At 36.2% G+C, this 144,179-nt stretch overlaps 1 protein-coding gene across 2 annotated transcripts; it reads right to left on the reverse strand.

Moving 5' to 3' along the window:
- Nucleotides 1-4,874: 4,874 nt before the first annotated feature.
- On the reverse strand, nucleotides 4,875-104,287 carry LOC143247662 (LIM/homeobox protein Lhx9-like). 2 transcript variants are annotated; one of them, XM_076496045.1, is made up of 6 exons: nucleotides 103,974-104,287; nucleotides 102,861-102,977; nucleotides 48,943-49,292; nucleotides 44,556-45,004; nucleotides 7,027-7,292; nucleotides 4,875-5,299 (listed from the first exon to the last, which is right to left on the reverse strand). In XM_076496045.1, exons 3-6 carry the CDS (start codon nucleotides 49,119-49,121, stop codon nucleotides 5,081-5,083), a joined length of 1,113 nt encoding a protein of 370 aa, XP_076352160.1. In that variant the 5' UTR covers nucleotides 49,122-49,292; nucleotides 102,861-102,977; nucleotides 103,974-104,287; the 3' UTR covers nucleotides 4,875-5,080. The 2 variants fall into 2 exon arrangements, with proteins under 2 accessions (XP_076352160.1, XP_076352159.1); XM_076496044.1 differs by lacking the exon at nucleotides 102,861-102,977.
- Between the last annotated feature and the right edge of the window lie 39,892 nt (nucleotides 104,288-144,179).

A 144,179-nucleotide genomic window follows, 5' to 3' on the forward strand; every position in this document is an offset into this window, starting at 1 on the left:
AACCCGCGACCCTTGGATTACGAGTCGAACGCCCTTACACGCTTGGCCATGGCGGGCCCAAGATGTAAGGAAACTATAACGAATAGTTTTTAGGTATATTTTTTCAACCTTCATAGAGAAGAGGTGAAAACTAAGTGTTCCCCTGTTTAACTTTCTATTATCATGTTTTAATATATTTCCCATTGCTTTTGCTGACTAAGTTATAAAGATCTGTTTTTGGAGAGCAAGTACGACGTACACGTTCAATTAACCCTTGCATTGGTCAGGCATGACCAGGTGGTTAAAGGGACGCTCGACTCGTAATCTGAGGGTCGCGGGTTCGAATCCCCGTCACATCAAACATGCTCGCCTTTTAGCCGTGGGGGCGTTATAAAGTGACGGTAAATTGGTAAAAGAGTAGCCCAAGAGTTGACGGCTAGCGCAGATAGCACTTGAGTACCTTTGTGCGAAATTCAAAAGAACAAAACAACAGCTCACTTGTATACGTTACAAGGAGAGAAGTTTCGTCTGATTGTTCGTTCTGATTATTAAAATAAAATAACTACCTTCATAACTATATTTACTGATGAATCTCCATAACTACCTTCATAACTATATTTACAGATGAATCTCCATAACTACCTTCATAACTATATTTACTGATGAATCTCCAGAACTACCTTCATAACTATATTTACTGATGAATCTCTAGAACTACCTTCATAACTATATTTACTGATGAATCTCTAGAACTACCTTCATAACTATATTTACTGATGAATCTCTAGAACTACCTTCATAACTATATTTACTGATGAATCTCTAGAACTACCTTCATAACTATATTTACTGATGAATCTCCAGAACTACCTTCATAACTATATTTACTGATGAATCTCCAGAACTACCTTCATAACTATATTTACTGATGAATCTCCAGAACTACCTTCATAACTATATTTACTGATGAATCTCCAGTGTATCGATTGTTTAAGTACAATAAGAATATTTCGTGTATGTATAATGAATTAGTTTTTGTTAAGTGTTATAAAATTAATACATCTACAGTTTCTAGTTGATAACTAGAAAGACAGAATCATCATATTATTTCCTCCCACCCACCCAGTGGCACGACAGTATATCTGTTAGAAACCGGGTTTCGATATCAAAGCTAGGCTGCTTTGCGCTCAATAACAAACAAAAACAATCAAGTTATTCAAATATTGAGTTCTTACATTCCTGGAGTAATCGTATCATTAGAGGTCATTTTATGGTTTGTCTGCTTGTTAATTATACTATATGTCAGATTTACAGCAGCACTCGTTGTATCTTATAAACAAAGTCTAGCTTTACAAGAATCGACTCATCTGACTTACTGTGGAAGGTCATATAAAACTTCTTGCAGCATCCTCTACATTAGGTCAAGACAAGTGGTCATCTCTCACGATTATCCAAGTGTTTCTCCACTTCTTTGTGTCTTAGTCCATTTGGCTCATTGCGAGAGGTCAGATACATCTTGTAGCAGCATCCTCTACATTAGGTCAAGACAAGTGGTCATCTCTCACGATTATCCAAGTCTTTCTCCACTTCTTTGTGTCTTAGTCCATTTGGCTCATTGCGAGAGGTCAGATACATCTTGTAGCAGCATCCTCTACATTTGGTCAAGACAAGTGGTTATCTCTCACGATTATCCAAGTCTTTCTCCACATCTTTGTGTCTTAGTTCAGTTACCTCGTCCAGGATTTTAGCTTATCAAGTGCTCTTATACATTATTATGTGTCACGCGATCACTAAATCTCATATTTTCATGTATTCATCTGTAAAATCTCGGGATATATTTTGATCCAAATCTATTTTTAGTGTTGAAATTGTTTTTCCTTAACGGCTTTTTCATAGTTACTCGAAGGTTATCCGAAATAGCCGTACCTCAGCCTTTCCCAAAGTGTGGAACGAGTGCCCCCTCTAAGTTGGTGTAATCGCTTGAGAAAGTTCCAACAATTAGGGTAGAAATAATACAGAACTAAGCCTTTTAATATATATTGTTATTAATTAAAACAATACGCAATTACTATAGCACATTTTACTGTGTTTCGGTTTATTAAATATTGTAACTTAATTCACTGCTTTATGCATTTGAGATTGGAAAGGGGCGCACAAACCATGCCTGTTAAAGAGGGCGTGGATGACAAACATCACAGTGATAGACTATACAGAAGTCAGGTACTAAACATCACACAACACAAACGTTTGAGCTACATTCTTACGACAAGTAGAATTGACTGTCACATTATAACGCTTCTACGACTGAGAGGGCGAGCATATTCGATGACGGGGTTCGAACTCTTGACTCTAATTGAGCGTCCTGATCATCATGAGCCATTAAGTCACACCACTGACAGTTTTCTTTGTAAGTTGGGGTGTATTACGTCAAAACGGAGATTTTTAAAATAACTAAATAAGTTTTACTTCTTGAGGTAAAAATACAAACTTTGTATTCCTTACTCTCTGTGTATTCGCAACAATGGAGTAAATCTCAACAGCAAATTAGTTTTGTACATTTCCTCCACCAGGTGGTTGGCGCTGCATTGAATTTTCATATCCTACCATTTTATTGACACATCGTACAAACAAATTTGTTATTGATAATTCAGTACCCGTATATGGTAAATGATGTAAAAAGAAGACATTTATTGGTTTGATTTGAATTTCGCGCAAAGTTACATGAGGGCTATCTGCGCTAGCCGTCCCTACTTGAGCAGTTTAAGACTAGAAAAAAGGCAACTAGTCATCACCACCCACCGCCAACTCTTGGGCTTCTCTTTTACGAACGAATAGTGGGATTGACCGTACATTATTACGCCCCCACGGCTGAAAGGACGACCATGTTTGGTGCGACGAGTCACAACAGTCCACATTTTACTGTCATGCTGTCGTTATAAAGGTCCTGCATGGCCAGGTTGTTAAGGCACGCGACTAGTAATACGAGGGTCGCGAGTTCGAATCCCTGTCATTCTCACCCTTTCAGCCGTGGGGGCGTTATAATATCACGGTCAATCTCACTTACTATTCGATGGTAAAAGAGTAGCCCAAGAGTTGGCGATAATTGGTAATGATTAGCCGACTTCCCTTTAGTCTTAAACTGCTAAATTAGGAGCGGCTAGCGTGTAACTTTGCGCGAAATTCAAAACAAACAAACCGTTGTTACAACTCTAGATGGTGTCATTGGCGAGGGTGACACTGTTCACCTTCAATGTGTTTTTAACGTTTTGCGGGCCATTGACCTTTTTAATTCTATGTAAATCTTGTATCCGAAATTGACATTGTTTTGTTGTTATCTCGATATATTTATATTTTTTACATTCTGTAACATTTTACTGATTTTTACTGATGGTTTCACACAGATGGGTTTTCATTAGCATCGTCGTTGTTTGCAGTTGATAAATAGAACCATATAATTTTCTCTCGTGTTTCAGTTTACGTTGGATGAAGATTTTTCTACAGGTTTCTACTCTTTTGTTTTCTGGTTTTATAATTATTTATGTTTGTGCAACTTAAATCTCGCCCATCTAACGCACTGATTAATTTAAATTCACCTTTAAATAATATACAACAGAATCCCCCATATTTCTGACCATCTTCCTACTGATTTACTCGAGCCCTCTATCACTACCACTTATTTCAATGATGTGAACCTTTAACTGTGACGTCATGGGTGGTCCCGGTTCTCCCTCTAGCGTCGCATTTCGTGTGTCTTTATTGTGTGATCAATTATGGCCACATTTTTCGGCTTAGTTTCAGTGCTGCCGTCTTACTCTTCAAAGTTATGTATCAAGTTATATATTGAGATGTCTGCGAAATAGATAGTTGTAGGTAAAGACGTTATTAATAGTTCATACACGTGTGTGAAAGTAGTCGTAATACGTTCTCTCTTGTCTATCACTGGAAGACTAAAGATGGCTAATGCAGATAGCCCTCTAGGCGTTTTAAGCGGAACAACACAAACAATAACAACAATCAGCAAATCCCCTCATCATGGGGATCATAGATTTAATAGCAAGGAAAATCCGATATTAAATAAACGAACCGAGGCTGATATGGGTATTAACGCTTTTACAAATAAAATACAACATTTCGACCTTCTTAGGTCATATTCAGGTTAACAAAAGATGACCTAGGAAGGTCGAAACGTTGTTCTCTGCTTTACCACTAAAAGTGTTAATACCAATACCAACCGTTCTGATATACCTTTTAATTTCGAGTGGGTTTCTTGCCATCAAAAGAAACGAACAGGGGCCACGTTGTGTTATTCACGATTTAAGACTCGTCTCAATTACGTTGTGAGATTCTGTTCATGTTTAAGAAATCGTTATGTTTACCACAGGCGTCGCGCCAAATTTTCAAATATTATGTTTCAAAAGGTGCTGATTGGTAGAAATAAACTACTTGACTCTACTATTCAGAATCTTTTTTCAAATCTGAAATACATGTAGCATGAAAACGATATAGCTGGATATAGCAGTAATGGTTTTAGAGGTTTCAGCGTTCCCATATTCTCCAGAATCAATATCATATATCTTGCTGTCTTCTAATCTAATACGATTTTGACCTCTGACGTCACTTGTCCTTCTAAGTACTCTTGTTTCAGCATCATTTCTTTGTTTTCAATTAATATAAATTGCTTTATTCGAGTATAAATCCTAAAGTAAACAGCATCTAGTCAATCCCACTATTCGTTGTTGGTAGACGAGTAGCCCAAGACTTGGCGGTTGGTTGTGATGACGATTACATTGCTAAGTTAGGGACGGCTAGTGTTGATAGCCCTCGTGTAGTTTTGTGCAAAATTACAAACAAAACAAACCCTACTGTGTTGGTAACAAAATACTGAAACCAAGCAGTTAACAAGAGAAGGATAACCTAAGTTTATTGGCTTTGTCAACTACACCAGAGTGATTTCTGGTTTCAAAAATGTACAGTAGGTGGCACAGCTTTCGTTCACTATCGTACTTGTAAGAGCTAGCTTCTCTACTGAGTCTCGTACGTAGTAGGGTTAAAACATAAAAAGAAAAATGAACGTTAAAGAGTTCGACCTTGACCTTTGATCTTATAACAGCATTGTGCACGAGGAAGCATTCTGTTCTTCTTTCATAATTTGTGTGGGGTGCATTTCGGTAAGGTTCAACGAAGACCCCTGGGCGCCGAATAAAGTCTCCTGTGGCGTCATTTCAGTCAGTGGTTTTGAATCCTGGACAACTTCCGGTCCTTGGGCCTGTTGACGCAACAAGTTTCTTCTCCACTTGGCTCGCGCATTTTGGAACCAGACCTACGAAGACCAAGTTTATAATTCTATTAAGTTTAAAATAATGATTGAGACATAATCTGCTAAGTATAAAGGAAACAAATTAACCAAATTACATAAATATTTAAAGTGTATAAGTACAACGTTATTAGACTGTAGAAAAACAACATGTGGGAATTCTCAATAGTCGCGGCTGTAATTAATCTTAAATCGGTTAATAGATGGAGCAATGAATTAAAAGATTGTACATAAATAAAATACAATAAACTTAGAGCAATTCTATGAGCCGCTACGCGGCGACTAAAAATACAATTATAATATTTATCTTATACAGCCCAGGGAGTATATAAACTGCATAATTTTTGTTTTCTTAACGAAACCCTATAAAGGCGTATTCTAATAAATACAGCAAAGTTGGAAATTTAAACATAACGGAAATAAGGAGTTTATCAAATATTAACTTAAAACTGTAAATGACATTTCATCACAGAAGTTTTTTTAACTTTATAAAAGAACCAGAACAAAAAAAAATGTTTGTTTTTCTTCTTAGTTCTTCTTATTGCCACTGGGTGGCGAATAAAATCACTTTTTAAATATGTTTGATTCATTTTTTTATATTCAAAACCAAATATATATGGTAATTAAACGATAACTGGGAATAAAGTCCGATTTCTTCTGAATCATATTTCGAAACTTAACTATACACTTGTTATGAAGAAACATTTAATATTTATATATACTAGAAGATACCCACAAAACACCTGCCGTCAAATGAGTATCTTTATTGCAACAATTTTTATCTTTTAAATACAGGATTTAGAGAATAATACGAAAGACTTCCAACACCAGACACCGAAAACTTGTCTTAGGCCTAACATTAGTTAAGCCTATATTCGATAAATAGATAAATTAATATCGTAACTTGTGTACGTTTTTTTTTTTTGCTGTAGTTTAGCTAGGGTTAAACTTTACCTTTTTTTTTTATTCTATCAGTATATAAACTTATAATGTTATTCTAAGACCTAATTTTAGATCTTTATAAAATCTTTGATAAGCCTTTAATATATTGTACAAAACACCTACTAAGGTATATTTACATCTGCCTTTTGTTTACATCCGTTGAAGTGCGCGCGCATTTTCAGGACAGACAAAAAGTATTATTATTAATAGATATAAGGGTAGATTAATATAACTATGGGTCACAACCCACTTATTATGATTAAAGACCCTGTGCTGAAAACAGATACACGTAATGTATCAAATATTCCAACTTTTTATTGGTTAAAAACCTACATCGAGTAAATTAATAAAATGGGAGTTTCCTTAGCCTTGTCTTAAAAAAAAATGTCCCCGTCGCTACAAACATGCTCGCCCTTTCAGCCATGGGGCGGTTATAATGTGACGGTCAATCCCACTATTCGTTGGTAAAAGAGTAGCCCAAGAGTTGACAGTGGGTGGTGATGACTAGTTGCCTTCCCCCTAGTCTTACACTGCTAAATTAGGGACGGCTAGCGCAGATAGCGCTCGAGTAGCTTTGCGCGAAATTCAATAACAAACAAACTTAAAAAAATGTTTTCACTGTGTTATTTAACGCCACTGTTACTTTATTAAGAATGAAATTTGTTTTCCCAGTGCGTTTATTTTTATCTTACACACAATTCCAATTATTTTATTAAACTTCGTGATCCTTATAAGGCGATTTCTTTATCTTTCATTTTATTTTATACATTGTCCAAATTTAAATAACTCACTTGAAGTACCCGTTTACTAAGTCCTGTTTTTTGGGACAGTTGTTTTAAGTCCTTAGCGTCAGGGTTATGATTAGTGGCAAAATATGATTTCATAGTCCGCACTTGGTGGTGTTTAAAAGAAGTGCGCATGCGTTTCGGTCTTGTTTCGGTCGTATTTCTGCCAGTTGATAAAGGTGACGTTGTGGTGTGCTGAAATACTCCTAGCGGCGTGTCTTGTGAACTGATCATTCCACACGCCCCTTCTGTAGAATTATAAGCCGTTGATCCTGAAACAGATAAAAATACGTGAAATATGACATAAAGTCAGAACGTGTTTTGAGGAACTTCTATGAGCCCCCCTCCCCTTCCTTCACACACATAATGTGGATAAAAATAATTAGCAGGAACACTAAGACCCAACAAAAGAGTTTTAGGAGCTAACGATACCAAAACCTTTTAGGGTTCACTTCCCTTCGTACCCAGGACGAGAAATCAAGCGTGTAATGCCCATTCGAAGGCAAAAGACCGAAAAACCAGTGGCAGAAGGATCACAATGGGCCAGCGTCGATCGTGTCTACCGTAATAAAGTCCTTCTGGTTCCGCAAGAAAAAACGTTCATCGAACCGGAAACATCGGATAAGAAACGAAGTTTCACAGGTTATATGAGATATACAGGGGTAGAGAGGTTATCAAGCTTTGTACGGCTTAATTATTAATTGTCAACACGTTTCTACGATGTAGGTGGAGCGACAGTCGTGACTGGAAATCAAACTCGACTTGTCGCTTCGTTTCAAAACAAGGATCTTCCATAATGACTTTGTCTCTTCGTTAAGAACTCTGTAACAAGTTTGTGGCTGCGTATTAAAAACATTAACATGAGGAAGATAATGACAGCTGAAGGAAACTTCTTGCAGTATGAAACATCTTTTATTTTTATTTCTCTTACGTTGGTAACCCAGCAAGAACGTGAACGTGCACAGAAATTTCTCCGATTGTGTATGAACGGATATGTTTTCTTAGATCAGAGCCATATCGGGCTATCTGCCGAGTTCACCGAGGGAAATCGAACCCCTGATCTTAGCGTTGTAAATCCGTGGACTTACCGCTGTACCAGCGGGGGACCTCAGATTGTGCAAGAAAAATATAATTTCTTTATTTTTTTCTTAGCCTGCTTTCCAATCGTTGTCTAAAGTTAAGCGCCATATTGCAGTTTTCGTGTGTTTGATTGTTATTTAATTTCGCGCAATAATCAAGAACCTCATTACATTCGTGAAAATTGGATAATTATATTTTATTACCTCTCATACAAAGCTTTTGCTATACTTTTTTACTTCACAAAATTATTAGCGGAAAAAATTGGTAACAGACATGATTAGTGGACTAAATTACGTGTCCATAATTTTAAACTTATTGACTGAAGGGAAGGCACCTAAGTCAGTGGCAGCAGGTCCGGCATCTCCATGTAATCTGAAGGTCGTGGGTTCGATTCCCCGTAACACCAAAAATGTGACGGTCAATCCCACTATTCGTTAGTCAAAGAGTTTTCCAAGTGTTAGCGGTAGGTGATAATGACAAGCAGCCTTTCCCTCTAGTCTTTCACTGCTAAATTAGGGATGGACAGCGCAAGTAGCTCTCGTGTGGCTTTACGCGAAATTCAAAACAAACAATCGTGTCTTTTTTTTTCTATCAATTCACTATTGTTGCTTAATTACATGGCATAGTTCTTTAATATTCAACCGATTCCTAATTAATGTTTTTATTGAGTCGTGCAAATTAGTGCAGCTCGTAGCGAAAACGTATCCTAAAGACTTATTACCAGTCTATAGCGTTTTGTTATCAAATATTTAGTGAGTGTTTTTTGATTTATTCATTTGTGTGGCGCCATCTTTTGGTGACATGTTTATATACTGCTTTCTTGTTTTTCAGTTTTCACAAATGAACGCATCCTTTACCAGAATTCAGTTTTATTTACAACAGTAAACTCAAAGAGAAGAGAGGACACCGACTGGTTATTAAATTGGAACAATCAAAGAGACAGACATAAGATGCTTAGCTGACTTTGTTATTATTCAAGAACAGAACACTGGATTTCAAGCATTATACATAATTAGGAATTTCACAGCAAAAAATGAGAAAAGTTGCTGTACTTATAAGACTTATCCTTAATTTCTTGTCTACAAAACTTTATAAATAATATTTTCCGTGATAAAAAGTGGATTAACAAGGTCTATACTGATTTCAACTTTAACCCTGTCTCGCAACAACTGTGGAGTTGGTTTTTGTTTTCATTGAATAGCTAACTGAACTCTCAGTAAAGCTAATTCATCCACAAAACTCCATCAACGAAACTTAACCCTTGTAAACGTTCTACGTGGGCAGCACCAACTCGACGTAACGCACTAAAGAAGCTTACACTCTGCCATCAAACCCCGGTAATCTCGACGTTTAATTCCAACAACAATAACGGAAAGCTGAAGTGATACCCTGCACGCCCTTGTTCTAGCGCGAACAAGCTCGTGCCTGCGCTCGTGTTCCTGGCTCGCGAGATTAGCTGGATGGAACACATGCAGTAAGGAAGGATTAGGCCTGACGACTTATGTCGCACCGCATGTGCCAATAAAATTTAATCTCCAGGCATACCCAATCGGATCAGGTCAAGAAAAGGATTATAAAAGAGACAGCTAGTATCCTAGAATTCAAAGAGACAACTAAAGCTAATTTGACGTGGGTTGTGTCTTCCATAGTAGCTAGCACCTTGAATATTTCTCTATAAGAAGCCAGTAGTCTGTGAAATAATTAAAAAGATTACATGTCGCAGAAGCTCTGGGGAATACCTAACTTTGCTTCAGCCGTATTTATTCTTGAAATTTTTGTTGTTTGAAATGTTGATCCAAACACGGAGATACAATATTAGCACTAAGAATAAATATTTACGTCTATGTATTTAAATGGCAAAGCAATATAACAAATAAATATCCATTTCATTTTTAAAATTTTTGTTCTTTATTCAGTAACAACTGTTTAAAGTGCTTGTTACTCTCAAAAAGACTAAACAGAGACTAATAAAATATGGTTCGACACAAAAAGATACACAGCATTGAGAGCCCTTAAAATCTACTCTGAAAATTTGCTCAGATCTTTTAAAGACCTGTCGTTGCTAGCTGGCCTTCATCCTAATTTCTTCTACTAAACGATAAGGATTATGTTCCTCTTTGAGTGATTGTATTGTGAGTGTAAAATGAGAACTGGGTTAGCGTAATATTCGCAAACGTTTAAACAAAAATTACCAACGTTCACTCCCCATCACAATGGCCTGGCATGGCCTAGCGCGTTAAGGCGTGCGCTTCGTAATCTGAGGGTCGCGGGTTCGCGCCCGAGTCGCGCCAAAACATGCTCGCCCTCCCAGCTGTGGGGGCGTTATAATGTCACGGTCAATCCCACTATTCGTTGGGATTGTAATTTGTTGTAATGTTGTAATTTGTCTTACACTGCAAAATTAGGGACGGCTAGCACAGATAGCCCTCGAGTTGCTTTGTGCGAAATTCCAAAACAAAAAAACCCATCACAATTTCTCAACAACTTTTGGAATAATTTGGAATCATGGAATCTGACAATTTCCATTCTGTAGTTATTGAGATTTATAGCAAGTTTAGGGCGTAACGAAATGCGTCGCCCTCTCTAAGAACGTGCATTGCTGTCTTTATAGCTGTATCGCGGTCAAGGCGTGCAGGCAAAGACATTCGATATGAGCAAAACTACACGAATACCACGTGCGCGGTAGCTCACATCCAATAAATTTATGTCACGAAATAACAGAAAACGCATAACTTTCTAGATGTATTTTTAACAAAGCGTAATAAAGAAAGGGTATTACTCTCTTGTTTTAAACTGGTATGGAAAGTTGCTTGTTAACCAGTAAGTAAGCATTTCATTAAAAATGAAAACGTATTTATTACACAGAAAATCAGTAATTTTCATGTGATTATAATAATTAGAACGTCATTACAAAGTGACCGAGAAATTTCATACCTACGACTGTTAGGCCTACGCTGTACTCACTGAGGTAGTAAATTATTATCTCTGTGATGTCATTTTAGGCCTTCGCTACAAGCGCGAAAATAGTGCATTGCTAATGTTGTAGTTTTTGTTTATGATGTTACATTAGGCCTGTGCTACACTTGCTAAGGTTGTACTTTTTGTTGTTTGGATTAATACGTTAGGCCTACTATTTCGCACTCGTAACTATAGTACGTTGTTTTGTATATGATATTAGGCCTATAATATAGCCGTTAAAATAGTACATTCTTTTAGTAGCTCATATATGTCGCGGGTTCGAATCCTCCCTGTCACACCAAACATGCTTGCCTTCTCAGCCGTGGGGGCGTTATAATGTTAAGAGTCAATCCTGGTAAAAAAGTAGCCCAAGAGTTGGAAGTGAGATGTGATGACTAGCTACCTCCCCTCTAGTCGTACACTACTAAATTAGGGACGGCTAGCACAGATAGCCCTCTCGTAACTTTGTGCGAAATTCAAAAACAAACAACCGAGCTGAAAATCGAAACGCGTTTACTAAAGCAACGCTGAGGTATTAAAACGTGAAACTGCCGAACTGAAAAGGAAAGCGCGCGCGTGAGTATGTTTTCTTATAGCAAAGCCACATCAGGCTATCTGCTGAGTCCACTGAGGGGAAAAAGAAAGCGAAACCAATTTTTCAACGGAACTGTGGCCCAGGTTTAAACACATTAGACGGTGATATAAGAAAAAAAAATAATCTAGGGCTCAATGAAGTTTGGAGCTTAACAGACGTAATAAACAACTATCTTATTCTTCGTGATGTTAATTCAAACACTAATTTTCTAACTGATTTAATATTATATATTTACTTTCATATCTATGCTTCTTTCAATTTAATATATATTTAGAAATGTATATAATTTATATTGTTAAATGTATATAGGCGAAAGTCCGGTCTGTTCTCTAAATTTGTAGAAGATTCTCCAGCTTAATTGAATTAAGCTCTAAAGTGAATTAACGTTAGTGTTTCTACGATAAATTAGATATTGTCGTCAGCGAAAACCACTTACGTGTGCTCCGTGAAGCAGCTAGCTAGCTAGTCATCAGGGAAGTATACCGGTACATCAACATAGAATTAATTCGCTCTCCGTGAACCGTTGACACAACATTCAGTTTCAGACCAGATAGAATACTCAGTATTGTTTGTACGTTTGTAAACCATTTGCATATAAACCATTATTTCTAATAACCGTTATTATAAATTGCATTGTTGTTTCTATATTAGAATATATTTGTGCTAAGAAAGAAAATTCTGTGTGGCGATCTTGTTGGCAAATATCATAAATGTGATACATATCAAATTAAAATGTCCGGCTATTTGAAATCGTGCAACACAACGTACGTAAAATAACAAATAGGAGACTCGTCTGAGATAAATTATAACAATGTAAAGATGGAAAATAATAAGGAAAACATATTTTTATCTAACACTTTGTTTTATAGAGCTTTAAAAGAGGGGCGATCGAACCACAAATTTTAACATTATAAACTCTTGGACTGAGCCATTACTACAGTTTTCGTAATTGTGTCACCACTGAGGTGAAAATAGTTCAACTGCTTCTGAAATTCTTCTCCTACAAGCTGAAGATAAGATGACTAGATGAACCAGTGGCTCAGTGGTACGTCTGAAGGCTTATAATGTTAAAAACAAGGTTTCGGCGCCCGTGGTGGGTAGAGTGCAGATAGCCCTCTGTATAGCTTTGCGCTTAGTAACAACCACACCCATCCAAACCACCCACAAAAACAGTTCTACTAAATTGTTATTTATTCCTATAAATAAGAAAGAATCTCAATCGTAATTGATGTAGCCGAAAACACTGTAGGAAATCATTACGTAGTGTAATAATTATGTCGTGTCTGGTAGTCGTTTAAAACACTTGGGATTCAGGACAAAAACACATCCACAAACCAACACAGGGCAGAAACTACATGGAAATGATTTAAGATGCTTTGGAATTATCGTCTCTTATGATTTCTCTCTCCATTATCAAATATATATATTTTTATGAATCACATTTTTACATCGTCAGTGTTTACCAGGTGTGAAACGCCTTCCTACCAACAAACAAACACACAACAAAAAATACTATGATATACATGCTCAAAATGTTAAATATAATCCAAACAGATTAAAACAGATGTGAACTTACTTCAACTTTCACATAATTTCTATTGGTTGTACAAAAGTAAAATGTTTTATACATTTTGCACACAACGATTCACTGGGTTCACCTGGAACTCCACTCTATGATATCATATAAACCTGGGGAAGTATTCTGAATAACCCAAATAAAAGTTTTACAGTGTACAACCAACAGCAGGTTGTGTGACTGTTAGAAACGTAATTATTACTCCCTGAACTATCTTCCATTACGGATATTTTCTACACTCGATCCAGGCTAAACGTTCAGTTTGAAATTTGTTCCACAACGTTTATTTTCTACCCTGGTTCGAGGCTATATTTCTAGACTAATTAATAATAACTAAACTGTCTCTCTTCTTACAATCATTCATTGTTCTTAACTAAATTGTTAAAGAAGTTTCTTGGAGCATAACTTACGCAGACATCAATGTCACCATCCGATAAACAATAGGATTTCTAGAAAGTATTAGAGTTATTGTTTCTACAGAGTATCACTGTTAGTGTTTCTACAGAGTATCAATGTTCGTGTTTCTACAGAGTATCAATGTCAATGTTTCTACAGAGTATCAATGTTATTGTTTCTACAGAGTATCACTGTTAGTGTTTCTACAGAGTATCAATGTTAGTGTTTCTACAGAGTATCAATGTTCGTGTTTCTACAGAGTATCAATGTTAGTGTTTCTACAGAGTATCAATGTTCGTGTTTCTACAGAGTATCAATGTTCGTGTTTCTACAGAGTATCAATGTTAATGTTTCTACAGAGTATCAATGTTCGTGTTTCTACAGAGTATCAATGTTAGTGTTTCTACAGAGTATCAATGTTAATGTTTCTACAGAGTATCAATGTTAATGTTTCTACAGAGTATCAATGTTAATGTTTCTACAGAGTATCAATGTTAGTGATTCTACAGAGTATCAATGTTAATATTTCTACAGAGTATCAATGTTCGTGTTTCTACAGAGTATCAATGTTAGTGTTTCTACAGAGTATCAATGTTAATGTTTCTACAGAGTATCAATGTTAGTGTTTCTACAGAGTATCAATGTTAGTGTTTCTACAGAGTATCAATGTTAGTGTTTCTACAGAGTATCAATGTTAATGTTTCTACAGAGTATCAATGCTAGTGTTTCTACAGAGTATCAATGTTACTGTTTCTACAGAGTATCAATGTTAGTGTTTCTACAGAGTATCAATGTTAGTGTTTCTACAGAGTATCAATGTTAGTATATCTACAGAGTATCAATGTTAATGTTTCTACAGAGTATCACTGTTAATGTTTCTACAGAGTATCAATGTTAGTGTTTCTACAGAGTATCAATGTTAGTGTATCTACAGAGTATCAATGTTAATGTTTCTACAGAGTATCAATGTTAGTATATCTACAGAGTATCAATGTTAGTGTTTCTACAGAGTATCAATGTTAGTGTTTCTACAGAGTATCAATGTTCGTGTTTCTACAGAGTATCAATGTTCGTGTTTCTACAGAGTATCAATGTTAATGTTTCTACAGAGTATCAATGTTAATGTTTCTACAGAGTATCAATGTTAGTGTTTCTACAGAGTATCAATGTTAGTGTTTCTACAGAGTATCAATGTTAGTGTTTCTACAGAGTATCAATGTTAATGTTTCTACAGAGTATCAATGTTAGTGTTTCTACAGAGTATCAATGCTAGTGTTTCTACAGAGTATCAATGTTAGTGTTTCTACAGAGTATCAATGTTAGTATATCTACAGAGTATCAATGTTAATGTTTCTACAGAGTATCAATGTTAGTGTTTCTACAGAGTATCAATGTTAGTGTTTCTACAGAGTATCAATGTTAGTGTTTTTACAGAGTATCAATGTTAATGTTTCTACAGAGTATCAATGTTAATGTTTCTACAGAGTATCAATGTTAATGTTTCTACAGAGTATCAATGTTAGTATATCTACAGAGTATCAATGTTAGTGTTTCTACAGAGTATCAATGTTAGTGTTTCTACAGAGTATCAATGTTAGTGTTTCTACAGAGTATCAATGTTAATGTTTCTACAGAGTATCAATGTTAGTATATCTACAGAGTATCAATGTTAGTATATCTACAGAGTATCAATGTTAGTATATCTACAGAGTATCAATGTTAGTGTTTCTACAGAGTATCAATGTTAGTGTTTCTACAGAGTATCAATGTTAGTGTTTCTACAGAGTATCAATGTTAATGTTTCTACAGAGTATCAATGTTAGTGTTTCTACAGAGTATCAATGTTAGTGTTTCTACAGAGTATCAATGTTAGTGTTTCTACAGAGTATCAATGTTAGTGTTTCTACAGAGTATCAATGTTAATGTTTCTACAGAGTATCAATGTTAGTGTTTCTACAGAGTATCAATGTTAGTGTTTCTACAGAGTATCAATGTTAATGTTTCTACAGAGTATCAATGCTAGTGTTTCTACAGAGTATCAATGTTACTGTTTCTACAGAGTATCAATGTTAGTGTTTCTACAGAGTATCAATGTTAGTGTTTCTACAGAGTATCAATGTTAGTGTTTCTACAGAGTATCAATGTTAGTGTTTCTACAGAGTATCAATGTTAGTATATCTACAGAGTATCAATGTTAATGTTTCTACAGAGTATCACTGTTAATGTTTCTACAGAGTATCAATGTTAGTGTTTCTACAGAGTATCAATGTTAGTATATCTACAGAGTACCAATGTTAATGTTTCTACAGAGTATCAATGTTAGTATATCTACAGAGTATCAATGTTAGTGTTTCTACAGAGTATCAATGTTAGTGTTTCTACAGAGTATCAATGTTCGTGTTTCTACAGAGTATCAATGTTAATGTTTCTACAGAGTATCAATGTTAATGTTTCTACAGAGTATCAATGTTAGTGTTTCTACAGAGTATCAATGTTAGTGTTTCTACAGAGTATCAATGTTAATGTTTCTACAGAGTATCAATGTTAGTGTTTCTACAGAGTATCAATGCTAGTGTTTCTACAGAGTATCAATGTTAGTGTTTCTACAGAGTATCAATGTTAGTATATCTACAGAGTATCAATGTTAATGTTTCTACAGAGTATCACTGTTAATGTTTCTACAGAGTATCAATGTTAGTGTTTCTACAGAGTATCAATGTTAGTGTTTCTACAGAGTATCAATGTTAGTATTTTTACAGAGTATCAATGTTAATGTTTCTACAGAGTATCAATGTTAATGTTTCTACAGAGTATCAATGTTAATGTTTCTACAGAGTATCAATGTTAGTATATCTACAGAGTATCAATGTTAGTGTTTCTACAGAGTATTAATGTTAGTGTTTCTACAGAGTATCAATGTTAATGTTTCTACAGAGTATCAATGTTAGTGTTTCTACAGAGTATCAATGTTAATGTTTCTACAGAGTATCAATGTTAATGTTTCTACAGAGTATCAATGTTAGTGTTTCTACAGAGTATCAATGTTAGTGTTTCTACAGAGTATCAATGTTAGTGTTTCTACAGAGTATCAATGTTAATGTTTCTACAGAGTATCAATGTTAATGTTTCTACAGAGTATCAATGTTAGTGTTTCTACAGAGTATCAATGTTAGTGTTTCTACAGAGTATCAATGTTAGTGTTTCTACAGAGTATCAATGTTAGTTTTTCTACAGAGTATCAATGTTAATGTTTCTACAGAGTATCAATGTTAGTGTTTCTACAGAGTATCAATGTTAGTGTTTCTACAGAGTATCAATGTTAATGTTTCTACAGAGTATCAATGTTAGTATATCTACAGAGTATCAATGTTAATGTTTCTACAGAGTATCAATGTTAATGTTTCTACAGAGTATCAATGTTAGTATATCTACAGAGTATCAATGTTAGTATATCTACAGAGTATCAATGTTAATGTTTCTACAGAGTATTAATGTTAATGTTTCTACACAGTATCAATGTTAATGTTTCTACAGAGTATCAATGTTAGTGTTTCTACAGAGTATCAATGTTAGTGTTTCTACAGAGTATCAATGTTAATGTTTCTACAGAGTATCAATGTTAATGTTTCTACAGAGTATCAATGTTAGTGTTTCTACAGAGTATCAATGTTAGTGTTTCTACAGAGTATCAATGTTAGTGTTTCTACAGAGTATCAATGTTAATGTTTCTACAGAGTATCAATGTTAATGTTTCTACAGAGTATCAATGTTAGTGTTTCTACAGAGTATCAATGTTAGTGTTTCTACAGAGTATCAATGTTAATGTTTCTACAGAGTATCAATGTTAATGTTTCTACAGAGTATCAATGTTAGTGTTTCTACAGAGTATCAATGTTAATGTTTCTACAGAGTATCAATGTTAATGTTTCTACAGAAAATCAATGTTAATGTTTCTACAGAAAATCAATGTTAATGTTTCTACAGAAAATCAATGTTAGTGTTTCTACAGAGTATCAATGTTAGTATATCTACAGAGTATCAATGTTAATGTTTCTACAGAGTATCAATGTTAGTGTTTCTACAGAGTATCAATGTTAATGTTTCTACAGAGTATCAATGTTAGTGTTTCTACAGAGTATCAATGTTAGTATATCTACAGAGTAGCAATGTTAATGTTTCTACGGAGTATCAATGTTAGTATATCTACAGAGTATCAATGTTAGTGTTTCTACAGAGTATCAATGTTAGTGTTTCTACAGAGTATCAATGTTAATGTTTCTACAGAGTATCAATGTTAATGTTTCTACAGAAAATCAATGTTAGTGTTTCTACAGAGTATCAATGTTAGTATATCTACAGAGTATCAATGTTAATGTTTCTACAGAGTATCAATGTTAGTGTTTCTACAGAGTATCAATGTTAATGTTTCTACAGAGTATCAATGTTAATGTTTCTACAGAGTATCAATGTTAGTGTTTCTACAGAGTATCAATGTTAGTATATCTACAGAGTATCAATGTTAATGTTTCTACAGAGTATCAATGTTAGTGTTTCTACAGAGTATCAATGTTAATGTTTCTACAGAGTATCAATGTTAATGTTTCTACAGAGTATCAATGTTAATGTTTCTACAGAGTATCAATGTTAGTGTTTCTACAGAGTATCAATGTTAATGTTTCTACAGAGTATCAATGTTAATGTTTCTACAGAGTATCAATGTTAGTGTTTCTACAGAGTATCAATGTTAGTGTTTCTACACAGTATCAATGTTATTGTTTCTACAGAGTATCAATGTTAATGTTTCTACAGAGTATCAATGTTAATGTTTCTACAGAGTATCAATGTTAGTGTTTCTACAGAGTATCAATGTTAGTGTTTCTACACAGTATCAATGTTAGTGTTTCTACAGAGTATCAATGTTAATGTTTCTACAGAGTATCAATGTTAGTGTTTCTACAGAGTATCAATGTTAATGTTTCTACAGAGTATCAATGTTAGTGTTTCTACAGAGTATCAATGTTAATGTTTCTACAGAGTATCAATGTTAGTGTTTCTACAGAGTATCAATGTTAGTGTTTCTACAGAGTATCAATGTTAATGTTTCTACAGAGTATCAATGTTAGTGTTTCTACAGAGTATCAATGTTAGTGTTTCTACAGAGTATCAATGTTAATGTTTCTACAGAGTATCAATGTTAATGTTTCTACAGAGTATCAATGTTAGTGTTTCTACAGAGTATCAATGTTAGTGTTTCTACAGAGTATCAATGTTAGTGTTTCTACAGAGTATCAATGTTAGTGTTTCTACAGAGTATCAATGTTAATGTTTCTACAGAGTATCAATGTTAGTGTTTCTACAGAGTATCAATGTTAGTGTTTCTACAGAGTATCAATGTTAGTGTTTCTACAGAGTATCAATGTTAGTGTTTCTACAGAGTATCAATGTTAATGTTTCTACAGAGTATCAATGTTAGTGTTTCTACAGAGTATCAATGTTAATGTTTCTACAGAGTATCAATGTTAGTGTTTCTACAGAGTATCAATGTTAGTGTTTCTACAGAGTATCAATGTTAGTGTTTCTACAGAGTATCAATGTTAGTGTTTCTACAGAGTATCAATGTTAGTGTTTCTACAGAGTATCAATGTTTGTGTTTCTACAGAGTATCAATGTTAGTGTTTCTACAGAGTATCAATGTTAATGTTTCTACAGAGTATCAATGTTAGTGTTTCTACAGAGTATCAATGTTAATGTTTCTACAGAGTATCAATGTTAGTGTTTCTACAGAGTATCAATGTTAGTGTTTCTACAGAGTATCAATGTTAGTGTTTCTACAGAGTATCAATGTTAGTGTTTCTACAGAGTATCAATGTTAGTGTTTCTACAGAGTATCAATGTTAGTGTTTCTACAGAGTATCAATGTTAGTGTTTCTACAGAGTATCAATGTTAATGTTTCTACAGAGTATCAATGTTAGTATATCTACAGAGTATCAATGTTAGTATATCTACAGAGTATCAATGTTAGTATATCTACAGAGTATCAATGTTAATGTTTCTACAGAGTATCAATGTTAATGTTTCTACAGAGTATCAATGTTAATGTTTCTACAGAGTATCAATGTTAGTGTTTCTACAGAGTATCAATGTTAATGTTTCTACAGAGTATCAATGTTAATGTTTCTACAGAGTATCAATGTTAGTGTTTCTACAGAGTATCAATGTTAATGTTTCTACAGAGTATCAATGTTAATGTTTCTACAGAGTATCAATGTTAGTGTTTCTACAGAGTATCAATGTTAATGTTTCTACAGAGTATCAATGTTAATGTTTCTACAGAGTATCAATGTTAGTGTTTCTACAGAGTATCAATGTTAATGTTTCTACAGAGTATCAATGTTAATGTTTCTACAGAGTATCAATGTTAATGTTTCTACAGAGTATCAATGTTAGTGTTTCTACAGAGTATCAATGTTAGTGTTTCTACAGAGTATCAATGTTAGTGTTTCTACAGAGTATCAATGTTATGTTAATGTTTCTACAGAGTATCAATGTTAGTGTTTCTACAGAGTATCAATGTTAGTGTTTCTACAGAGTATCAATGTTAATGTTTCTACAGAGTATCAATGTTAGTGTTTCTACAGAGTATCAATGTTAGTGTTTCTACAGAGTATCAATGTTAATGTTTCTACAGAGTATCAATGTTAATGTTTCTACAGAGTATCAATGTTAATGTTTCTACAGAGTATCAATGTTAGTGTTTCTACAGAGTATCAATGTTAATGTTTCTACAGAGTATCAATGTTAGTGTTTCTACAGAGTATCAATGTTAATGTTTCTACAGAGTATCAATGTTAGTGTTTCTACAGAGTATCAATGTTAGTGTTTCTACAGAGTATCAATGTTAGTGTTTTTACAGAGTATCAATGCTAGTGTTTCTACAGAGTATCAATGTTAGTGTTTCTACAGAGTATCAATGTTAATGTTTATACAGAGTATCAATGCTAGTGTTCCTTCAGAATATCAATGTTAGTGTTTCTACAGAGTATCAATGTTAATGTTTCTACAGAGTATCAATGTTAGTGTTTCTACAGAGTATCAATGTTAATGTTTCTACAGAGTATCAATGTTAGTGTTTCTACAGAGTATCAATGTTAATGTTTCTACAGAGTATCAATGTTAGTGTTTTTACAGAGTATCAATGTTCGTGTTTCTACAGAGTATCAATGTTAGTGTTTCTTCAGAGTATTAATGTTAGTGTTTCTACAGAGTATCAATGTTCGTGTTTCTACAGAGTATCAATGTTTGTGTTTCTACAGAGTATCAATGTTAGTGTTTCTACAGAGTATCAATGTTAATGTTTCTACAGAGTATCAATGTTAGTGTTTCTACAGAGTATCAATGTTAATGTTTTTACAGAGTATCAATGTTCGTGTTTCTACAGAGTATCAATGTTCGTGTTTCTACAGAGTATCAATGTTGGTGTTTCTACAGAGTATCAATGTTAGTGTTTCTACAGAGTATTAATGTTAGTGTTTCTACAGAGTATCAATGTTAGTGTTTCTACAGAGCATCAATGTTAGTGTTTCTACAGAGTATCAATGTTAATGTTTCTACAGAGTATCAATGTTAGTATATCTACAGAGTATCAATGTTAGTATATCTACAGAGTATCAATGTTAGTATATCTACAGAGCATCAATGTTAATGTTTCTACAGAGTATTAATGTTAATGTTTCTACACAGTATCAATGTTAATGTTTCTACAGAGTATCAATGTTAGTGTTTCTACAGAGTATCAATGTTAGTGTTTCTACAGAGTATCAATGTTAATGTTTCTACAGAGTATCAATGTTAATGTTTCTACAGAGTATCAATGTTAGTGTTTCTACAGAGTATCAATGTTAATGTTTCTACAGAGTATCAATGCTAGTGTTTCTACAGAGTATCAATGTTACTGTTTCTACAGAGTATCAATGTTAGTGTTTCTACAGAGTATCAATGTTAGTGTTTCTACAGAGTATCAATGCTAGTGTTTCTACAGAGTATCAATGTTAGTGTTTCTACAGAGTATCAATGTTAGTATATCTACAGAGTATCAATGTTAATGTTTCTACAGAGTATCACTGTTAATGTTTCTACAGAGTATCAATGTTAGTGTTTCTACAGAGTATCAATGTTAGTATATCTACAGAGTAGCAATGTTAATGTTTCTACAGAGTATCAATGTTAGTATATCTACAGAGTATCAATGTTAGTGTTTCTACAGAGTATCAATGTTAATGTTTCTACAGAGTATCAATGTTAGTGTTTCTACAGAGTATCAATGTTAATGTTTCTACAGAGTATCAATGTTAGTGTTTTTACAGAGTATCAATGTTCGTGTTTCTACAGAGTATCAATGTTAGTGTTTCTTCAGAGTATTAATGTTAGTGTTTCTACAGAGTATCAATGTTAGTGTTTCTACAGAGTATCAATGTTTGTGTTTCTACAGAGTATCAATGTTACTGTTTCTACAGAGTATCAATGTTAGTGTTTCTACAGAGTATCAATGTTAATGTTTTTACAGAGTATCAATGTTCGTGTTTCTACAGAGTATCAATGTTAGTGTTTCTACAGAGTATCAATGTTAGTGTTTCTACAGAGTATCAATGTTAGTGTTTCTACAGTATCAATGTTAGTGTTTCTACAGAGTATCAATGTTAATGTTTCTACAGAGTATCAATGTTAATGTTTCTACAGAGTATCAATGTTAGTGTTTCTACAGAGTATCAATGTTAATGTTTCTACAGAGTATCAATGTTAGTGTTTCTACAGAGTATCAATGTTAGTGTTTCTACAGAGTATCAATGTTAGTGTTTCTACAGAGTATCAATGTTAGTGTTTCTACAGAGTATCAATGTTAGTGTTTCTACAGAGTATCAATGTTAGTGTTTCTACAGAGTATCAATGTAAGTGTTTCTACAGAGTATCAATGTTAATGTTTCTACAGAGTATCAATGCTAGTGTTTCTTCAGAGTATCAATGTTAGTGTTTCTACAGAGTATCAATGTTAGTGTTTCTACAGAGTATCAATGTTAATGTTTCTACAGAGTATCAATGTTAGTGTTTCTACAGAGTATCAATGTTAATGTTTCTACAGAGTATCAATGTTAGTGTTTCTACAGAGTATCAATGTTAATGTTTCTACAGAGTATCAATGTTAGTGTTTTTACAGAGTATCAATGTTCGTGTTTCTACAGAGTATCAATGTTAGTGTTTCTACAGAGTATTAATGTTAGTGTTTCTACAGAGTATCAATGTTCGTGTTTCTACAGAGTATCAATGTTTGTGTTTCTACAGAGTATCAATGTTAGTGTTTCTACAGAGTATCAATGTTAATGTTTCTACAGAGTATCAATGTTAGTGTTTCTACAGAGTATCAATGTTAATGTTTTTACAGAGTATCAATGTTCGTGTTTCTACAGAGTATCAATGTTCGTGTTTCTACAGAGTATCAATGTTGGTGTTTCTACAGAGTATCAATGTTAGTGTTTCTACAGAGTATTAATGTTAGTGTTTCTACAGAGTATCAATGTTAGTGTTTCTACAGAGTATCAATGTTAGTGTTTCTACAGAGTATCAATGTTAATGTTTCTACAGAGTATCAATGTTAGTATATCTACAGAGTATCAATGTTAGTATATCTACAGAGTATCAATGTTAGTATATCTACAGAGTATCAATGTTAATGTTTCTACAGAGTATTAATGTTAATGTTTCTACAGAGTATCAATGTTAATGTTTCTACAGAGTATCAATGTTAGTGTTTCTACAGAGTATCAATGTTAGTGTTTCTACAGAGTATCAATGTTAATGTTTCTACAGAGTATCAATGTTAATGTTTCTACAGAGTATCAATGTTAGTGTTTCTACAGAGTATCAATGTTAATGTTTCTACAGAGTATCAATGCTAGTGTTTCTACAGAGTATCAATGTTACTGTTTCTACAGAGTATCAATGTTAGTGTTTCTACAGAGTATCAATGTTAGTGTTTCTACAGAGTATCAATGCTAGTGTTTCTACAGAGTATCAATGTTAGTGTTTCTACAGAGTATCAATGTTAGTATATCTACAGAGTATCAATGTTAATGTTTCTACAGAGTATCAATGTTAATGTTTCTACAGAGTATCAATGTTAGTGTTTCTACAGAGTATCAATGTTAGTATATCTACAGAGTAGCAATGTTAATGTTTCTACAGAGTATCAATGTTAGTATATCTACAGAGTATCAATGTTAGTGTTTCTACAGAGTATCAATGTTAATGTTTCTACAGAGTATCAATGTTAGTGTTTCTACAGAGTATCAATGTTAATGTTTCTACAGAGTATCAATGTTAGTGTTTTTACAGAGTATCAATGTTCGTGTTTCTACAGAGTATCAATGTTAGTGTTTCTACAGAGTATCAATGTTCGTGTTTCTACAGAGTATCAATGTTTGTGTTTCTACAGAGTATCAATGTTACTGTTTCTACAGAGTATCAATGTTAGTGTTTCTACAGAGTATCAATGTTAATGTTTTTACAGAGTATCAATGTTCGTGTTTCTACAGAGTATCAATGTTAGTGTTTCTACAGAGTATCAATGTTAGTGTTTCTACAGAGTATCAATGTTAGTGTTTCTACAGAGTATCAATGTTAATGTTTCTACAGAGTATCAATGTTAATGTTTCTACAGAGTATCAATGTTAGTGTTTCTACAGAGTATCAATGTTAATGTTTCTACAGAGTATCAATGTTAGTGTTTCTACAGAGTATCAATGTTAATGTTTCTACAGAGTATCAATGTTAGTGTTTCTACAGAGTATCAATGTTAGTGTTTCTACAGAGTATCAATGTTAGTGTTTCTACAGAGTATCAATGTTAGTGTTTCTACAGAGTATCAATGTAAGTGTTTCTACAGAGTATCAATGTTAATGTTTCTACAGAGTATCAATGCTAGTGTTTCTTCAGAGTATCAATGTTAGTGTTTCTACAGAGTATCAATGTTAGTGTTTCTACAGAGTATCAATGTTAATGTTTCTACAGAGTATCAATGTTAGTGTTTCTACAGAGTATCAATGTTAATGTTTCTACAGAGTATCAATGTTAGTGTTTCTACAGAGTATCAATGTTAATGTTTCTACAGAGTATCAATGTTAGTGTTTCTACAGAGTATCAATGTTCGTGTTTCTACAGAGTATCAATGTTAGTGTTTCTTCAGAGTATTAATGTTAGTGTTTCTACAGAGTATCAATGTTCGTGTTTCTACAGAGTATCAATGTTTGTGTTTCTACAGAGTATCAATGTTAGTGTTTCTACAGAGTATCAATGTTAATGTTTCTACAGAGTATCAATGTTAGTGTTTCTACAGAGTATCAATGTTAATGTTTTTACAGAGTATCAATGTTCGTGTTTCTACAGAGTATCAATGTTCGTGTTTCTACAGAGTATCAATGTTGGTGTTTCTACAGAGTATCAATGTTAGTGTTTCTACAGAGTATTAATGTTAGTGTTTCTACAGAGTATCAATGTTAGTGTTTCTACAGAGTATCAATGTTAGTGTTTCTACAGAGTATCAATGTTAATGTTTCTACAGAGTATCAATGTTAGTATATCTACAGAGTATCAATGTTAGTATATCTACAGAGTATCAATGTTAGTATATCTACAGAGTATCAATGTTAATGTTTCTACAGAGTATTAATGTTAATGTTTCTACACAGTATCAATGTTAATGTTTCTACAGAGTATCAATGTTAGTGTTTCTACAGAGTATCAATGTTAGTGTTTCTACAGAGTATCAATGTTAATGTTTCTACAGAGTATCAATGTTAATGTTTCTACAGAGTATCAATGTTAGTGTTTCTACAGAGTATCAATGTTAATGTTTCTACAGAGTATCAATGCTAGTGTTTCTACAGAGTATCAATGTTACTGTTTCTGCAGAGTATCAATGTTAGTGTTTCTACAGAGTATCAATGTTAGTGTTTCTACAGAGTATCAATGCTAGTGTTTCTACAGAGTATCAATGTTAGTGTTTCTACAGAGTATCAATGTTAGTATATCTACAGAGTATCAATGTTAATGTTTCTACAGAGTATCACTGTTAATGTTTCTACAGAGTATCAATGTTAGTGTTTCTACAGAGAATCAATGTTAGTATATCTACAGAGTAGCAATGTTAATGTTTCTACAGAGTATCAATGTTAGTATATCTACAGAGTATCAATGTTAGTGTTTCTTCAGAGTATCAATGTTAATGTTTCTACAGAGTATCAATGTTAGTGTTTCTACAGAGTATCAATGTTAATGTTTCTACAGAGTATCAATGTTAGTGTTTTTACAGAGTATCAATGTTCGTGTTTCTACAGAGTATCAATGTTAGTGTTTCTTCAGAGTATTAATGTTAGTGTTTCTACAGAGTATCAATGTTCGTGTTTCTACAGAGTATCAATGTTTGTGTTTCTACAGAGTATCAATGTTAGTGTTTCTACAGAGTATCAATGTTAATGTTTCTACAGAGTATCAATGTTAGTGTTTCTACAGAGTATCAATGTTAATGTTTTTACAGAGTATCAATGTTCGTGTTTCTACAGAGTATCAATGTTAGTGTTTCTACAGAGTATCAATGTTAGTGTTTCTACAGAGTATCAATGTTAGTGTTTCTACAGAGTATCAATGTTAATGTTTCTACACAGTATCAATGTTAATGTTTCTACAGAGTATCAATGTTAGTGTTTCTACAGAGTATCAATGTTAGTGTTTCTACAGAGTATCAATGTTAATATTTCTACAGAGTATTAATGTTAGTGTTTTTACAGAGTATCAATGTTAATGTTTCTACAGAGTATCAATTTTAGTGTTTCTACACAGTATCAATGTTAGTGTTTCTACACAGTATCAATGTTATTGTTTTTACAGAGTATCAATGTTAATGTTTCTACAGAGTATCAATGTTAGTGTTTCTACAGAGTATCAATGTTAGTGTTTCTACACAGTATCAATGTTAGTGTTTCTACAGAGTATCAATGTTAGTGTTTCTACAGAGTATCAATGTTAGTGTTTCTACAGAGTATCAATGTTGTGTTTCTACAGAGTATCAATGTTAGTGTTTCTACAGAGTATCAATGTTAGTGTTTCTACAGAGTATCAATGTTAATGTTTTTACAGAGTATCAATGTTCGTGTTTCTACAGAGTATCAAAGTGTTATCAATGTTAGTTTCTACAGAGTATCAATGTTAGTGTTTCTACAGAGTATCAATGTTAGTGTTTCTACAGAGTATCAATGTTAATGTTTCTACAGAGTATCAATGTTAATGTTTCTACAGAGTATCAATGTTAGTGTTTCTACAGAGTATCAATGTTAATGTTTCTACAGAGTATCAATGTTAATGTTTCTACAGAGTATCAATGTTAGTGTTTCTACAGAGTATCAATGTTAGTGTTTCTACAGAGTATCAATGTTAGTGTTTCTACAGAGTATCACTGTTAGTGTTTCTACAGAGCATCAATGTTAGTGTTAGTTTCTACAGAGTATCAATGTTAATGTTTCTACAGAGTATCAATGTTAGTGTTTCTACAGAGCATCAATGTTAGTGTTTCTACAGAGTATCAATGTTAGTGTTTCTACAGAGTATCAATGTTAGTGTTTCTACAGAGTATCAATGTTAGTGTTTCTACAGAGTATCAATGTTAATGTTTCTACAGAGTATCAATGTTAGTGTTTCTACAGAGTATCAATGTTAATGTTTCTACAGAGTATCAATGTTAGTGTTTCTACAGAGTATCAATGTTAGTGTTTCTACAGAGTATCAATGTTAGTGTTTTACAGAGTGTTTCTACAGAGTATCAATGTTAGTGTTTCTACAGAGTATCAATGTTAGTGTTTCTACAGAGTATCATCAATGTTACAGATGTTTCTACAGAGTATCAATGTTAGTGTTTCTACAGAGTATCAATGTTAGTGTTTCTACAGAGCATCAATGTTAATGTTTCTACAGAGTATCAATGTTAGTGTTTCTACAGAGTATCAATGTTAATGTTTCTCTACAGAGTATCAATGTTCAATGTGTTTCTACAGAGCATCAATGTTAGTGTTTCTACAGAGTATCAATGTTAGTGTTTCTACAGAGTATCAATGTTAGTGTTTCTACAGAGTATCAATGTTAGTGTTTCTACAGAGTATCAATGTTAGTGTTTCTACAGAGTATCAATGTTAGTGTTTCTACAGAGTATCAATGTTAATGTTTCTACAGAGTATCAATGTTAGTGTTTCTACAGAGCATCAATCAATGTTAGTGTTTCTACAGAGTATCAATGTTAATGTTTCTACAGAGTATCAATGTTAATGTTACAGAGTATCAATGTTAATGTTTCTACAGAGTATCAATGTTAGTGTTTCTACAGAGTATCAATGTTAGTGTTTCTACAGAGTATCAATGTTAGTGTTTCTACAGAGTATCAATGTTAATGTTTCTACAGAGTATCAATGTTAGTGTTTCTACAGAGTATTAATGTTAGTTTCTACAGAGTATCAATTTCTACAGAGTATCAATGTTAGTGTTTCTACAGAGTATCAATGTTATGTTAGTGTTTCTACAGAGTATCAATGTTAGTGTTTCTACAGAGTATCAATGTTAGTGTTTCTACAGAGTATCAATGTTAGTGTTTCTACAGAGTATCAATGTTAGTGTTTCTACAGAGTATCAATGTTAGTGTTTCTACAGAGTATCAATGTTAGTGTTTCTACAGAGTATCAATGTTAGTGTTTCAATGTTAGTGTTTCTACAGAGTATCAATGTTAGTGTTTCTACAGAGCATCAATCAATGCATCAATGTTTATCTACAGAGTATCAATGTTAGTGTTTCTACAGAGTATCAATGTTAGTGTTTCTACAGAGCATCAATGTTAGTGTTTCTACAGAGCATCAATGTTAATGTTTCTACAGAGTATCAATGTTAGTGTTTCTACATATCAATGTTCGTGTTTCTGTATCAATGTTAGTGTTTCTACAGAGTATCAATGTTAGTGTTTCTACAGAGTATCAATGTTAGTGTTTCTACAGAGTATCAATGTTAGTGTTTCTACAGAGTATCAATGTTAGTGTTTCTACAGAGTATCAATGTTAGTGTTTCTACAGAGTATCAATGTTAGTGTTTCTACAGAGTATCTACAGAGTATCAATGTTTCTACAGAGTATCAATGTTAGTGTTTCTACAGAGTATCAATGTTAGTGTTTCTACAGAGTATCAATGTTAGTGTTTCTACAGAGTATCAATGTTAATGTTTCTACAGAGTATCAATGTTTGTTTCTACAGAGTATCAATGTTAATGTTTCTACAGAGTATCAATGTTAGTGTTTCTACAGAGTATCAATGTTAATGTTTCTACAGAGTATCAATGTACAGAGCATCAGTGTTTCTACAGAGTATCAATGTTAGTGTTTCTACAGAGCATCAATGTTAGTGTTTCTACAGAGTATCAATGTTGTACAGAGCATCAATGTTAATGTTTCTACAGAGTATCAATGTTTCTACAGAGCATCAATGTTAGTGTTTCTACAGAGTATTAATGTTGTGTTTCTACAGAGTATCAATGTTAGTGTTTCTACAGAGTATCAATGTTAGTGTTTCTACAGAGTATCAATGTTAGTGTTTCTACAGAGTATCAATGTTAGTGTTTCTACAGAGTATCAATGTTAGTGTTTCTACTATCAATGTTAGTGTTTCTACAGAGTATCAATGTTAGTGTTTCTACAGAGTATCAATGTTAGTGTTTCTACAGAGCATCAATGTTAGTGTTTCTACAGAGTATCAATGTTAGTGTTTCTACAGAGTATCAATGTTAGTGTTTCTCAATGTTAGTGTTTCTACAGAGTATCAATGTTAGTGTTTCTACAGAGTATCAATGTTAGTGTTTCTACAGAGTATCAATGTTAATGTTTCTACAGAGTATCAATGTTAGTGTTTCTACAGAGTATCAATGTTAGTGTTTCTACAGAGTATCAATGTTAGTGTTTCTACAGAGTATCAATGTTAATGTTTCTACAGAGTATCAATGTTAATGTTTCTACAGAGTATCAATGTTAGTGTTTCTACAGAGTATCAATGTTAGTGTTTCTACAGAGCATCAATGTTAGTGTTTCTACAGAGTATCAATGTTAGTGTTTCACAGAGTATCAAATACAGAGTATAGTGTTTCTACAGAGCATCAATGTTAATGTTTCTACAGAGTATCAATGTTAGTGTTTCTACAGAGTATCAATGTTAGTGTTTCTACAGAGTATCAATGTTAGTGTTTCTACAGAGTATCAATGTTAGTGTTTCTACAGAGCATCAATGTTAGTGTTTCTACAGAGTATCAATGTTAATGTTTCTACAGAGCATCAATGTGTTTCTACAGAGTATCAATGTTAGTGTTTCTACAGAGTATCAATGTTAGTGTTTCTACAGAGTATCAATGTTAGTGTTTCTACAGAGTATCAATGTTAGTGTTTCTACAGAGTATCAATGTTAATGTTTCTACAGAGTATCAATGTTAGTGTTTCTACAGAGCATCAATGTTAGTGTTTCTACAGAGTATCAATGTTAGTGTTTCTACAGAGTATCAATGTTAGTGTTTCTCTACAGAGTATCAATGTTAGTGTTTCTACAGAGTATCAATGTTAGTGTTTCTACAGAGTATCAATGTTAGTGTTTCTACAGAGTATCAATGTTAGTATCAATGTTTCTACAGAGTATCAATCAATGTCAATGTTGTTTCTACAGAGTATCAATGTTTCTACAGAGCATCAATGTTAATTTTCTACAGAGCATCAATGTTAGTGTTTCTACAGAGTATCAATGTTAGTGTTTCTACAGAGCATCAATGTTAATGTTTCTACAGAGTATCAATGTTAGTGTTTCTACAGAGTATCAATGTTAGTGTTTCTACAGAGTATCAATGTTAGTGTTTCTACAGAGTATCAATGTTAATGTTTCTACAGAGTATCAATGTTAATGTTTCTACAGAGTATCAATGTTAGTGTTTCTACAGAGTATCAATGTTAATGTTTCTACAGAGTATCAATGTTAGTGTTTCTACAGAGTATCAATCTACAGAGTATCAATGTTAATGTTTCTACAGAGTAGCAATGTTAATGTTCTACGGATATCTACAGAGTATCAATGTTAGTGTTTCTACAGAGTATCAATGTTAGTATATCTACAGAGTATCAATGTTAATGTTTCTACAGAGTATCAATGTTAATGTTTCTACAGTGTATCAATGTTAATATATCTACAGAGTATCAATGTTAGTGTTTCTACAGAGTATCAATGTTAGTGTTTCTACAGAGTATCAATGTTAATGTTTCTACAGAGCATCAATGTTAATGTTTCTACAGAGTATCAATGTTAATGTTTCTACAGAGTATCAATGTTAGTGTTTCTACAGAGCATCAATGTTAATGTTTCTACAGAGCATCAATGTTAGTGTTTCTACAGAGCATCAATGTTAATGTTTCTACAGAGTATCAATGTTAGTGTTTCTACAGAGTATCAATGTTACTGTTTCTACAGAGTATCAATGTTTTACAGAGCATCAATGTTAGTGTTTCTACAGAGCATCAATGTTAGTGTTTCTACAGAGCATCAATGCTAGTGTTTCTACAGAGTATCAATGTTAGTGTTTCTACAGAGTATCAATGTTAGTATATCTACAGAGCATCAATGTTAATGTTTCTACAGAGTATCAATGTTAATGTTTCTACAGAGCATCAATGTTAGTGTTTCTACAGAGCATCAATGTTAGTATATCTACAGAGTAGCAATGTTAATGTTTCTACAGAGTATCAATGTTAGTATATCTACAGAGTATCAATGTTAGTGTTTCTACAGAGTATCAATGTTAGTGTTTCTACAGAGTATCAATGTTAGTGTTTCTACAGAGTATCAATGTTAATGTTTCTACAGAGCATCAATGTTAATGTTTCTACAGAGTATCAATGTTAGTGTTTCTACAGAGCATCAATGTTAGTGTTTCTACAGAGTATCAATGTTAGTGTTTCTACAGAGTATCAATGCTAGTGTTTCTACAGAGCATCAATGTTAGTGTTTCTACAGAGTATCAATGTTAGTATATCTACAGAGTATCAATGTTAATGTTTCTACAGAGTATCACTGTTAATGTTTCTACAGAGTATCAATGTTAGTGTTTCTACAGAGTATCAATGTTAGTGTTTCTACAGAGTATCAATGTTAGTGTTTTTACAGAGTATCAATGTTAATGTTTCTACAGAGTATCAATGTTAATGTTTCTACAGAGTATCAATGTTAATGTTTCTACAGAGTATCAATGTTAGTATATCTACAGAGTATCAATGTTAGTGTTTCTACAGAGTATTAATGTTAGTTTTTCTACAGAGTATCAATGTTAATGTTTCTACAGAGTATCAATGTTAGTGTTTCTACAGAGTATCAATGTTAATGTTTCTACAGAGTATCAATGTTAATGTTTCTACAGAGTATCAATGTTAGTGTTTCTACAGAGTATCAATGTTAGTGTTTCTATAGAGTATCAATGTTAATGTTTCTACAGAGTATCAATGTTAATGTTTCTACAGAGTATCAATGTTAGTATATCTACAGAGTATCAATGTTAATGTTTCTACAGAGTATCAATGTTAGTGTTTCTACAGAGTATCAATGTTAGTGTTTCTACAGAGTATCAATGTTAATGTTTCTACAGAGTATCACTGTTAGTGTTTCTACAGAGTATCAATGTTAGTGTTTCTACAGAGTATCAATGTTAGTATATCTACAGAGTAGCAATGTTAATGTTTCTACGGAGTATCAATGTTAGTATCTCTATAGAGTATCAATGTTAATGTTTCTACAGAGTATCAATGTTAGTATATCTACAGAGTATCAATGTTAGTATATCTCACAGAGTATCAATGTTAGTATATCTACAGAGTATCAATGTTAATGTTTCTACAGAGTATCAATGTTAATGTTTCTACAGAGTATTAATGTTAATGTTTCTACACAGTATCAATGTTAATGTTTCTACAGAGTATCAATGTTAGTGTTTCTACAGAGCATCAATGTTAATGTTTCTACAGAGTATCAATGTTAATGTTTCTACAGAGTATCAATGTTAATGTTTCTACAGAGTATCAATGTTAGTGTTTCTACAGAGCATCAATGTTAGTGTTTCTACAGAGTATCAATGTTAGTGTTTCTACAGAGTATCAATGTCAATGTTTCTACAGAGTATGAATGTTAATGTTTCTACAGAGTATCAATGTTAGTGTTTCTACAGAGTATCAATGTTAGTGTTTCTACAGAGTATCAATGTTAATGTTTCTACAGAGTATCAATGTTAATGTTTCTACAGAGTATCAATGTTAGTGTTTCTACAGAGTATCAATGTTAATGTTTCTACAGAGTATCAATGTTAATGTTTCTACAGAAAATCAATGTTAATGTTTCTACAGAAAATCAATGTTAATGTTTCTACAGAAAATCAATGTTAGTGTTTCTACAGAGTATCAATGTTAGTATATCTACAGAGTATCAATATTAATGTTTCTACAGAGTATCAATGTTAGTGTTTCTACAGAGTATCAATGTTAATGTTTCTACAGAGTATCACTGTTAGTGTTTCTACAGAGTATCAATGTTAGTATATCTACAGAGTAGCAATGTTAATGTTTCTACGGAGTATCAATGTTAGTATATCTACAGAGTATCAATGTTAGTGTTTCTACAGAGTATCAATGTTAGTGTTTCTACAGAGTATCAATGTTAATGTTTCTACAGAGTATCAATGTTAATGTTTCTACAGAAAATCAATGTTAGTGTTTCTACAGAGTATCAATGTTAGTATATCTACAGAGTATCAATGTTAATGTTTCTACAGAGTATCAATGTTAGTGTTTCTACAGAGTATCAATGTTAATGTTTCTACAGAGTATCACTGTTAATGTTTCTACAGAGTATCAATGTTAGTGTTTCTACAGAGTATCAATGTTAATGTTTCTACAGAGTATCAATGTTAATGTTTCTACAGAGTATCAATGTTAGTGTTTCTACAGAGTATCAATGTTAATGTTTCTACAGAGTATCAATGTTAATGTTTCTACAGAAAATCAATGTTAATGTTTCTACAGAGTATCAATGTTAGTATATCTACAGAGTATCAATATTAATGTTTCTACAGAGTATCAATGTTAGTGTTTCTACAAAGTATCAATGTTAATGTTTCTACAGAGTATCACTGTTAGTGTTTCTACAGAGTATCAATGTTAGTATATCTACAGAGTAGCAATGTTAATGTTTCTACGGAGTATCAATGTTAGTATATCTACAGAGTATCAATGTTAGTGTTTCTACAGAGTATCAATGTTAGTGTTTCTACAGAGTATCAATGTTAATGTTTCTACAGAGTATCAATGTTAATGTTTCTACAGAAAATCAATGTTAATGTTTCTACAGAAAATCAATGTTAGTGTTTCTACAGAGTATCAATGTTAGTATATCTACAGAGTATCAATGTTAATGTTTCTACAGAGTATCAATGTTAGTGTTTCTACAGAGTATCAATGTTAATGTTTCTACAGAGTATCACTGATGTTTCTACAGAGTATCAATGTTAGTGTTTCTACAGAGTATCAATGTTAGTATATCTACAGAGTAGCAATGTTAGTGTTTCTACAGAGTATCAATGTTCGTGTTTCAGCAGAGTATCAATGTTAATGTTTCTACAGAGTATCAATGTTAATGTTTCTACAGAGTATCAATGTTAATGTTTCTACAGAGTATCAATGTTAGTGTTTCTACAGAGTATCAATATTAATGTTTCTACAGAGTATCAATGTTAATGTTTCTACAGAGTATCAATGTTAGTGTTTCTACAGAGTATCAATGTTAGTGTTTCTACAGAGTATCAATGTTAGTGTTTCTACACAGTATCAATGTTAATGTTTCTACAGAGTATCAATGTTAGTGTTTCTACAGAGTATCAATGTTAGTGTTTCTACAGAGCATCAATGTTAATGTTTCTACAGAGCATCAATGTTAGTGTTTCTACAGAGTATCAATGTTAATGTTTCTACAGAGCATCAATGTTAGTGTTTCTACAGAGCATCAATGTTAGTGTTTCTACAGAGTATCAATGTTAGTGTTTCTACAGAGCATCAATGTTAGTGTTTCTACAGAGTATGAATGTTAATGTTTCTACAGAGTATTAATGTTAGTGTTTCTACAGAGTATCAATGTTCTTGTTTCTACATAGTTTCAATGTTAATGTTTCTACAGAGTATCAATGTTAATGTTTCTACAGAGTATTAATGTTAGTGTTTCTACAGAGTATCAATGTTCGTGTTTCTACAGAGTATCAATGTTAGTGTTTCTACAGAGTATCAATGTTAGTGTTTCTACAGAGCATCAATGTTCGTGTTTCTCCAGAGTATCAATGTTAGTGTTTCTACAGAGTATCAATGTTAGTGTTTCTACAGAGTATTAATGTTAGTGTTTCTACAGAGTATCAATGTTAGTGTTTCTACACAGTATCAATGTTAATGTTTCTACAGAGTATCAATGTTAGTGTTTCTACAGAGCATCAATGTTAGTGTTTCTACAGAGCATCAATGTTAATGCTCTACAGAGTATCAATGTTAATGTTTCTACAGAGTATCAATGTTAGTGTTTCTACAGAGTATCAATGTTAGTGTTTCTACAGAGCATCAATGTTAGTGTTTCTACAGAGTATCAATGTTAATGTTTCTACAGAGTATCAATGTTAGTGTTTCTACAGAGTATCAATGTTAATGTTTCTACAGAGTATTAATGTTAGTGTTTTTACAGAGTATCAATGTTCGTGTTTCTACAGAGTATCAATGTTAATGTTTCTACAGAGTATCAATGTTAGTGTTTCTACAGAGTATCAATGTTAGTGTTTCTACAGAGTATCAATGTTCGTGTTTCTACAGAGTATCAATGTTAATGTTTCTACAGAGTATCAATGTTAGTGTTTCTACAGAGTATTAATGTTAATGTTTCTACAGAGTATTAATGTTCGTGTTTCTACAGAGTATCAATGTTAGTGTTTCTACAGAGTATCAATGTTAGTGTTTCTACAGAGTATCAATGTTAGTGTTTCTACAGAGTATTAATGTTAGTGTTTCTACAGAGTATCAATGTTCGTGTTTCTACAGAGTATCAATGTTAGTGTTTCTACAGAGTATCAATGTTAGTGTTTCTACACAGTATCAATGTCACTGTTTCTACAGAGTATCAATGTTAGTGTTTCTACACAGTATCAATGTTATTGTTTCTACAGAGTATCAATGTTATTGTTTCTACAGAGTATCAATGTTAGTGTTTCTACAGAATATCAATATTATTGTTTGTACAGAGTATCAATGTTAGTGTTTCTACAGAGTATCAATGTTAGTGTTTCTACAGAGTATCAATGTTAGTGTTTCTACAGAGTATTAATGTTAATGTTTCTACAGAGTATCAATGTTAGTGTTTCTACAGAGTATTAATGTTTCTACAGAGTATCAATGTTAGTGTTTCTACAGAGTATCAATGTTAATGTTTCTACAGAGTATCAATGTTAATGTTTCTACAGAGTATCAATGTTAGTGTTTCTACAGAGTATCAATGTTAATGTTTCTACAGAGTATCAATGTTAGTGTTTCTACAGAGTATCAATGTTAATGTTTCTACAGAGTATCAATGTTAATGTTTCTACAGAGTATCAATGTTAGTATATCTACAGAGTATCAATGTTAGTATATCTACAGAGTATCAATGTTAATGTTTCTACAGAGTATCAATGTTAGTATATCTACAGAGTATCAATGTTAATATTTCTACAGAGTATCAATGTTAGTGTTTCTCCATAGTATCAATGTTAGTGTTTCTACAGAGTATCAATGTTAGTGTTTTTACAGAGTATCAATGTTAGTGTTTTTACAGAGTATCAATGCTAGTGTTTCTACAGAGCATCAATGTTAGTGTTTCTACAGAGTATCAATGTTAGTGTTTCTACAGAGTATCAATGCTAGTGTTTCTACAGAGTATCAATGTTAATGTTTCTACAGAGTATCAATGTTAATGTTTCTACAGAGTATCAATGTTAGTGTTTCTACAGAGTATCAATGTTAATGTTTCTACAGAGCATCAATGTTAATGTTTCTACAGAGTATCAATGTTAGTGTTTCTACAGAGCATCAATGTTAGTGTTTCTACAGAGCATCAATGTTAGTGTTTTACAGAGCATCAATGCTAGTGTTTCTACAGAGCATCAATGTTAGTGTTTCTACAGAGCATCAATGTTAATGTTTCTACAGAGTATCAATGCTAGTGTTTCTCCAGAGTATCAATGTTAGTGTTTCTACAGAGCATCAATGTTAGTGTTTCTACAGAGCATCAATGTTAATGTTTCTACAGAGTATCAATGTTAATGTTTCTACAGAGTATCAATGTTAGTGTTTCTACAGAGTATCAATGTTAGTGTTTCTACAGAGTATCAATGTTAGTATATCTACAGAGTATCAATATTAATGTTTCTACAGAGTATCAATGTTAGTGTTTCTACAGAGTATTAATGTTAGTGTTTCTACAGAGTATTAATGTTAGTGTTTTACAGAGCATCAATGTTCGTGTTTCTACAGAGTATCAATGTTAGTGTTTCTACAGAGTATTAATGTTAGTGTTTTACAGAGCATCAATGTTCGTGTTTCTACAGAGCATCAATGTTAATGTTTCTACAGAGTATCAATGTTAGTGTTTCTTCAGAGCATCAATGTTCGTGTTTCTACAGAGCATCAATGTTAGTGTTTCTACAGAGTATCAATGTTAGTGTTTCTACAGAGCATCAATGTTAGTGTTTCTACAGAGCATCAATGTTAATGTTTCTACAGAGTATCAATGTTAGTGTTTTTTACAGAGCATCAATGTTAATGTTTCTACAGAGTATCAATGTTAGTGTTTCTACAGAGCATCAATGTTAGTGTTTCTACACAGTATCAATGTTATTGTTTCTACAGAGTATCAATGTTAATGTTTCTACAGAGTATTAATGTTAGTGTTTCTACAGAGTATCAATGTTCGTGTTTCTACAGAGTATCAATGTTCGTGTTTCTACAGAGCATCAATGTTAATGTTTCTACAGAGCATCAATGCTAGTGTTTCTTCAGAGTATCAATGTTAGTGTTTCTACAGAGTATCAATGTTAGTGTTTCTACAGAGTATCAATGTTAATGTTTCTACAGAGCATCAATGTTAGTGTTTCTACAGAGCATCAATGTTAGTGTTTCTACAGAGCATCAATGTTAGTATATCTACAGAGCATCAATATTAATGTTTCTACAGAGTATCAATGTTAGTGTTTCTACAGAGCATTAATGTTAGTGTTTTACAGAGCATCAATGTTCGTGTTTCTACAGAGCATCAATGTTAGTGTTTCTACAGAGTATTAATGTTAGTGTTTCTACAGAGCATCAATGTTCGTGTTTCTACAGAGTATCAATGTTAATGTTTCTACAGAGTATTAATGTTAGTGTTTCTACAGAGCATCAATGTTCGTGTTTCTACAGAGTATCAATGTTTGTGTTTCTACAGAGCATCAATGTTAGTGTTTCTACAGAGCATCAATGTTAATGTTTCTACAGAGTATTAATGTTAGTGTTTTTACAGAGCATCAATGTTAATGTTTCTACAGAGCATCAATGTTAATGTTTCTACAGAGCATCAATGTTAATGTTTCTACAGAGCATCAATGTTAGTGTTTCTACAGAGCATCAATGTTAGTGTTTCTACACAGCATCAATGTTATTGTTTCTACAGAGCATCAATGTTAGTGTTTCTACAGAGCATCAATGTTAGTGTTTCTACAGAGTATCAATGTTAGTGTTTCTACAGAGCATCAATGTTAGTGTTTCTACAGAGCATCAATGTTAATGTTTCTACAGAGCATCAATGTTAGTGTTTCTACAGAGCATCAATGTTAGTGTTTCTACAGAGCATCAATGTTAATGTTTCTACAGAGTATTAATGTTAGTGTTTCTACAGAGCATCAATGTTCGTGTTTCTACAGAGCATCAATGTTAATGTTTCTACAGAGTATTAATGTTAGTGTTTCTACAGAGTATCAATGTTCGTGTTTCTACAGAGCATCAATGTTAATGTTTCTACAGAGCATCAATGTTAATGTTTCTACAGAGTATTAATGTTAGTGTTTCTACAGAGCATCAATGTTCGTGTTTCTACAGAGTATCAATGTTAGTGTTTCTACAGAGCATCAATGTTAGTGTTTCTACAGAGTAACAATGTTCCTGTTTCTACAGAGCATCAATGTTAGTGTTTCTACAGAGCATCAATGTTAGTGTTTCTACAGAGCATCAATGTTAGTGTTTCTACAGAGCATTAATGTTAGTGTTTCTACAGAGTATCAATGTTCGTGTTTCTACAGAGCATCAATGTTAGTGTTTCTACAGAGCATCAATGTTAGTGTTTCTACAGAGCATCAATGTTAATGTTTCTACACAGCATCAATGTTAATGTTTCTACAGAGCATCAATGTTAGTGTTTCTACAGAGCATCAATGTTAATGTTTCTACAGAGCATCAATGTTAGTGTTTCTACAGAGTATCAATGTTAATGTTTCTACACAGCATCAATGTTAATGTTTCTACAGAGCATCAATGTTAGTGTTTCTACACAGCATCAATGTTAATGTTTCTACGGAGCATCAATGTTAATGTTTCTACAGAGCATCAATGTTAGTGTTTCTACAGAGCATCAATGTTAATGTTTCTACAGAGCATCAATGTTAATGTTTCTACAGAGCATCAATGTTAGTGTTTCTACAGAGTATCAATGTTAATGTTTCTACAGAGCATCAATGTTAATGTTTCTACAGAGTATCAATGTTAGTGTTTCTACAGAGCATCAATGTTAGTGTTTCTACAGAGCATCAATGTTAGTGTTTTTTACAGAGCATCAATGCTAGTGTTTCTACAGAGCATCAATGTTAGTGTTTCTACAGAGCATCAATGCTAGTGTTTCTACAGAGCATCAATGTTAATGTTTCTACAGAGTATCAATGTTAATGTTTCTACAGAGTATCAATGTTAGTGTTTCTACAGAGCATCAATGTTAATGTTTCTACAGAGCATCAATGTTAATGTTTCTACAGAGCATCAATGTTAATGTTTCTACAGAGCATCAATGTTAGTGTTTCTACAGAGCATCAATGTTAATGTTTCTACAGAGCATCAATGTTAGTGTTTCTACAGAGCATCAATGTTAATGTTTCTACAGAGCATCAATGTTAGTGTTTCTACAGAGCATCAATGTTAGTGTTTCTACAGAGCATCAATGTTAGTGTTTTACAGAGCATCAATGCTAGTGTTTCTACAGAGCATCAATGTTAGTGTTTCTACAGAGTATCAATGTTAATGTTTCTACAGAGTATCAATGCTAGTGTTTCTTCCAGAGCATCAATGTTAGTGTTTCTACAGAGTATCAATGTTAGTGTTTCTACAGAGCATCAATGTTAATGTTTCTACAGAGCATCAATGTTAGTGTTTCTACAGAGCATCAATGTTAGTGTTTCTACAGAGCATCAATGTTAGTGTTTTTACAGAGTATCAATGTTCGTGTTTCTACAGAGCATCAATGTTAGTGTTTCTACAGAGTATTAATGTTAGTGTTTCTACAGAGCATCAATGTTCGTGTTTCTACAGAGCATCAATGTTTGTGTTTCTACAGAGTATCAATGTTAGTGTTTCTACAGAGTATCAATGTTAATGTTTCTACAGAGTATCAATGTTAGTGTTTCTACAGAGCATCAATGTTAATGTTTTTACAGAGTATCAATGTTCGTGTTTCTACAGAGTATCAATGTTCGTGTTTCTACAGAGTATCAATGTTAGTGTTTCTACAGAGTATTAATGTTAGTGTTTCTACAGAGTATCAATGTTAGTGTTTCTACAGAGTATCAATGTTAGTGTTTCTACAGAGTATCAATGTTAATGTTTCTACACAGTATCAATGTTAATGTTTCTACAGAGTATCAATGTTAGTGTTTCTACAGAGTATCAATGTTAATGTTTCTACAGAGTATTAATGTTAGTGTTTTTACAGAGTATCAATGTTAATGTTTCTACAGAGTATCAATTTTAGTGTTTCTACACAGTATCAATGTTAGTGTTTCTACACAGTATCAATGTTATTGTTTCTACAGAGTATCAATGTTAATGTTTCTACAGAGTATCAATGTTAGTGTTTCTACACAGTATCAATGTTAGTGTTTTTACACAGTATCAATGTTATTGTTTCTACAGAGTATCAATGTTAATGTTTCTACAGAGTATCAATGTTAGTGTTTCTACAGAATATTAAATCGTCCGCCCATATTGGATTTAAGGAAACGTCGGTTTTCATTCAGTTATTTGTCTTCAACAATATTTTATTATTGGAAGGTCTGAATTTTATTGTCTTTCATCCGCATCGAAGATACCTATACATTCCCTTACGTAAGGGCTTAACCCTGGATAAAAAACAAACAAACACTGTAGTGGGTGTGCTTCGCTGTGTGCGCAGATATTTTAATGAGAAACTGAAAGTAGAAGAAGCTGCCAAAGGATGGTGTGGAAATAAAACCCCAGAAAATGTATGTAATCTACAGTTGCCATAGAAGTCAAATATGTAAAAGTGGGGTGGTACAGCCCCCCTGTTTCGACGCTGTAATCGTGTGTCAGTCAGTAGTGTGGTTGTCGAGCAGCATTACCAATCGCCCTCGGTTTCGATGCTGTAATCGTGTGTCAGTCAGTAGTGTGGTTGTCGAGCAGCATTACCAATCGCCCCCGGTTTCGATGCTGTAATCGTGTGTCAGTCAGTAGTGTGGTTGTCGAGCAGCATTACCAAGCGCCCCGGTTTTGGTGCTGTAATCGTGTGTCAGTCAGTAGTGTGGTTGTCGAGCAGCATTACCAAGCGCCCCCGGTTTCGGTGCTGTAATCGTGTGTCAGTCAATAGTCTGGTTGTCGAGCAGCATTACCAAGCGCCCCCGGTTTCGATGCTGTAATCGTGTGTCAGTCAGTAGTGTGGTTGTCGAGCAGCATTACCAAGCGCCCCCGGTTTCGATGCTGTAATCGTGTGTCAGTCAGTAGTGTGGTTGTCGAGCAGCATTACCAAGCGCCCCCGGTTTCGGTGCTGTAATCGTGTGTCAGTCAGTAGTCTGGTTGTCGAGCAGCATTACCAAGCGCCCCCGGTTTCGATGCTGTAATCGTGTGTCAGTCAGTAGTGTGGTTGTCGAGCAGCATTACCAATCGCCCCCGGTTTCGGTGCTGTAATCGTGTGTCAGTCAGTTGTCTGGTTGTCGAGCAGCACTACCAGTACATTTGTTACTCTAACCTGCCGCGTGGCTTAACGATTATTTAATATGTTTCATGATACGTCGAGTTTTATTTATTTATTTTTATTCACAGTGGGAAAAGTTTCGAAGATTTTAATCTATCCGTAAAAACCAAGAGTTTCAGACGTATACTTTGGATATATCTTATTTTATCTCTTTTTCTGTGTGTGTATGTGAGAGGGCAGGAGGAAGCCAACTTGGTCAAGTGGTTAGGGCGCTTGACTCGTAATCTGAGGATCGCAGGTTCGAATCCCTGTCACACCAAATATGCTCACCCTTTCAGCTCTTGGGGGCGTTATATTGTGATGATCAATCTCGCTATTTGTTGGTAAAAGAGTAGCCCAAGAATTGGCGGTGGGTTGTAATGATTAGTTTCCTTCCTTATAGTCTCACACTGCTACCTCAGATAACCCTCATCAAGTGTTAGAAGGGTTTTACTCTGAATATTAAAGGTCAATACAATTTTTGATTCACGCCAGATAAACTTTCACGGGTTAATTTATTTTTTACTTCACATCAAGTAAACTCTCAGGGTTAATTTAATTTTCATTTCATAACCGAGAGATAACAAGCGGGTTATACAATACGAAGGTGTAGTCTGAGCTTAATGTCGTTAGTTTAATTTTTGGTAATCACAAAGTTACACAATGGACTATCTGTGCTCTGTCCACCGTTGGTTTTAGCATTGCAGCAGGCCTGCTGTTGAGCCACTGAGGTGATGTTTTATGTCACACTACAGAATATTAATGGTTAACTTGAAGATTTCTCTTCTTAACGCGTATGAATACTATTGTTTTATTACTTTAGTTGCAGTGATTCGTCTGCATCGTCTCGAGCCACGTGCACGAGATGTTTAAAAGACGGCAGACTGTTTGTTTGGACGGAAAAGGTATTTCTGGTCATTCTCGGAGTAAGGAAACTTCAGCAAGTAAGACAAACAAATGGTGAAAACTTTCGTCTTCTAACTAAGCCTTGCTATGTAGAGTTTCGTCGCTCATAATTAACTGAAAATAATTAAGAAAAAACACGTGATGATATAAAGTTAAAAATCCTTTGACTTATATTAAAACGTTCAAAATACCACAAAACTAAGATTCATAACGATAAACCAGTCGTCTCTCAAACTTTTAACGAGAGAATCCTCAATATCCGCGGCACTTGAAATTATTTTAGACAGGATTAAAGTGAATTAATCTATGAGATTTTGGATTTGGTCAAATACATAAATCGAAATCGATATGGTTTGACCTCCTGAGCCCAAAACTGTAATTACATCTCAAACTGGCCAAGAGATGACTGAACTATAAGCTAAAAGTTTACACTTGAAAAAAATTTAAAAATCAGAGCCATTTTTTGAGCCGCTTTGCCATGGCTGGAAAGTGGATATAAGTTGTATTTATTATTTCTGCTTATCAAAGTTAACTTCCAGCAAAACTCTCCACCAGGGTCGATTATGTCTCCATACAGTAAGTGTCTGTTCATTAGTTGTACTTATTAACGTTAATTACAACCAATAATTTCTCAGTTGGAGTTTATGACGTCACAAAGCAATAGTTATACATATTTATAAGTTCTACTTCATAGGGTTAATTAAAAGAAAGAGTCTCTGTACCAAAGTCCCTCAGCGTCACAGTAAACATGTGTTCATTAGTTCCATTTATTTGTTGTCTGTCGGCTATCAGAGGTGAAACGCCTCAAAAATAGATTGTGAGCATGCGCAGTATTTGAAATCAATTTTGTAACCCTGAACAACATACTGTTAAAGCTTGAATCGGAACTTGAGACAGTACATTTTACGTCAAACACTGTGAACTTACAGGACACATAAGATGTGTACTTAATTTGAACAGATAGCTTATGTCTACGACAACTCATCACGCATGTATTTTAGAGTTTATAACCCTGAGAAAGGGTTTTGATACCCGCTCTGAGCAGAGTATGGACAACCCCTCATGTAGATTCGTGCTTAATAACAAATTAAAAGTTAAATGAATTTTTCTATGTAGGCAAATACTTGAAGATCGTTGCTATCAATGTGTATTCTTCCTGTTGGATTGTTTATTTTTGAATTTCATGCAAAGCTACACGAGAGCTATCTGAGCTATCCGTCCCTAATGTACGATCATAAGGATAGAACAGCTAGTCATCACCACCGACCGCAAACTCTTGGACTACTCTTTTACCAATAAATATTGGGACTGACCGTTATATTATAACGCTCCTACGGCTGAAAGGGCGAGCATATTTGGTGTAACTAGAATTCGAAATCGCGACCCTCAGATTATGAGTCGAGCGCCCTAACCACATAGCTATGCTGGGCTCTCCCAGTTTTTATGGTCATACGTAGAACACGTGTTCATTATTCGAATATTAATGATAATGTTTTCCTTCACCATACGTAATTTTTTTTACATTGATTCACCGACAAAAATAACATTTCTGGAAACTCTACAACAATTAAGCCTAAAGAAAACTAGATTTCAACAATGCTACGATACATACCTCTGTTTATAATCAAGCTACCGACTTTCCTTTTTCTCGGTCTTCCTTTTGTTGGAGCGCACGAGACGACCGAAGATTCCGTGTTTGACGCGTGACAGGCTAGGCCTAATCCATTGAGTTCCTGACCGTTAGATGGGCAAGAACTGCTGTTAGTAACAATGTCTTCGTACACTACTTGTTGGTTGTATTCGGGTGGACACCTGGTGGCAGTATTTAGATCATTACTTTGCGAACCGTATGGATAGATGTACTGTATCAACAGTTCGTAATGATGTCGGCAGTATATGACGTCATTTTTCAAACCAAAATATTCTCCTTTAGTGAAGGACTTGTTGCAGGTGGCGCAAGTGAAGCAATGTAGATGATAGACAAAGTCACGTGCTCGCATTACCAGTTCGCTTGAAGTGATGGCCAAGTGACACCGTGTGCATTGTTTAACGGAAAACATCCTACAAAAAAAAAAATTACAATTAGTTTCCATAAAAATTAGAAGTCGTTCATATTTTAGAAGATGATCTGAACATTTATGTATGGCATAGAAGTGAAATAAAAAACAAATAATTTTGTTTAATTTATATTAAAGAAGCAGCGAGATACAAGATCAGCTTCCATTACTACCATATAATGTATTCTTGTATTAAATCTTAAACTAATTAATTTGACTCACTAATAAGGAAATGTTGGGGTCTCTTTAAATGGATAAATGGTTTTCCTTTAAACCGGTCCGTCATGGCCAGCTGGTTAAGGCGCTCAACTCGTAATCTAACGGATGCGGGTTCGAATCCCCGTCACACCAAAGATGCTCACCCTTTCAGCTGTAGGGGCATTATAATGCGACGGTTAACCCCCTATTCGTTTGTAAAAGAGTAGCCCACGAATCAGCGGTGGATATTGATGACTAGTTACCTTCCCTCTAGTCTCATACTGCTAAATTAGGAACGGCTAGCCTTCGTGCATCTGTGCGCGAAATTTGAAAACAATTAAATAAATCTTTAAACCCCAAACGGCATGTTTCATATTTTCCGAAGCTTAAACATTTATATGTATAAGTTGTACGGTTTTTTTTATTTAATAATCGAACTGTCCTTAAATGGTAAATGCATGTCAGACAAATCATAAGAATCCACAATTGGAAAGATCGAATAGGTAATTACATTTAAGATAGCCACGGTATTATGTATAAATTCCAAATGTCTTCGAACTCAACCATAAATATTACACAGTCCTTTACAATAAAATAATTATATTTCATATAACCGTAAAAATTGCTTGGTTCTAGGACAACATAAACTGAGAACTGGATGGAACAACACACAAACGATGATAAAATGTGAATCCACTGGTCTGTTTAGGTCCAGTTGAACACTGAGACCATTTCGAATCCATGATTTTGATGATACAACATTAGGAACACAATGTTCATTATCTTATTTTAATGAAGCGTTCTTTATATAAATTGATATTTTAATGTCTTTACGAGAAGACGATAACATATGAGAGAAAAAAAAGACTGAACTTAACCTTTAACCCAGATGTACATTTGCAGGGTTCCCAAAAGTGTTTTTTTCATGAATAAACAAAAATCAAAGTTGAGAGTAACAAACATTTTGTTTATTTCTTGCTTTTGAAGTTCGTACGTTATGCGATATTACAGCCTACAGAGTGCATAATTCTTCTCGTGATTCATGGCATACGCATTTTTGAATGACAACACGACAGAACAGATTACGACGTTAAGTTTCTCTTATTTAAATTATTTTAGTGTCTACTAACTGACTGACAGACAACACACTACTGGTGCGAGTGGTTGAAACAGGTGATTCCTCCAGATAGCCTTCGGACCCTTTCGGAGAAATAATGAGCAAGGGCTGGTGCTTGGTTTTGTGTCATTTCCCTCCCTGTATTCATGTGTCACATATTAAGACGTGTGAATAGGTTCTAATTATTCTATGTCACATGTTAATTTGTAATTATTGTGATACGACTCTTTCCTGCCCCTGTTTCGAATATAGTTGTCATACATATCTCAACTGTTGTGTAATATTATGATTTGACATTTAATAGCTTATTCTGACCTCTTAGTTGTATTAAAAATATAATTTACGACGTGTTTTTTGTTTTTCTAGCGTTGTGTGAAATGACTGACATTTAAAAACTTTGAAAATCCTACGCGACTGTTGATTTAAAAAGTATAGAATCTCCATGGCAACTTGTGCGTACATAGGCAAGACGGCCGTGTTAGAGACACCTAGTGTTCAAGTACAGTCGCCAGCCAACCAGCAGTATCTGATGCTGTTTGAACAAAATTACGCATGATTGACTGTCACTTTTAAAACATGCCCACAGCTCAAAATTCAGAGGTTTTTTTCAGCGAAATCACGTGTCGAACTTCGGATTGTTTGACTTCTGGACCTCCGAACGAAGTTTGACATACCATATTCAATTGTTTTTAATCACACTTTTTATTTCCTTACCTTTTAAGGATAAATATAATATTTGTTAAAAACAAGATGTATTTTCAGTTGTGCTCAGAAGGAGGCGCTGAAACTATCTTGCAGTTTTCATCGATATGAACAATTGAGGCGATATGCTAGCTGAGTTACAGACCCTTATATAAACATCAAGGTTTGGCGATACAGCGAAGGCATCGTATTGACTACTATGATGTAATACCTAACCCTAATTTATAAATATATTCACCATTACCCATTTGTATGTCGTTAAATGGAACCGAAATTTTTATGACGTTTTCGAATAATCTTTTGTAACTGAATAACTGAAAGATAAACATGTTTTATATAAGTTAACATCAATGTGTTTCTGCGTGTTTGTGACATCTGATTAATCACCACCAACCTTGACATCATGATACAGGATGCCATCAGGATTTGCTTATTTGGTTGGTTGGTTTTCGAATTACGTGCAAAGCTACACGAGGGCTATCTGCGCTAGCCGTCCCTAATTTAACAGTGAAAGACTAGAGGGAAGGCAGCTAGTCATCACCACCCGCTGCGAACTCTTGGGCTACTCTTCTACCTACGAATAGTGGGATTGACCGTCACATTATAACGCCCCCACAGCTGAAAGGGCGAGCATGTTTGCTGTGATGGGGGGTTCGAATCCGTGACTCTCAGATAACGAATCGTTTGCCTTAACCACCTAATCATGGCGGGTCGACATGAGAAATGCAGGGGGTGGACCCCCATTTAATTTTGGAAAAATTACCTGTGTTCTCAGGCTTAGAATGAACTACTTAACCACTGTTGTTTAGAATTCTTGAAAACGCTATGTCTTTCTTTTTAGTATTGTACCTTTATGTATTTTTATCGCACTTTTAACGTTTATTATGTTTAAAAGAAAGAAAATGTTCTGTCGTTTGTTTCAAACGAGTTTGAGGTTTTTTATTTCGCTCGTCCAACAGACGGGTACTCCAGTTAGTAGTTGGGACACAAACCACAAAACTTCTCTAGCCATGAGTGACCCTCTTAATAGTGGGAAAAGGTATTTTAATTCAAATTTCATTTGTAAGCAATTATTAATTTATAAGTTGTGTGGACAAACACGCAAATCTGGTGTATTAGCTGGCAGTTCAGGTTATGAAAACAAAGCTCTCTCCATAGGTGTGTTTGCTCTAATCCTAACGCAATAATTTATGCCAGTACGCTAGTTGTAACACATGACTATTCTTTAGCGATATGCACGTTTATTACGAAAAAAAAACAACAACAACAGGAAACTTTAAATACTTTTAAAGACATTTAATCGAACCTATTGCTCGAAGTTAATACAAACTCAACAGACTCGGTTCGTTGATCTGTTGAAATGTTTGGAACTTACCCGGTGATTTCATTTGTTACTCGTCTGTCTATTCCACTGTAGGTCAATGTTAGACAATATTAATTGGTATAAACTGAACCACTCTAATGTGTACATTTCACGAGGATTTGTAAAGGTTTTTCTAACGTATTCTGTTAGTTTGTAAACACCGTTTTTCTTTAAACAACAGAATATTGAAAATAATCACGCGTGTCAAACCTTATTTTGATGCTCGGTTCAACTACATTTCAAGAAACCTTCTACAATGTTGAGCGTCAGTATGGGCAGATAAGTGTTAGCGCCGGCTTTAAGACACAAAATATTTCGCCTTGATGTTTATTGGGAATTTCTGTTGAGGATTATCGGACACAACTTACTTTTGTTGTTGCCGTGTTTTTTACTAAACATTAGTTAAAAGTACAGGTTATACAGAGTTTTGGAAACTCCACTTACCTGTAGTATGTCTCCGGATTTACAACGCTAAAATCAGGGGTTCGATTCCCCTCGGTGGGCTGAGCAGATAGTCTTTGTGGCTTTGCTAAAAGAAAACAAACAAACAACAACCACTTACCTGTAATAGTCCTCTTTACAGTATATGTTTCCATCCCGGGAGAAACACGTTAGTTCGGAGTCCAGTGTGAGTTTACATTCACAACACTTAAGACAACGGACGTGCCACTGTCGGTCTACGGCCAGGAGGTAGTAACGGTCCGCGATCTTCCCGCCGCAGCCCGCACATATCGCCGCCATGCTACCCGTTGTCTCATCCAGACCTCACACCGAACTATCCTAACTCACTTCCCGATTCCAGTCGGAATCAAGTTCTGGATCATAGTAGTTAGCTGCGTACAGTAAGAACAGTCCTACTACAGCCAATTATTTTTCGTTGGGCGGAAAAAAAACTCCCAGATTTCGTTCACTCTGAAACAGAAGAGAGATTTGAAACCGATCAATGCCTGGGAAACAAAGTGAATACGTTATAAACGCTACTTAGCGCTAAGTAAACAAAATACGCAACATCCTTGTAAACAAATAAGTCTATATGGCAACTAGGATCTTTTCAGTGTGTACAACGTGCATAATACAGAACACAGGTTTGTTTGTTTGTCAGTTAAAGTTGTATCATCTCTGATCGTGTGTATAAACAAATGATACTGAATGTTTTTAACCAGGAACTTTGACAGCGACCACTGGTCACTGTTTGAAAACCGACATTAGCAAGTTAGATTATTATTTACCAATTAGTACCATCTTAAAATTACACAAGTGAGACTTACATAATGCTTTTAAACATTAATTTGTTGTTATATATGGAACTGCAAGGCTGTGGTAACTAGGATATTTATATTTACAAATTATGTAAACAATAAAAATCACCATCAGGTCAGGTCTAGATAACGGTATACAGTAGCCATGGGCGAAATTTTGGACCAAAACTGAGAATGCAAAAACGTCTGTTTAATTATTGTCAATGTCTCATGTATACTATATCCCACAGAAAGACGTAACTGTCTCCTTGTCACCGTAATTCAGCTTTATGTAATTAGCTGAAAATTTTCTACGTACGATACAAAGTGTTTTTATCGTAAAAAAAACAACTATTTCTATTTTAGTAACAGAATGGCTTACAACAGTATTACTATAATCAGTGATGTCGAGAAAACCCACTTGTAGAGAAACATATATGCGAATAGTATTTATTACTATAGAATTAAAGATTATTCAAATACTGCACCGTTGTGTGTAAGTCCAAACAGGGGGTAACAAGAAACGGATGAAATATGGAACGTGTTTATTTTGGGTTTATTTACCTTCCTGTGATTGGTTGTGTGCGTGCAATAAAAAGTATCAGACAGTTAATTAAAGTCATCTGTGTGTGTGTGCGTGTGTGATTGTTCCAGCCTGTATATGTTAGCCTAATGAGTTGTCTGTTTTTGTATTTACCTATATGTTTAGCCCGGCGTGGCCAGGTGGTTATGGCGTTCGACTCGTAATCCGACGGTCGCGGGTTCGAATCCCTGTCACATCAAATATGCTTGTTCTTTCAGCCGTGGGGACGTTATAACGTTACGGTCAATCCCACTATTCGTTGGTAAAAGTGTAGCCCAAGAGTTGGCAGTGGGTGGTGATGACTAGCTGTCTCTCCTCTAGTCATACACTGCAAAATTAGAGACGGCTAGCGCAGATAGTCCTCGTGTAGCTTTGCGCGAAATTCAAAAGAAACCAAACCTATATGTTTGGCTACCTTGTCGACCTTGACTCTGACTGTACTTACACGTTCCGTAACTACTTATAACCATACCCTTGACTATCAGTCTAACTACCTGTAGTTTTCCCTAATTCTTTTCTTTCAATATTATGTGTTTCATTAGTGGAGGATATAAAATTTAGATAAGATACGTGCGTAGTCTTGAGAAGTCCGTTTATAATCTGTAACCTGGCAATCAGACCTAACGACTAGGAATGTTTACATCAGTCGTGTTTCCTTCGCTCGCTCTCCAACTGTAGGGAGCCGTAACTTTTCACCCGTGAGTGATTTGTGTCGGGGAAAACTTGTTGAATATGCAACAATAATAAACTCTACCCGACTTAATGTAGGGAGTAATGGGTTAATCACGTGACCACTTTACTTTCTAGACGGACTCAGCAGGTGTGTATGTGAAACCTCGAAGTGGGCACAATCTTGAATCATGAGAGTTTCCAGAGGAGAAGTCCATACCGGAGCTCCAGTCCAGAGACGAGCCTCATTAGACTTGTTATCAACTTAGAACACAACGAAACTAATACGAAACGATGACAGCTCAGAAACGTTCTGCAGCTCGCAAAAATAAATAGTGGACTGTTATAGAATCATGAGTATGAAACGCTTAAAAAAATTGGATCTTGCATTATATAACAATGTATATATATATATATTTGATCTTGTGTTATATAACAATATATATATATATTTGATCTTGTGTTATATAACAATATATATATATATTTGATCTTGTGTTATATAACAATATATATATATATATATGATCTTGTGTTATATAACAATATATATATATATATTTGATCTTGTGTTATATAACAATATATATATATTTGATCTTGCGTTATATAACAATATATATATATTTGATCTTGTGTTATATAACAATATATATATATATGTGTATATTTGTTTCAAAAACATCGAAGAACACTCAGTTATACAAAACGACGAATAGATAGAAGGTAGAAAGATAAGTAGATAGATATAGTTTATACAGACAGACAGACGGATAGATAGAGAGGTAAGTGGTTAAATAGATAGACAAACAGATAAATAGATAAGTGACGAAGTCCACCGGCGTGACTTACGGGTCACGATGTAATATTAACAGAATTATAAATATATGAACGCTTATAAGTATGATGGAAACACAGCCAATGACATGCCGTGTTTCACGAGGAGCGCGCGTGACACAGTGATTATTTTCTGTCTGCTTCTGAGAGTTCCGACCGATTCACTATTTCATCCAAAATCCGTTGTCGTCCTATTGGTATGTATTTATTTGTTACGAATCGCCTGACGAACGTATGAAGTTTATTCGTTTCAACTACGGGAGTTTATTCCAATTCTTTGGCAATATGTTAGTGAAATAGGAAAAGACAACCTAAGCAAATGAAATGACCACGTACTTCCGGTCATGTTAATGGAGATCTGATATCGGTTGTTGCATGTCTTAGTTGATAGCTTATACTATTAGTTGACTAACTGTTGATTAGTTGACGGTTATTAATCTAATAACTCTAATTAGTAATTAACAAAAGCTTCATGGTTGCAAAGCTATATGGCCAAGTGTGTTTAGGCATTCGACTCGTAATCCGAGGGTCGCGGGTTCAAATCCCGGTCGCACCAAACATGCTCGCCCTCCCAGCCGTAGATGCGTTATAATGTTACGGTCAATCCCACTATTCGTTCGTAAACGAGTAGCCCAAGAGTTGGCGGTGGGTGGTGATGACTAGCTGCCTTTTCTCTAGTCTTACTCTCCTAAATTAGGGACGGCCAGCACAGATAACTCTCGAGTAGCTTTGTGCGAAATTCGAAACAAACAAACAAACAAAGCAAAGCTACACTGGGAATCGAACCCTGGAATGTAGCATTGTAAGCTCCTAAGGGTTGTTCTGTGTTTTTTTTTCAAGAAATGAACTCAAACCAAGAAAACTATCATAGTAATATAACACTGACCCACGGATTGAGACACGTTTACTGTAGCTCGTTAGTTAAAGTAATGCCATGATAGATACTGAGGACAGAGTAGCAGCCATTGCATGCTGGGTAAATCAATATAATTAATCATCACGGTTTATGATAATGATTAGGATAAACACGAGCTTGTAATTAGAAACTTGTTGTTTTGAAAACGTGAGAAATAAATATTTAGGCTTAGGTTACGTGATGAAAACTTGCTATCAATAATTTGGCACCATTACAACTTTTTATGACTCAAAGGTCATAGGAAATCGTGACCTTTCAAATTCTTCTCTGATGCAATCATTGCTTTCCATGAGGTTTGAGTTTGGTTTCACTACAGCGATACCTAGCGTCTGTATAAGTAAACACAGCATCATGCAGCTACTGCTGCTTGGTTGTTTGTTTCTTTGACAGTTATTAAGTCCAAAGCTACACTGTGGACTAATTGTGCTGTGCCAACCACGAGTATGAAATCCATCTTATAGCGTTGTAAGTCCGCAACTTACCGCTGTGCCACTGAGGGAGGGAGGGGGTGACAATGATTTCACTTTGGTCACCTCTGTGAAATATCACAACTTTGCCACGTCGCTTGACCTTCCTGACCTGACACTATAAACATGGAGTCTTTATTAAAAGAGACAATACTACTTTACCACGTCACTTGACCTGACACTATGAACATGGAGTATTTATTAAAAGAGACAATACTACTTTACCACGTCACTTGACCTGACACTACCAACATGGAGTATTTATTTAAAAAGACAATACTACTTTACCACGTAGCTTGACCTTCCTGACCTGACACTATAAACATGGAGTGTTTATTAAAAAAGACAATACCACTTTACCACGTCACTTAACCTTCCTGACCTGACACTATAAACATGGAGTATTTATTAAAAGAGACAATACTACTTTACCACGTCACTTGACCTGACACTATCAACATGGAGTATTTATTTAAAAAGACAATACTACTTTACCACGTCACTTGACCTGACACTACCAACATGGAGTGTTTATTTAAAAAGACAATACTACTTTACCACGTCACTCGACCTTCCTGACCTGACACTACCAACATGGAGTGTTTATTTAAAAAGACAATACAACTTTACCACGTCGCTTGACCTTCCTGACCTGACACTACCAACATGGAGTGTTTATTAAAAAAGACAATACAACTTTACCACGTCACTTGACCTTCCTGACCTGACACTACCAACATGGAGTGTTTATTAAAAAAGACAATACAACTTTACCACGTCACTTGACCTTCCTGACCTGACACTACCAACATGGAGTGTTTATTAAAAAGACAATACAACTTTACCACGTCACTTGACCTTCCTGACCTGACACTACCAACATGGAGTGTTTACACTATTCGCTTCCTTTCAGTACTTGAAAGAGAATGTATTACAACGGACGGAAACTGAAGTCAAACTGACTAGCACAGTACTAACATATCATATCTGGTGTATTAAGATAAATCAAACAGATGACCATCTGGCACACTTCTTTATGACCATCTGGTACACTTCATAATTCAAGAAACTCATTACTTCACAGTTTACTGGTACAGAAATAATCAAGCGTGCGTTGTGTGGACTTCTGTTTAATTCTACAAACTGATTTGTGCGCTCTAGAAACATGTTTTTACTATCTAGTTATCTATGAAACATCTCTGTGTGTATCTCAGAACGGCTGGTATGGATATTAACACTTTTACTGATAAAGCATTTAGACCTTCTTAGGTTATATTTTGTTAACCCGAAGTCGTCCAGCCATCCTGAGATACATTTTTACATCAAGTAGATTTCTCGTCATCACGAATCTCGACGTGTAATTATTTGTCTCTTGGTCACGTAAGACTGTCCCCTGATGGGACGGCGGTGAGTCTTCGGCCTTACAACGCAAATATCAGGAGTTCGACACTCCTAGGTGAACAATGCAGATAGTCCGATGTTGCTTTGCTATAAGAAAACACCCACACAAAAAACCAGTTGACGTCACCAAGTGATGTCACTTTAGTTCATGCATGGCCCCTTCGAAAGAAAAATCACAGAAGGAACAATGTCTATACTAAGTTTTAACACATTTTATTTTTCTTGTTCAAGTTAAATAACCAAATAAATTTGTTGGATGGAGGAAGTGTGTGTGTGCGTTGTTTTTTTTATCACAACCGATGCATAAAAATTATCATAGTTTTGTTATACCCGCGATGATATATCTGCCATTTTGGAAAAAAAAACACAAATTAACTGGAACTTTGTTAAATCATTCACAAGGCTAGCCAGTTTCTATCGAAGACTCGTGGTATCCAATTTAGAGGGTGTATCTCTTCCTGGGTCCATATAAACACCCAAAATCCTACGTGTCTGTCAACTGTCAACTATAGAAAAACTTAAGATATACGTGGACATAACAAAGCTGTCGGGATATTCGTGGTTTCCACTGATTGACCTACTTCAAAATAGGTTTAGATTTCAGGGTTGATCGCTTTTTAAGCGCAGCGCGCAGTTACACAATAGGCTATCTGCATTTTAACCACTGCTGGTATCGAATCTAAACTTTTATTGTTATAAGCCACCAAGCTCAAACGTGAGCCTTCGAGGGGCAGGTAAAACTTTTTTTTTCGCTCGAAAGTACTGTGCATTTACTGTGTAATTTTACTTATAGCTTGGTAAATTGAATGGTTTAGTTGAGTTGATTGACGTAAGGGGCCTCTGAATCTACCATAAGGTTCTATTGAAGAACATATAATATATAGCCCTAAAAACAACATCTAATGTTTCAGTTTAATCAATTCATCCTGGAGAGAGATCCAGTATGGACAGGAAGTTAGGGGGCGCTCGACTGGTAATTGGAGAGTCGCGGGTTCGAATACCCGTCACACCAAACATGCTCACCCTTTCAGCCATGGGGGCGTTATAATGTGACGGTCAATCCCACTATTCGTGGGTAAAAAAAGTAGCTCAAGAGTTGGCGGTGGATGGTGAGGACTAGATGCCTTTCCTCTAGTCTTACACTACTAAATTAGGGACGGCTAGCGCAGATAGCCCTCGTGTAGCTTTGCGCGAAATTCAAAAACAAGCAAACGTACCTAGGAGCGTGGTGTATTTATAAATATGTAATCAAAAAACTAACATGATTATCTCGGTACATCTACAAATATATAAACCACGAACCTCACATATTTTGCTTGGTATATTTACAAAAACGTAACACCATGATTAGCTTGGTAGATCTACAAATATATAACCACGAACCTCATATATTTTGCTTGGTATATTTACAAAAACGTAACACCATGAAACCAACGTCTTTTAGAAACCTGACGTTACGTTTCATCAGCTTTTGAATGAAACGGTGTTTTTGTTATCAGTACTGATTTTCTACTATCTTTGTGCGTTTTTCTGTAACCCTAAAAGTTTGCGAAATATGTTCCTATTTTTTTCTCAATAACATGACGCGTGTTTCTTTCGACTAAGATACTAGAAATCTATCCGCTACACTAACGAACACCTAAGAAAACGCATGCTAAAGTACAGTCCTTTTTGTTTTCTTTTATCAGCCTCTAAGTACATGTTGTGTTCTAATCCCGTAGAGAGAACACACCTCAGAGCACGGAATGTTTTGGACTGACGTCTGGAATAATAACTCACCCCAGCCATCAACAATAAGCGCGAGCTTGTAGGTGAGACGGATGCCGAGAAAGTTTGTATGCTAGAGTCTAGACCGCGTTTACAAGAAGTCTACGTTTTTGTTTGTTTTTTATTGGGCTAACTTTTGGCGATTCGTTATAGGTATTAGAATTTTAAACGTGAAGGGGCAGGAAATATTAAGGTAGACTTACGCCACTGATTGGTTGCAAACAAACCCTTCTGCTTTCCCTGCAGAAAAGCAAATGGCTTGGCGCCATACATCAAAGTCCAAGTCATAAATTTCAGCTAATAAGTTGGGTCGAGTAGCCACGTGGTCTCTTACGACTAATAAAGACGGTTGAGTCACCACGTGGTTTCATGCAGTAAGTGACATCAATGTAAACATACCATGGAAACACCCGAATCCGTGTCTTCTCCGCGAAAATTCTCAAAAACTATTTATTCGGCCATTGTCTGGAAGGATAAGCAAGTGTGGATTTGTGGATTCATTTTCTTTATATCGTTGCTTTAAATGAGTGCGAATTTCATTGTTTATTAAAGGATGTGGTCACCTTAGCACATTCGTAAAACGGTTGTCAATTGAGTTTCTCAAAGAAAAAAAAAAGTTAGCCTGTTTTCTGATAATCAAAGATAATCAATAAAACTGAACCGCCACACAGTGGCTAGGCGGTAGGCTTCCAGGCTTACAATGCTAAAGTTCGGATTTCGATACCTGTGGTGTACAAAGCACCAAACCATCAATGACGTGCATTATTAAATGTATAAATATTGATGGAAGGTTGTGGATCGAAGTGTCCTGAGTTCGAGACTTGATGCTGCTGAGCCGTTTCTCATTATAAGCTGTGGGCTCGTTATAAATATGGCAGTCAGTCCCATGATCGAATCAAAGAACTGAACAAAACCCTTGATGCGAGGGAAGTGGGGTCCTGCATGGCCGGATGGGTTAAGGCGTTCGACTCTTAATCTAAAAGATGCGGGTTTGAATCCCCGTCACACCAAAGATGCTCACCCTTTCAACTGTAGGGGCATTATAATGCGACGGTCAATCCCCTATTCGTTGGTAAAAGAGTAGCCCAAGAGTTGGCGGTGGGTGGTGATGACTAGCTGCCTTCCCTCTAGTCTTACATTGCTAAATTAGAGAGGGCTAGCGCAGATAGCCCTCGTATAGCTTTGGGCGAAATTCAGAAACAAATAAGCAAGGGAGTGATGCTATACTTTGGCTGTCTTCTCACTGGTCAATATTTCGCTAGGGGAGAGGTAGAAACCGCAAAATTCAAGTACTGTTCTAGTTGAACATTTAAAATTATAATATTATTAAAAAATTATGTTACCATCGTTAACTATAACTTCCATTTTTATATCTTCCTTACTGAAATCATTTTATGTAACGAAATAAAAAACATCGCTAGAAACGTTTCTCCTCTGAGGGTTCCCTGCGAGTACAGCGGTAAGTCTACGGATTTACAACACTAAAATCATGGGTTCGATTCCTCTCGGTTGACTCAGCTGATAGCCCAATGTGACTTTGGTATAAGTAAACACACGCACATCAACAGAGGATGTGGACATAACCCGTGTTAATTCTATTACAGAAAGCTTCACAAGGTCATTTCTATATAGGCGTTCTACGTGTTAAGTTGAAATATTACAGAACTAAGGAAATTAATTTCATAATTACACATTGAATCATGGAATCAGCAAATCATAATTTCTTTCTTTCTGTTCTTTTTTAATGTAGTTCAAACAAATCACACTAGATGGAAAAAATAGCATCATAACTTATGGCACGTATTTCTTTTTTTATTTCTCACAAAGCTACACGAGAACTATCTGCACTAGCCGTCCCTAATTTAACAGTGTAAGACGAGAGGGAAGGCAGCTAGTCATTATCATTCAACTCTTGGGCTACTCTTTTACCAACGACTTGTTGGATTGACCGAAACTTATAACTGAAAGAGCGAGCATGTTTGGAGTGACGAGAATTCGAACCCGCGACCCTCAGATTACGAGTCGAGCGCCCCCTCACCACCTGGCCATAACATACGATCACTATTTGATTTAATCCCACTTATTTCTGCTACAGTCACCCCACCCCGCTGTTTTAACACCTACTTTGTCCTTTCCCGAATGGGTGAGAAGTAAGTTTACGGATTTGCAATGTTAAAATCCAGGGTTCGATTCCTCACGGTGGACACAGCATACGGCCCATAGTGGCTTTAATCTAAAAGGAACAGATACATTTTACACCGAATGTATTCTAAGCAAACACTTAATATTACTCAATATGATGGGATATGTGGACCCAGCCTGTAATAAACGAATTAAAAAACAAAAAACTTTCTTTCACTGACGTCACCCTAAACCACTTATCTTGATGTGCGTGACACCCCCTGCGACACATAGTTTAAAAACCACTGAACTGGACATTCATCGAACTCTTTGCCTATACTGAACTCTATCCGTATACGCTACAATACGTAGTAGCAAAAACAAACAACGAAAACAAGAAGGAATTCTCAATAGCCGCGGCTGTAATTAAATCTCACATTGGTCAATAGGTGGGGCTGTGAGCTATAAGTTTGTACTTGGAGCCATTCGATGTACCGTAGCGAAAAATAATAACAATTTAATTAAACTCTAATTTATTAAATTTTGATGCAGAAGAGTAAATTAAAAAAAAAATGCAAGGCACTGACAATCACTTTCATGAGTGCCATCCAGTTTATATATACATAGCTACGCCCTTTTCTTCGTGCTAATGTCTCACGTGCTTCAAACAGAAAAATGATAGGTCTCATCCCCTATTCAACACCTCACCGGTTTACACGCTCGTGCATCGCATAAATAAAAAAATAAAACACAATTTAAAAAGAGAGAAAAGCTCGGCCACAAACGGTTTGAAGTGTCACCGGTTCTTGAGTGTTTATAAAGGTAAAAGTGGAGGAGAGGTTAGGACTTATCTCATGGTTATCTCGGTAGTCACGGGAAGACAGCACTGAATAAGACACGCCCGATAAACGTACACCTATAAACCTCAACAATTATCAAAACAACATAGATTCATGAAGAAACACGCCCTCTAGCAGTGTAGGCTGTGGACGAAAAAAAACACAAAACATCTTAGATGATGTATCCAAACCATAAATTTTTGCGGTCCCTGCGTTACGTCAAAATATCCTTTCGTTAATATTTTAATGCTTGCATGAGGGAGTTAGTTTTGAATTATGCTGGCAACTAGCCCTCTATCGTCGCTTATTAGTAATATTCGTCTGCACAAATTCCTGAAGAAATAGAAGTCCACTAATTAAGTTTGCGTCCAAAGTTTCTCTTTAAAACGTATTACAGAAATGACAAAGGATTACGTGTAATTACGCGTGCTTGTTGGTAAGTTCTTTAAAAGTTCCGTAATCGTGTTTTAAACATTAGGAATATTTAGGCCTACATGGTAATGTCCTCCATAAAATTTATAAGCGTATCTAAACTCCAAAGTTTAGTAACGCTAGCCAATGTATTCTTAAAATAAAAATTTTAATAACAACTTTTAGGGATATTTAGTATTGACAACGTGTATTCGCACTATTTATATTAATTTGGTTTTTAAACTTATTCCTCAGAGGGTGAATTTTCGCCCTTTTACTCTTAAAATATGCAAAGTGAACAAACTTATATAGTATATATATTTATTTATTTGATTGTTTGTCAGTTTTTTTGTATTTCGCGCAAAGCTACTAGAGGGCTATCTGTGCTAGCCGTCCCTAATTTAGTAGTGTAAGACTAGAGGGAAGGCAGTTAGTCATCACCACCCACCTCTAACTCTGGGGCTACTATTTACCAATAAATAGTGGGATTGACCGTCGCATTATAATGCCCCTAGAGCTGAAAGAGCGAGCATCTTTGGTATGACGGGGGTTCGAACCCGCGACCCTCAGATTACGAGTCGAGCGCCCTGACCACTTGGAGAAGGATAGTGGATGAAGTTCATCCCCCAGGGTGGATGTCCATTAGAACTATCGACAGAATAACAACATATAGTAATATCTATATCTCCTGCATCCAGTATCGACGAGGCTTTTCGCCTATGACACGACGCTGACAAACCTGATGCAACTCAGCAGTCGATTCGAATGTCGTAAACTTAAACACTTAATAGTCCTCGTAATTATTATCTTTGATATCATTGGACTACTCGAAAGTACTAATCAGTGTTTATTCTGCTGCCCATTAATAGTTCGTAAGTAATCCATGTAATCATAATTAGTTATGTCATTCTATGCGTCAAAACACTTCCAGAAAGTTCGAAAGAGAATCATTAAACAGCGACCTGTTTCCACGCAAGCAAGGGTTTCCTGTCAACTCTATGAATACCAGCTTCTGGAGACTGCACCCGCTTTCTTTCCCCCAACCCCACCCCGTCTCTATTACGAAACAAAAAAAACAAACAACATTGAACTTCTTTGTACTCTCGTAATGAGGAACAAAATATGAAACCACAGAATTGGAATGTAGTTGTTTGTTTTAAAAGATACATTTATCGATGACACTTCTTCTGTACTGTCGCAAAGGCGAGCAAAGACGGTTTGCTTTTGAATCTGTGGGACGTGAACGTGATTCGACTCATAAGCCGTAATGCTATAACTCAGATGCAAAGAAACTTATACGAAGGGAACACCCTGCTACTGATAGGCCTACAAAGTAAAGAGACACTCCTATGATGTGTTTTCTCCCTGTGGTCTCTGGCTATGATGTGTTTTCTTCCTGTGGTCTCTGGCTATGATGTGTTTTCTTCCTGTGGTCTTTAGTTATGATGTGTTTTCTTCCTGTGGTCTTTAGTTTTGACGTGTTTTCTTCCTGTGATCTCTAGCTATGATGTGTTTTCTTCCTGAGGTCTTTAGCTATGATGTGTTTTCTTCCTGTGGTCTTTAGTTATGATGTGTTTTCTTCCTGTGGTCTTTAGTTTTGACGTGTTTTCTTCCTGTGGTCTTTAGCTATGATGTGTTTTCTTCCTGTGGTCTTTAGTTTTGACGTGTTTTCTTCCTGTGGTCTTTAGCTATGATGTGTTTTCTTCCTGTGGTCTTTAACTATGATATGTTTTCTTCCTGTGATCTCTAGCTATGATGTGTTTTCTTCCTGTGGTCTTTAGTTTTGACGTGTTTTCTTCCTGTGGTCTTTTGTTTTGACGTGTTTTCTTCCTGTGATCTCTAGCTATGATGTGTTTTCTTCCTATGGTCTTTAGCTATGAGGTGCTTTCTTCCTGTGGTCTTTAGCTATGACGAGTTTTCTTCCTGTGGTATTTAGCTATGACGTGTTTTCTTCCTGTGATCTCTAGCTATGATGTGTTTTCTTCCTGAGGTCTTTAGCTATGATGTGTTTTCTTCCTGTGGTCTTTAGTTATGATGTGTTTTCTTCCTGTGGTCTTTAGTTTTGACGTGTTTTCTTCCTGTGGTCTTTAGTTTTGACGTGTTTTCTTCCTGTGGTCTTTAGCTATGATGTGTTTTCTTCCTGTGGTCTTTAGTTATGATGTGTTTTCTTCCTGTGATCTCTAGCTATGATATGTTTTCTTCCTGTGATCTCTAGCTATGATGTGTTTTCTTCCTGTGGTCTTTAGTTTTGACGTGTTTTCTTCCTGTGGTCTTTTGTTTTGACGTGTTTTCTTCCTGTGATCTCTAGCTATGATGTGTTTTCTTCCTGTGGTCTTTAGCTATGAGGTGCTTTCTTCCTGTGGTCTTTAGCTATGACGAGTTTTCTTCCTGTGGTATTTAGCTATGACGTGTTTTCTTCCTGTGTTATTTAGCTATGATGTATTTTCTTCCTGTGGTATTTAGCTATGATGTATTTTCTTCCTGTGATCTCTAGCTATGATGTGTTTTCTTCCTGTGGTCTTTCGCTATGATGTGTTTTCTTCCTGTGGTCTTTAGCTATGACGTGTTTTATTCCTGTGGTATTTAGCTATGATGTGTTTTCTTCCTGTGGTATTCAGCTATGATGTGTTTTCTTCCTGTGGTATTCAGCTATAATGTGTTTTCTTCCTGTGGTATTCAGCTATAATGTGTTTTCTTCCTGTGATCTCTAGCTATGATGTGTTTTCTTCCTGTGGTCTTTACCTATGACGTGTTTTCTTCCTGTGGTATTTAGCTATGACGTGTTTTCTTCCTGTGATCTCTAGCTATGATGTGTTTTCTTCCTGTGGTCTTTACCTATGATATGTTTTCTTCCTGTGGTCTTTAGCTATGATGTGTTTTCTTCCTGTGGTCTTTAGCTATGATGTGTTTTCTTCCTGTGGTCTTTATCTATGATGTGTTTTCTTCCTGTGGTCTTTACCTATGATGTGTTTTCTTCCTGTGGTCTTTAGCTATGATATGTTTTCTTCCTGTGGTCTTTACCTATGATGTGTTTTCTTCCTGTGGTCTTTACCTATGATGTGTTTTCTTCCTGTGGTCTTTAGTTTTGACGTGTTTTCTTCCTGTGGTCTTTATCTCTGATGTGTTTTCTTCCTGTGGTCTTTACCTATGATGTGTTTTCTTCCTGTGGTCTTTAGTTTTGACGTGTTTTCTTCCTGTGGTCTTTATCTGTGATGTGTTTTCTTCCTGTGGTCTTCACCTATGACGTGTTTTTTCTCTCTGCTCGTTCTTACTAATACCATTATTACAGTCTTACGTTCAACTGATCCTGGTATGATCTAATACTTAGAGTGATCGACTTGCTATCTGAGGGTGACAAGTTCGAATCCCTTTCACGAACATGCTCATCATGGGAGCCGGGGTGTGTATGTGCGTGTTAAAATGTGACGGACAATCCCATAGGTAAAGAAGAGTAGCCCATGAGTTGACGGTGGAGTGATGTTGACAAGCTGCCTTCCCTGTAGTTTGTCATTTCAAAATTAAGGACGGTTCGCGTACATAGCCCCTTAGCAGCTTCACAAGAACAAGCAAACGAATGTTCATCGTTCACCAGTAACCACCAGGCAAAAAAATTCCTCGATTCCCTAACCGTTGCCAGAAGTAATTGTCTATGTTTTAATACCGAGTAACACGTGATGGCTGAACAGTTAGTAACTGAATCCACTGAAACCGTCCAGTAAATAACATTTTATATGTTTCACTATTTACAAAGTTATGTTTCTTTTTTCAACATTTCCACTTCACTGTTTTGTTCCACCGTAACTATAAAAGCTGATGTATTGCAACTAGCCTCTAACGTATCAGATTAGTTACAAAGGACTCAGAGCTGATTTTCTCTTTCTTGTTGTTAGTTTCTTTCGTTAAGAAATTCCCTGTGAGTTTGTCTGTTCGAAGTTAAACACAAAGCTACACAATGGGTCATCTGTGCCCTGACCACCAAGAGCATCAAAACCCGGTTTCTAGCATTGTAAGTCTGCAGATATGCCTTTGTGCCACTAGAGGGACTGCTCTGTAAAACTCGACAAGAGGCTGGCCGGATACAGTTTTCTCTCTCTTTCGTTGATTGGTTATATATGTGTGTATACCCAGGGGGTCAGGGACCCTTGACCTCTTCCTCCTTCTTTTTCCTTGTTAGTGTGAACTGTTTAGTATATTAATAATTATTACACGAGGACAAGAGTAATCCACATTTACTCGGGCCCCTTTCAGGGTAATGTCCATGTATGTTGCACCATCAGTTTCTTCACTAATGTCTAGCTCACAGGTGGCCTGTTTTTATTTTAGTGCTTGATTATTATTATATAATTATTATTTTTATTTATTTATCTATTTCGTTTAATTTTTATTTATTTTTTGAATTATATATTATAATTTTATTTTAATGACCTAATATATAAATTATTCAGGGAGAGGTGTTTAGGGTCATCTTCGTCATATATGCAGTATCCGTCGAGTTCGCATAATAGTTCATTTTTCCTCCAATTTTTATCAAAATATTTTATTGTACTATGTAGGAGTCTATCTGTTATTGTTTGTGTGTTTGAATATTTATGCATAAAATTTGAAGAGATGGTTCTAGGTACTCTATATGCTGTCGTAACTTGTGTATTTTCTAATGACTGTAATTTGGTTTTAAATTGTTATTTGCTTACATTAATCCATACTGGAGCTGCATAGTCTATTACAGGTCTTATATATGTTTTATATAATATAAGGATGTTTTCAGTTGTTGCTACACTGTTTTTATCAGTCAGACTCCTAGCATGGTTTGTTCTTCGCCAAATTTTAGTTTTTATATTATTTATATGGTTTGTCCATGTAAGTTTAGAATCAGACGTTAATCCTAGGATGTAGCAGTCTGGAGAAGTGCTCCATTCATGTAAATGTCTGGAGAAGTGCTCCATTCATGCAAATTTGTGATTCTACTTTTTGATGTTTCGTTGACTTTGAAAATATCACTAGTTGTGTTTTTGCCGTGTTTATTTTGATTCTATATTTTTGACAATATTCGCATATTCTGTTTAGTTGCGGTTGTATGTTTGTGGCTACTATTGCTGGTGTTAGGGCACTTTTCCAGATTGCTATATCATCAGCGAACTATGACAAGTATCCATGGTGTGGATCTTTAAGTGGCATATTATTTACATACATGATGAAGAGAATAGGACTAACCACCCCTCCTTGAGGGACGCCAGCTTCTGGAGTGAAGAACTCCGAGAAAGTTCCCTCCACATTCACTCTACATTGTCTGTTTTCCAAAAAGTTAGATAACCAACGAATAATTCCACGCGGTAGTTCCATTTCATTCATACGGAACCGGAGACCATCGTGCCACACAGTGTCGAATGTTTTCTCGAGCAGTTTACTGAACATTATATATATATAAAACAGCGCCACTCGACTGCAGGGTGTCGTCTTTGCCCTCGCGGCAACGTTATAACGCTCACATCTTCGTTGGAATATTGCACCCGATTGGAGTTCTCATCTGATTATGGCCTGGGTTTTGTCATGTAATATGAACTTACGTATTTTAGTATCAACAATTACTGATAATTCTACAAGTTTATATAGGGAAGACATAGGCTTAGTTTTAATGTAATCCAAAAACTGTGTACCTCCTTCCTTAAAAATGTCTCCAATTAATTCTGATATTTTTTCACTGTTGTTCAGAGGTAGGTAGATAGACAGACAAGCAGACAGATGGATAGACAGACAGATAGATAAACTTCGATTTTATCAATGCTAAGGAAGGGGATAATAATTAATACAATATTTTACATTACTTACGTCCTGCTAAACAGTTATGAAATTCACAGAAAAAGAGAAAATAACTTATTTCCAATAATATCGATTAAAACAGTTGATTTGTGTTGCTTAGAAACTAAAGCCAATCAGCTCGAGACAAATTTATACCCTGTTTGTTTGTTGTTAAGCGAAAAGCCATTCAGTGATCCACCTGTACTAGTATAGAAACTCCGGTGTTGTTGTTTTTTTACGTCTTCAGACTTAAAGCTGAGTGTGAAAGAATAAATGAATATTAAAAATTTACCAGTTCAGTTTTATGACAAGACGTGCGAGGCCTAGGATTCAGCCTTTTTATCTCAATAACCTTAATAGTACTATTAAGGTTTCCGACTCAGTATATATTTATGTATGTAGCTTGAGACGTTCATAGTTGTAACACACACGTAGATACACACATAGAATGCCGTTTGTAAGCCTGATCTACAGGTATCGACATTCACGTTTTGTTTGTTTGTTTTTTTGAATTTCGCACAAAGCTACTCGAGGGCTATCTGCGCTAGCCGTCCATAATTTAGCAGCGTAAGACTAGAGGGAAGGCAGCTAGTCATCAACACCCACCGGCTGAAAGGACGAGCATGTTTCATATGACAGGGATTCGAACCCGTGACCCTCACGTTACGAGTCGAGCGCCCTAAACACCCGACCATGCTAGGATATTGTAGTAGCACCCACTCCGACATTTAACGAACTTTTCTACACTGTTACAGACCCCCCTCTCCAGCCTCCGCATCACCATGTTTCACTCTTTTGTCCACACACTCCTTGTTACACGTATCGGGTCTATTTCTATGTCGTTAGTCCCTATAGCATTGTCTCATTTGGTTCATTTCGTCGAACCTGCGTAAAGTTTAAACGATTGAGCGCCATCACACGTGAAATATTATACGTTCTCTCCATCTGTAATTTGTCAACAATATTTTGTTCTTACCTGCACACCCCGATTCAGGTTTGTTTTCCAGCAGATGTTTTAATAGAGCGTTCCTTCTTCCAATCAGACACCGTGACCCGGCACGGCCAGGTGGTTAGGGTGCTTGATTCGTATTCTGATGGTGGTGGGTTCGAATACCCGTTACACCAAACATACTCGCCCTTTCAGCCGCGAGGGCAATATAATGTTACGGTTAATCCCACTATTCGTTGCTAAAAGAGTAGCTCAAAAGTTGGCGGTGAGCGGTGATGGCTAGCCAAATTATGAACGGCTGGCGCAGATAATTCTCGTGCAGTCTCACGCGAAATTTAAACCAAACTTATTCAACTTTAAAAGGTCAAAATTGCACCTGACCCTCGCAGGTCCACCCAAACGACGTAAATACCACCGACAATTAGTTAGAAACAGGGAACGTGTTAACATCATCAAAAAACATAAGAAGTTCAAACGTGAAGGTTGGTTAAGGTGTTTAACTCGTAATCTGAGGGTCGCGGGTTCGAATCCCTGTCCCACCAAACATGCTCGCTCTTTCAGCCGTGGGGACGTTATAACGTGACGGTTAACCCCACTATTCGTATAAAGAGTTTGTTTGTTTGGAATTTCGCACAAAGCTACTCGAGGGCTATCTGTGCTAGCCGTCCCTAATTTAGCAGTGTAAGACTAGAGGGAAGGCAGCTAGTCATCACCACCCACCGCCAACTCTTGGGCTACTCTTTTACCAACGAAAAGTGGGATTGACCGTAACATTATAACGTCCCCACGGCTGGGAGGGCGAGCATGTTTGGCGCGACTCGGGCGCGAACCCGCGACCCTCAGATTACGAAGCGCACGCCTTAACGCGCTAGGCCATGCCAGGCCCGAATAAAAGAGTAGCCCAAGAGTTGACGGTGGCTGGTGATGACTAGCTGCCTTCCCACTACTAAATTAGGGACGGCTAGCGCAGATAGCCCTCGAGTAGCTTTGCGCGAAATTCAAAACAAACAAACAAGGACCATTAAACAGCTCTTTATAGAATAACGAATTTACACTGGACTACTTTCAAAACTATCACTTGTGTAACGGTCGTACAAAGGATTTCATGAACACCTTAAAAATTACGTCTCTTCATCACCGGAATTTGCTCCACCAGTCACCGACACAACTCCGAGAGCCACCGACATAACCTGGAACTTTATAACCTGGAACTTACCCTTCTAGTTGCAACCGCGCCAGAAAAAAACAACAACAACAAAATCACATTTTCTGTCAAATCGAAAGTTCGAATCTATTTTAAATGTTTTAAAAACTGATATACAATTAACCGTTTTTGCTATTTGCATATTAGTTGTACACTTCTTTCGCTGAAGATCGAAATAAGCCTCTCCTAATTTTCTACTCTAACTGATAGTTGATGGTTTGTGTGCTACAAGCGACCGAAGCCTTGTATTATCTAAGTCAAGATTCTAAACTTTCGAAGTGTTTTCATGAGTGCAGATAGCTAATTATTATGCTATTTGTTCGCTATATTGATTAATGCTACACCGTAGACTATCTATGCTGTGCCAACCACGAGTATCGAAACCCGGTATTTCGCGTTATAAGCTGTCAGATTTACCGGTGAGCCACTCTGGAGGTTTATAGTAATTATTATCGCATCTATAAAACTTAATTAACGTGTTTCCTGAACTTGAGACGTCAAAATTATTTCAGTCATGGTGTGCATCCAATTCAAAGATCTGAGAAGGAAGTGAGCAATAAGAGGCTTGTTTTAAACGTGTTTTTTAGTACTTTGAGAAGAGGACGTTTCACATGGTTTCTGTGAAACGAAACAAATTGTAACCATGAAAAACAACTATTTCGAGTTGATGGAACAGCTAAGCCTTAACGTCTTTATCACCCACATGTAACACAAACATTCGAAGTAGCGGTAAGCACAAGAAGATGCGGACGATTAGGTGTGACTACTGGGGTTCGAGAGCGTGGGTTATTATTAATCCGGGTTTACTGAATTAATCTAAAGCAGCAAAACTGAAAGATTCTAAAACTATACCGTGAGGACAATGGACAATTCAATGTCTTTTCACTTAGTTTTACGGAATTACCAAGCCAAATGTTAAGGCAAAGTTAAGAAAGCAAAAAATGGTTTGGTTGGAGATGAACCGAACGTTCCGAGAACTTAAGAAGAATTATTATGGGATTACGAGTTATGACCGCCGAAAACGAACGTATAAGTTATAGATGCGTAGTGCATTTCAGTCTTGAGCTTGTTAACAGGTCATAAGAACTAATGTTAATATTTATCTGTTTAATATGTCATCAGTCGTGTCTGGCATACTTGGAGACTAAAGTTGGAAGGCGACATAACCTAGTAATAGTTTTAAACAGTGTTAAAAATGACTGTACAGTAGCAATGCATCTGCAATATGGAATTTTGTAAAGAAATAAAAACGTTTGAATTGAAATGAAAATTTAAACCTGAAGATTAAACGTCAGTGTTTTTGTTGTTTGACACGTGAGCTAAAAACCCTTGTAAAAAACTCGTAGATTCCAAGTAAAATCGCTCCACTTTTGAATTACTGAATAAATGGAGTGCAGCTAGCAAGCAGTACCAGTCGCCGTAGTATCCTCGTCTGGATGTTTAAGCTGAATAACAAAACTCACTGTCACTTTTATAACGCGATAAACTAAGCGGAACATGTTTACTGACATCAAAGTTCGAACCTTGCATCTTCTAACGCTGGCTACTAATTCACGTCGTGCCCAAGGGAGAGGTGTGAAAAGAATCTTAGAAGATTTTAGACTGTAGCAATTAAAATGTCAGTAAGATAATACATGTAACGTTGTTGTGTAGCATCTAAAACATTATAAGTAAGATAATACATGTAACATTGTCAAGTAGCAACTAAAATATCAGTAAGATAATACATGTAACATTGTCATGTAGCAACTAAAATGTAAGATAATACATGTGATAGCGTCATGTATAGAATATACGAACATAATAATAGACACAAATAGGTTTAGAAAAGTCATGATCATTTTCTTTGCAATAGACACATCCCCTAGTGGCGCAGCAGCACGTCTACTAGAAACCGGGTTCCAATACCTGTAGTGGGCAGAGCACAGACAGCCCACTGTGTAGCTTTGTGTTTAATTCTCAACAAGCAAATCAACAGACATTCTCTGTTTTCAAAACACTGTAACGGTTGTTTAAGAATCTTAAATTATTCAAGTCGATTTTACGTAATAAAATTTATTCTCGTATCTAATTTTCCCAAGATTCGAGGCTTTTCTCGTTCTGGAATTCGATTTCTTTGTCCAGTAGAGGTGAAAATCATTTACTTAGGATTATGAATTTGGCCTTTAAAGGTTTCTGGACAAGCAGGAAATGCCTACAAATTAATGTCGACTTTCTGTTGTGTGTTTTACGAAGAAACGTAAATAAATTTCGTTTACGGATAACAACACCCTCATGACCTGCTCACTCAAGAGTTTTGACCCCGCAAAACATCTGATAAGAAGAAAACAAAAACTTCCCTTTGTGAGTCTCATCAAATGAAAATACTTCTTACACATCTGAGATACGGTTCGCTGCCACATAAATCCGAGAACCAGCTGACACCATTGAGAATGACAACCAGAGTCCGGGATCTCGGCAATAGAAGCCCACAATTTCCATCTGATAGGACCCTTTAGCCCCAGGTTAGGCCTAATATTATCTGGACAAAGTCACGACAAGTACTCTTTTTGTCTTCCCGACAGCCATTGCGGCCCAAGGGCGTGTTCCCACGGAGAGACGGGGACGTTTAAGCATTTCGCGTGCTTCGAAACACACGTCATTAAGCAAAAAAAGATGAACCTTGGTTGTTACGTTTATTTATTGGGTTTTTTTCTATAATTAATAAAAAGAAAAGAAAAAATAATAATGGTACTCCTAGCAAACATTATGCGACTTATTGTTTATGGGTATCTAAGTGTAATCTAAATGCAATCAAGAAAATTCGATCACGACACCCGTTTCATTAGATTCTGACATCCGCATCCTTAATAAAGAACTACTCAGAACAAATGTTATTTTTTTACAAAGTCCTTGATGGTTATTCAACAGCTCTCGGCATTTTTTTTTTTTTAAGTCAAGTCGTAAGAACAGGGAGAGAAGTCAGGTTAGGGGCTGTTTTATGGCCTTGTGACAGAGTTTCCAATCACTTACCATCAAGGCGCATGTTCGCTTCTGTGTGCAAGCCAAAGCGCTCTGCAAATAATGAATCTTCTAACAGGCGGCACTTCAAGAATTAACCTCATGCGTTACGTGCACGTGCTAGTGACTGACCCCTACCTGTAGACTTTATGAGTACTTCAAGAGCGGCCTGCTTTTGCGTGTCATCTTATAAAACAGAAGTAGGGTTCATCGAACATAAAAAAAAAAAAAAGGTCAGTCACGCATGCGTGGTTAATATAAATCAAAGGACAAGATTATAGAAAAAAATTATGTGTTTTATTAAAACAAGCTATACATAAGTATTTAAGTACAATATACGCGATGAATACCACGCGCTACTATGATGAACGCAACCAAAAACAACGAGTACAATATTTTCAAATAATCTAACCCCAACCTAGAATGTCAGCAGACTTATAATGCTAAAAATCGGATTCGTATACCGTTGGTGGAGGCCCGGCATGACCAGCTGGTCAGGACGCTGGACTCGTGATCTACGGGTCGCGGGTTCGAATCCCCGTCGCTCCAAACACACTCGCCCTTTCAGCCGTGGAGGCGTTATAATGTGACGGTCAATCGCACTATTCGTTAGTAAAAAGAGTATCTAGTTGCCTTCCCTCCAGTCTTACATTGCTAAATTAGGTACGGCTAGCACAGATAGCTCTCGAGTAGATTTGTGTGAAATTCAAAATACAAACAAACAAAATACCCTTGGTGGGCACAGCACAAACAGCCCATTGTGTAGCATCGAGCTGAACAAACTAAGAAAGCTGAATAATCTATATAAATACGACGTGGATGTATGCTGTTTGTTTGCTAGTTTAGGCACATAATTGCATAATGGATTAGGTGAGTGCTGCCCTCTGTAGGGATCAAACCACAAAGTTTAGCATCTTAAGCCCTTGAGTTAATAACTGAATCACAATGGTGCCTTAGGTATATATTTTTTTATCTTTGGATTGTTGTTTTTTTCAGACTTCGTATTTTAATATTCTGTACAAGATTTTTATATAAAAGTGTATTTGAAAAGGAATATAATAAAGTTCCTTATTAGCTGTTTACACAGTATATACACTGGTGGCCAAAATCTTAAGGCCAATGAACATAAAGAAAAAATATGCATTTTGCGTTGTTAGACTCAACCACTTATTTGAGTAGAGCTTCGAAAGATGAAAATAAGAAAAGGGAAAATAAAAATAAAAAACTTCTTTCGCATTTAATAGGGAAAGTGTAAACACTGAAATTAGCCAAATACTAGCTAGTCAAAAGTTTAAAACCATACAGAAACGAAGCGTTAATCGGTAAACACGTAACAAAATCTAATCATTTGTGTTCTAGCATTAGCGTTGTCAACATCTCCCACTGACATCTCCGGTGTTACATTGGGTAAAAACATGGCAAAGGCTGAAAAGTTGACAGTTTGAACGTGGCAGAATTGTCGACTGCAAAAGCAAGGTCTCTCTCAACGTGCCATCGCTGGTGAGATTGGGCGTAATGAAACTGCTGTTGCAAATTTCTTAAAAGACCCTGAGGGATACGGAACGATAATTTCAAGTGGTCGGTCCAAGAGAATTTCGCCGACGTTGAGCAGGAGAATTTGACGGGTTTTCCGGCAAGACACCAGTCGATCGTCGAACCAGATTAAGACCCTTACGGACGCAGAATGCAGCTCAAGAACAATAAGATGGCATCTACGAGAGAAATACTTTAGAAACCATAAACGTTTTCAAACGCCTCGCCTCCTTCCACACCACGAAACAGCTCGGTTAAACTTTGCTGAGAAGCACCAAACATGGGACGTAGAAAAGTGGAAGAAAGTTTTGTTCTCTGATAAGAAAAAATTTAACCTGGATGGTCCAGATGGCTTCCAACGTTACTAGCACGATAAGGATAACCCACCGGAGACATTTTCTACACGATACAGTGGAGGAGGTTCCATCATGATCTGGGGTGCTTTCTCCTTCCATGGAACAATGGAGCTTCAGGTTATATAGTGGCGTCAAACAGCAGCTGACTACATTGGCATGTTGGAGGGAACATCCTTATTGACTGAAGGCCCTCGCTTGTGTGGAAATGACTGGATCTTTCAGCAGGACAACGCTGCAGTCCAAAATGTCCGCAGGACAAAGAACTCTTTCATGGTGAATAACGTGATTCTTTTGGACTATCCAGCGTGTTCGCCCAAACTGAACCCCATTGAAAATGTTTGGGGGTTGATGGCAAGGGAAGTCTGTAGAAATGGACGTCAATTCCAAACAGTGCATGATCTTTGTGAAGCCATCTTTACAACTTGGAATAACATTCCAGCCAGCCTTCTGCAAACACTTATATCGACCATGCCAAAGCGAATGTTTGAAGTTATTCACAATAACAGCCGTGCAACTCACTACTGAGACCTCTTGTTGGGCATTTCCTTCCATGTTTGGGACTTCTTTTTGGTATGGTCTTAAACTTTTGACCAGCTAATATTTAGTCTAATTTCATAGTGTTCACATTTTCATTATTAAATGCTAATAAAGTTTATTTTTATTTTCCCTTTTTTTTATTTTTATTTTTCGAAGCTCTACTCAAATAAGTGGTTGAGTCTAACAACGCAAAATGTATGTTTTGTCTTTATGTTCATCAGCCTTACATACACATACACACACAAATATGGAAGTGTGAATGAAAAACATATGAAACAAAATTACACTTGTATTATATCTCGTAAAATGTTTTTATACATCGGAAATCGTAGAACATAATTAACCTATAAAATATGTATATATTTACCTGAAACCTGGTTTGTTTGGTTGTTTTTAAGGCACTAAACCATTCAATGATTGTTTGAAATTCGCACAAAGCTACACGAGGGCAATCTATGCTAGCCGTCCCAAATTTAGCAGTGTAAGACTAGAGGGAAGGCATCACCACTCACTGCCAACTTTTGAGCTACTCTTTTACCAACGAATAGTGGAATTGGCCGTCACATTATAACGCCCCCACGGCTGAAAGGCGAGCATGTTTGGTGCGACCGGGATTCGAACCCGCGACCCTCGGATTATGAGTCGAACGCCTTAACACGCTTTGCCATACCGGGCCATGGAGATAAGCTAGGACTTAGATAAGTCGGTTTGTGCTTTATTTTTATCTTAGTTACGATTCTGCGATTTGTTATAAGGTTCGTGACTATATACCGTTTATTTGTTTGTTTCTGTTTTGAATTTCGCGCAAAGCTACTCGAGGGCTATCTGTGCTAGCCGTCCCTAATTTAACAGTGTAAGACTAGAGGGAAGGCAGCTAGTCATCACCACCCACCGCCAACTCTTGGGCTACTCTTATACCAATGAATAGTGGGATTGGCCGTAATATTATAACGCCCCCACGGATGAAAGAGTATGTTTGGTGTGACGGGGATTCGAATTCCGCGACCCTCAGATTACTAGTCGACTACCTTAACCCAACTGGCCATGCCGGGCCTGTACTTTAAGTAAAACCTTAGTAAAGATAGAAGTTTTCCTATCAAACTAACGAGACAATTTCCATTTGAAAATAATGGTTTGAGGTCAATAGTGTACTGACGTCATTGCGATTACTATGTGGGTCTATTACACAAGTTCGTCATTGTTTTAAAAATGTCCCATGAGTCCATGCGATTCGTACTGACTGAGAAAATTTTAGTGTTTACGTCTGTGCTTAGAGAAGGATTTGAAAGGTGGTATTTGCAATTTACATAATACTTATTATAAATGAGCTAGTTGTGCTTTACGCACTACGGATATCAAACTTCGGTTTTCAGAGTTACTCTCGAACCACTTGAAGCATCTGAAATCTCCACGAGATATATCTGTTGTTTTAAACGTCTATTCAACTGTTAAGATGACTTTATTAAGGGATAAGATATGACGTAATGTTGGTAGATTTGGGTCAACGTTACTGTGCGGATGATTACGTACACAGTGATGTGGTGCGTAGTGATACAAACAGCTGTGAACAAGTCATTGCACACCGAATTCAAACCGTCGCGTACGTCAGTTAACCCAGTAAATTGAAAATATTATTCAGTTTGGTAAATTTACCTATAATTTCTGTACGTCGTCCGAACAGCGGAAATGACGTTTAAGATACCAGATGATTTAAGTTTCTTGTTTTAAAAAAAACACATCCAATAAATTACAAACCGTTCTCACTAGGACTAATTCCTCACATTATTGTCTTTACCTCAAGCGCCCCCAAGAGGTCAATTGTATACAACTTACACATTTACAAACACAATCTTTAGTTCCTTATCGCCAAAAGTTCGCGTATAAGAACGTATAAAATCGAGATTTATTGAAGTTAAGTGCATTTATGTCTGATTTTCACCTGTTACCAGCACGAGCTTGCGAAACTGTTAAGAGATAACGCGACAGATATATCACTGGAGTCCTTCGATAAATTGTTACGAAGGGAAATTGTTTGTTTGTTTTTAAGTTACAGTTTTGATTATTCACCAGAACTACTTTTGTGGAGATTTCCTAATAATTGTCACAGTTTAACATTTAACCTTTTCAAACAAAGAGAAACACCTGTACGAGTGCAAAGTGCGTTTCTTTTCAAACCACTGATTGTGGATTTAATTGGATTAAAGTCTTCGTCTTCCTGAATATATACTTTATATTTATACCTATTTTTCTTTTCCCTGGTCTCATACGTGCCTTTTCCTCTAAAAAAACAACACAACAATTTATTTTTATCAAAATTAAAAAAACAACAACTCGTTACATTTTTTTTCCCGATAAAACATACCCTATTAACCAGGTGGCGCAAGTCTTACATCAAATTACCGCGTAATAACGCACGAATGGGACGTATATCAATCAGTCTTCGTGATCGGTTGTCATGGAAACTATATCTTCCACGTACGGTTTAACGAAACGTGGAGTTGTTTTCGTAATTAATTCTCGGAAATTTAAGTTTTAATAATCTTGAAGTTGTTTTTATTTTGATGTTTTAATATCACATTATTTTATATGCTTAAATAAATATATATATATATATTCCATACGTCTACCTACATGTTAATTGGTATATCGATTGACGCGACATCTCTTTTTAATGTTATTTTTATTGTGTATTACACTAAATCCCTAATAAGAACAAAAATAAAGTAACTCAGGTCTCATTAAATTAATCAATTTGTCGTCACTTATCATTGTCATTAAAAATAATGCGAGTACCTGTTCAACATTTGTATCGATTTGATTGAAGTCAACGCATAATTTCGTTTGTTTTCTCTCGTTTCTCAAGAGTTAATAAGGACGGACGGACAAATAGGCACGAGGACTTCTGAAATGGTATACATAACGATCTAGTCCTGAAGAAAAACTGATAGTCAAACAAGACGACTTGTTTGGAGCGCCCTAATTGAATTTATTCAATTTTCATTAAAAAAAAAAAACATCTCCGGCTAACTAGAGGGCCCGCCCTCGAAATTTCCACCCTAAAAACTAAGAAGAAAAAGACGCCAACAGCTTGACAGCTCGTGAGTCTACAGATCAAATTACACCCTCCAGCGCCACTCTGACTGAAATTTTTCCTTTTTTTTTTTTTTTTGCTGGTAGGTTCTGGTTTTTTGTTGTTGTTTTTTTCATCCGGCTAACATTGTGAAGCTACGAGTTTGACCCAACCGTTTTTGTCGCATGCTAGCCGCTCTTGGTCGTGGGTCAGTAACGATGACGGATGACAGAGAGTCCTGGGATAGGCTGACCCCGACACAGGGGGAATAAGGAGAGGTGGGTCGAGGGATCTTGTAAGGACAGGGTGTGTGGAGTTTGAAAAATAAATAAAATTCTGATATGACAAGAAGATACGAGACCAGACTATGCCCGTCATGAAGAGCACGTAATGGCATACTCACGATTTTTCTGCAAGAAATCTATTTTGTTTTTAAAAAAGCATAAACGTCTGAATTACTAATATCACACTTGTATACCTTTCATGTTCATTCAGACTTTACGAATCGATAAAGCCCTATAAGAACGTTCTCAAATATTACAAAAGAAAAGGCCTCGGCATGGCCAGGTGGTTAAGGCACTCGACTCGTAATCTGAAAACAGCAGTATGTTGTCTGTCAGTCAGTCAGTAAACATTAAAATAGCATAACGTAAGGGACACTTAACGTTGTAATTTGTACAGTCGTGACGTTATTCAAGCATGCATATGCCATGAATCACGAGAAGAATTATGCACTCTGTAGGCTACAACACAGCATGAAATATGAAGTTTAAAAGAAAAAAGAAAAATATTTATTACTCTTAATTTTGGTTTTATTTGTTCTTAAATCATTCCGGGGACTCTGCGCAAGTACATCTAGTAAATATCACTTATTTTGCACCTTTGGCTTAGTATGTGGAATTGGCCCGGCATGGCCAAGCGTGTTGAGGCGTGCGACTCATAATCTGAGTGTCGCTGGTTCGCGTACCCGTCATGCCAAACATGCTCGCCCTTTCAGCCGTGGGGGCGTTATAATGTGACGGTCAATCTCACTATTCGTTGGCAAAAGAGTAGCCCAAGAGTTGGCGGTGGGTGGTGATGACAAGCTGCCTTCCCTCTAGTCTTACACTGCTAAATTAGGGACGGCTAGCGCAGATAGCCCTCGAGTAGCTTTGTGCAAAATTCAAAAAACAAACAAACAGTGTGTGGAATTAGGAATAACTTAAACCTCTTAAGCCAGCCAACCTCATCAGACATTACTGGGATTACGGCTGAAAGCATAGCTAATAGAGAGTGTACTCAATTAATGAAACAATTGATCTGAATCATTACTGTATTGATTTTTCAGTTCTGGTGTATTTAGATAGCTCCATAAGTTACCATCATGGATTAATCAACGGCTACTTGAGCTATAAAACAAGTTTTTCGAAACGTTAAAACTCTATTGTCGATTCGACAAAGAATGATCTTACACCACTTCTAAATATGTCTTTAATCGGGCCACGAAGCTGAGACAATTAAAACAAAAACTATGTTGAGGAACAAAACAAGGGGGGTTGAAATAAAACAATCGAAGGTGGTTTGATTATATTTGTTAGTTGAGGCCGTCATGTACAAACGGTTTTGCTGAAATGCCTACACTCATGGCTGTGGGAGATCTTTGTCACTGCATTGTGATTGATTAAACTACCAAGTTTGTTTTCCTGTCTTCTTCGGTTGTTACAAGTCTACTTTATACTAAAAGTGAACCATAAAAATTACGTGTTTTTTTTTTTTATCCAATATTAGTTTATTTGTTATGAAGCACAAAATAGTTGGGCTAACTGTGCTGTGCCCACCACGAGTATTGAAATTCGACTTTTAGCAGTCTAAACCCTACGACTTGACGCTGAGTCACTGGAAGACATTGGAGCGATGAAATATAATATTATTACTCTAAAAGTGAATCTTTCATTGTGCCATAAAAGGTCGTCTTTCACACTTAATATAATTGTAGAACCTGCTTTCTCTAAGTTGAACGAAATTATTAGTTCTCTACCGAGAACCAAACATTAATCACTGCCCTCTCTACGTTGAATGAAGTTATTGGTTCTCTAACAAAAACCAAACTAATCACTGCCCTCTCTACGTTAAATGAAGTTATTGGTTCTCTAACAAGAACCAAATATCAATCACTGCCCTCTCTACGTTGAATGAAGTTATTGGTTCTCTAACAAGAACCAAATATTAATCACTGCCCTCTCTACGTTGAATGAAGTTATTGGTTCTCTACCAACAACCAAACATTAATCACTAAAATTGAAGACCGTTTGAATTTCTACCATAACATAACAGTAAGGTGCGACTTCTTTCTATTAACATTCATTCAGAACATATATATATTTACAAGTAGAGATATAACAAAATGTAATGAAACATTCGTTTAGTAAACATTAATGTTCTAAATAAAGTGTTCACGGTCGACAAAAATGATGTCAAGTCCCAGACAATAGAGACCAGTTAAGCCTAATTTCAACGAATCGGTGTCTCATTTGACGTATGAATTCTTTAACGTTCGTGGATATTAAAGTTAACATTATCTGAGAAAATAAGGGTCTGAACTGAACTGTAAATAGAGTCAACGTCATGTTAAAATGTCAGTTCTGTGGAATTTCTCTATGTTAAGATTCCACAAGCTAGACTGGCTAAGTTAAAGAGATTATGTCAGAACTGATCCATAAGAAACAAGTGAATTCACTTCACGAGATAAACAGGGTCACATCCATTGACCCGAGTCATCTCGAATTAGCTTGACCCTGTAAACGGGAAGATACATCGAATGACACGAAAAAGCAAAAAGTGACATTATGAGCAAAAGCTATCGAACAGTAAAACACTCAAATGGCTGAGTTTACCGATGTCTATAACTTTACTTGGACTCTAATGTTCTGATAAACCATTCTTCTCAGTTAAGTAAGTTGTGTGAAAGTCTCCTTAAAGCCGTATTTACACAGAACTTGTGATTTATACTTAAAAGTACAGTAAATTATTCAACCAAAGGTAAAGTGTCATGCTAAAAAAAACACAAAAACATTAATGTCGTGCTAAAGAAAACCTCGACCACAGCAGGTTGTGTAACAGCGACATCTATCTCTTCCCAGTCAGTTTGTTAAGTGAACGCAAAATTATTGCTGTCCATATACGCATACGTTTATTAGAATGTCGGAAACATAAATCTTCTCAGCGCCACCTGAAGGATGATAATGCATAAATATATTACAAAAAAAAAAACTATCCCAGTACCTCTCTTGCGTGGATTTAATTTTGGTTACACTTGCTTCCATGATGCAATTTTCTGACAGCTCAAAATCAAACAAGTGAATTCAATTCAGCCAGTTTAAAAGTAACATAATTATTTGGTAAATTGTTAAACATAAAGGAAGTTAAATTGTTCTGTCTCACAATACATTTTAAATTATTCTAACAATTAACCATTATGTAAGGCCCGGCATGACCAGGTGGTTTAGGCACTCGACTCGTAATCCGAGGGTCACGGGTTTGAATCCCCGCCACACCAAACATGCTTGCTTTTTCAGGCGTGGGGGCGTTATAATGTGACGATCCATCCCAAAAAGAGTATCCCAAGAGTTGGCGGTGGGTAGGGATGACTAGCCTTCTTCCCTCTAGTTTTACATTGCTAAATTAGGGACAGTTAGTACAGATAGCCCTTACGTAGCTTTGCGCGAAATTCAAAACAAACCAAATATGGTGTTGTTTTAACCTCAAGAAGACGTCAGTCAGTATAGAAACTAGTACTTTCCTTTATATAAACAGCCCATTAAGTCCAGACCTTTTCTGTATAAATTATTTAGTTTTTTTTCTCCGCTTCCTCTGATACTCTAACATTTAAGCAGCAGCTGTCACAGACAAACTCTCAGTGTTTGTTTTGATGGTAAGCACAAAATTACACAATGGGCTATCACTGTTCTGCCCACCACCAGTAAAAAACCCCGGTTTCTAGTGATGTAAGTCTGTAGACATACCCCTGTGCCACTGAGAACGCCTCTCAGTGACCCGGCATCAAATCTAAAGGCTCGTATCGCAAAAACAAAACAAAAGTTTCGAACCCTTGGTGGGCAGAGTGCAAATAGCCAGTTACGTAGCTTTGCTCTTAACAACAAATAAACATGCAAAACGAACCAGAAACTTTTATTTCTCAAATCCTCTAAGTTTTACATTGATGTTTCTCAACAGGGATTTTGTTGTTGTTGTTTCTCTAAAGCATTTAGGATCCAAATTAAATGATAAACAGTCTATCTTTTGACATGAGTGGAGTAACAGATAAACAGCTTGAGATACATTTTTATAAATGTATTTTCAATACGCACGCAATTTCATACAAAATATTTGTACACAAGAAATACACAGTCGTGAATGTTCATAACACACGTGAAGTACACGGCTCAATATTTAATGCTGATTAGAAGCAGTTAACTTGTAGAACACACATATATATGACAGATGGGGAGGCAAACGCGTCCAATCGTGAGTGACGTACGGCTGACACCTGTCGGAGGACTTCGCACCTACATCGTAAATAATAGTAAAACGTAATTCTGAAGTGTTTATGTTCATACGTCCTTCTGTATAAATACATAATTATTGTATATCATAATGTTTATTTATGAGTTTTAGTTTTTCAGAATGTCTGACGTTACATAAAGACTCGCGAAGACAAAAACAAGATGTTATTTTAAGATTAGAAACCGTCCTTAAAAAGTTCGTTTAACTTCATTAAACACTCCATTTTCACAGATACAAATAGTTTATTTTTGTTCGAATTTTACTTTTAATCAATTTCAATTAATTTGTATTAATAGTGCAGGAAGCGCGAGAGGGATTTTTTTCAATCTTTCCCAATAAAAATCACTCTCAGGAAAAACGGGAAAATACATTATATTTAATCCAGAACACAAAAGCTTCTAGCCCGGCATTGTCTAATCCAGAACACAAAAGTTTCTGGCCTAGCATTGTCAGGTGATTAGGGCGTTCGACTCGCAACTTGAGGATCGCGGGTTCGAATCCCCGTCACACCAAACATGCTCCCCCTTTCAGCCATGGGGCGTTATAATGTTACAGTCAATCCCACTGTTCGTTGGTAAAAGAGTAAGGTCCAACATGGCCAAGCGTGTTAAGTCGTGCGACTCGTAATCTGAGGGTCTCAGGTTCGCATCCTCGTCGCGCCAAACATGCTCGCCCTATCAGCCGTGGGGGCGTTATAATGTTACGGTCAATCCCACTATTCGTTGGTAAAAGAGTAGCCCAAGAGTTGGCGGTGGGTGGTGATAACTAGCTGCCTTCCATCTAGTCTTACTCTGCTTAATTAGGGACAGCTAGCTCAGATAACCTTCGTGTAGCTTTGCACGAAATTCAAAACAAACAAACGAACATAGTTTCTCCAGCCCGAACGCAAGCCTCGGAACTCGGTCACAATTGTATCGCACATTCTCGAGCTTCGCTCGTCAAATAAACCTTGCGCATCCTCACGTTTAAATTGCCCCCTGCACCTGTGTCTTTAATTCAATTTGTATAATACTGTCGTGTACAGTGTACCCAAAATTACGTTAACAAATAAGTGTAATAAGAGCAGTAGTTTTATTATCGTAATTTACTGATGTGTAATTATACGTTCATATTGTTCGATACTTTCGTAATCGCCCAAACAACGTCACACAATAACTGACGCTTAACCTCACTGAATTCGGGCCAGAACTCCTTGCTGATAAAGGGTAAAGATTAATATACTTTTAAAGGTCGCGTTGATAATTTGTATTGCATGACTCTACTGCTACGTATTAAATACTGTCTATCAGTCCAACGTACTTAAAGGAAATACAAAAAATAGGCATTTCCAATCGAGATCACTACAGCCGTAAGCTACGGATTTCCAAATGCTACAGGCCTGGCATTGCCGAGCGCGTAAGGCGTGCGACTCGTAATCCGAGGGTCGCGAGTTCGCGCCCGCGTCGCGCTAAACATGCTCGCCCTCCCAGCCGTGGGGGTGTATAATGTGACGGTCAATCTCACTATTGGTTGGTAAAAGAGTAGCCCAAGAGTTGGCGGTGGGTGGTGATGACTAGCTGCCTTCTCTCTAGTCTTACACTGCTAAATTAGGGACGGCTAGCACAGATACCCCTCGAGTAGCTTTGTGCGAAATTCCAAAACAAACAAACAAACAATCCAAATGCTACAGTTCGAGGTTCGATTCCCCGCAGTGGACACAGAAGATAGCCCAATGTGGCTATAAGCAATAAATAAAATATAAATACAGTACCAGCCAGAAAATGTAGGATAAATATAGACACACATACATGAATGTATATATATCCATACAGTACAATTATTATACAGTGAAAATAAACAGCGCTATTTTTATAAAAAGTTTATAACGTGCAGAAGAAAGGATGAGTCGTGTGTATTATATATTTGCTGTAATAATAATGTTTTTCTACAGTTCAGAAATCTGAACGAACATAAATACCGAAACTCTGTTTTGTTGTTGTCGTTTCACATTTTTAAAGATATTGTACATTCTCATGTGGAATATTTAGTGTTGATTTCTCTAATACTTTGTGTTGCGTTTCATCTTTCCTCGGTCCGGCATGGCCAGGTACTTAGCGGGCGCTCCAATCGTAATCCGAGGGTCGCGGGTTTGAATCCCCGTTGCGCCAAACATGATCGCCCTTTCAGCCGTGGGGACGTTATAATGTGACGCTTAATCCCACTATTCGTTGGTAAAAGACTAGCCCAAGAGTTGGCGGTGGGTGGTGATGACTAGTTGCCTTCCATCTAGTTTTACACTGCTAAGTTAGAAACTGCTAGCGCAGATAGTCCTCGCGTAGCTTTGCGCGAAATTCAAAACAAAAACGATAAACGTCACCAGGCGTTTAGGGGGCGCTCGACTCGTAACCTGAGGGTCGCAGGTTCGAATCCCTGTCACACCAAACATGCTCGTCCATTCAGCCGTGGAGGCGTTATAAAGTGACGGTTAATCCCGCTATTTGTTGATAAAAGACTACCCCAAGAGCTGGCGGTGGGTGTTGATGACTAGCTGCCTACCATCTAGTCTTATACTGCTAAATTAGGGACGGCTAACGCAGATAGCTCTCGAGTAGCTTAGCGCGAAATTCATAAACGAACAAATCTTTCATTTTAACTGGAATAGACCAAATGGTCCTTATTTCTTTCCTGTCGCCCTTTTGTCGAGAAACTACTTTGGGCTCGATAGTTGAGAGGTCAGTTTGGTTACCATAACCTCCACCTCAAACGGGTGACTTTCACAACCAGAGACAAGTTTTAAAGGGCGTGTTGACACGTGACGTCATTCTATGACGTCGACATAGAAATGAACAAGTCATGATATCGTTTCTTCTCCTTTCAACAAGGCTGTTCACGAGACGAACACTTGCTAAGTGGGATTGAAAATATAAACACTCCAACAGACTCCGGTCGCTGTCATTTTTTCCAACAGTCCTTCAAGTCGTGCTTCAAAACTTTTGCAAGCTAAATGTTCGAGGACTGTGAAAGTGACGAAATTACACGAGGACTGTTTAGTTTTTTAAATGTGTTTCAGTTAAGACGGTAGGTCAGTAAACGTCACTTCTTAAGAATAGACTTGCGTATTCTAGACAGACTTACGCATTTTATAAACGAAATGAGCAATTGTTTGCTTCTTTCTTGAGAACAAAGCTATATAACAGGTTGGGTATCTGTGCAGTGCCCACCACGAATGTCAAAATTCGGTTTTTAGTTCCAATAAGTCTTCAGACTTACCGCTGAGCCACTGGGAAGAGGGGGCCGCGTTATTTAAAAGCCAGTAACTATAAAGATAAGACATAATACAATGTTTAAAATTGAACAATATCATTGTTGTTGCGTCTCTTAATGTATTGCTAAGGTTAAACATCCTAACAGATTTTTTACTGGCAGAAACAACTCATGCGTATTTGGACTTAACAGCTGGATGAGAAAGACCTCTTGTGTTCAGTTATGGCAATTTCTAACTTTGAAGAAGGACATCGGTAAACGTCAACCTTTATAACTAGAGATTTGTTTTCCAACTTCGAGTCAAATAGCGAAATTTGTTGTCATTCTTACAACAAACTCACAGCTGGTATGGTGGAACGTGCTTGTGACACATCGCAGACTCAACAAGTTGAAACATCCGTTCGGTTGCTCAACATCCTAATACTAGGCCACGCCTGACCCTATCTTCTAAGAACCAATGAAATTTCTATGTTTGCATATCAACATAAACTTTTTTTTTTAATCAAGAAATATTTTCGGAATCAGATAATACGTGGTTTTTATTTTTGAACGGACTGCGACTTTAGATAGATAACACTGGGGAACACTTTTTCAGTAACTTTGAGTTGCATTGGATATTTTAACTGATTCTGAAGGAGTTTTAGGCGCTGATTTCAAATCTGAAATTAGTTTTTCTCTACAAGCTCTAGTTTGTATGCAATTTGCGGTTAATGAAATTGTACAAATGTGAACTTGCGTAAACCATGTATAAGCATTTTCACGTCCATATATATAGATAGCTTCTAATATTTTGACCATTCTTCTTTTGTTTCAGATCAAACATGGCTTCCAAAATAGATATCATTGCAGAAACAAGCCTGATGCCTTCTGCTACATATGTGGATGCTACACACTCAATCGTCAGAGACGTAACATATCCTCGTTCGTCAAGCGTGCCTACAAGGCATATTTTGAAGTTCATCTTGGTGATCAAGACAAGCAATGGGCTCCTCATGTTGTGTGCCACAATTGTGAGGAAATGCTTCGAGACTGGACCAAAGGAAAACGCAATGCTCTGCCTTAAAAAATAAATAAAAATCTCAAATTGCATAAAATCTGTAGCTTGCAGACAAAATCCGACTTCAGATTTGAAATCAACACACTCAAATTGACTATAGAAAGGTCTGTTTTTTTAAATGCAACAAAATGAGTGTTCCCCAGTGTAATCCGAAGTGTTATTCCGGTTTGTACTCGTGTCTCATACTAATGAAGTTATTTTGCTACGTAACTAAACATTAGAACTCATTAATATATTACTGAACTTTTGCGGAGCTGTAGAAGTAAAATCTGTTTGTTAAAACATTTAACACGTTACGTTCCCCAGGTTGAACAGTGGTTAATCTTCTGATTTTCAAGGGGGCACTCTTCCCTCTCGGTGGACACAGCACATAGTCCGGTGTGATTTTGTTATACTAAAACACATATTCGACATGTTTCACATTGTTAATAGTTTCTTAGTTGAGTACAAGTATAATTTTGTTTTGTTTTTTTTAATGCTTGAAAAAACTGGATTCGGTTTCTTCTTGCTGGTCTGTTTTACGGAGATACAGCAAACGCTTACATCGTTTCATAACACCAGAAAATGCGGGCTCGTAGATTCATTACGCCATCTTATCTCAGAACTACGTAGACAAGGCTTCACCAGGATCAGACAATTAGTAACTGGCACTAGCTAAACCTAAACAAGCTGACAGTGCGATACGAAAGCTAATGAAGAACAAGTTGTACAACATCAACCAGAGATAAACTTATGATAGAGAGCGCGTGCTGGTTCTCATCCCCTTTCGGATGACTATCAGCTGGTAGACATGTAGGAGCTAGACTTCTACTGGATCGACAAAAATATCCGTTAACTTTCGTTGTTCGCTGGTAAGATGGTTAACTTAGTTAATAATTGATCATAACAATCACTGTTTTCAAAGAAATAATAAACAAGAATACGATTTGCTAATTTTCAATGAAACACTTGTATTATTCACTGAATATGTCGTTTCAAAACCTCACTAAAACACTTGTATTATTCACTGAATATGTCGTTTCAAACCCTCACTAAAACACTTGTATTATTCAGTGAATATGTCGTTTCAAACCCTCACTAAAACACTTGTATTATTCACTGAATATGTCGTTTCAAACTCTCACTAAAACACTTGTATTATTCACTGATTATGTCGTTTTAAACCCGTACTAAAACACTTGTATTACTCACTGATTATGTCGTTTTAAACCCGTACTAAAACACTTGTATTACTCACTGATTATGTCGTTTCAAACCCTTACTAAAACAGTCGTATTATTCACTGATTATGTCGTTTTAAACCCTTACTAAAACACTTGTATTATTCACTGATTATGTCGTTTCAAACCCTTACTAAAACACTTGTATTATTCACTGATTATGTCGTTTCAAACCCTTACTAAAACACTTGTATTATTCACTGATTATGTCGTTTCAAACCCTCACTAAAACACTTGTATTACTCACTGATTATGTCGTTTTAAACCCTCACTAAAACACTTGTATTATTTACTGATTATGTCGTTTCAAACCCTCACTGAAACACTTGTATTATTCACTGATTATGTCGTTTCAAACCCTCACTAAAACACTTGTATTACTCACTGATTATGTCGTTTCAAACCCTTACTAAAACACTTGTATTATTCAGTGATTATGTCGTTTCAAACCCTTACTAAAACACTTATATTATTCACTGATTATGTCGTTTCAAACCCTCACTGAAACACTTGTATTATTCAATGATTATGTCGTTTTAAACCCTCACTGAAACAGTCGTATTATTCACTGATTATGTCGTTTTAAACCCTCACTGAAACACTTGTATTATTCACTGATTATGTCGTTTTAAACCCGTACTGAAACACTTGTATTATTCACTGATTATGTCGTTTCAAACCCTCACTGAAACACTTGTATTATTCACTGATTATGTCGTTTCAAACCCTCACTGAAACACTTGTATTATTCACTGATTATGTCGTTTCAAACCCTCACTGAAACACTTGTATTATTCACTGATTATGTCGTTTTAAACCCTTAATAAAACACTTGTATTATTCACTGATTATGTCGTTTTAAACCGTTACTAAAACAATTGTATTATTCACTGATTATGTCGTTTCAAACCCTTACTAAAACACTTGTATTATTCACTGATTATGTCGTTTCAAACCCTCACTGAAACACTTGTATTATTCACTGACTATGTCGTTTCAAACCCTTACTAAAACACTTGTATTATTCACTGATTATGTCGTTTCAAACCCTCACTAAAACACTTGTATTACTCACTGATTATGTCGTTTTAAACCCTCACTAAAACACTTGTATTATTTACTGATTATGTCGTTTCAAACCCTTACTAAAACACTTGTATTACTCACTGATTATGTCGTTTCAAACCCTCACTAAAACACTTGTATTATTCACTGATTATGTCGTTTTAAACCCGTACTAAAACACTTGTATTACTCACTGATTATGTCGTTTCAAACCCTTACTAAAACAGTCGTATTATTCACTGATTATGTCGTTTTAAACCCTTACTAAAACACTTGTATTATTCACTGATTATGTCGTTTCAAACCCTTACTAAAACACTTGTATTGTTCACTGATTATGTCGTTTCAAACCCTCACTGAAACACTTGTATTATTCACTGATTATGTCGTTTTAAACCCTCACTGAAACACTTGTATTATTCAATGATTATGTCGTTTTAAACCCTCACTGAAACACTTGTATTATTCACTGATTATGTCGTTTCAAACCCTCACTGAAACACTTGTATTATTCACTGATTATGTCGTTTCAAACCCTTACTAAAACACTTGTATTATTCACTGATTATGTCGTTTCAAACCCTTACTAAAACACTTGTATTGTTCACTGATTATGTCGTTTCAAACCCTCACTGAAACACTTGTATTATTCACTGATTATGTCGTTTCAAACCCTCACTGAAACACTTGTATTATTCACTGATTATGTCGTTTCAAACCCTCACTGAAACACTTGTATTATTCACTGATTATGTCGTTTTAAACCCTTAATAAAACACTTGTATTACTCACTGATTATGTCGTTTCAAACCCTCACTAAAACACTTGTATTATTCACTGATTATGTCGTTTCAAACCCTTACTAAAACACTTGTACTACTCACTGATTATGTCGTTTGAAACCCTTACTAAAACACTTGTATTACTCACTGATTATGTCGTTTTAAACCCGTACTAAAACACTTGTATTACTCACTGATTATGTCGTTTCAAACCCTTACTAAAACAGTCGTATTATTCACTGATTATGTCGTTTTAAACTTTTACTAAAACACTTGTATTATTCACTGATTATGTCGTTTCAAACCCTTACTAAAACACTTGTATTATTCACTGATTATGTCGTTTCAAACCCTCACTGAAACACTTGTATTATTCACTGATTATGTCGTTTTAAACCCTCACTGAAACACTTTTATTATTCACTGATTATGTCGTTTTAAACCCTCACTGAAACAGTCGTATTATTCGCTGATTATGTCGTTTTAAACCCTCACTGAAACACTTGTATTATTCACTGATTATGTCGTTTTAAACCCGTACTGAAACACTTGTATTATTCACTGATTATGTCGTTTTAAACCCGTACTGAAACACTTGTATTATTCACTGATTATGTCGTTTCAAACCCTCACTGAAACACTTGTATTATTCACTGATTATGTCGTTTCAAACCCTCATTGAAACACTTGTATTATTCACTGATTATGTCGTTTCAAACCCTCACTGAAACACTTGTATTATTCACTGATTATGTCGTTTCAAACCCTCACTGAAACACTTGTATTATTCACTGATTATGTCGTTTTAAACCCTTACTAAAACACTTGTATTATTCACTGATTATGTCGTTTTAAACCGTTACTAAAACAATTGTATTATTCACTGATTATGTCGTTTCAAACCCTTACTAAAACACTTGTATTATTCACTGATTATGTCGTTTCAAACCCTTACTAAAACAGTCGTATTATTCACTGATTATGTCGTTTTAAACCCTTACTAAAACACTTGTATTATTCACTGATTATGTCGTTTCAAACCCTCACTAAAACACTTGTATTACTCACTGATTATGTCGTTTTAAACCCTCACTGAAACACTTGTATTATTTACTGATTATGTCGTTTCAAACCCTTACTAAAACACTTGTATTACTCACTGATTCGGTCGTTTCAAACCCTCACTAAAACACTTGTATTATTCACTGATTATGTCGTTTCAAACCCTTACTAAAACACATGTATTACTCACTGATTATGTCGTTTAAAACCCTTACTAAAACACTTGTATTACTCACTGATTATGTCGTTTGAAACCCTTACTAAAACACTTGTATTACTCACTGATTATGTCGTTTGAAAGCCTTACTAAAACACTTGTATTACTCACTGATTATGTCGTTTCAAACCCCCACTAAAACACTTGTATTACTCACTGATTATGTCGTTTTAAACCCTCACTAAAACACTTGTATTATTCACTGATTATGTCGTTTCACACCCTTACTAAAACACTTGTATTATTCACTGATTATGTCGTTTCAAACCCTCACTGAAACACTTGTATTATTCACTGATTATGTCGTTTCAAACCCTCACTGAAACACTTGTATTATTCACTGATTATGTCGTTTCAAACCCTCACTGAAACACTTGTATTATTCACTGATTATGTCGTTACAAACCCTTACTAAAACACTTGTATTATTCACTGATTATGTCGTTTCAAGCCCTTACGAAAACACTTGTATTATTCACTGATTATGTCGTTTCAAACCCTTATTAAAACACTTGAATAATTCACTGATTATGTCGTTTCAAACCCTCACTGAAACACTTGTATTATTCACTGATTATGTCGTTTCAAACCCTCACTGAAACACTTGTATTATTCACTGATTATGTCGTTTCAAACCCTCACTGAAACACTTGTATTATTCACTGATTATGTCGTTACAAACCCTTACTAAAACACTTGTATTATTCACTGATTATGTCGTTTCAAACTCGTACTAAAACACTTGTATTATTCACTGTACCCTCACTGAAATACTTGTATTATTCACTGATTATATCGTTTCAAACCCTCACTGAAACACTTGTATTATTCACTGATTATGTCGTTTCAAACCCTCACTAAAACACTTGTATTATTCACTGATTATGTCGTTTCAAACCCTCACTGAAACACTTGTATTATTCACTGATTATGTCGTTTCAAACCCTTACTAAAACACTTGTATTACTCACTGATTATGTCGTTTCAAACCCTTACTAAAAACTTGTATTATTCACTGATTATGTCGTTTCAAACCCTTACTAAAACACTTGTATTATTCACTGATTATGTCGTTTCAAACCCTCACTGAAACACTTGTATTATTCACTGATTATGTCGTTTCAAACCCTCACTAAAACACTTGTATTACTCACTGATTATGTCGTTTCAAACCCTTACTAAAACACTTGTATTATTCACTGATTATGTCGTTTCAAACCCTCACTGAAACACTTGTATTATTCACTGATTATGTCGTTTCAAACCCTCACTAAAACACTTGTATTATTCACTGATTATGTCGTTTCAAACCCTCACTGAAACACTTGTATTATTCACTGATTATGTCGTTTCAAACCCTTACTAAAACAGTCGTATTACTCACTGATTATGTCGTTTCAAACCCTCACTGAAACACTTGTATTATTCACTGATTATTTCGTTTTAAACCCTTACTAAAACACTTGTATTATTCACTGATTATGTCGTTTCAAACCCTTACTAAAACAGTCGTATTATTCACTGATTATGTCGTTTCAAACCCTCACTAAAACACTTGTATTATTCACTGATTATGTCGTTTCAGACCCTTACTAAAACAGTTGTATTATTCACTGATTATGTCGTTTCACACCCTTTCTAAAACAGTCGTATTATTCACTGAGTATGTCGTTTCAAATCCTTACTAAAACAGTCGTATTATTCACTGATTATGTCGTTTCAGACCCTTACTAAAACACTTGTATTATTCACTGAGCATGTTTTTACTGATGGTGTTGTCTTAAGCATTTGGTAAAACGTCAGGAATTTGGAGACACAAACAAACGTTCATCCTAACACCAGGAGTTTAAATATTAACCCTAATACCAAAAATTTGGATATGCTAACAAATGTTCGTCCTAATAAGAAAAGTTTGGACATGCTAACAATGATACCTCCTAACGCCAGAAAGCAAACATACTGATAGTGGTTCATGCTAATGCAAGAAGATCGATATGCTAACAATGGTTTATCCTTACGCCAGAAGTTTGGATATGTTAACAGTAGTTCATACTAACGCCAGAAGTCTGGCTAAACTAACACAGCCAACATTACTTTCCTGGTAAGACTCTAAAGAGGGATAATTACATATTATGAAGAACTAGTCCTATTCCCATTGAATAGTAAATTATATCATCTAGTAATAGTCCTAACTCAATAAATTAGTGTTTTCCCTATGAATCAAATATTAGACAATAAATCAATAAACAACGATTTCGATAACAAGCATAACAGATACAGTTCTCCGACGAAGTAATGACACCGACCTGAAAGGGTAAAGAGAATATTACGTCACTACATTACATCACATCACCACATTATACAGAACCACACTATACAGCAATGACAGTTAAAGGCGTTTTCAGTGCCATCCCCTGTTACTAAATGTTTATTGGCCTGTTTAATAAACACATGTAAAGTTTCTAGAAGGAAAATATCTAGAACGATTTGAGAGTTCCAACTTGACTGAGTTCACGCGGGTGTTGAATAAAACGTTCGAGAATGGAAGGAACCGAACGAATTTTTTTCTTGTTTTTAGTGACTGCTTTCCAAACGTAAGCCATTATTAAAATATAATAACGGTGCGTATGTCCACGTTTTCACTTATCTAGTTGCATGACTGTGGAGACTAAAATGGAAAAGTCTCCACAAGAGAATTTTATAGTGTTGGGCCTTACATTTCGGTGAACAAAGGTCACTGCCCAACTAACACCGAAAATGAATTTAAACCACGATTCTACACGATTGTTTGTTTTTTTGAATTTCGCGCAAAGCAATTCGAGGGCTATCTCTGCTAGCCGTCCCTAATTTAACAGCGTAAGACTAGAGGGAAGGCAGCTAGTCATCAACATCCACCGCCAACTCTTGGGCTACTCTTTTACCAACGAAGAGTGGGATTGACCGTCAAATTATAACACCCCAACGGCTGAAAGGGCGAGCATGTTTGGCGCGACGGGGATGCGAACCCGCGACCCTCAGATTACGAGTCGCACGCCTTGACACGCTTGGCCATGCCGAGCCCCCTGGTGATTGGAAATTAAAATTTATTAATAAGGTAAAGGTTAAGATAAAACTGGTGTGTGACAAACCTAACAATGTCTATTGTTTACTAGTATCATGAGTTGTCTGGTATGTGACAAACTTAACAATGACTGTTGTTTACTAGTAACATGAGTTGTCTGGTGTATGACAAACTTAACAATGACTGTTGTTTACTAGTAACATGAGTTGTCTGGTGTATGACAAACTTAACAATGACTGTTGTTTACTAGTAACATGAGTTGTCTGGTGTATGACAAACTTAACAATGACTTGTTTACTTGTAACATGAGTTGTCTGGTGTGTGACAAACCTAACAATAACTGTTGTTTACAAGTAACATGAGTTGTCAGATCTTGATTGCTTTATAACATTGGTTTGTACAGTGGACGTAACTTACCCTATAGTAAGCTATAAGGTGGGTATTGATAGTACAATGAACTTAACTTACTCTATGGTATTGGGATTGAGAACATTTTTATCACAGGTTGGTTTATCTACGTATAATTGGCATCGAAAATATTAAACATTGCACAATGAGTATCTAGTAACAACATCTAAACGTTGCACAATGAGTATGTAGTAACAACGTCTAAACATTGCACAATGAGTATGTAGTAACAACGTCTAAACATTGCACAATGAATATATAGTAACAACACCTAAGTGTTGCACAATGAATATGTAGTAACAACGTCTAAACATTGCACAATGAATATGTAGTAACAACGTCTAAAAATTGCACAATGAATATGTAGTAACAACGTATAAACATTGCACAATGAATGTGTAGTAACAACGTATAAACACTGCACACTGAGTATGTAGTAACAACGTATAAACATTCCACAATGAGTATGTAGTAACAACGTCTAAACATTGCACAATGAATATGTAGTAACAACGTATAAACATTGCACAATGAATGTGTAGTAACAACGTATAAACACTGCACACTGAATGTGTAGTAACAACGTATAAACACTGCACACTGAGTATGTAATAACAACGTATAAACATTGCACAATGAGTATGTAGTAACAACGTCTAAACATTGCACAATGAATATGTAGTAACAACGTCTAAACATTGCACAATGAATATGTAGTAACAACGTATAAACATTGCACAATGAACGTGTAGTAACAACGTATAAACACTGCACACTGAGTATGTAGTAACAACGTATAAATATTGCACAATGAACGTGTAGTAACAACGTATAAACACTGCACACTGAGAATGTAGTAACAACGTATAAACATTGCACAATGAGTATGTAGTAACAACGTCTTAACATTGCACAATGAACGTGTAGTAACAACGTCTGAACATTGTTTTAAAATGGTACTGAAAGCTACATGAGCACAACCTTCCATATGTTTCATCTGAGAGGCTGGAACATTGTTTGTAAACGATGGGTCGCGATCCTCTTCGGACTTCGAACAGGTTCCTCGGGGAGGCCACGAGCTGTACACATCGCCTTTGTTATACACTATGACGACCTGCGCCAAGAAACACTAAAAAATCGTTCATACTTGTAGAGATAACAGAGTATCGCCACAACCAAAACCAGGGCAAATCAGTCTGATGAACAAGGGTTTAGAGGAGAGGCAGTTAGCTACATCTCCTTCCACCTCTCCGGCTACACCTGATCAGCGTTACCTACCGCATCTTTTAAGGATACACCAGGTCAACAGTACCAACCACTACCTCTTAAGTCACACCTAATCAACAGCACCAACCACTACCTCTTAAGTCACACCTAATCAACAGCACCAACCACTACCTCTTAAGTCACACCTATTCAACAGCACCAACCACTACCTCTTAAGTCACACCTATTCAACAGTACCAACCACTACCTCTTAAGTCACACCTATTCAACAGTACCAACCACTACCTCTTAAGTCACACCTATTCAACAGTACCAACCACTACCTCTTAAGTCACACCTATTCAACAGTACCAACCACTACCTCTTAAGTCACACCTATTTCAACGGTACCAACCACTGCCTCTTAAGTCACACCTGTTCAGCGGTACCAGCCACTGCCTCTTAAGTCACACCTGTTCAAAGGTGCCAGCCATTGCCTCTTAGGTCACACCTGTTCAGCGGTGCCAGCCACTACCTCTTAGGTCACGCCTGTTCAGCGGTGCCAGCCACTGCCTCTTAAGGTCACACCTGTTCACCGGTGCCAGCCACTGCCTCTTAGGTCACACCTGTTCAGCGGTGCCAGCCACTGCCTCTTAGGTCACACCTGTTCAGCGGTGCCAACCACTGCCTCTTGGGGTCACACCTGTTCAGCGGTGCCAACCACTGCCTCTTGGGTCACACCTGTTCAGCGGTGCCAGCCACTGCCTCTTAAGTCACACCTGTTCAGCGGTGCCAGCCACTACCTCTTAAGTCACACCTGTTCAGCGGTGCCAGCCACTGCCTCTTTGGGTCACACCTGTTCAAGGGTGCCAGCCACTGCCTCTTGGGTCACACCTGTTCAGCAGTGCCAACCACTGCCTCTTGGGTTACACCTGTTCAGCGGTGCCAGCCACTGCCTCTTAAGTCACACCTGTTCAACGGTGCCAACCATTACCTCTTAAGTCACACCTGTTCAAGCAGTACCAACCACTACCTCTTAAGTCACACCTGTTCAGCAGCACCAACCACTACCTCTTAAGTCACACCTATTCAGCAGCACCAGCCACTGCCTCTTAAGTCACACCTATTCAGCAGCACCAACCATTACCTCTTAAGTCACACCTATTCAGCAGTACCAACCACTACCTTTTAAGTCACACCTATTCAAAAGTACCAACAATTACCTCTTAAGTCACACCTATTCAACAGTACCAACCACTACCTCTTAAGTTACTTAATTTGAATAGTGGGTTTAACTATTATTCTTCTGCGCATGCGCAGTCCCAAAGTGAGACGCGAGTTTTTACGGTAACGGGTCGTGACTCCTTAAACACTCAGATTCAAGGTTGGAAACTGTAATCATTACGCCATACCCAGCTTCACACCTAACAAGTAAATTAACTCATTACATTCATTGTTTTCCTGTTCTTTTTTTTTTTTGTTTGTTTGTTTGTTTGTTTATTCGTAGCTAAGCACAAAATTACACAATTGGCAGTCTATATTGTGTCCACAGCGGGTATCAAAACCCGAGTTTTAGCAGTATGAACCCTCAAACTTTCTGTTCATTCACCAAGAGGCATTACTGTTTTAACTGAAGTTACAGTTGTCATTTGTTGTCTGCTATTGGCCACGTAATTCCTATAAATAAAGCTTTAATAACTCTCCTATGGACACATATTAGATGCTCAGAAGCTGAGCACTATTTGATGTGGATTTTTTAAATGTTACAGACTTTAGTCCTTCTCAAAGTTTGAATAATTCGTAAAACTAATATTGTATACAACTACAAGGACTATTATAACTATCACGGAACGCTGTACTTCACGAAAAAAATATTAACTATACCGAAGAAAGAGATAAATTGAACCATGTTGTTCGCTTGTTGTTAGATTTATTTTAAATATTTTATGTAAATAGTCAGAAGTTGTATATTAAAAAAAAACTCTCAAATATTAAAAAGATAACATTGGAATTTAAAATTTCATGTTGTTGCTAAAAATTTTATGTTAAGATTCCAATTTAGCCGATATAAGGATCGTTATAGTTACAAGCTATTAGCTAGTTACTACATACTGTGACACAGAATTTACGGTTAATACAAGACCAAAATTGGATTCAATAGCTGGTTAACTAAACCTCAACAACAGGTAACTGTTACTTCAATTAAAGTAAAATACGCCAGTAGCACAGTGGTATTTCTGAGGTCTTACCACACTAGAAACCGGGTTTCGATACCAGTGGCAGGCAGAGTACAGATAGCCCATTGTGTAGCTTTGTGTTTAATTACAAACAAACAAACTTGTCTTAAGCACAAAACTACACAGTAGGCTATATTTACTGTGGTCATCGCAGGTATCGAAACCAGGTTTTCAGATTTATAAGCCTTCAGACGTACGGTTAAGCCCATGGAGGACAACATACCTATAAGAGATACACTTTTTGTCAGGATAATACTGGAGATGTATATTACTCACATTCTACAATTTAAAAACAAAGTTAAGTAACTTTAATACGGGGCTGGAAATTGCAAATTATTTTGTTTGTCGAGTTGCTTAGCACAGAACCCGAGGTTCGAGACGTGGTATCGAGCTCAGCACTTTCAGCTGTGGAAGCGTAATGAAAATGGCAAGCAAGCAGCACAAAGCACTTTAAGCAGCGGATTCCGCTAACGTTCTTTTAGTTGCTATCAGCTAAAGATTAAATATGACTGTCCATGTAAGGCTCTGGCCTGGCAGTTTAGCCCACGTACAGATATCGTGCCATTTGGATTAAAATATTCCATGCATCGAACGTCCAAACAATAGAACAACGTTTCGGTATACATATAAACAACTGTTTATGTAAATGTTTTATAAGTATGTAATACGATTTTAATGGGTTAATCTAATATTCAACAAGAAAATATTGATTCAGAAAGGTAAAAAGTAAATTTTACTGCCTTATAATAAAGCATATTATATTGTAGCAGTAAGGTTACTGTTGTCTCTAAATGTGTAAAACCGATTAAATCTCCAAAACTGAAGCAACTGGGTATGGGAGCCATGTTCCCCGCTATTACAGTGGTAAGACCACGAATTTACAACGCTAAAATCAGGGGTTCGATTTCCCTCGGTGGACTCAGCAGATAGCCTGATGTGGCTTGGTTATGAGAAAAAAATACACACACGTGAGAGCCATAAAAGTTTAAACCTGCTTAACACTACACCTACTGTAGCTAGTGGCGACGAAGCCTTTCGTGCGATGCCAGAGCTCATCAGTAATGGTCTAGATTCATCAGTCTCACGAACATTGACTATTATTGTGAGAACCAGTGGACTGTAATTACTATTAATTTTATCTAAGATATTATCTGTTCGAAATAATATCACAATACACTGATTTTTGTTGGGTTTTTTTAATTTTAATGAAAATTCATAACTGTATTAATTCAAGGACGTTTGTTTAGCCGCTGATAATCCACACGTAAACGGTTACTAACTGGAAATAATTTACATTTTATGGCAAATCATGCAAGTGAACAAAAGCAACAGAAAAACCCGAAAAATCGGGTTTCGATACCCGTAGTGTGAACAATGTTAGTAGCCAGCCAGTTGTGTAGTTTTGCGATTAGCAACAAGACATGCAAATAGATAGAGATATTTTGAAACTGATAGACGTTTGATATATGCGCTACTTTCATGGTTTCTAATTAAGGGGTATTAACCCTTATACGGGTCCACCTTGCGCTATTTACATGATTTCTAATTAAGGAGTATTAACCCTTGTACGGGTCCACCTTGCGCTATTTACATGGTTTCTAATTAAGGAGTATTAACCATTGTACGGGTCCACCTTTCGTCAGACGTTTCATATATGCGCTACTTTCATGGTTTCTAATTAAGATGTATTAACCCTTGTACGGGTCCACCTTGCGCTTCTTTCACGGCTTCTAATGAAGGAGTATTAACCCTTGTACGGGACCACCTTGCGGTATTTACATGGTTTCTAATTAAGGAGTATTAACCATTGTACGGGTCCACCTTGCGCTACTTTCATGGCTTCTTATGAAGGAGTATTAACCCTTGTACGAGTCCACCTTTCATTAGACGTTTGATATATGCGCTACTTTCATGGTTTCTAATTAAGGTGTATTAACCCTTGTACAAGTCCACTTGCGCTACTTTCATGGTTTCTAATTAAGGGGTATTAACCCTTGTACAAGTCCACTTGCGCTACTTTCATGGTTTCTAATTAAGGGGTATTAACCCTTATACGGGTCCACCTTGCGCTATTTACATGATTTCTAATTAAGGAGTATTAACCCTTGTACGGGTCCACCTTGCGCTACTTTCATGGCTTCTAATGAAGGAGTATTAACCCTTGTACGGAACCACCTTGCGGTATTTACATGGTTTCTAATTAAGGAGTATTAACCATTGTACGGGTCCATCTTGCGCTACTTTCATGGCTTCTTATGAAGGAGTATTAACCCTTGTACGGGTCCACCTTTCATTAGACGTTTGATATATGCGCTACTTTCATGGTTTCTAATTAAGGTGTATTAACCCTTGTACGGGTCCACCTTGCGCTACTTTCATGGCTTCTAATGAAGGAGTATTAACCCTTGTACGGAACCACCTTGCGGTATTTACATGGTTTCTAATTAAGGAGTATTAACCATTGTACGGGTCCATCTTGCGCTACTTTCATGGCTTCTTATGAAGGAGTATTAACCCTTGTACGGGTCCACCTTTCGTCAGACGTTTCATATATGCGCTACTTTCATGGTTTCTAATTAAGGTGTATTAACCCTTGTACGGGTCCACCTTGCGCTACTTTCATGGCTTCTAATGAAGGAGTATTAACCCTTGTACGGAACCACCTTGCGGTATTTACATGGTTTCTAATTAAGGAGTATTAACCATTGTACGGGTCCACCTTGCGTTACTTTCATGGCTTCTTATGAAGGAGTATTAACCCTTGTACGGGTCCACCTTTCATTAGACGTTTGATATATGCGCTACTTTCATGGCTTCTAATGAAGGAGTATTAACCCTTGTACGGGTCCACCTTTCATTAGACGTTTGATATATGCGCTACTTTCATGGTTTCTAATTAAGGAGTTTTAACCATTGTACGGGTCCACCTTTCGTTAGAGTTTTATTGTTTATTTTGTTGTGTTTTTTTTTAACAAGTCCGCTGCTCCACCAATGGGTCACAGCATGACTTTTACATGCAGTTATGTTTCAAAGCCAAATTTTGTTTTTGTAGCATACGAGTTTTGGACAAAGTGAATGCTCCTTGGCACACCTTGAATGTTTAAGTTTATTCATTCTTAACTTATTACGTGGCAGTGAACATGTTAATATGTTTTATCCAATGTATTGTTTCTACAATCTCTATCGTCCAAAATCAAAATAAGAAAACCTTCGGGTCATCTACCTTCTTATTTTGTGGTTAACTGTATTTTTCGCCCTGCAAGAGTTCTCAGCATCATGAATAAATAGAAAGACAAATGCTTCCCGTGAAGGCTTTATAATGTGACGGTCAATCCCACTGTTCGTTGGTAAAAGAGTAGCCCAAGAGTTGGCGATGGATGGTGATGACTAGCGGCCTTCCCTCTGGTCTTACACTGCTCTATTAGCGACGGCTAGCGCAGATAGCCCTCGTGTAGCTTTGAGTGAAATTCCAAAAAAACAAACAAATAAAAAAATTCTTCATAGGTTGATATAAGAAAAATAAAAGTCATGTAAATGTTAGGGACCATCTGTCTTATTTCGTTGTTGTTGGAAGATTCACCTGCCTGGAGAAAGTCTGGACTGTGTTCACGATGGCCTTGGTTATCTAAATAAATCTCAGCCATCATGTGAAACATTCGTCACCAAAGCATCCAGAGATAAATACGACCTTTGTTACAACGCCATCTGACGGTTCACATGTGACATTGTAAATTGTTTTAGTGCCCCCAGAGTCTCAGTAAGTCTGGAGGTTTATGACACTAAAATTCGGGTTTCGACGTCCGTGATGGGCGAACACGGACAAAATACGTTATGTAGTTTTTCGCTTAAAAACAAACAAAGAAATATATTTCAATTAAATAAACTTTGAACAAAACCACTGGAATCGAAACTAGTTTGTTTGGTTTCTTTTTAAGTATTATAAGCCTTCACATTTTCCGCGACTGAGGTAAAAATGACGTGAACCTAAGTGAATTCGAATTTGATCAAATATAAACAAGAGAACACTGACAACCTAACCCTTACTTTATGAAACATCTTTTCTTTTAGGTAATTTGTCTTATAATGGTTCGGTTTTTCTTTTGATACATACTTTCATAGTTGTTATAACAGATTGTTAATGGTTTTAACGGTAGAATTCTTTCTCTCGTGATGACGTCTTTCGGTACCAACATTCAATAATCGCTCACGAGATATTCTTAGGCCTAGTGCTTTCATTTACGAAATATATTCATCTTGATACACGTGCACGCAACGCACAGTGTGCGGGCATCCAGTATTCGAAACGTATTTGGGAACTTATTGAATATTCACTACGCTAATGTTTCTATGGTAACCCAAATGAAAGTTTTTTTGTTTTCCTTTTTCCAACAGAAGTGGATGTCTAAAAAGCCGCGCTATGTATTCCAAAACGAAACCACGTTTACCCGCCGAAGACGTGCGGTAGTCACATAGCTTTATTAGTATATGCCGTAGATTCTCACGGACACAACGTGCGCGTATGATGGGATGCTTGCCGTAGACCCCACGGCATATCTCTGCAACGGAGTTAATATTCAAACTCCGGACATTACTACGTACGAACTGCTTCGAATTTTCCAGTAAGGCTACACAAGGACTGTGCACACAACCGTCCTTAGTTTTGAGCCGATAAGGAGGGAAGACAACTCAGGTAGAGCACCCGCCGCAAACTTTTGGGGTACTGTCCGAATTAGTGGGACTTCACCCCCATTCTCATGGCTCATCAACTGTCCACCCAAATGTAGTGTAAGTTATTTTGTTGTTGTTTTTTTGCAGCAACGGAACTCGAACCATGAACCCTCGGATTCACAGTCCGGACGTGCTAACCATTAGGCCACGCCAAGCAGATTAACATGAAGCCTGCCGAGCATATATTACACAAAAGTTACAAATTCAAAGGGGAGGTGTTAGATTTGAAGAATTTCTAATATTTATTTCCAACAACGACAGCTTGGAATCACATAAAAACACTATACGAAAAAATATATATAAATTTTAGTTACATGATAAGTTGTCACTATTGTGCCTAATAATAAAGGGAAGCCAGGTTTACAATAAAAGCACTTCTCGCCTGGAAATGAAAAATAGACTACAGCTTATAACATGAATATTTCGTGCTAGTGAGAGGAAACGCTATTTTACAGAAATAAGGCCTAGAAACAATTAACCCTAGTGATAGTGTCTTGACGGCTACGTAGTTTTACCGGTACGGCTGTCGAATTAACGTTTTTATAATAATATTACCTGCTTGTGGGTAAAAATTAACTTTCCTTATAGTGTGAAAGTTAAATAACTGTAAGAAATATACCTGTTTAGTAATGAGAAACATATCTGTCTGATGGTAAAATGCTTAGGTGGCCGGAGGAAAAAGGTATAGCAACGTGGTTATACGACAATGGTAAAAGATATATCTATCTAATGGTAAAATGTTTATATGACTGGTACTAAAAATATAGTCACCTGGTTATGACGATATTATACGACTAGGGTAATTCACCTGTTATTTTGAAAATTGTATGTTTTGGTATTCTGGTGGATGGACATTATTCAAATGGTTAAACTACCGCGTTACCAGCTACAGACATTAGATTATTTCTTATAATTCTGCGGTTGGTAAAAGTGCTTCTTGTATTGTCTAGTTTGGGTGGTATTCTGCTTGTCTTCTGTTGGGATAGTGGTAAGTCTATGGACTTGCAACACTAACATCCGGGGTTCGATTCCAAGCGATGCGAATAGTAGATAGCCCATTGTGGCTTTGCTCTAAAAACAAAACATAAACCAACCTTCTAGTATATCATTAGGTTGCAACGTGGTTTAATATGTTAGTAAATTGGCCTCAGTCCTGGTAATACAAAGAGTATATTGACCGTATCGAACATTAGTTTCCGAGATGCGTGTTCCATCTTTTGTAGAAATAAATTTATAATGATTATTTTATATAGCTCTCCTAAAGGTTGATCTCCGACTGATATCTGATCGTCTGGTGGATTAGTGATAACGTTAAGAATTCGTAACCCTAAAATCCGGGGTGATTCCCTGCGATGGACATAACACACAAAGCACAAAAAACAAAACGAAAATCGAATTCCGAGTAGGTTTCGCAAGAGTAATTAATTATTTGGTATTTACATTGGAAGTTTACTGACAGAAAAAAAACAACAACACATTTTTCATCTTGTTTGTTGTTAAGCACAATGCTACAAAATAGGCCATTTGAGCTGTGCCCCACCGTGAAACCCACTGAGGGGCACAAACGATTTTCAGTCTTCGTAATCTTAAGCCTTGTAGCATGAATTCCATATCGTAAGCAAGATGAAATGTTACAAGCTATCTGTAACTAATTATCCAGTTTTAAAATAAAGAAGGCCCAGCGTGGTGAGGTGGTTAGGGTTGAAGGTTCGAATCCCCGTCACACCAAACATGCTCGCCCTTTCAGCCGTGGGAACGTTATAATGTGATGGTCCCACCATTCGTTGGTAAAAGAGTAGTCTAAGAATTGGCGGTGGGTAGTCACGACTACGTGCCTTCCTCCTAGTCTTTCACTGCTAAATTAAGGACGACTAGCGCAGATAGCCCCTAGTGTAGCTTTGCGCGAAATCCAAAACATATCAAACAATCGAGAGTCCACTATCGGCTACATCACCTACCGTGTAACAAAACCAAAACCTTCTGTGGCAATAAACATGGACACGTCTAGCTTTGGTAACTGCTTCGGTTAAACTGATGACGGTTGATAGAGGTCGGAGCTGCAATACTCAGTTGTGCTTAATAACAGGAAGAAATAGATTTCATATAATAATCTATGTAATTATATAGATCGAGTTTCGATAGCCACGGTAGGCAAAGAACACACAGCCTGCTGTGTAACTTTCCGCTTAAAAAAGAAACAAACAAAAACTCATAAATTAAAAAAAAATACTTATAACTGTATGTCTATATAACTATATCTATAGAATATTTTGTATTCATATTTAAGATGGATAGATTAGATTTCTAGCGTTATTTGGATTTCAATAAAGTTATCTGAAATTCGTGTAACACGACTGAGAATAATATGGCTGAAATGTCTGAGATAGCAAATGTATTAGTTTGTTTGTATTTAAGCCCACAGCGACACAGTGGGCAGTTTGTGCTGTGCCCATCCGGGTTTCGAAACCCAGTTTTTAGTCCGCAGAGATAGTGTACCTAATTAATGTTTCAATTCATTCTATTCATTTTTGGTTTCACTTTTCCCATTATTGATTTATGACACTATTTCTGATACATAAAAATATGTAACTCATAATATCTTCACACACACACACATCCAATTAAATACAGTAATTTAATAGCTAATTAATATTAGTCAAAGAAATCGGGTTGTATATATGACGTCATGTAATGACAACAGAAAGAAAAACTATGCGTGTGATTTTTAACCAACGTAAATCAAGATAGTCATAATACGTCTTTTTTCACTTGGTTCTATTCGAAGAACATTTTTATATGATTTATGGTTATTTCTATGTAATTAAAGTATTACATGCATTTCTCAAACTTATTATGATCACGAACGTATTATTCATACAGAATACAATACGTCATAAAACACATAGTGAAATGCTCTCTCGTTTTTTTTTGTGGTTTTTTCTTTTCTTTGCAAATTTTTTTTATAAATTTCAGAGAAAAATATTAAGTATTTCTTGATAGGTTATTGGAAAATCATTTCTCTTTTCTGTAATATACATTCACATCACGGTACAGGTGAACGTGCAACTTACCTTATAACTCCTACGCTAAACTTTCTTCTCGACTCTATTATGATCGACGTGTCGAATATGTTATTCTCGGACGTTCACGCTGGAGACGAGACCAACTGATTTTGTAGCACTTAAAAGTGAGTATCGTGGTCAGTTCTCCATGTTCGATACTCGTTGGTACTTTGAAACCTAATGTACAATCAAGCGTTTTCCGCTACCCTGAAGGGTTAGGCTTAGCAATAAGCGAGAGAACTCTGAAACTATGAGCCTAGCAGTACGGCGCCGGTAACATTGATGTCACGTGATAATCTCCTACCAACCGGAGAAGCCCGATGTCCGCGGGGCGCGTGGACACGCTATAGTCAAGCCAAATGGGGAGGCACCGACGCGCTCGAATTCCACCAATGACAAGATTCAGTCGCCTGTCATGATCATAACTAGTAGGCTTAATGTTTTTTTTCTTGGATTTGAACCCTGTTTAGCCACATCACTTGTAGATCCTGGAAAGAGGGTGCCATCACACCATCACACGTGTTTTAAATTTCGAGATGAAGATGAAAGTTATTTAATTGCCTGGATCTGGAATTTATATATAAACTTCTTCATTTGTCACAATTGAATGTGACTCATCAAAAAAACTGTCTCTTTCCGTATATACATCACATAAAATGACAGTTTTGAAATTACTTCTTATGGCTTAGCGTTTACCACTATTGTTAAGTCGTATTTTTCCAATTCCTAACAAGTCGCTTATCTATTTTATTACTGGAAAAACATCGTAAAGGTAGTAAATCAGTTTTTACATTGGACACTTAACAGTTTGTTTGTTCTAAAGCTAAAAATAATACGATGAGTTATCTTTGCTGTGTCCACCACGGGTGTCAAGAAGCATTTTTTTTTTTTTTTTTTTTTTTAGAGGGAATGGATTAGACTTTAGACTGGGCGAGAAGACTTAATCGGTATGGTTTGCGTTTTGTTTTGAACTTCGCGCAAAGCTACACGAGTGTTACCTGCGCTAGCCGTCCCTAATTTTGCAGCATTAAACTAGAGGGTTTGATTTGGTTTGTTTTGAATTTCGCGCAAAGTAAGCAGTGTAAGACTAAAGGGAAGGCAGCTAGTCGTCACCACCCTCCGCCAACTCTTGGGCTAGTCTTTTACCAACGAATAGTGGGATTGACAGTGACAATATAACGCCCCCACGGCTTAAAGAACAAACATATTTAATGTGACAGAGATTCGAACCCGCGACCCTCAGGTTACGAGTCGAATGCCTTAACCATTTGGGCATGCCGGGCTTAAATAAGTGTAAAGTATATTATATTAGTAAATCATTGTTACGTATTCTTCAAACCCATCAGTAGAACCGAGGTTGTACATTTACTTTAATGATACATTAAGGTCTGAGGACATTAATCCTAGAATTCGTAAGATGTTTCTCTTTAGTTACCTGATCCTTCTTTTATGTTAATCTCAGGTAACTAACCCTAAACAATATCCAGCCACGTTTAGTTTAACAAAACCAAACTCTTTACGTTTAAATATTCTATTTACGAAACTGAAAGAACTGTTACTAGAAGTATGAAGCAACAAATCTCTCAACCACTGATTTGTTGAGCTATCAACCATCCTTCGTGGTTGATTAGATATTTCCACATAGTGTTGAGGCGTTTCTTTTGGAAAGAAACGTTCTATCTTACACTAAGAAGTAAACCAAACTTAAAGTATTTTCGAAACGATGGATCGTCAAATATCTCGTTATTTCAAGTAAAAAATACAAAAAAAATCCGGTACAAGTGGATATATTACTCGCCTGTTGTATGAGAGGTCCTGTGATTGAATCTTCGCCGAGGAAATAAGTATATTTAAAACTACCAGTCACATGAGTATCAGTAACTTAAGGCTACCAGTACATCTTTATTCGGCAGTTTTGGTCCTCTGGTGCAAAAAGAAATTACATTTGGGGGGGATAAAGGAAAGTACGTGTTGAGTTCATGTGCTTTTTGTGTGATTGAAAGGTTAGAAGTACTCAGGATAACTTTATTACCTCATAATCACGTCATCGTAGGTCAAAAACAAACCTTGGGTCTATGTTTCAATTAAAGAACAAAAGATTGTAAGAGGAGGTAAAACTTAAATTGGATTGAAACAAACACCTTACCTGGACACTTATGGATATTAGGGTGAAATATGTTACTTTAATAGTGTCTTATTTTACCATTAATTTTGCTACAAGAATAACTTCGTTATTTGTTCTCTAACAAGTATCCATCTGAGATAAAGTCTTCAAGAACAAATCGTGTCAACTTAGATAATGTTAAATCCACAAATAATCTGAAAGTTGTGTTTGAATCTGTAAATTAGCGAAATATAACAATGAATTAACAGAAACTTCTGAATCACTCTTCGTAAAAATTGGGCTTCTAATTGATATTTATTGCACAGTAAATAACATTAAGAAACTTCGGGATGTTACGTGATTAAGAAAAGTTGTATATATTTAGCTCTAATTTAAGGTACATAATTAGAATTTTGGGCTTTGTAATTAAACTGCTCAAACATGTCATACATATAATTGTAAAGCACTATTTTTTAGCCGCGGCATAACGGCTCATAGAATGGCTCTGCTTTTATCTCGTAGCTCCGTCATCTATTGACCGCTCCGAGATTTACTTACAGTTTTCGACTCAGGAGGTCAAACCCTTTCGTTTATGTATAAGGCCACAACCAAGGTCTCATAAATTCATTTACTCTAGCCCTATCTGAAATAATTTCAGTTTGAGGGGAAGCTGGTAGAGATTCTGACGAGTAATAAAATCGAATCGGATGTATTCGTGCCCCACTCTTGGTATTGCTGACACGCAAATATATAACTAATTAAAAGGAGAAGAAAGGTCTCGTAGATGAAATTACTCCACAGATATTAAAGATTCCCTCTGGTATTTTTCGCAAGGGACGTACAACAATGATTTAAGATGTATTACTACGCTTGATAAAGTTGTCCCGTGAAATACTCTTGAAGGTTAGTATAAATTTTAATTTTAAAAAAGTGTCGCTACATGATATAACGAATAAGCGGCTGTCATCGAGGTTGTTATATATGTATATGTATGTATTCATGCATGTTTAATGCGTCTACTTGTCACTAGGATATTAATTGACAATGAAAAGTCAATAATATAATGCATTGTAAATACATTTGTTTAACTGTTGTTTTTTTTAAATTTCGCGCAAAGCTATTCGAGGGCTATCTGCGCTAGCCGTCCCTAATTTAACAGTGTAAGACTGGAGGGAAGGCAGCTAGTCATCACCACCCACCGCCAACTCTTGGGCTACTTTTTTACCAATTGACTGTCACATTATAACGCCCACACGGCTGAAAGGGCGAGCATGTTTGGTGCGACCGGGATTCGAACACTTAGCCATGCCGGGCCCTTTACTGTTAGTATTTTTATCCTTATTGTGATAAAATATAAATTTAACGTTTTAGAAAAAACAGATAAATGTGACAAATCAATAATTTATCCCATCTAATAACAAATTAACCTATATTTAGCTAAATATCCTAAATAATTATTGTGAACTAAAAATATAGTATAATCTATAAATAAATTATGTTTTATATCACACAATAATTACGTTTTGAGAAATTAATTCCTCACACTCAGTAACTGAGCGCCATCTGTCGGAGTGTTATCAGTTTTATTGAGCAAATTGTAACCAAAACTAAATTATTTTATTCTTCAAAAAGTTACATAAAAATTTTGTCAACCCCCTTTCTTTTCGTGCAGAAAATTGTCTGAGTTTTCTTTTCCATTTTGTTGTTTTATATTACTTATAGGTAGCTTTTAATTTACTCAGTCCAAGAACAGAAGTTATCTAATAATTGTACGTTTGGAGTTTTTCGTTACATCTTTATGGACAGTACTTGACCTAGTGATTATCATGCCGAACAATGAATCACCGAGAGAAAAAAGTCATGCTTCATATTTTGTGGTCGTTGGTGCGTTATCGGAGTGACCCACGAATTTCACTATTCGAGCAGCCAAGGATTAGAGACTGGTGCTGTTTGACAAGTTGTTTTCCCTCTTGTCTATGAGGCCCGGCATGGCCTAGCGCGTAAGGCGTGCGACTCGTAATCTGAGGGTCGCGGATTCGCGCCCGCGTCGCGCTAAACATGCTCGCCCTCCCAGCCGTGGGGGTGTATAATGTGACGGTCAATCCCACTATTCGTTGGTAAAAGAGTAGCCCAAGAGTTGGCGGTGGGTGGTGATGACTAGCTGCCTTCCCTCTAGTCTTACACTGCTAAATTAGGGACGGCTAGCACAGATAGCCCTCGAGTAGCTTTGTGCGAAATTCCAAAACAAACAAACAAATCTTGTCTATGACTTCTAAATTACGGACAGCTAGTGCAGGTAGCTCTGAAGTATCTTTGCACACATATCTTAAACAAATAAATAATATATTCAAAGCTGTGAATATGATTACCTTTAACTAATTTTTTCTTCGCGACTAGGGAATTTTAAAAAGTATATATTATTTTAGGACTAATTAGGCGAGAGTCTTGAATGTTATGTCAGAAGTAGATATTTAGTTTATATCTAACCTATATTAAAGTCAATATTTGATTTTTCGAAATAAAAGGAGTCATAAAAGCCAAAAATGCATTCATCCAAATAGAAAAAAAATTATATTATTATCTATCCATTACGATTTTAATGATGGAGGGAAAAGAATGCCCTGAAACCTTATATGTGCAATGAGTGTTGATATTAGACGTCTGAAATAAAGACGTATTATAGGATCACCTAGCCTAGAGACAAGTGCGTAAACTTTAAGATGAAAGTAAAAATTTCAACTCAATTTTAAGGTTGAATTGTTTCTGAATTAAGGTATTTTCTGATATACCACCAAAAATTTTAATAAAAACAAATATCTTTAATCATCGGAGCCCAAATTAAAAAAACTCAACAAATATTTTTTTCATTTTTGTTGTCCATACATTTCATTTCATACTGTCAGAACACAGGCTAGCAACAATATTAAGTTATACATTCGTTGCTAAGCAACATTACATAAAAGTCATTATGAACACAGTGTTACCAAAATGTACCGGCTTTTTTATATATTAGAAGTTGTTGAAATTACTGATTTTTGCCTGTAACTATTTATGAATACGTAACGAATTAATCCTATGATTGGCTAACAAAGGAACTTACCGACCTCAACTGTTTCTACTGCAGTTTTCTGTCTCTGTTGATTCACTTGAGTTAGCTACGAAATGTGAGGTTATCCTGAGAGATGAGGGTGATAGCACGTGCCCCCTCATTATTGACGTACTATACGCTAATAAGATAATAATGTTCAGAATACACAGTAAGCTTTCTACCGTATTATTGGCTGGAATAAAATTAGAATAGTCAATTATAACATTAAATATAACAAAACAATGCCACAAGTATATTTACTACTACCATTATTTTGGTGTAAACGTCTTTTTAAAGCTGGCAGATCATGAACGTGGCTTAAATACCGTATCCAGTTGGCCTCAAAAGCTACGGACTGAAAACACGCGTAGGGGTGATTGATAAATTGGAGTTAGTGTGAGTAAAATATTATTATTATAAACTTCTAATCATTGGAGATCTCTAACAGACTAAATAAAGATACAAATATACTAGGCCTAATACTAACCTTGTGTGACAAGTATAATAAATTGTATTTATTTTGGTTTACAGAATACGATGCAAGCTCCAGATGGTATAAACGTTCAATCAAATTGTGGTATTCGTCAATATTTAACCAGTAATTTTTATCTCTTTATTTTAAGTATCTTTTCAATCTCGGATACTTAACAAGTATTTTTTAATCCGCTAAATTTATTTAACTCTTACATAATATGGCAGATTTAAACATTTTTTTTTTTTAATTTCGAGATAGTCCCATACGGCCTTTCTCTGAAACAAACAGGCAAATTCTGCTATTCTCAAGCCCGGCATGGCCAGGTGGTTAGAAGACACTCGCCGTGCAATCTGAGAGCCACGAGTTCAAATCCCTGTCACACCAAACATTCTCACACGTTCAGCCTTCAGGATGTTATAAAGTTCGATCACTCCCACTATTCGTTGATAATAGAGTAGCCCAAGCGTTGGCGGTGGTTAGTGATGACTAGCTGCCTTCCTTCTAGTCTTACACTGCTAAATTAGTGATGGCTAGCGCAGATAACCCTCGAGTAGTTTTACGCGAAATTCAAAAACAAAGCTACTGTCAGTGAACAGTTCAATATTTATGTTTCTGTGCGCCGCCTGAGGGCGCACCTGAAGCATATGCAACTGAGGTTTCCTGATAGCCAGTTGTTATACTCTCGTAAAGTGGACAATCGATAGCGATTTCTCAATAGCGTTTCACTGATCCCGTTGTGATAAGGGTAGCAACAGGTCTCAGCCAGTCAGCCAGTATCAAAAGTCTGAAAGATGGTAAAAACAGCTTAATGAATAAGATTCTGCTCAGAGAAACCTTGCTGACAGAACATCATAGCAAGTCGCCACTTAACAAAAATAATTCGTTTTGGAATTTCACCAAAGCTACTCGAAGGTTATCTGCGTTCTCCGTCCATAATTTAGTAGTATAAAATTAGAAGAAAGGCAGCTAGTCATCATTACCCACCGCCAACTTTTGGGCTACTCTTTCACCAACGAATAGCGAAGTTGACCATCACATTATAAAGCCCCTACGGCTGAAAGTGCGAGCATGTTTGGTGCGACGGGGATTCGAACCTGCGACCCTCAGATTACGAGTCTAGCTGCAGAATGGGCTATCTGTGCTCTGCCCACCACGGTTATCGAAATCTGGAAAATAAAAAATGTTTCGAAGAATCAATGAAAGATGTTAACATCTCCGTCATGTAGTAACTTCCATCAGAGGTGAAAGAACTGACGGAGAACACAGAGACACACAAATATATAACAATCACTATTTTGTCACTGTTTGAAATTCATTATAGATATGTGTATTATAATGTATTATAAACCATATTGGGTAATGTTTTCAATAGTATGTATAAATAACTGTATTAAATGAATTGTAGAAATACACTAATATCACTATTAGAAAGAACAGGTGTCACGTGTGGACTTCAGAAACATATTTGTGTTTCTCTTACGAACTTTCAAGTATCTGAGTTTGTGTGTGATCTGAATAACTTCGAGAATTGCGTGTTTATATTATGAAAACGACATATTTTACAAAATCCGACAATTCCAGTACGGTGTTCTCAAAAATAAAACATTTTTAGGTTATTTTCTTTTGAAATGTGTCTGGGTGTTTTGTTCGACTTCGCAACTATTCGATGTATTTCGAAATAGTTTCACGGTAATATTGACGAATGAAAACCTGAGTCTGTTTGGTAAAATGATGAACATCTATTGTTTCTTTTCAACGTTAGAGAATAACTTGTTGTTAATATACAAAATAGGCAACTGATTTTTAGGCTTAGGTTTTTCTTATTTGATGAAAACAGTTGTAGTGATATTTGAACTATAAATATGTACTTTATTATTCTGTTTCAGTTTAAATCTCTAGTTCTAGTAAATAAAACCACTTTTAATTTCATCAATGTTTAACACTGTACAGACTCGCATCTTATAAGGGTTTTCAAGGGGAGAAATACACAAGGCACAAATAATACACAGATATACATCACTATATATATACATCATACACAGATATACATCACTATATATATACATCATACACAGATATATATCACTATATATACACATCATACACAGATATACATCACTATATATATACATCATACACAGATATACATCACTATATATATACATCATACACAGATATATATCACTCTATATATACACATCATACACAGATATACATCACTATATATACACATCATACACAGATATACATCACTATATATATACATCATACACAGATATACATCACTATATATACACATCATACACAGATATATATCACTCTATATACACATCATACACAGATATACATCACTATATATACACATCATACACAGATATACATCACTATATATATACATCATACACAGATATACATCACTATATATATACATCATACACAGATATACATCACTATATATACACATCATACACAGATATATATCACTATATATATATACATCATACACAGATATACATCACTATATATATACACCATACACAGATATACATCATACACAGATATATATCACTCTATATACACATCATACACAGATATACATCACTATATATATACATCATACACAAATATATATCACTATATATATATACATCATACACAGATATATATCACTATATATATACATCATACACAGATATACATCATTATATATATACATCATACACAGATATATATCACTATATATATACATCATACACAGATATACATCACTATATATATACATCATACACAGATATACATCACTCTATATACACATCATACACAGATATATATCACTATATATATACATCATACACAGATATACATCACTATATATATACATCATACACAGATATACATCACTATATATATACATCATACACAGATATATATCACTATATATATACATCATACACAGATATATATCACTATATATACACATCATACACAGATATACATCACTATATATATACATCATACACAGATATACATCACTATATATATACATCATACACAGATATATATCACTATATATATATACACCATGCACGGATATACATCATGCACGGATATATATCACTCTATATACACATCATACACAGATATACATCACTATATATATACATCATACACAAATATACATCACTCTATATATACATCATACACAGATATACATCACTATATATATACACCATACACAGATATACATCATACACAGATATATATCACTCTATATACACATCATACACAGATATACATTATATATATACATCATACACAGATATATATCACTATATATATATACATCATACACAGATATACATCACTATATATATACACCATACACAGATATACATCATACACAGATATATATCACTCTATATACACATCATACACAGATATACATCACTATATATATACACCATACACAGATATACATCACTATATATATACATCATACACAGATATATATCACTCTATATACACATCATACACAGATATACATCACTATATATACACATCATACACAGATATACATCACTATATATACACATCATACACAGATATACATCACTATATATATACACCATACACAGATATACATCACTATATATACACATCATACACAGATATACATCACTATATATATACATCATACACAGATATACATCACTATATATACACATCATACACAGATATACATCACTCTATATACACATCATACACAGATATATACATTATATATATACATTATACACAGATGTGCATCACTACGTATATATACATCACTATGTATATACATCATACACAGATATACATCACTATGTATACACATCATACACAAATATATATCACTATATATACACATCATACACAGATATACATCACTATATATACACATCATACAGATATATACATTATATATATACATCATACACAGATATAGATTATATATACATCATACACAGATATACATCACTATATATACACATCATACACAGATATACATCACTATGTATATTTACACGCATCAAATACACATATAATCCCAACAGCAAATCTAACGTAGACCCAACTTCCACACAATGTCTTCTCTATAAGTGGTGTTTTCATCCATAAACCCAATAACACCACAGAAGTAATAACCTTCTTCTTTGGTTTATTATATTAGGTCTAAAGTGTTTTCGCTATATGTATAAGTGTTGGTATAAAATCAGTCGTTCTAAATAATTTTACGCGCGTATCACGTAACCTCAATAGAATTACGCGTATTAATACATGCAGTAAAATGTATTAACAAATAAATATTTATAACTCTTCTGTACTTACATGAAATACGTTCATTTGAACTGTCTCGTAGTAACAGAAACATACATACAAAATGTGTCATACATAGAACCAAACGGTTACAGTAAAGTTAGGCCTAATACTGTTCTCATGTGGGAATGTTCTGAAATGTCACAACTCCTCTTTATTTATATGTCAATATTACGTCACCATTTGCTCGATGTGAACCTAATTCAATATTCGTTTTCTTTTATAGATTCGGCATTTTAATTGGGAAACGTTTCATGGCTTCTAAACAATAATAAATAAATCAAATACGAAGTCGACTACGGGAAGTAAAGAATTGCAAATTATTTAATTTGTTTGCCACTAATATTTCTCACCATCCACCATAAGGTTATTCGTAAGCAGTGTGGAAGAAAGTTACACATTAGTTGATTTTATATTTTTTTTATTATCGTTTGTTTGTTTTGAATTTCGCGCAAAGCTGCACGAGAGCCATCTGCGCTAGCCGTCCCTAATTTTGGACTGTAAGACTAGAGGAAAGGCAGCTAGTCATCACCAACCACCGCCAACGCTTGGGCTACTCTTTTACCAACGAATAGTGGGATTGACCGTCACATTATAACGCTCCCACGGCTGAGAGGGCGAGTATGTTTGGTGTGACGGGGATGCTAACCCGCGATCCTCGAATTACGAGTCGCACGCCTTAACCCACCTGGCCATGCTGGACATTTTTTATTATTGAGTTCTACCCTTAACTACGCGAGATGATTTACAATATGGCAACCAACAATGCCCTTCATAAAATTCGCTCGTTTTCAAAAGCTCTCAGATTGGTTTGATTCGTCCAATCGTTTGTTTCTCTAAATATCAATTCGCAGCAAAAACTTTAAATCACAAAATTCATTTTTTTTACTGTCTTTGGTTAATTAATTGTACATTTTAGAATTATTTTCTCTAATAAAGATACTATTCATATTTATCTATATACACATAAAAATTATATCTAACTACATACACATAAAAAATACTTTACATACATGCCCCCTAGTGGCACAGCGGCGTGTCTGGGTACTTATACTGCTAGAAACCGGGTCAGTCACGACGTTTCGGTTCTTTGGACTAGATATTACTTATGCTTGGGCCCTTTAAGTTTGTTACCAATAGTACAGTCTCTGAACATTTCGTTTATTTATTAGTCACGACGTTTCGGTTCTTTTTAAATACTTATGTGTCACAGTCTTTTTGTCCTCGTATTTGTTACTTCGTTCAATCGAGTAAGGTTTATGATTTTGTTCCGTCGTATTCACAAAGAAACTGGAAAAATGAACAAAACTTACAAATAACAATTTTCAGGTCAAACATACAATGAGTCTCACTAACCAAAGCTTTAACACACACACCAGACTAAACATTATTTAGCTTGTCTCGTTTGTTGTTAGTAAATATATTTCCGATTAAATTTGATAAAAAAAACTTTTAATTTTATAAAATGAGATATTGCACAGATGGCGCTGATTAATGACCTTAATCATATCTTCTTTCATTTCAGCCACTGTAATATAAATATTTCTTTAAGTTATCAAAACAGTTTAAATATTATCTTTCATCTTTGTCAACATTTATTATTTCCTCTGCTAATCAACTCTATTCTAATGACCAATTCGACAGATTCCTTATATTATTATTACAGTATAAACACTCAGTCTCTTGGAATAGTCCGCGGCTTTGTTAAATATCAGATGGCTCGGCATGGCCAGGTGGGTTAAGGCGTTCGACTCGTCATCTGAGGGTTGCGGGTTCGAATCCCCGTCACACCAAACATGTTCGCCCTTACAGTCGTGGGGGCGTCATAATGTGACGGTCAATCCCACTATTCGTTGGTAAAAGAGTAGCGGTGGGCGGTGATGACCAACTGCCTTTCCCTCTAGTCTTTCACTACTAAATTAGGGACGACTAGCGCAAATAGCCCTCGTATAGCTTTGCGCGAAATTCAAAACAAACCAATTATTTTCGTTGTTAGGTTCATCTTATCCTATGTCTTTACACCTCATTTGTTACCAACAGAAACAGCAGGTAAACAAGTCTGGATGTTGATTGTGTACGTAGCTATCTTTATCTGTCCCTATTACCACCGCAATTTAAGACTGGAACATATAAATAATACAATCTAATGACGTAGAGAATATCTGATGTTTTATTGGTTTGTTTTGAATTTCGCGCAAAGCTGCACGAGGGCTATCTACACAAGTCTCCCCTAATTTAGTAGCGAAAGACTAGAGGGAAGGCAACTAGTCATCACCAACCACCGCCAACTCTTGGGCTACTCTTTCACCAACGAATAGTGGGATTGACCGTCACATTATAACGCCCCCGCGGCTGAAATGACGAATATGTTTGGTGTGACAGGGATTCGAACCCGTGACCCTCGGATTACGAGTCGAGTGCCGTAACCACCTGGCCATGCCGGGGCCTCAATGAAAATGAAAGAAGAATGTTTATTGTTCTATTAGCAAATTAACAAAAGCCATTTCAAGGACTCATTTGATTTGGCTCACATACAAAGAACGGGTGTGACGTGTCACTTAATTCGACAATCGCTAATTTTTACTCAGGCAGTCGATAGTAAAAAAGTATCGTATAGATATACACGATAAACTGGATTACTCACATTTTTGCGTGTTCACGTATCATATCCAATATTGCAGTGCGCCAAATTCGGTCACCAGAGGGCCAAACTGAAATCCACGTGAAACCTTTAGAGATTCTCTCGGCACATGATAAAAAGCGTTTAGTTGAATGCCAAAGGTTTAAGAGCTCTAGTGACGATGCCGACAAACATGCCCCTCACTTTCAATTATGGAGGTGTGATAAGAGTGACAGCCAACCATATTATCTAGTTCAAAGTCTGACATATGGACCTTGTGACGGCGGATGTTACCTTCAGTTTAGTCGATCGTTCTAAATTAGGAACTGCCACACCTAAACCCTCAAAGGTCAGTGACTGGGCTATGTAGCTCGTGGACGTACTAAGCACGTGCTTAAACACCAAGATATTAAAAAGTAAACACATTTAACGAATGTAAAACATTACGTCACAAGTAATGGAACATCAGTCTTAAACGAGGAGCGACATGATGTGCTATCTGTGCTGTGCCCGCCACGTGGGTATCGAAACAGGAATTTAGTATCATAAGACTTCAGAGTGAGCCAATCAGAAGCTGGGAATATTTAATATTGTCAAACTGATGGTGAGTCGGTTGATACTTCGAAAGGACTTTTCAAATTCAAACTAAAAAGAAAAGTTGAAAAACCCATATATTTTTCTTTATTTCATTTCTTCCTCTAGAAAAGAAAAACGAGGTTTTAAAACACACGCACACACAGAGTGAGAAGTGATTCATCGAAAAGGCCCAACTCGTATTGATTTGGGATAGTCAAAGGAACGTGTGAGCGTTGTATCTACTCATTGCTTGCCTTCTAGCTAATCACAATGGACTGCTGTACGAGATGCACGTGCAATACGTATGCTCGTCACCACTCACGAGCTGAGGAATAAAGGCACCGCCATGAAAACAAGGGAAATGGAATCGGACCAACATGAAAGTGAGAGGCTGTCCATTTCTTCTCTTTTTGGTTTTGGTATTAAAGCTAGTTTCTCTGACGACTAAGAATGAGGAATAGAACTGGCTTTATTTAACATACTGTCGTTCAGGAACAGATTTCAGGAATTTATAGGAATTTTTACTTTTATTTTTCACATTGGTAGACGACATGACATCACTGATCATATGATTATTGTTACGCCTTTAATTTGCAGAAAATATCCATTAAAAACTGACATAAAGTCAGAAGTATTGATAGTGATTCTACTTCGTACACGCAAGTTCGCAGTATAATATATGTTCCGTTTTGGCCCAGAATGGCCAGGTGGTTAGGCACTCGACTCATAATCTAAGGATCACGGGTTTGAATCCCGGTCACACTAAACATGGCAGTCCTTCTGGCCATTGGGGCTTTATTATTGGACGGTCAATCTTGCTATTCGTTGGTAAAAGAGTAGCCCAAGAGTTGGCGGTGGGTAGTGAGGGCTAGCTGTTTTCCCTTTAGTATTACACTGCTAAGTTAGGGACGGCTAGTGCAGATAGCCCTCGTATAGTTTTGCGCGAAATTCAAAACAAATAAACACGTCCCGTTTTATAATAGTTCACTACGGGTTTGCCGTTGTAAGATGGCAAAAGAAATGGATGTAGGATACACAATGTGAGGACCAGTTGAATAAATTTCGATGAGACTTGATAGGGGAACTCAGATGTACCCTCACCCTACTCCCAAACATCGTGGATAATCAAATGGATGGAGAGCTGGAGTTCAACTGCCATCTCAATTGTTATTTCACGAAATTGACGCCAAACAAAAGTGGCGTTTAATGTCGCGCCTAGCACCAGTATCCTTGTTGATTACCCTTATCCAATAAACTTGTATATAGGGTTACCAGACGTCCCAATTTCTAGCCTTTTTTTTTTTTTTCTGTCCCGGTCAGAAGCAGTAAAAATATTAAGTTGTTCCAGTTTCTGTGCACCTTATTGTGTGTTTGATATTTACAGTTTGTCTTTATACACAGTTCTTTAGGTTGTATTCGAATAATTACTTGACAAAGATAAATTGCGCACTACAGTGTTCCCTCCCTCTGTCTGCAACGCTTCCTTAACCTGTCCAGTCATTGGCCAGCTAGAGGAATTGAGATTTGAAGACCTGCCCAATCGCCAAACTGACAACCGACTTTTTTTGTTCTTTTGAGAAGGTTCAAAACAATTTAAGCGCGTTTTTTAATTTTATTTATTATTATTTTTAATTATATGAGAGTTTAACAAATCTGGTGTGCCTGTGGTTTTAAAATCGCGATGATATAAACGTTAGATCATTTATCGAATGTAAGAAAAATAAGTTTGTTGTAATTTAAACTGTCTCGGAGCAATTATGTGTGAGGCAACAATTCCGAAATTTTCAAATTTGAATTTTTTGGAATAAAATGTCTGTGTTTAAGCTTCAACCGCTGAATTTCTAAACAACTGTTTGTTTGTTTTTTAATTTCGCGCAAAGCTACAGGAGGACAATCTGCGCTAGCCGTCCGTAATTTAGCAGTGTAAGACTGGAGGGAAGGCAGCTAGTCATCACCACCCACCGCCAGCTCTTGGACTACTCTTTTACCAACGAATAGTGGGATTGACCGTAACATTATAACGCCCCCACGGCTGGGAGGGCGAGCATGTTTAGCGCGATTCGGGCGCGAACTCGCGACACTCAGATTACGAAGCGCACACCTTAACGCGCTAGGCCATGCCAGGCCCTATTTTCATATGCTCAAAATGTTGACAACCGCTGGCTATAAATTTCTCTAGACAAATCGCGACGTGAGAGTCTTATCGTTTATTCTGGAGACCAAAGATAACAAACAATGTAATAAAAATGTTCTTTGTGGAAAACGAAATAATAATTTGATCTATGTATGAGTTTTTTTTTCTTCCCAATTTGTAAAAAAAAAATTTACGTGATAGAAAAAATATTATTTTCGAAATTTGCTTAGCTGAATCATGGATAACCCGTTATTAAAACTAAACCTTTTATGAACTTTAAATTCACAGGCTTGTGTTACCAACTGTTTTACCTATTTCATTTTAGACACAGTTCATACTCTATAGTGTCTACAGCGAAACAAAAAGCCAACCAGTCTTTTCAAAACTTTAATCCATTTTTATCTTTCCGCTGCCCCTCCCAGTAGCCCAACGGTATTTCTGCGAACTTACACCGATAAAAACCGGTTTTCGAAACCCATGATGGGCAGAGCACAGATAGCCCATTGTGTTGCTTTGTGCTTATTTCGAACAAACAAACAAATACACGAAATCCTTCCACTGGAACAGCGGTAGATCTGGGGGAATAAAACGACCAAATCCAGGGTTCGATTCTCCACGGCGACCTTCGTTATAAAAGAAAACCATATTTTTAAAAGTTGCAGAGTTAATCCAAGTTTCGACTGTTTTTTTTTAATTAGCGCCTTTGAATTTATAAAAAAATGTTTGTTTGTTTTATACCCTGAACCTTCGCATAAATCTTTAATTTAGATAAAGTGGGCCTGTTAGGCCCACCTAGGGCCCTCCTGTTTCTTGTCTCCTTCATCATTCACTTTACTGGAGTGCTCTTCCTTTTCCAGTGCATGAGTGGATTTTCCTGGATGTGCCCGGACATACGCATTATTCAAGGAAAGAATTAACTAGGGATGCAAAACCCACTCAAAATACGACCACTCACATCCTATTCTTCAACTTACTTGCTACTTATCACGTCTAGTGACGGCTTCGTAGCCTGTTGTATAATGAATTTAAACCAGTGAATGTCAGCCCCTGCACTTGCTTATAGAATCACCAAACTGAGTTTAATTAAGGATATACAAGAAGTATGACCGAATATTTAAAGCGTTTTCTGAATTTTAGGAAACTAAATAGAAAAACAGAAAACATTCACACACATTTACCTGGAATAATTGGCATGTAACATTAGGATAGTTTTTGATAAGCATTCATTTTGACCACTTACTGTGAACTGTTTGTTTGTTTGTGTCGTTTTAATTTGACGCAAAGACACAGGAGGGCTACCTGCGCTAGCCGTCCCTAATTTAGCAGTGTAAGACTAGAGGGAAGGCAGCTAGTCATCACCACTCACCGCCAACTCTTGGGCTACTCTTTTACTAACGAATAATGGGATTGACCGTAATATTATAACGCCCCCACGGCTGACTTTACTTGAGAAGATAGCTATTTTAAGGCAATATACGTATATGTGTCTGTGTTTAAGTAAACACAAAATTCCGTTGCATTTAGAACAATAATTAATTTCTACCAAAGTATGTAATTGTATTCGATACGATATTGTAGTTACTAAACGTGCGTTTAACGACAACTCACTATTGGGTTTACGTTACACACGCGAAATGCCAAAACACACTTTCTTGGGTTCCCTATTCTAGAGTTGCGCTGGATTCTTGGGCTTAGTCCTTTTTGGGAACCAACCTGATGTAGTTTCATGAAGTGAATGGTTCCACACGACAAAATAAAGATGTAGGATTTTTCAACCTTTCTGCAAAATTACACAAATTTGTACGGAAACGACCATTTTGTAAGTCGTAATTTTCATCGAATTAGTTCCTTTGGGGATCATGAAGTGGCTAAATTTTCATTATATCACTATCCGAAGTGGCTAAACTTTCAAGATGTCACTATCCGAAGTGGCTAAACTTTTAAGATGTTGCTAGTTGAAGTGGCTAAACTTTTAAGATGTCGCTAGTTGAAGTGGCTAAACTTTCAAGATGTCACTATCTGAAGTGGCTAAACTTTCAAGATGTCACTAGTTGAAATGGCTAAACTCTCAAGATGTCACTAGTTGAAGTGGCTAAACTTTTAAGATGTCACCAGCTGAAGTGGCTAAACTTTCAAGATGTCACTAGTTGAAATGGCTAAACTCTCAAGATGTCACTAGTTGAAGTGGCTAAACTTTCAAGATGTTACTAGTTGAAGTGGCTAAACTTTCAAGATGTCACTAGCTGAAGTGGCTAAACTATCAAGATGTCACTACCTCAAGTGGCTAAACGGAAGTTTCTTCACGGGAAAATGAAGGAGTGTGGGTTCTCATCACTGGTGATGAAATGTTTATCTGTCCGTTTATCTAGTCCTCTAATGATACCCAGAACACAGTATCAAAGACGATCTGTTGACCCCGACTAGGCCTAGATTAAATCAGAGATCTGTCGACGTATGTTTCCATTCACGCCTCTAACCATTAAAAAAGCCTTCAGAGCCGTTGGCCAACTTTTCAATGTGTATGTTGAATGTAAATATTTGACGACATTCGATGTGAGGCTGTTCCCCTCACCTGTGAACGCACGCTGTTCCTAATCGCTACACCTGTTTCTGTATAGCTAATATCATCGACTTGATTCATGTTCGACTACAAACACTACTAACCACGATTCCGATCGGATGCCCTGCTGCGCGTGCGAATTCCTCGAGCCGGGAGTTCGCACCGCCACTTCACGAAGATCAGGAGGGGGTCGCGGACGCTGACACCTCCTCTGTGATCTGCCGCCTGATAAAAGCTTCGGGACCGCAGGACAGCTCCGCCCGCCGCCGTATATATGCTTCACTCGTACACATCAAGGCGTTTGTTGGGTTGCCGTTGTTGGCAAAGTGCAAACTCGATTAGGACACTTAAAAATCAAATTTTCTAATTCTTCTCTAAGGACAGACGTAAACACTAAAATTATCTCAGTCAGTACCAATCGATCGCATGGACTCATGGGGCATTTTTAAAACAATGACGAACCTGTGTAATAGACCCACAGAGTAATCGCAATGACGTCAGTACACTATTGACCACAAACCATTATTTTCAAATGGAAATTGTCTCGTTAGTTTGATAGGAAAACTTTTATCTTTACTAAGGTTTTACTTAAAGTACAGGCCCGGCATGGCCAGTTGGGTTAAGGTAGTCGACTAGTAATCTGAGGGTCGCGGAATTCGAATCCCCGTCACACCAAACATACTCTTTCACTCGTGGGGGCGTTATAATGTTACGGCCAATCCCACTATTCGTTGGTAAAAGAGTAGTCCAAGAGTTGGCGGTGGGTGGTGATGACTAGCTATCTTTCTCTAGTTTTACATTCCAAAATTAAGGACGGCTAGCGCAGATAACCCTCGTGAAGCTTGGCTTGAAATTCAAAAACAAACAAACAAACTTAAAGTACAACATAATAATTCCATGATTAAAATCTGTTGCAAGTAAACTATACTTTAAGATGCTTTATGACAGAATGAAAAGATGTTTTTACCTGAAACGGTGAAAAATTAAAACTCAATAACAATAATATATATATATATGTGTGTGTGTATTTACACACGCGTGCACACACAAATACAAAAATATTTAATGTTGTTACCCATAACAACTAAGCCTTCTGATGCCTTTTGTACAATGGATAAAAATTGAAGGTAATTACCAAGCCGAACTTTGCTTAATACGACAGTGTTTGATGGGACACTAAAGGTACTATATTGATGTATCTTAATGTGATAACAGAAGTGTAGGGTTGGACAAGTGTTTGATAGGATACTAAAGATGCTAAACTGAACTATAATAATGTGATACTAAATATGTAGGTTAGACAATTTTTGTTTACTTTGAAACTAAAGTGTAGAGCTGGACAAGTACTTGTTGTGATAGTAGAAATGTAAGATTAGACAAATGAAGGTGCTGTTGTGAACAGTGTTTACTGTGACAATGAAGGTGGTGGTTTGAATAGTGTTTACTGTGCTGACGGAAATACTGATGTGAACAGTGTTTACTGTGACAATGAAGGTGGTGGTTTGAATAGTGTTTACTGTGCTGACGGAAATACTGATGTGAACAGTGTTTACTGTGACAATGAAGGTGGTGGTTTGAATAGTGTTTACTGTGCTGACGGAAATACTGATGTGAACAGTGTTTACTGTGACAATGAAGGTGGTGGTTTGAATAGTGTTTACTGTGCTGACGGAAATACTGATGTGAACAGTGTTTACTGTGACAATGAAGGTGGTGGTTTGAATAGTGTTTACTGTGCTAACGAAAATACTGATGTGAACAGTGTTTACTGTGACAATGAAGGTGGTGGTTTGAATAGTGTTTACTGTGCTGACGGAAATACTGATGTGAACAGTGTTTACTGTGACAATGAAGGTGGTGGTTTGAATAGTGTTTACTGTGCTAACGGAAATACTGATGTGAACAGTGTTTACTGGAAGTTAAATTGCTAGTTAAAACAGTGACAGGTTCGAACCGGGGAATACTGAACATGGGGACTCTAAACGAGTCGGAGCTTGCTGTGAATCCCCATCACACCAAACATGTACACCTTTTAAGCCGTGGGGGCGTTATAATGTGACGGTCAATCGCACTATTCGTTAGTAAAAAGAGTAGCCCAGGAGTTGGCGGTTAGTGGTGACGACTAGCTGTCTTCCCTCTAGTTTAACACTGCTAAATTAGGGACGGCTAGCGCAGATAGCCCTCATGTTGCTTTGCGCGAAATTCAAACAAACAAACAAACTTGCTGTAAAACTGGGGTGTGTTTAATGTGGAAGGGTTAACAACGAACCCGGAGACCTTGATTTAGCACTGTTTAAGTATGCAGATGGAAACTTTGGATAACCTGGATTTCACTAGAGTTCTTGAATGTGACACTGTAAACACTTTATGGGGATATTTGAGAATAACACTATAAACATTATCTGAGGATATCCAGTTCTTCCAAGTTGGTTGATTAGAGAGAAAAACGCTAGTAAACGTTTAAAATTCAGAAAACAGAAAATCAATATCTTATATTGTGATTTAGATTCGGATCAGTAATAAAGTTTCAAATATATTTTAAGCAAAAAAAAAGTTATCTTGTGTCACATGTTTTTCTTACACGTCATCATATTTGGAAAAAGACACACCTGAAACTCAAAAATCTTTACTTTTTTTTCGTATTCCCACTTCATATTAAGCCTATAAAAAAAACGGAACTGTTTAGCCAGATTGTTCATGTTTTTGTAAATATCTGCTCTCGATATTTCGTGTGAATTGTTATACAATTATTAACGAGAACATTACGGCCACAAAGTATTCTTACACATCTTCGAAATGACTTACGTGAAAAATTCGAGAGTGCACAGGAAATATTACCCTCTCAGCTGTGGAAGAAACGTTCCACGTCGTTTCTCACGCGCCAGCTACGTGGACAACCATTAGTTTATAATGTGATCCGAAATGAAATAAACCGACTTATTATTCCTCTAACAAGTCCCGCCATTTTCAAGAAAAACGCGTCAAGGTATGCTTGTGGAACGGCGGTTCTCAGCGCGAGCTTTACCTGGCATTTGGAAAACGTGCCCACGATGCCTCTAGCCACAGTTACGTGACCGCGGAGCTGACGTGTACACCAGTTAAGATATATGACATTGTTGTGACAGTGCGGCAGATTTTAAGGGGAAGGAAACGTTTTATCTAAGATCTCCTGGTGGTTTTAAGGATCTTCGGGCTAATCAGATCGTCTTGGTGTAACCGGTGTTTGTTGGTTTGAACCCAGCAGCTAGCCTAATGAACGATGAACGATCTCGGATAGCCACGTTTTGGCCGATACACGCTGAAACACGGATATTTTGAATGTAACATAACGTCATTACTGTTCATACTGTGTCAGGATACGATACAACCTAAGCGAATAGCGTATTGTTGCAAGTGGCGCGTAAAAAAGACCGAACGAATGAAAATAGTCCTAATTAGTCGGTGCGGTAGCTCGCGCCGAGACGGACTAGGGTTCTCTTGTCATTCAAATCACTTTCGTGGACTCACCTGTCTCGGCCATTCTTCTGTTGCTCAAACAGCGATAAAATACTTCATTTGTTCAGCGAATAACTTTTTATCTCTCTTTTTTATTATTATTATTAATTATTTGGAAAACTCACCTGTCATATTTTCTTTTGTTTCCGCAAGCGTCGCAACATCTCGGTGTTTCGCAACGCCACCGCATTTTGCAAGACGTTCTTAATGATTCTCATTTGAGCGTCACGGGCTGTTGTACAGAAATTTCTATCTCGCTTTACGAGTTCATTCCGTAATTTCGACCGTATCGTCAGGTATGTGCCAAGGATAACTAAGCCTAAGCAAGATGGCCTCTGGTGGCTCAGCCACAATCTTGAAGACTTTTGATTTTTGAATTTCGGGTTCCCTAGTGGCACAATGATATTTCTGCGGACTTACATCGCTAGAAACCGCGTATCGATACACGTAATGGGCTAAGCACAGAGAGCCCACTTTGTAACTTTGTGCTTAACTCCAAACAAACAGAGGTCGACATGGCCAGGTGGTTAAGGCACTCGATTCGTAATCCGAGGTTAGCGGATTCGAATCCCCGTCACACCAAACATGCCCTTTCAGCCGTGGGTTCGTTATAATGTGACGATCAATCTCACTTTTCGTTGGTAAAAGAGTAGCCCAAGAGTTGGCGGTGGGTGGTGGTGACTAGCTGCCTCCTCTCGTCTCACACTGCTAAATTAAGGACGACTAGGGCAGATGGCCCTCGTATAGCTTTGCGCGAATTTAAAAACAAACAAACTTCTGAATTTTAGAGCTCATAGCCAGCAATAGACACAGAGACTCAAAAATGTTTACTTTCTTCATTACATTATCACTTAAGCCTAAAAATTGGAAATGTTTAGTCATTTTTTTTTGTTTTATAAATATTTGCACTCCATAGTTTGTATTGTTTGTATTATGTTCTCGGTTAAACAAGCGATTCGACAACCAGTCAAGAGCATCAACTGAAATCTCTTGGACCACTCTTGTATGAGCAATTAGGGGTGTTGACCGTAATACTTATAACGCACCAATAGAATCAAGTTATGGAATATGACTTTTTGAAAATGAGAAGCGAACCAAGAACCTTAGAATTTATAGTGCTGGAGATCACTAAGCCACTCCTGGCTCTAAATAGGTTAGGGCTAATAGTAAACCAAAACTTTGTTAAGTGCATCAGAAGTGTAACGAAAGTGAAACCTATTTTAAATGAATACTACCCAAAATGAAAAATTTCGAAGTAATTATATAGACAGAATTATGCTGGAAAAAAACAACAACGTTTTTTACGGTGATTGATTATATCCAAACGAGATATTCATCACATGCAAAAAGAGTGATTCGTCCTATTCCCACCCCTTTAGGGTTATAATAAAACTGTCTGCTGATCCCATAGTATTGTTGTTTTAATTATGATTTTTTATCTGCCTTAATCACAACAATATACTGACAAACAACGAGGAATGTTTGTCTAACAGCTATAAATGTGTTGTTACAATGGTTACCTAAGTTTGAAAAGCGAATGTAGTAAATACACAGATTATTCAACTCGAGCCAATGTCCAAATGTCCTTCCACTCAATGTTCCCACTGGCACAGCGCTAAACTACAGAATTTATAACGTTAATATCGGAGTTTTGATGCCCGCGATGGGAGCAGCAGAGATGGCCCACTGTGTATATCTTTATGTTTAACATCGAACAAGAGAAACGTTCCATTGAATGTGTTTTTTTTCTTATAGCAAAGCTACATTGGGCTATCTGTTGAGTCCACTAAGAGGAATCAAACTCCTGATTTTAGCGTCGTAAATCCGTAGACTTCCCGCTGTACCAGTGGGGGACTTCATCGAATGTCTCCACTGGGAACACGATAAGCTTCAGGACTTCTGACATTAAAATTCAGGGCTCGATCCCTACGATTTACACGGTTACAACAAACAAAACTTCCATTTAAAAAACAACCTTTACCCTCTTATTCGATTCTCAGATATTGATAGTTATTCCGGGTAAAACTGCTAAATCTCGTGGTGTAGCAGTTTAAAATTACGAATAAAATATATTGTGTAACATGCAGAACATATATGTAGACCTATAACAACACGATAATAGTTTAAAACAAATAAACAAAGAAATTATAAAAAAACATCGTTTTGAAAACGTTGGCCTAATGGTAAGTCTGCAGGCTTACAACGACGAAATTCTGGTTTCAATACCCATGATGGGCAGAACACGGATAGCTCGTTGTACAGCTATGTGTTTAAACTGGTTTAAGGACTCGTCATCTGGGTGAGTATTCGGTTCAACCCAACGAATCAGATATGGTTTCGTAACACGTAAGTTACTTTAATGATAAGTTTGTCTGTTTTTTTTTAATTTCGCGCAAAGCTACACGAGGGCTACCTGCGCTAGTCGTCCCTAATTTAGCAGTGTAAGACTAGAGGGAAGGCAGCTAGTCGTCACCACCCACCGCCAACTCTTGGGCTACTCTTTTACCAACGAATAGGTGGATTGATCGTCACATTGTAACACCTCCACGGCTGAAAGGGCGAGTATGTTTGGTGCGACGGGGATTCGAACCCGCGACCCACAAATTACGAGTCGAACGCCTTAATCCACCTGTCCATGGTGAAGTGGTTATTAAATTAAGAAGCAACGTGTTTTGATCTCATGATCCCCTGCTCAAGGGTCCCAACCAAAAATTCCCACCAGGGGTACGGGTAGACATAAAATTTGAATATTGATGAATAACAAGGATCCAGCCTTCTAGTGGCACAGCGGCATGTCTGCGGACTCACAACGCTAGAAACCTGGCTTCGATACTCGTGGTGGACAGAGTCCAGATGACCCATTTTCTTGTTTAGTTCTAAACGTTAAAACAAATGTGTGAAAACAACACGTGTTTCTCTTTTTTGTCTTTATTTCTTCGATGACACTTTTGGCGAACGAATGAATGAAAAAGGTACTTTGGCGAGTTTTAAAAGGTTTTCGTTGTCAGTATACAGTTTGTTATGTATTTGAGAACATGTTAATATAACGACTTTATTAGAAGCAGCGTGAAGTAGAACACATCCTATTAATACAGTGTTACTAAGGGTTATCAGAGCCTGAGTATTTTTTGGCCTCCAATATTTATAAAGAAACCGAACTGGTCTCATGATGATTATTCACTATCTTGCAGCATTCAATTAAAATAAAAATCCTTACTGTAAAACAAAGCAATATGTAACTCAAACCATACAGAAACACATTTTAAAGAGTGTTAGATCACAGCTGATAAACCTTCATAGCACTGTCAGACCGTTAGAAGTATATACATATATGAGGGGTGGAGGCATAAGTTTGGTTTGGTTTAATTTCACGCAAAGCTACATGAGAGCTATCTGTGCTAGCCGTCCCTAATTTTGTGGTGTAAGACTAGAGGGAAGGCAGCTAGTCATCACCACCCACCGCCAACTCTTGGGCTACTCTTTCACTAAAGAATAGTGGGTTTGGCCGTCACATTAAAACGCTCCCACGAATGAAAGAGTATGTTTGGTGTGACGGGGATTCGAACCTGCGACCCTCAGATTACGAGTCGAGTTTTTTTTTTTCTCTCTTTATTCATCCCACGTCAAAGAGAGGGTATAAACAAAAGTACATCAAATTAAACACTTGTTAAATAATTAGCATGATGAAAGCAAAATCTCAAGATATCACCTTGCTAAAGAGTACAATAAAAAGTATAAAACGTTTTATAAAACATAAGAGAAGTAATAGTTAGGGGTAAGTATCTAATTCAAAATACAGACATGAAGAAAACAATGAAACTCAATTGTATAAAAGAACATGGCCTGGCATGGCCTAGCGCGTTAAGGCGTGCGCTTCGTAATCTGAGGGTCGCGGGTTCGCGCCCGAGTCGCGCCAAACATGCTCGCCCTCCCAGCCGTGGGGGGCGTTATAATGTGACGGTCAATCCCACTTTTCGTTGGTAAAAGAGTAGCCCAAGAGTTGGCGGTGGGTGGTGATGACTAGCTGCCTTCCCTCTAGTCTTACACTGCTAAATTAGGGACGGCTAGCACAGATAGCCCTCGAGTAGCTTTGTGCGAAATTCCAAAACAAACAAACAAAAGAACACAGTTTACCTTAACAAATCACGTAACAGATAATCGTGTACACCCTTTGTAACCAACCTACCGTTATAGTGATACTAAGAATAAAAGACTTAATGAGTCATGTAACACACATCTATGATAATGTAAATTAAAATGTTTGCGTAAACGAACTTTATGTAACGAAATTACATGAAGCATGCGATTGCGTGCTAACTGAACAGACGTCGAAGATTGGATAACAAGTCGTGCAAAACAAGTTAATAATCGAAAAATATTCAAACACCGACCAGGTAGCAGAAGATGAGATCCCACTAACTGGCATCTCCTCCAAACCCAGTTGGAGAGAGGGCATCCAAAATAAAATTCCAATAAAGCATACACATACGAGATTACGAGTCGAGTGCTTTGTCCACTTGGCCATGCCGGGCCTGAGGGTATAAGAAATAGGGCTATACCTTCCATTATCTCACATCCTATATTTTAATATCTTTCAGCATGAACTGGGACGAGACGTTTGTAACTAAAAGGAGTTTTAGACGTGACGCAATATTCGTTGCTACTGCTGGGACAGTTTTATGGTATCATACGTTAATGAGATCAGTATTTGTTGTAAAAACCGCAGACAAGCACGACACAGGTAGTTTATCATGGGAACATTGTTTAACAACCTCAGGTTCGTTCCGTTCAACTGAAACGTTTCTTAACAGAACAAAAGTTTAATTACTTAAGGTCAAACCAAGAGATTTATTACGACGTTTAAAGATATAAGGTTCCTCTTGCTGAATTAAAAAGTTAATTTTATATTTGTTTGTTTTGAATTTCGCATTTGCCTTCCAGTAGCTTTGGTGAAATTCCAAAACGAATTATTTTTGTTAAGTGGCGACTTGCTACGATGTTCTGTTTTTGTCAGCAAGGTTTCTCTGAGCAGAATCTTATTCATTAAGCTGTTTTTACCATCTTTCAGACTTTTGATACTGGCTGACTGGCTGAGACCTGTCGCTACCCTTATCACAACGGGATCAGTGAAACGCTGTTGAGAAATCGTTATCGATTGTCAACTTTACGAGAGTATAACAACTGGCTATCAGGAAACCTCAGTTGTATGTGCTTCAAGTGCGCCCTCAGGCGGCAGAAACATAAATATTGAACTGTTCACTGACAGTAGCTTTGTTTGTTTTTGACTTTCGCGTAAAACTACTAGAGGGTTATCTGCGCTAGCCGTCACTAATTTAGCAGTGTAAGACTAGAAGGAAGGCAGCTAGTCATCACTAACCACCGCCAACTCTTGGGCTACTCTATTATCAACGAATAGTGGGAGTGACCGTAACTTATAACACCGCCACTGCTGAAAGGGCGAGCATGCTTGGTGTGACAGGGACCTGAACCTGCAACCCTTAGGTCTCCTAACCGCCTGACCAAGTTTATGGTAAGACATGATTTTTAAAAGTGTAAAGTGAATTAAATACTTATTGTTATGATCAGTTTTATGGATATCTTGTCCCATACCATGGTGATATGCTTTGAGTAAAACGATTATTTAACCATGGGATCCGAATTTTGGCTATTATTTAAAAAAACAAAACAAAAACGACTTCTTTACGAAAGGTGTTGAACGAACGTTGTAGGGATATTCATCAGGAGGTTACAAGTATCCGGGAAAACCATATTCCAGAACTGTTGTGCAGGTAACTAATTTTCGCTAATAATAATTTAAAACAAAATGCAGAAAATGGTTTTGCTATCCGTAAGTTTTAATTTTTTAAGAATTTTGTTTGTTTGTTTTCAGGACAAAGTGACATTGGGCAATCCGCCGTGTTCATTTCCAAGAGTGTGTGTGTTTTCTTAGAGCAAAGCCACATCGGGCTATCTACTGAGCTCACCGAGGGGACGCGAATCCCTGATTTTAGCGTTGTAAAACCGGAGACATACCTCTGTAATAGCGGAGGACTCCTTTCGAAGAATAGAACCCCAGATTGTAGCGTCGTCTAAGTTCGTAAATTTAGATATGACTTATACGGGAGCCTAGTTTAAAACACATTCATAGATGGCGCTGTGTATTATTCGGATCCTTAACGTCTTGGTCTATTTGTTTGTTTGAAATTAGCAGAAAGTTACACGATGGGCTGTCTGCGCTCTACCCATCATGAGTATCGAAACCCGGTTTCTAGCGTTGTAAATCTGCAAATATACCGCTGTGCCACTAGGGGACGATTAACCATGAATAGAACTAATAGGGTTAAAAATAAAGGAATGATTTTGGTGACAATAAGATAATCGAATTGAAAATCTCTCGCTGGTACTACTTGATTAATAATTGTTTGATTATTGTTTCCAGCTAGGAATCACAGTATCTTAATGTATTATTTTACTTACTTATTTATTTAGTGTTTCAAAAGCCGAGTTTAGTTTAAAAATAATTTTGGTTAAAGTCAAACATGATAATGGAAAGTGACACAATTCAAGTAAGTATAGTTTGATCTATTAAATAAAGATAGCATAACTAATAACAGATAAACACACAGAAACATTAAGGTGATGATGTGGTATATATATATATATATATATATATATATAGGGTGATTGGAAATTCTTGTTATGTGGTGTACTGACAAAGAACCACACACAGGAATACCCAAGATATCATTGTTTTGTGTAGTTCTGATAAAGAACCACACACAGGAATACCCAAGATATCATTGTTTTGTGTAGTTCTAATAAAGAACCACACACAGGAATACCCAAGATATCATTGTTTTGTGTAGTTCTGATAAAGAAACATACACAGGAATACCCAAGATATCACTGTTTTGTGTAGTTCTGATAAAGAAACATACACAGGAATACCCAAGATACCACTGTTTTGTGTAGTTCTGATGAAGAAACATACACAGGAATACCTAAGAAAACATAGTTTTATAGCGTTCTGATAAAGAAATATACACAGGAATACCCCAGAAATCGTTGTTCTGAGGAGTTCTCATAAAGAAACATATAGCGATATACCCAAGAAATCATTGTTTTGTGTAGTTCCGATAAAGAAACATACACAGGAATACCCAAGATATCACTGTTTTGTGTAGTTCTGATAAAGAAACATACACAGGAATACTCAAGATATCACTGTTTTGTGTAGTTCTGATAAAGAAACATAGACAGGAATACTCAAGAAATCATTGTTCTGAGGCGTTCTGATAAAGAAACATACACAGGAATACCCAAGATATCACTGTTTTGTGTAGTTCTGATAAAGAAACATACACAGGAATACCCAAGATATCACTGTTTTGTGTAGTTTTGATAAAGAAACATACACAGGAATACCCAAGATATCACTGTTTTGTGTAGTTCTGATAAAGAAACATACACAGGAATACCCAAGATATCACTGTTTTGTGTAGTTCTGATAAAGAACCACACACAGGAATACCCAAGATATCACTGTTTTGTGTAGTTCTGATAAAGAAACATAGACAGGAATACTCAAGAAATCATTGTTCTGAGGCGTTTTGACAAAGAAACATAGACAGGAATACCCAAGAAATCATTATTCTGAGGCGTTCTAATAAAGAAACATACACAGGAATACCCAAGATATCACTGTTTTGTGTAGTTCTGATGAAGAAACATACACAGGAATACCTAAGAAATCATAGTTTTATAGCGTTATGATAAAGAAATATACACAGGAATACCCAAGAAATCGTTGTTCTGAGGAGTTCTCATAAAGAAACATATAGAGATATACCCAAGAAATCATTGTTCTGAGGCGTTTTGACAAAGAAACATAGACAGGAATACCCAAGAAATCATTATTCTGAGGCGTTCTAATAAAGAAACATACACAGGAATACCCAAGATATCACTGTTTTGTGTCGTTCTGATGAAGAAACATACACAGGAATACCCAAGAAATGATAGTTTTATAGCGTTCTCATAAAGAAACATAGACAGGAATACTCAAGAAATCATTGTTCTGAGGCGTTCTCATAAAGAAACATAGACAGGAATACTCAAGAAATCATTGTTCTGAGGCGTTCTCATAAAGAAACATAGACAGGAATACTCAAGAAATCATTGTTCTGAGGCGTTCTCATAAAGAAACATAGACAGGAATACTCAAGAAATCATTGTTCTGAGGCGTTCTCATAAAGAAACATAGACAGGAATACTCAAGAAATCATTGTTCTGGGGCGTTCTGATAAAGAAATATTCTCAGGAATACCTAAGAAATCATTGTTCTGAGGCGTTCTCATAAAGAAACATAGACAGGAATACTCAAGAAATCATTGTTCTGGGGCGTTCTGATAAAGAAACATACACAGGAATACCGAATAGCTTCATGATTTGCAGTGTGTTCTAAAGACATGGAGTTCATTGTTGGTGTGATGTTCTGTACAACAGGAACGCGTTTCAAAACCCAGTTTCTAACGTATCACCGCTGTGCCACTGTAAGAGGAATGGATTAAAGATGTAATCAGCTGAAAAAGTACTTTATGTGTGCGCTCCGAACTCTCCAGTTAGGAGTTAATGAGCAAATTTTCTTCGAGTGCCATACATTATAGTGTAATAAAACTATATCACCCATGTTTAAAGAAACAGTTATTAGTTTTATTATTTTTTGATATCAGAGATCTCAGCACAATAACAAGCACAGATGGGTGCGCCCCGAACGCTGTGCAAGTTCTTAAGAATCCGGTAAGAATCCGGTTCACGGACAAACCAGACTTCAACTCTTTACTCAGGCTGTTTATATTTTTCGTGAGTACGACAAACTGATATATTTATATTTATATTTGTTAAACAAACAAATATTTCTAATATTTACTGATCTTTCCTGTTTTCATTTTTATAAATATAATGAAACTCCAAAAGGTTGAAACCTCTGTTGTTTCTGAGATATTATTAAAGATGGTGTCGGTATTTATTTCAAGAACCAAGTGGTTCTCTCTCGATATTATTAAAGATGGTGACGATATGTATTTCAAGGACCAAGTGGTTCTTTCTCGTACTTGAGACTATCTGCTGCCCTTCTTTATTTTCAAGTACTGACCAGAAAAAGAAAAGATGACCGACAGTCCCCTTTCACCCCAACGCCATCTAACACCAATGCAGTGACACTGATTGTCACTCTTATAACGCACCACGGCTGAAAGCGTGGAGAATATTTCGTTGTATCGCACAGATTCGAATGCAGCTCCCAAATCCGAATCGCTCCGGTTTAGAAGCAAACCCAAAGAGTGTTTTTTTTTTTTTTTTTTACTAAAATTTTTACCAGGACATATTTCAGATCAGTCAAGGAATGAAACTGAACCCATAGCAGGTATTTCAGTTTAACACTCTTTGACCCCAAACAGAAGCTTGAGGAAAAATGTAACAAGGAATGTTCAGGAATTTCTTTCTCTTCGCCCCTTGGTAAAAGATGATGAATAGACTTGATGAAAAAAAAAGGCATTGATGAAAAATGATGATTGAATTAATTTCAAGCACGGACGAAAAAAACCAAGAAAGAAAATCAACAGGTGATATGGTGCTTAGGGAACCCCAGTGTGACGGAGGATTTATAGATCCAGTGTCTAAAGTTGGATGTAGGAGGAAACGAGAGGACTCCAGGAAAACCCCATACCAGTCAGGTATTTTGCGAAACCCTTAAATATAGAAATAAAAATGAAAACGTTTAATCATGTGCTGCAAGGACGTGTACATCGAGGGTGGCTTGGGGCAGATCCCCCATCATTGGAGAGTTATACCCCTAAGAATTTATCAGGATGTAGTCCTTTAATTTATTCGTTCATATCTCAGTCTTAACTTGCAAATTTCGAAGCCACAAACTGTATACGAGTCTCAGGAAGAAAACACTTCGGTAACTTATATTTGGAGAGACAACAAGTACGTGAAAGCCAACCAATCACAACATGCTGTCGTGAATCAGCTTAAAGTGTCCTTAGGTAGCAATCCGACTGTCCAACTCAATAGTGTGGTTGTTTGGCCACATGCATAAGGCAGACAGTCATCTATGATAAAATAAGATGGCCGCTGTCTTTCGATTCTGAGTCTCTGGACTCGTAAGATACAAGATAACACCCAGCGATTACAAGTTTTAACTCTCCCCCATTAATTCACCCCATTGGCTTAGTAGTAAGTCTAAGGGCTCACAATGCTATAAACCAGGTTTCCATACGCAGTTAGGCACAGTACAGATAATTCGTTGTATAACTCTATGCTTAACACCAAACAAACAGATACCAGCTTCGAGACTGAATCACAGGTTCGCAGCCGTATCAGTGTGAAGAATGAGATATATTTCGCTCTTATTATCAGGGAATAAAAAAAAAACCTTATTTGCAGAACCTGCAAGAATAAGTCCAGTGGATCAAGGACACGAGGAAGAATGTTTTTTCAAAACACGACTTTCGATCGAGCTCTTCCTCAGTTCGTAAATGTTTACATTTATCAATGAAACTCATGAGTAACTGAACGTGCCGTTCTAGTAAAAATATCAACTGGTTTTTTTCCTCAGGACTGATAATCACCCGGATTATCTGAAAGTACACAAAATAACATGGCCGCCATCATAGTTGTCAATCCGTAGAGCATTAGCGTCAGAGAATTCACGTGTACATAAAGTCGTCTAAAAGTCGCCGGACGCAATCATCACCCATGAAATCCGGTTAAGAGCAGACTAATCGGCTTAACTGAAACATGGTGTAAGGTACAGCGTCCTATTAGTAAAAAAAAAACTAATATTTGATCTTTCCTCCAATCAGGTTTGTTTCTGTTTACGTTCTACGGAGGAATAAAAGTGACACCATCTACAATATCCCACTTAATCCTCTCGTTAGGCACGAAACTGTGCAGTCAAGACACGCGCTCCACTGTGACGTCGTCAACCTTATTGGACTGCTAAAGAAGGGCAGAAAGAAGTCGGATTGATAGACGTTAGGATGATTTCCAATAAACCCTCCCGCCTAATTTTCCCGTGTTTCTACTTATGGCTGATTTTGTGCTGTAATTAATTCGAGAATGTATTATTTATTTTTGCGTGTTGTAGCTTTGTAATTTTACGTAAATATGTTTCAGGACCTCTCGTCGTTGTTGTGCGACATTATTACATGGTGGTATATTCACATTATTTTGTGGTTTTCTTTTACATTATCAGGCCTATCAGCCCCCCCCCCCAGTGGCACAGCGGTATGTCTGTGGACTTACAACGCTAAAAACCGGGTTTCGATACCCGTGGTGGGAAGAGCACAGATAGCCTATTGTGTAGCTTTGTGCTTAATTCCGAACAACAACTACATCAGGCCTATCAACCCCCCCCCAAATATAATAAAAAACATGAAACCGAGTGCATTCTTCACGTGGATCACTTTTTACCTCTTCCTATCAACTAAAGAATATTGTTGAAACAAAGATTATGAATCTTCACCCAGCGGGGCCCTGGCATGGCCAAGCGTGTTAAGACGTGCGACTCGTAATCTGAGGGTAGCAGGTTCGCATTCCCGTCGCGCCAAACATGCTCGCCCTCCCAGCCATGGGGGCGTTATAATGTGACGGTCAATCCCACTATTCGTTGGTAAAAGAGTAGCCCAAGAGTTGGCGGTGGGTGGTGATGACTAGCTGCCTTCCCTCTAGTCTTACACTGCTAAATTAGGGACGGCTAGCACAGATGGCCCTCGAGTAGCTTTGTGCGAAATTCAAAAACAAAATAAAACAATCTTCACCCAGCGATTTACAAATGATGTGTCAATTATGTAATAACATTTTCACGTATTATTTTATGGCATTACACATTTTGACTAAATATTCGTAATTTACTTATAAATCCATCCATCCACTCTGATACAGTCAGTAGAAAATTTTCACTAGTATATTGCATACAGAATCCTTCCTTATAGACCCATTTTCCCAAATGAAAAGTTTTTTTTTTTTCTTTTCTGAAAACGTGGAGTGTTAAAAAAAAATATGCATAAGTGCACAATCTGTGACATTTATATTCTGTGTTTGGAAATTGGATTCATTATGGTATGTTTTATTTATATTCTGTGTTTGGAGGTTGGATTCATCATGGTATGTTTTATTTATATTCTGTGTTTGGAAATTGGATTCATTATGGTATGTTTTATTTATATTCTGTGTTTGGAGTTTGGATTCATTATGGTATGTTTTATTTATATTCTGTGTTTGGAGGTTGGATTCATTATGGTATGTTTTATTTATATTCTGTGTTTGGAGGTTGGATTCATCATGGTATGTTTTATTTATATTCTGTGTTTGGAGGTTGGATTCATCATGGTATGTTTTATTTATATTCTGTGTTTGGAGGTTGGATTCATCATGGTATGTTTTATTTATATTCTGTGTTTGGAGGTTGGATTCATCATGGTATGTTTTATTTATATTCTGTGTTTGGAGGTTGGATTCATCATGGTATGTTTTATTTATATTCTGTGTTTGAAGGTTGGATTCATTATGGTATGTTTTATTTATATTCTGTGTTTGGAGGTTGGATTCATCATGGTATGTTTTATTTATATTCTGTGTTTGGAGGTTGGATTCATTATGGTATGTTTTATTTATATTCTGTGTTTGGAGGTTGGATTCATTCTGGTATGTTTTATTTATATTCTGTGTTTGGAGGTTGGATTCATTATGGTATGTTTTATTTATATTCTGTGTTTGGAGGTTGGATTCATTCTGGTATGTTTTATTTATATTCTGTGTTTGGAGGTTGGATTCATTATGGTATCTTTTATTTATATTCTGTGTTTGGAGGTTGGATTCATCATGGTATGTTTTATTTATATTCTGTGTTTGGAAATTGGATTCATTATGGTATGTTTTATTTATATTCTGTGTTTGGAGGTTGGATTCATCATGGTATGTTTTATTTATATTCTGTGTTTGGAGGTTGGATTCATTATGGTATGTTTTATTTATATTCTGTGTTTGGAGGTTGGATTCATTATGGTATGTTTTATTTATATTCTTTGTCGGAGGCTGAATCCTCACATTTAAATTCTAGTTCGTACAGACATACACTGTGTGATACAGACATACACTGTGTAATACAGACATACTCTGTGCAATACAGACATACTCTGTGTAATACAGACATACATTGTGTAATACAGACATACTCTGTGTAATACAGAAATACACTGTATAATACAGACATACTCTGTGTAATACAGACATACTCTGTGTAATACAGACATACACTGTGTAATACCGACATATACTGTGCAATACAGACATACACTGTGTAATACAGACATACACTGTGTAATACAGACATACACTGTGTAATACCGACATATACTGTGCAATACAGACATATACTGTGCAATACAGACATACACTGTGTAATAAAGACATACTCTGTGTAATACAGACATACACTGTGTAATACAGACATACTCTGTGTAATACAGACATACACTGTGTAATACAGACATACTCTGTGTAATACAGACATACACTGTGTAATAATGTTTCAGCCCAATATCTCTAAGAAAATTTTTCTTAATTCGCTCGCAGGTTCGAAATAAACAATTTCTAGTCTGAGGTTTAAATTAATAGCCAGAACTAAGAAATAACTAATTAAACAACGTAATATACTAACCTAAGTAGGAATATGCAACATTGTATAGTAAACTTATGTAGAATGTAATGATTCATCAGTTTGTATACTCTCACAGTTATCGATATTTTCGGTCATAATGCCAAAGCATCCTACAAGGTTAGAACAGGTTAAAGGATTTAAAATATTTATAAATCCACATATCAATCCTACAATACAAAGTAATTATCGCTAGTGTACAATATACAAAACCGTACTGAATAATTGTAGTAGAAATATATAAATAAATCATATTAAACACTAACCAGTACTGCTAGTGAAGTCAACATAAACGATGGAACGAGATATGGAAAACCTAAAACTCGCTCTTTGATTTCAGCATTTTTGATTTAATATAACGATACCTGTTCAGTATATTTATGTATAAAGTATCTGTTAATTTCTAATTTAGAGTAAATGTGAACATTTCTAAAATATTCTTTATTACTAGCTGGAAAAGTGACCTTAAGTGTGTCAACTGTCCAGTTGTAGCCACTCTCGGCTATTTCTGCCGTTTCTTTAAGCTCTTCGTTCCTACCGGATTTTACTGCCCTGCAAAAGTTAAATTTCGTACGAGCTGTTTTGGTTTTAATAAAGATTTTCCTTAAATGAGCTACGCAGATTTCGATTTTTTGTTTCCGTATTGGGGAAGAAGTAAACACCCTTACTTATGTTTACAAGAAATATAACAGATTCTATTTGAGTCATCTTGTTACAATATCGACGAATAAATAATATTTAAAATAAAATAAACATGTAAAACTGCACGCATAAACAGATACTATCCAGAAATGCCACGTCATGCTGTCTGTTAACCGTTCATATACTAGCGGTGAGTGTCTTGCGTGTTTCAGAACTTGTAATTTCCAAGTCTGTGTAAACTAATGTATTGAATCAGAAATACAAGAAGCAATAACAATATTGTTTTTGATTTCGCGCAAAGCTACACGAGGGCTATTTGCGCTAGCCGTCCCTAATTTAGCAGTGTAAGACAACTAGTCATCACCACCCACCGCCAACTCTTGAGCTACTCTTTTACCAACGAATAGTGGGATTGACCGTCACATTATAACGCCCCCACGGCTGAAAGAGTTAGCATGTTTGGTGCGACCGGGATTCGAACCCGCGACCCTTAGATTACGAGTCGCACGCCGTAACACGCTTAGCCATACCGGGCCAATAACAATAATAAAAAAACGCAAAGGCAAAAGAAGTTTAGACCCACTGACGATTGTTTTATTAAACTCCCAAATTCACACAGTTGGAATATTAGTTTTTTTACTCTGTGCGACACAGATAAGTCACGTTTCTTAAATTATGTTACCCTCTGGACTTGTTTGATATGTCAAAGTTAAATGAGTATTTTGTGATTGGTAATAAAACGTGTTAATAAAAATCTGTTTTATTGTCAGTAAATAGTAGGAGCTTTGCTGAAAAATATGTTAAAAACGTTTATGAGATTGTAAGTGTATTAAGAAATGAGCACGAGAAACTTAAGTATATGATAATTTTATTAAACTGTATGTTAAAATATGTTTATGTGAAACTTAAGCATATGACACTCTTATTAAAAAATGTGTTAAAAGACGTCTACGTGAAACGTGAGTATATGGCAGGAGTTTTATTAAACTTTGAGTATATGACAGTCTTATTAAAGAATGTGTTAAAAGACGCCAACGTGAAACTTGAATATATGGCAGGAGTTTTATTAAACTATGTGTCAAAGAACATCCATACGAAACTGAAGTGTGTGAGAAGGATTAGTTTTATATCAAACTAGAACATATTTACTTTGTATATCTTTAAGTATATTATTTAGACATAAAGCTATCAACACAAAATGTTTAGAAACTAGATTTTGTGCTGTATTATAAACTTTTGTGCTTTTTAACATTTTTTTCATTTTGTAAACAAACACAAACCGTTTTCACAGACGTAATTACAGCAGACAAAATCTGTTTCTTATTTAGGAATCACTTATTTTATTTTTACATTCAACTACTTGAACTTCGACAAAAACGACTGTCCTAAAAAGTTTGTTTGTTTGTTTTGGAATTTCGCACAAAGCTACTCGAGGGCTATCTGTGCTAGCCGTCCCTAATTTAGCAGTGTAAGACTAGAGGGAAGGCAGCTAGTCATCATCACCCACCGCCAACTCTTGGGCTACTCTTTTACCAACGAATAGTGGGATTGACCGTCACATTATAACGCCCCCACGGCTGGGAGGTCGATTCTTAAAAAGTAAGTCTAGGATTTCCAATCAGAAAAGATCGACTAAAATGTTTTTGTTCCTGAGTACTGTTGACAGTTCATGGACTAGATAAACAATCGACCATCTCAAATTAAGAAAGAAGTGACTAAGTCGCGTTTTCTCAAAGACAATCGTAATTAAGTCTTTGGTGACAAAAATGTCAGAAAAAAAACTTCAGATAATTATAAACTAACATTTTACATTTTAACCAAATGCTGTCTTTGCGTATTCATTGGGATTAGTACACTCCTAATAAAGCCGCCAAAGACAAAAGCACAGCGGTATGTCTGTGGACTAACAACGCTAAAAACCCGGTGGGCAGCGCACAGATAGCCCTTTGTGCTTAATCACAAACAACAACATATACAGCTGTTTAATATTAGAATATTTGGTAGCATATAATTCACTCTAGATATTAAACATATTTCTGTTTATTATGTAAATGAAACGTTGTTAAACAGCAGAAGGGGTGTTAGCGTTTCGCCCTCTCGAGGACTAACCCTATCATTGAAGGTGAAATTATATTTTTCCAGCGTTATCTCGTTACGCCATTTCTCATTGTTAAAAAAACCCTAGCACTCTGGTTAGTCAAAATAACATAATAATAACTCATTTAAAAAACTGTTGTTTATTTGTAATTTCATTTGGTTTCGGCGTTAAGGCGTGCGCTTCGTAATCTGAGGGTCGCCCGAGTCGCGCCAAAACATGCTCGCCCTCCCAGCCGTGGTGGCGTTATAATGTTACGGTCAATCCCACTATTCGTTGGTAAAAGAGTAGCCCAAGAGTTGGCGGTGGGTGGTGATAACTAGCTGCCTTCCCTCTAGTCTTACACTGCTAAATTAGAGACGGCTAGCACAGATAGCCCTCGAGTTGCTTTGTGCGAAATTCCAAACAAAAACAAACTTTAGCTCTTAAGATAAAAAAAATCTCTGACTGATTTAGAACATAATAAACGTTTTAAGCGGTTTTTTTTTCTTTTCAAATTGAGTGTTTTTGATATATTTCTATTTGAGGAAAGCGATGATAATATTATTGTTGTAAAAAGATATTTTATGTACTTCTGTTAACAATTAACATTTCAATATTGTTGATTAAAACCAGCAAGTTGGATAAATCCAAATAATCTTCGTTCATTTTCATTGGACTGCGAAAATGACGTACTGATGTTTTCTTATGTTTTAAATAGAGATTCGAATACATTGAACTTTCCGTATGTCAGGAAACACGAGTCTACTGACGACACAAGAAACGTACGTTTCTCGCAAGAATTTATACTGTTATTATGTTCTATCTTCGTTAAATTCCAAGTAACAATGTCAGTCGTTGTTGGCGATGACAAACGTGAAAAGTGTGTGTCAGATTTCTTATGTTACGCTCCAAGTTGGCGTTCTTAAGTTCTCGCTTTGACTTCGGATCAGCGGATCACCAGCGCTTATTTATTTTTATTTTTAAGTATACTTCGCACCCAAAGAACGGAGTTCTGAGTAATTAGGATAAAACATAGCTGATTGTAGCGTTGTAACTCCGTAGACTTACCGATGTACCAGCAGTGAACACGTGTGATTCTTCACTGAAAAAGACTATACGGGCCTGCGATGGATTTATCGTTTTCAGAATTTTAAATGTTTTATAGTAATTTCTGTACGCTGAATCTGAAAATGGTATTTGTTTTTCTTCATCACGTAAGATTTTTCACAAAACGTCATATGTACTTTTACATCAGCTAATCATTTTTATTAAAACCAGGTCACATTTTACTGTGCTTAAAGTGTTGAGACTATAAATTTTATTAAACCAATCAAAATATGAGAATTTTATCGATCGTTCTAGAACCTACAAGAAACACACCACTAATATATAAACGGTTAACAGACCGCATGATGTGTCAATTTTAGACAATATTTGCATACAGATATACGTCATGTCTTTTATTGTCAATATTATTTCTTCACCGTTGTGGCAACAACAAGTTGTGTGAACGACCCTAACATATTTTGTTCTAAGTAAGAGTTGTTGTTTTTTCCTTCCCGATTTGTAAAAAAATAAATAAAAAAATCGTTACGTGATAGAACAAAATGAATGTTATTTTCGAAACCTGAGTAGATGAATTATGGAAAATCTCTGATGAAAGCTAAAATAATCTTTATGAAGTTTAAATTCGCAGGCCCGTGTAACTAGTTTATCAGATTAAATCATTATTACAATTACGCCACGCATCACATATATGACAAGACCGGTCACGTGAAAACGACGTACTCCCCAGCACAACTAGTATTTCTTGACCGTGACTAATGACGTGATTATGGAACGGAACACTAGACTTTTTTTTTTTTTTTTTGAGTAAGGAAGCATTGAGCTATCTGCTGAGTCCACTGCAGGGAATCGAACCGTGGCTTTTAGCGTTGTACATCCGCAAAATCACCGCTATCCTACCTGTGGACAAACTGCAACATGTTTTTGATCGCAGTAGCAGGTAAAGAGAAATGAATTATGAACATAAGAAGAGGGAAAATAACAATAGAGGGAGATTGTAAGTCTGGAAACTGTAATACCTTTGAAAACCTCTAAAGAAATTCCAGAAATAAAACTTACACTTGAACATAACGTTAACAGCAAATTGTGATTCAATACGCTCCAACCATTATAAGTTTTAATTTTCTGGTAGCCTCCCAATAGGTCAAGGGTTAGTTTAAGGACTTACGTTTCTATAATCCGGGGTCCGATTTCCCGCTTTGGACAGTGTGTTGATAGTAAGTATCAGTTTATATAATTCTTGTCAGTTTGTTATACAGAATGTCGTTCATTAATTAAAGTTTTAAAGTCACTTGATTTT

The sequence above is a fragment of the Tachypleus tridentatus genome, chromosome 3 (assembly GCF_004210375.1).
Source record: "Tachypleus tridentatus isolate NWPU-2018 chromosome 3, ASM421037v1, whole genome shotgun sequence".
NCBI classification, from domain to species: domain Eukaryota; kingdom Metazoa; phylum Arthropoda; class Merostomata; order Xiphosura; family Limulidae; genus Tachypleus; species Tachypleus tridentatus.

Excerpts from the sequence above, each read along its gene's own strand:
- LOC143247662 (XM_076496044.1), bottom strand. The coding sequence starts at position 49,121 with ATGGCGGCGATATGTGCGGGCTGCGGCGGGAAGATCGCGGACCGTTAC. Across the intron at positions 45,005-48,942 it reads TGTAAAGAGGACTATTACAG|GATGTTTTCCGTTAAACAAT; the intron begins GTAAGTGGTTGT and ends TTTTTTTTGTAG. Across the intron at positions 5,300-7,026 it reads TTAGTAAACGGGTACTTCAA|GTCTGGTTCCAAAATGCGCG; the intron begins GTGAGTTATTTA and ends TGGTCTTCGTAG.